This window comes from Andrographis paniculata, unplaced genomic scaffold (assembly GCF_009805555.1).
Source record: "Andrographis paniculata isolate CXL003 unplaced genomic scaffold, ASM980555v1 Contig56END, whole genome shotgun sequence".
NCBI lineage: Eukaryota > Viridiplantae > Streptophyta > Magnoliopsida > Lamiales > Acanthaceae > Andrographis > Andrographis paniculata.
In genome coordinates, this window is record NW_026137591.1 from 596912 (window position 1) to 719659 (window position 122748).

At 28.3% G+C, this 122748-nt stretch overlaps 15 protein-coding genes across 20 annotated transcripts; 10 read left to right on the forward strand and 5 right to left on the reverse strand.

The window, feature by feature from the left end:
• The first annotated feature begins 5778 nt into the window (after positions 1–5778).
• LOC127256658 (zeatin O-glucosyltransferase-like) lies at positions 5779–9099 on the forward strand. The gene is made up of 2 exons (XM_051282779.1): positions 5779–6980; positions 8718–9099. Exons 1-2 carry the CDS (start codon positions 5863–5865, stop codon positions 9025–9027), a joined length of 1428 nt encoding a protein of 475 aa, XP_051138736.1. The 5' UTR covers positions 5779–5862; the 3' UTR covers positions 9028–9099.
• A 5466-nt stretch (positions 9100–14565) lies between these two features.
• Positions 14566–17094, forward strand: LOC127256807 (zeatin O-glucosyltransferase-like). The gene is made up of 2 exons (XM_051283014.1): positions 14566–15519; positions 16454–17094. The coding sequence occupies exons 1-2, from the start codon at positions 14746–14748 to the stop codon at positions 17042–17044; spliced, it is 1365 nt and encodes a 454-aa protein (XP_051138971.1). The 5' UTR covers positions 14566–14745; the 3' UTR covers positions 17045–17094.
• Positions 17095–19179: 2085 nt separating this feature from the next.
• Positions 19180–22320, forward strand: LOC127256783 (zeatin O-xylosyltransferase-like). The gene is made up of 2 exons (XM_051282975.1): positions 19180–20093; positions 21428–22320. The coding sequence occupies exons 1-2, from the start codon at positions 19251–19253 to the stop codon at positions 22112–22114; spliced, it is 1530 nt and encodes a 509-aa protein (XP_051138932.1). The 5' UTR covers positions 19180–19250; the 3' UTR covers positions 22115–22320.
• Positions 22321–24208: 1888 nt separating this feature from the next.
• Positions 24209–27498, forward strand: LOC127256784 (zeatin O-xylosyltransferase-like). The gene is made up of 2 exons (XM_051282976.1): positions 24209–25054; positions 26611–27498. Exons 1-2 carry the CDS (start codon positions 24260–24262, stop codon positions 27295–27297), a joined length of 1482 nt encoding a protein of 493 aa, XP_051138933.1. The 5' UTR covers positions 24209–24259; the 3' UTR covers positions 27298–27498.
• A 13167-nt stretch (positions 27499–40665) lies between these two features.
• LOC127256672 (uncharacterized) lies at positions 40666–44033 on the forward strand. Of its 2 annotated transcripts, XM_051282796.1 has the most exons (4): positions 40666–40891; positions 42613–42809; positions 42911–42978; positions 43826–44033. In XM_051282796.1, exons 2-4 carry the CDS (start codon positions 42639–42641, stop codon positions 43833–43835), a joined length of 249 nt encoding a protein of 82 aa, XP_051138753.1. In that variant the 5' UTR covers positions 40666–40891; positions 42613–42638; the 3' UTR covers positions 43836–44033. The 2 variants fall into 2 exon arrangements, with proteins under 2 accessions (XP_051138753.1, XP_051138754.1); XM_051282797.1 differs by lacking the exon at positions 43826–44033 and having other exon boundaries at positions 42911–43229.
• A 1297-nt stretch (positions 44034–45330) lies between these two features.
• Positions 45331–48601, forward strand: LOC127256684 (DNA-directed RNA polymerases II and IV subunit 5A-like). The gene is made up of 5 exons (XM_051282811.1): positions 45331–45552; positions 45887–46094; positions 46615–46794; positions 46872–46985; positions 48253–48601. Exons 2-5 carry the CDS (start codon positions 45894–45896, stop codon positions 48376–48378), a joined length of 621 nt encoding a protein of 206 aa, XP_051138768.1. The 5' UTR covers positions 45331–45552; positions 45887–45893; the 3' UTR covers positions 48379–48601.
• A 1414-nt stretch (positions 48602–50015) lies between these two features.
• Positions 50016–54192, forward strand: LOC127256553 (mitochondrial acidic protein MAM33). The gene is made up of 3 exons (XM_051282611.1): positions 50016–50220; positions 51796–52130; positions 53767–54192. The coding sequence occupies exons 1-3, from the start codon at positions 50107–50109 to the stop codon at positions 53951–53953; spliced, it is 636 nt and encodes a 211-aa protein (XP_051138568.1). The 5' UTR covers positions 50016–50106; the 3' UTR covers positions 53954–54192.
• Positions 54193–65785: 11593 nt separating this feature from the next.
• LOC127256753 (putative calcium-transporting ATPase 11, plasma membrane-type) lies at positions 65786–75046 on the forward strand. Of its 3 annotated transcripts, none has more exons than XM_051282922.1 (8): positions 65786–66147; positions 70396–70450; positions 70543–72539; positions 72610–72768; positions 72856–73027; positions 73119–73417; positions 74400–74746; positions 74853–75046. In XM_051282922.1, the coding sequence occupies exons 1-7, from the start codon at positions 65971–65973 to the stop codon at positions 74709–74711; spliced, it is 3171 nt and encodes a 1056-aa protein (XP_051138879.1). In that variant the 5' UTR covers positions 65786–65970; the 3' UTR covers positions 74712–74746; positions 74853–75046. The 3 variants fall into 3 exon arrangements, with proteins under 3 accessions (XP_051138879.1, XP_051138877.1, XP_051138878.1); XM_051282920.1 differs by having other exon boundaries at positions 65787–66147; positions 70540–72539; XM_051282921.1 differs by lacking the exon at positions 74853–75046 and having other exon boundaries at positions 65787–66147; positions 70540–72539; positions 74400–74747.
• A 1003-nt stretch (positions 75047–76049) lies between these two features.
• Positions 76050–79438, reverse strand: LOC127256754 (UDP-URONIC ACID TRANSPORTER 1-like). Of its 2 annotated transcripts, none has more exons than XM_051282923.1 (4): positions 78756–79438; positions 77632–77735; positions 76930–77158; positions 76050–76401 (listed from the first exon to the last, which is right to left on the reverse strand). In XM_051282923.1, exons 1-4 carry the CDS (start codon positions 79227–79229, stop codon positions 76255–76257), a joined length of 954 nt encoding a protein of 317 aa, XP_051138880.1. In that variant the 5' UTR covers positions 79230–79438; the 3' UTR covers positions 76050–76254. The 2 variants fall into 2 exon arrangements, with proteins under 2 accessions (XP_051138880.1, XP_051138881.1); XM_051282924.1 differs by having other exon boundaries at positions 78761–79239.
• A 2861-nt stretch (positions 79439–82299) lies between these two features.
• On the reverse strand, positions 82300–85009 carry LOC127256755 (uncharacterized). Of its 2 annotated transcripts, none has more exons than XM_051282925.1 (5): positions 84877–85009; positions 83307–83349; positions 83135–83226; positions 82940–83060; positions 82300–82517 (listed from the first exon to the last, which is right to left on the reverse strand). In XM_051282925.1, exons 1-4 carry the CDS (start codon positions 84943–84945, stop codon positions 82953–82955), a joined length of 312 nt encoding a protein of 103 aa, XP_051138882.1. In that variant the 5' UTR covers positions 84946–85009; the 3' UTR covers positions 82300–82517; positions 82940–82952. The 2 variants fall into 2 exon arrangements, with proteins under 2 accessions (XP_051138882.1, XP_051138883.1); XM_051282926.1 differs by lacking the exon at positions 84877–85009 and adding an exon at positions 84728–84800.
• Positions 85010–88456: 3447 nt separating this feature from the next.
• LOC127256665 (S-formylglutathione hydrolase) lies at positions 88457–93196 on the forward strand. The gene is made up of 7 exons (XM_051282786.1): positions 88457–88714; positions 89124–89241; positions 89934–89981; positions 90648–90844; positions 90942–91040; positions 91140–91205; positions 92807–93196. Exons 1-7 carry the CDS (start codon positions 88562–88564, stop codon positions 92996–92998), a joined length of 873 nt encoding a protein of 290 aa, XP_051138743.1. The 5' UTR covers positions 88457–88561; the 3' UTR covers positions 92999–93196.
• Positions 93197–94027: 831 nt separating this feature from the next.
• LOC127256666 (calcium-binding protein CBP-like) lies at positions 94028–98296 on the forward strand. The gene is made up of 5 exons (XM_051282787.1): positions 94028–94827; positions 94964–95010; positions 96113–96288; positions 96390–96408; positions 98074–98296. The coding sequence occupies exons 1-5, from the start codon at positions 94437–94439 to the stop codon at positions 98176–98178; spliced, it is 738 nt and encodes a 245-aa protein (XP_051138744.1). The 5' UTR covers positions 94028–94436; the 3' UTR covers positions 98179–98296.
• A 1312-nt stretch (positions 98297–99608) lies between these two features.
• Positions 99609–104641, reverse strand: LOC127256603 (alpha carbonic anhydrase 4-like). The gene is made up of 7 exons (XM_051282714.1): positions 104557–104641; positions 103118–103335; positions 101173–101279; positions 100795–100910; positions 100259–100422; positions 100136–100189; positions 99609–99707 (listed from the first exon to the last, which is right to left on the reverse strand). Exons 1-7 carry the CDS (start codon positions 104639–104641, stop codon positions 99609–99611), a joined length of 843 nt encoding a protein of 280 aa, XP_051138671.1.
• Positions 104642–105362: 721 nt separating this feature from the next.
• Positions 105363–111296, reverse strand: LOC127256698 (alpha carbonic anhydrase 4-like). The gene is made up of 7 exons (XM_051282835.1): positions 111050–111296; positions 110545–110762; positions 109691–109797; positions 107788–107890; positions 107205–107363; positions 106521–106574; positions 105363–105704 (listed from the first exon to the last, which is right to left on the reverse strand). Exons 1-7 carry the CDS (start codon positions 111147–111149, stop codon positions 105633–105635), a joined length of 813 nt encoding a protein of 270 aa, XP_051138792.1. The 5' UTR covers positions 111150–111296; the 3' UTR covers positions 105363–105632.
• A 1883-nt stretch (positions 111297–113179) lies between these two features.
• LOC127256710 (alpha carbonic anhydrase 4-like) lies at positions 113180–117836 on the reverse strand. The gene is made up of 7 exons (XM_051282857.1): positions 117697–117836; positions 117127–117341; positions 116228–116334; positions 115455–115557; positions 114579–114734; positions 113689–113742; positions 113180–113450 (listed from the first exon to the last, which is right to left on the reverse strand). The coding sequence occupies exons 1-7, from the start codon at positions 117797–117799 to the stop codon at positions 113379–113381; spliced, it is 810 nt and encodes a 269-aa protein (XP_051138814.1). The 5' UTR covers positions 117800–117836; the 3' UTR covers positions 113180–113378.
• Between the last annotated feature and the right edge of the window lie 4912 nt (positions 117837–122748).

The following is a 122748-nucleotide window of genomic DNA, read 5'->3' on the forward strand; positions in this document are numbered from 1 at the left end:
TACATCTAAATAGGCAAATGCGTTACATCGATTCGAGAGCCACTTTGAAATTAAATCCTTATCCATTGTTTTTATATATATTTGAAAATATTCTAGAATTTTCATAGTAAAATATTTAAATATAAAATATATATCCTTCTTTAATAGATTAAAAATTAATAATATTTTATTATTAATGAAAGTACGTAACAAATTTTGACATTTTTGTCCTTTAATTTTATATAAAAAGTAATGTATGTGTAATGATCTATTTATAATTTAAATAAATTAAAAAACATATTGATATTAGTGCATAGTTATTTTTACTTTAAGAAAAATAAACATATTTTTGAAAGACACATATGAAAATAATAATTAAAAGAAATACTTTAAATTGAAATAAAAAAAAATACATTTGTTATAATATAAAGAAGTGCGATTTGATTAAAGATGGAGGCACATTCGCTAATTTGATTTCATCATTGAGTAGTAAAATATTATTTGATTGTAGATTAACTTATGAAAAAATATATTTTTTCTGTCGGGTATATATTTAAAAATAATTTTATGTCAATTTTTTCGAGATTAACTAAAATAAAAAAAAAACGTATCAAATGTATCAAATAAAGTATTATCAAATCTTAAATACCTAATTAAAGAAATCAAACATTCATTAAAAGTAATATACAAAATAATTCAGTGATAATTTTATTATTGAATAATATAATTAAAATGAATATTATATATCTATTATTCAAATTAATATAATACTATATCTTATTGAAAAATTTTGCCACTAAAAAAAATATCATACTCGATATTTTATTGAGCCATTTGGAACACCAAACTTTTGTAAATTAAAAGTTAAAAGTATAAAAGTTTTATATCAATACTGTACTAAAATTTCGATACATCAATATGTTGTTTATCATAATAAAAGTTAATATACTAAAATTGAGATATTTCACAAAATTTTCATTATATGTAAAATATAAAAATATAAAAAAAAAAATTAAAGATAACAAAATTACTATAATTAAAAATAATATAAATATATTAATACATATTTTTATTTAATTATTTTATTTAAATGGTATTTCCGGTATATTCCGCAACAGTAACAATATATAATGTCATATTGATAATTCGAATTTGGGTGTGTATTACTCAAAATATAGTAAAAAAGATAACATTATTTTTGCGTTAAATTTAAATAGTATTTTATATTATACAAAATTTCAATATCCGAATCCAAGTTCGAATTAAGTACTAAGGATGTGTTTGTTTGGGGGTTTGGATTTTGAGTTGAAATTTGAATAGTAAAAATTTTGAATTTGAATAGTTGTATGATGCGATATAAATAGATGTTGATGCGATGTTTTGAATGTGGGACGGACAGAAACGACAACTTGGACATGGTATGTGGGACGGAGGGAGTAATAATAATAATAATAACAATAATAATAATAATATAATTAATTATCTAATTTTCTTATTCCAACCAATCAAACGATGACATGTGTACTTATATAAAAGAGAGAAAATATGTGTAATATTTAATTAGATTAAAGTACGTTTTATATTTCTTTAAAAATAAATAAAATATATTTAATTTAATTTAGATATTATATTTTTATTATACCGTGAAAGAAAAAAAATATAAGTAAGTTAATTATGATGTAGATATTCAATTTTTTATTATATTATTTTATTATATTTTCATAATATATCAAAACTAAAATAATACATCAAATATACCAAATGACCTCTTACAATAGGGAGTATATATTTAAATTTAATTTATTATTTTATATTTTAAAATTGTACAATATTTCAAGGGTTTTCTTTAAAATTAATTTATATTTACTTAGTCTTTTTTCAAAAAAAAAAAGTAATTAAATTCAATATTTTATAAAATAACAACATGCTTTTATTGAAATGATAAAATACTATGATAAATATATATCTACATATATATATAATATTTATAATCTTCAAAATTATTTATATTCAATCTCAATATTTATTCAAGTTTTTTTTAATACTACTTTAAAATTGCTATTTCTATAAAATCTTACATCCAAATACTATTTACACAAACATTAAAAAAAAATGTTAAAAAATAACTATTGCAAAAAAAATAAATTAATTAAACTATCTTATATTTTAAAGTTCATTTTGTATTTAATTTTTTATTAGTTATGAGTGTGATATTTCATAGAAAATTAATAATATAATTTTATAAAAATAATAATGTAGCCTAATAAATAAATACCTAAAAATTGATATTACAAAGTGCGTCGACATCAATAGTACGTGTAATTTACGTGGTCGATTCATATGCATTCATATGCTGTAACTTAAAACTATAAATCTGAGATTTGAATGATTCGAAAAGGTGCCTCCTTGTATATACAATAAATTTTGAAATTCTAGTACTACTTTATTCAGTCTCTAATTTTTAATTTTTAATTTTTATTTTATAATATTTAATATAAAAAATAATAAATAAATTTAAAAATTATAAAAAATTAATAGAATATTTATGTAAAAATTTAAATATTGAATAATAAAAAAAATTATATCATAATAATTTTTTGATAATATAAAAATAGGTATAAATAAAAAAGCAATAAATAATAATTAAAAAAATTTTTCAAAAATTTTTCAACTAAATACAGAGAAAATGATATTTTTAAGAGTTTTTTATTAATAAATGTTTTTATTATTTATTAATTTCATATAATACAAAATTCATCTTGTAATATACAGTTGTCAATATAGATTGATATTTTGCAAGATTTTCGAAATATGATAACTCCATTGATAAAAATATTGGATAACAAATAGATGATGATCGTTTCCAAATTTTAAAAATTAGCCCCCCCTTTCATCATGGTCTGGTTCCGCCTCTGTTCAGTCATACTCCCTCCGTACCAAAACTATAGTCCGTGTTATATTTGGTAGTTGATAAAAAGTACGAGTAAAAGATTTTTTTGCCCATGTGAGTGTATTAGTATAAAAAGTAATGACATTTGTGTAATAATAATGAAAAAGTAAAGGTAGTTTTATAATGATATGATTATTTATGGAAATGAGACTATTGTTTTGAAACGAACAAAAATAGTAAACAATACTATTGTATTAGAACGGAGGGAATACTTTTTTTAAATTCTAGTACTACTTTATTTAAAAAAGCATCGCATCGTACTTTTTCCGTTTCGGATGAATGTATCAATTTAAAGTTTTGTAGTAAATTAAAAGTGTATCCCTCTCAATTTAAAGTATTTTTTTTTTACAATTTTGTCTGTTTTACTTAAAAATATTTATTTTCTATTTTACTAAAAGTAAAACCATACACTAATACCTATAATATCATTAATTTTTACTTAGATTACAAACATAATATTACAAATACAGTTACTTTATATATAAAGTCAAATGACAAGAATGTTTAAACTTCTTGGACACTTCCACTGACTAATAAAATACTATTCCCTCCGTCCCAATACAATAGTCTTGTTTACTGTTTTTGTCCGTCTCAAAACAATAATCTTATTTTCATAAATAACCATATCACTATATAACTACCCTTACTCTTTCATTATTATTACACAATTGCAACTACATTTTACACTAATACACTCACAAGGGCAAAAATATCTTTTACCTATATTTTTTTACCCACTATCAATATAATATCAATATTATTTAAATATCGTGCCCAACACAACCAGACTATTGTTCCGGGACGGAGGGAGTATTATTTTTTAACATACTACAAAATCTTAAAGCGCTCATTTGATCTGAGACGAAAGGGAGTATTTTATTAGGTAGTAGAAATATGTTAGAGGTTTTAACAATTTTTCCCTTCGACTTTATATATAAAGTAATTGTATGTACAATGATATATTTATAGTTCAAGTAAAGTTAAATGTACTTTTTTTTATAATGTGAAAATTCGCAGACGCTACCCGAAAGTGCGCTCTGAGTAAATCTGCAGCCGAACCTAATAGCCTTCAGACTAGGCCCAACAAGACAAGTCACACTAGACGAATCATGTGTGGCAGACAAGATCCGGAGGCATTGGGGTTTGAAAGAGACAAACAAAAATGGTAAAAATGATACTTTCAACTATGATAGAATAATTATTAAGTACTAAATATTTTTTGAAAATATTTAATTAAAAATTATTTTTTTATTATTTTTAAAATTTCAAAATTTCAAAACTATCATTACATATATATATCATACATACACATAATACATTAATATATATACTTGTACCGAAACACACTCCATATATATATATAGAGGCAAAATTGCACATAATTCATCTGTTATTTCACAAAATTGCACCAAATTTTCGTCAGATTCCCTTATAATTTCATAAACTCTGAGTCCAACTCCTTAAGTGTCCTTATTTAACGGTATCTGATATCTATGTGCCCAAAATAAATGACTTTCAAAATCACTATTTTTAAACCTTTGAAATTGTAAATATACACATTCTTATTATATTTAATCTTAAGGAACAATAGATATATTCAGAAATAATTATTTTTCTATTATTTTAATATTTTTTTTATTTTCTATTGTTCTTTTGAGAATAAATATATTTATAATTATACAAATTTAAAAATAAATATTCCGAAACCCATTATACACAACCTCATAATCATAAATTCACCGTACATTACTGAGGTCATTCATTACAAAACTACAATATTAATATACTCCTATATGTTTATAAATGTATGTTGTGGGCATATATTAATATCTAGATCAATATATATATATATATATAATATTCTAATTATTTTCAACTAAAAATATGTTTTTTTATTTTTGTTTATCTTATTATAAAATAAATTTTATTTTAGTAAAAATAATTGTATAATAACACTAAAATACTAATATTATTTTTTTATTTAAATTACAAATATATCATAACATGTATAATTATCTATATATCAAGTTAAATGATAAAATATGTTACATACTTTTACTAATTAATACTTCCTCCATATTGTGTCAAGTGTGTATTAGTAAAATTAATTATAATATATACAAATAATTATATATTAAAATTAATATAACTAATTAGTCTATTAAAAATTTTAAAAATTATAAATTATAAAATTTAAAATATAATTAAAATATATAATAATTTGTTTAAAAAAAGAAACATGTCGGACAGTATGAACAATATATTAATATTATTTTTACAAAATTCCAAAATGATACTTTACACGGGAGTGGAATATATTTATATATATATGTGATTTATTATGTGTATACAATATGTATGTATGTAAGATGTGTGCAATGCTTTATATATATATATAATATAGAATACATGGGATAGATATATGTGTGTATATATATATATATCTAGAGAGAGAGAGAGGGAGAGAGAGATTTTTATCATTTAACTCATTAGGGTTGTGTTTGTTCGGATTGGATTTTGAGTTGGAATTTGAATAGTAAAAATTTTGAATTTGAATAGTTGTATGATGTAATATAAATATGTATTGATGCGATGTTTTTAATGTGAAACAAATTTACAGTATAATATAAAAAATAAAAAATAAGTGTTTGATTTGATATTTTTTTGAAAAAAAAATAGAATGAACAGTGTATTTAAAATCCAAACCCAAAATAAGCACACCTGTACATGTATTTTTATACGTGTATGGTTATAAATACTTCCACAATTTACACTCGTTGTACATACGTCTACCATACGTGTAATCTTTATAACATATATATATATATATTTATATACATACATTTCTTTCGTTCAATACTATAAATACACATGCTGGAAATGGATTATACAAAAATATCCTATTTTCAGACAATCAGCAGCGCCGTCTGATAATGGCTTCCGGCGGCGCCGTCGTGCCGCAATCCTCCTCCGATGCGGCGGTCCTAATGGTGCCCTTCCCCATGCAGGGCCATCTCAACCAGCTCCTCCACCTCTCCCGCCTCCTCGCCGCCGCCCACCTCCCCGTCCACTTCGCCGCCACCGCCGCCCACTGCCGCCAGGCCCGGCGGCGCTTCCACGGCGGCGCAACACTCTCCGCCGCCGATAATATCTTCTTCCACCACCTCCCACCCCTCCACACCACCCAAATATCCACCCGACCCGACCCGAATTCCACCACCCATTTCCCCTCCCACCTCCAGCCTTTATTCGACGCCGCTGCCGCCGCCCTCCGCCGCCCCGTCGCCGACCTCACCCGGCGGCTCTGCGCCGCCCACCGCCGCGTCGCCATAATATGCGACTCCTTGATGGGATCTGTGGTCCAGGACTTCCTCAACTTCCCGAACGCCGAAGCGTACGCCTTCCACAGCGTTTCGGCTTACGCCGTTTTCTTCTTTTTGTGGGAGAGTCTTGGCAGGCCGTTCCGTCTGGACCCCGAGGTCCTGGAGAATCTCCCCTCTTTAGACGGGTGCTTTACTCCCGAATTCTTGCAGTTCGTCGCCTCCCAGCACAGATTCCTCGGAATATTCTCCGGCAGGATTTACAACACGTGCAGAATCTTGGAAAACAAATTTCTCGACCTTTTATCCGAAATCGACTGTAATAAGAAACAATGGCCGTTGGGGCCATTCAATCCTGTGGATAATTTTCAAGAATCTCCGGCGGCCGGCGGCGACCGCAGCCGCCATGAATGTCTGAAATGGCTCGACGGACATGGCCGGAATTCTGTCATTCTCGTATGCTTCGGGACGTCGACGACGTTGCCAGAGAGGCAAATTTGGGAATTGGCGGCGGGATTGGAGAACAGCCGGCAGAAATTTGTTTGGGTCGTCAGAGGCGTCGACGGTGACGGCGCCGGAGATGACGTGGATAACGGCATGATGACGGAGATTGAATTGCCGTTAGGGTTTGAGGAGAGGGTGAAGGATAGGGCGGTGGTGGTCAGAGATTGGGCCCCACAGCTGGCGGTTTTGGGACATCCGGCGATCGGCGGTTTTATGAGCCACTGCGGGTAGTGTGACATTTTTATTATTATTATTTTTTTTCACAATTGCATATTACTCGCCAATTAAAATTAATCACTTAAATCGTTATAAGAATTTTAAAAAATGAATATGTTATTGAAATGTGATAAATATAAAAAGATAATTTAGAATATTTTTGAAAATTTATTAAAATTAAAATAAATGAAAAAATATATAATAAAATTAGAGGTATTTTTTGTTAAATAAATTAATAATAGACTAAATTTAACGAGTATTAAAAAAAATAATAATAATAAATTAGCTATTACCAAAAGTTTTTAAATAAAGAAAATATAGTTTGAATACAATTAAATAATAGTAACAATTTAATCTATTACATGTAATTACTGTATTATCAAGTAAAATATTCCGTTTTTGTTTATATATGAAAATTTAAAAATAATTTTCTTTTAATATAAAAATTGAATAGTTAAAAAGTAAAATGAGAACATAATAAGAAATTTGTTAATAAATCAATAAAAATTAAAAAAGTAAGTAACGAATTAATTATTACTTCTTCCGTTTTCCATATTTTTTTCCATATTATGTCTTGGTTAAGATAAATATGAGAATTTAAAAGGAGTATATAAGTAAACAATTGAAAATATACTCAGTTTAATTAAAAATTTAAAAAAATTATAACTTATAAAATTTAAAATGTAATTAAAATATATTTTTATAATCTTTTCAAAAAAGTAACATAAAATATAAGACGAACAAAATAAAAAAAAATGACATTATATATGAAATAAAGACAGTATTTATTAAAATATGAATAATAAGATTGCGATTGGATAAAATGTTTTATTACAAATAAACTATGATTTGATTTTTTTTTATTACGTGAGTTATAATGAATCATGTTAATACTATAAAAATTAATATTATATGTTGAATAATTTGTATAAAAGATAAAATATATATATTAAAAATCGAGTTGAAAAAAATAAATTGAACAAACAAGTTTTTAGCTTACAAGAGAAGTATAATCCAACAATACCTAAAATATAAATATATGTAACTAATTATGAATTAATATAATACAAATACAGATAAAATATATAACAATAATTCATACAATACATAATCAATATAATATAATTGCTCCAATTAACACAATATGCATTGTTTTAACTCGAAGTCATATACTATCTAATTCTACCTCTGTCCGATTCTAAGAGTACAAATTATTATATCAAAATATAGTACAAATTAAAAAAAAAATTGCAAAAATACTTCCACTAGTGTCTTATAATACTAATAAAATGACATTTATATAAAAAATTATACAAATATAAAGATATTTTTAATGTCAAATACAATGACGTAAAACGTAAATGTGACCCTTGAAGGCGGACGAAAGTAGTATAAAAATTTTTAGACTTGATCAGCATCCTAACTAATTTATAAAAATTTAATATAAAATACTTCATATGTCTGTCAAATTTATTCCTATTTTTCTTTTTAGTCCGTCCACTGAATTTATGTTATTACTAATTTTGGCAAAGTCAACAAATCAACATTTAATTATTACCCTCCATTCAACACTTATTTACAACAAATACCACTAATTTTATTATATTTTCTTTCATTTACAAAAAAAAATACCCCTACCTGCATATCACTTTTTCAATAAAATATTCATTATTCCCGTGTCTGGCCCAAAATGAAATAATTTTAATGGACGGAGAGAATATAATTAAATATTTTAAATATCTCGATAGATGGAATTCGAGCATGGAGAGCATTTCGATGGGAGTTCCGATCGCCGCCTGGCCGATGCACTCCGATCAGCCGCGGAATGCCGCTCTGATCGGAAAATTGGGGGTCGGCGTGGCGGTGAGGGATTGGAACCGCCGCGAAGAGATTGTGGAGGCTGCGGCGGTGTCGAGCGCCGTGCGGCGGCTGATGGCGTCGGAGGAGGGAGACACGATGAGGATTGCCGCCGGAGAGTTGGGCGCCGCCGTGAGAGAGGCGGCGGCCGCAGAAATGAAGGTGGAGCTGCAGTCCCTTGTTTCGTATCTCACCAGATAAGATAATAGGAATACTATTTGACTATTTGGAACATTATTTTGAATATTATTTTATTAATTTTAAGTTCGAATATTTTTTAGTATTTACATTTGTAGATATAATTATTAAAAAGAAACTAAAATATATTATACAACTTCATAGTTAATATACAAAAATATAATTTTTTTATAGAAACATTTAAAATTTATTGTATTGAAAGATTAAACTATAAAAAAAAAAAATACTGCCTTGAAGTGTTAATTTAAGAGATTTTTCAGAATTTTTATTATTCATTAATTTTTTTATAAAAATATTAAATTAAATATTTATTTTTTATTTTTTATATTTTTTTTCATTGTTACCATGTCTCTTTACTGTATATATAAAAATTTAAAAAATATATAATTAGTAAATAATTACAAATATATTAATAAAAATAATTATTACGTAATAGAAATAAATTTAAAATAATTTTTACTATGCAATAATTTTAAAAATTCAACTATTATATTTTTTTTTTGATTTTTTAATAAAAATATTAAATTTAAATTACTATTCAAATAAAATTTTTGGATCCTATTAACTCCGGCTGAAAATTCAGCCATGCGTAACCCGACATGATTTAGAGATTAAAAAAATAAAAATATACACATATTAATATATTATTAATTTGAATTAATGTGATTTATTTAATGCAAAATTATTCAAAATAAATTTAAAAATAGAAAAATTGAATTGACCTAGCCCGACAAGATTTGAACAAACCGAGCCGAAACTTCCAAATCTAATTTAAAATCAGATTGGGTCTATCCCAACACGGAATAAAAAGTCCGAAAAAATTGGGTAGCTCTATTTTTTAAGTTGAATTTTTGTGTAATTTTGTTATTTTTATAATGGATTGTGTAATTTTATTTTTAAAAACTAATGTATAATTTTATATTTTGAAACCTGATATGTAATTTTTTATTTTTAAAAAATAATATATAATTTTATTTTTTGAAAAGTAATGTGTAAGTTTATTTTTTTTTAAAAAAAAATATGATGTAACTTTTTTTTATTTTGAAAATAATTATTTTATATATTTTTATAAAAGTTGGTGATAATGTAAAAATAAATTAAAATTGAATGTAATTTATAAATATAAAAAATTATATAAAATATAAAAAATAAATATATAGAGAATATAATTTTTAGAATAAAAATTAAAGTTTATAGTTGAAGTAAAATTCTCGTAAATTTACTAATTTTTACTATTAAAAAATAAAATAATAAATTTGAGATGATCTAATAACTGCAATATTATTTTTTATATTTTAGGCACATTATAGATGATTTTGTCTTGTATAGATTTAGGAAATTATAACAAAATCCTTTGGAGATTTGCATTTTTTTTTTGCATAGTAATTTGAGTGTTATGTTTTATAAAAAAATATAGATATATATTAATATGCTTCCAAATTTTGGAAAAAAATTTTAATACTTCCTCCATTCCGAATATTTTGTTCGCATTACTGTAGTCACTAGAATTTATGAGGGGTATAATTAGTAAATAACTAAAAGTGTGTTAGTGAAAATAATTATCGCATAATAAAAAAAATTATAGATTAAGATTTAAGCTAATTGATTAGTATAATTAAAGTTAAAAAAATTATGAATTAAATTTTTAAAATAAGATTAAAGTGTATAGTTATTTTCAAAAAAGAAAAATAACAAAATAAGTGAAACAGACAAAATAGAAAGATGAACGTGAGAAGTGGGATTTTCATCTTAAAATATTAGATTAAATATTTTATTTAATTACTTTTATATATATATATATTATTTGTGTATATATATTTAATGGCTTTTATTTTATTTCTCTTTCAATAGTTAGGACCGGTCTGTGTTATAAAAAGCATATTATTGTTTATGAAATAAAAAGACAAATTAATTTAAAGAAGTGAAAAGAAATAAAAATATAATAGTTAAGAATAAGACATTGCCACGTCGATTTCGAAAGCGGAAAGCTTTGAGGAATGACGAGGGCATTTTGTTCTTTTTGTACTTTTTTTTGTGCATATTTTTTTCAAAAAAGTTAATACATTATATATATTTATTATTTTTATATTTTTTACACAATTTTATATATCTTACATCAAAATATTTATTTTTCAATAGTCTCATAGAACAAAAACACCCATCGCTTAAAATTAATTTGAAAAAAATTATTATTTTAATTTTTTATTTAGAATTATTTAAATATAATATTTTATAAATATATATATATATTTACTGAAAATCATTCGGATTAAATAATACTCCCTTCGTCTCACATAATTTGTCCATATTTTTTATTTTCGTCCGTCCCACATAACTTGTTCTTTCTATTTTTGAAAAATATAATTATGCACTTTAATCGCATTTTAAATTTTAAATTTTATAATTTTTTAAATTTTAATTAAAATATTTACTTATTTTAATCTTAATCTATAATTATTTTTACTAAATAATAATTATTTTTACTAATACACTTCTTAATTATTTCAAAATTATACTTTACATAAATTCTCGTGTCTACAGTAATACACTCATGTTACACGGGACAGAGGAAGTATAAAATTTTTAAATCATAAACAAACAAAACCCAAGTAATCAATTCAAATAAAATAGAATGCATGTCGCCGTTCAATTCCACATATCGTGTTTATATTGACATTTATATTTGTCTTACGTCTCATGGCATTAGCCTCTTATGAAAAAAAATACACACTTTAATTTTATTTTAAATTTTATAATTTATAATTTTTTAAAAATTTTAATTAGATTAATCTTAATCTAATTATAAAAATATACACTTTAATCTCATTTTAAAATTTCTAATTTATAATTTTTTAAAATTTTTAATTAGATTAATCTTAATCTAATTATAAAATATACACTTTAATCTCATTTTAAAATTTCTAATTTATAATTTTTTTAAATTTTAATTAGATTAATCTTAATCTAATTATAAAATAATTTTTTTACTAATATATTTTTTAATTATTTAATAATTATACTTCTTTTAAATTCTTATATTTACGGTACGATAGTAGGGACGGAGGAATTAATAATAATAAAACTTTGGATGATAATGATTTGTCATTAAAATATTATATATTCTCTCCCATTCATGTAGATATGTGTCGGTATTGAGGTTAAAAAATAATATTACTAATATTTTTTATTTTTTTATGTTATATTAAAAAATAATTTTGTATTTAAAACATCACATCAATATTTATTTATATCACACGATACAATTACTTTAATTTAAAATTTATATTATTTAAATTTCAATCCAAAATTCAAACTTCCAAACTAACAGCACACTTTAGTATTTTGAGTAGATAATTTTTTTACTATTATAGAAATATAAATTTAGCGGATAAAAATTATACTTACATAAATTTGATAGATGAAAAAAATGCTACTCATTCAATTTCATATATCATGTCATAATTTTCATTTATTTTCTTCACACATCTTATGTTATCTACTTTATAAAAGTATTTTATATTTTAAATTTGATAATTTATAATTTTTTAATTTTTATTAGATCATTTAGATATTTTAATTTTAATTTATAATTATTTATAAATTATTATAATTAATTTTACTAATAAATTCTTAAATATTTGATAATCATATCATTCGTAAATTTTCGTATCTATATTAATAATATAAAAATAGAGAAAGTAATATAACACATATGTATATAGAATACTTAAGATATTAAAATATTTTTTAATATAAAAATTTAAAAGTTAAAGATAAACATTATTATATTTAACTAATAATAACAATTACAAAATTTCGAATCACCACGATATTGTCGATACACCACAATTACAAAAATATTTTACAGATCGTATAAAAAATAATTTCAAATAAATATTAAAATACTAATTAATTTAATTAAAATTTAAAAATTATAAATTTAAAAATTTAAAATAAAATTAAAGTATATAATTTTTAAATTTCTTTTATAAAAAATAATACAATAAGTGGAACAACATATTGAAAAGATAAACATGATAAATAAGACAAAAGGAACAATCACTTATTATTTTTATATTATCTAAGCATCTAAGCAATTCTTTATAATTTCAAATATGGTAACCTGCCGTACATTGTTCACCTAGTATGAATTTTTCGTCGGACTTGATTTGCAGGGTATTAATTTCGGCCGGAGTTTACCCAATATTTGTTTTCGGATAGCAGTTACGAATTCTCGTATCATTAAAAAAAAAAAAAAAAAAAAAAAAAAAGTACACCCACATATATACATATGAATAGGTCCAACTCACCCCAGGACAAATGATAAGGATCAGCCTTATCATGCCAAGAAACTTACAAACAAGTTAAATAAAAAAAAAAAATTTGTAGGAAAGAACAATGACACAAATCAAATCAATCACTAAAATACATATGGCTACTTGATGTGATGATTACATAGAAATGTTTTTGTTTTAAAACAATTATAAAATAATAAAATCATTAATTGTACTTCCTCCGTTTTATAATAAAATATTTATTTTTTTTATTTTAGTATGTTTTCATAACAATGTATTCATTTTATTTTTTTTGTAACAGTACTATCTATCTAACGTTACAAATACTCTTACAATTTACAATATATTACACAAATATCATTACTTTTATATCACACATACCAATAAGATTATTTTAATCATTTTTACTTTATTCTTACTTACATTCCAATATAATACTAATATTTCTAAAATTACGTGCAAAAAGTAAATGAATATTTAATTATGGGACAGAGAGAGTATATCTTTGAAAAAAAATACTTTTTCCATCTCATATCTATTTATCTATTTATTTTTTACACGAAATTAAATAAAATAGAAATAAGTAAAATAATCTTATTAATGTTGTATGATATATAAAAATAATGACTGTAATATATTGTATCTGTAATGTTAAGTAGATAGTACAATTACTAAAAAAAAATAAAATGAATACTTTGTTATAAAACAGATTAAAATGGATAAATAGATAGCTTGTTAAGAGACGGATAAAGTATAAATATTTATATAGTTTTTAAAAAATTAATATTGATAAATAGTGTTCAAAATATTCAAAAATATCTAACATAACTTTTAAGATAAATGATTTCTTTGTAAACTAACACTTTGTTCGCCCAAATAATTTTTGTATTGCGATTTCATAAAAATAATAATAAATAATACAAAATATTTTTACAAAAATTAAAAAGTAAAAAAATAAATAAAATAAATCAAATACTTATTAAGAAAAGTCAAAAATCATATTTTCAATTTGAAATACCCATTTCGTCCAAATAAAAAATATATATTTATTTTTGGCGTGGAGTTTAAAAAATAATAATATTTTAATTATAGTAAGCAGGTATAAATAGTGTAATAACATTTTTATCCTTATTGTTTTTTGTATAAAAATAATAATATAATATAAAATAAGAATATTAGTAAAAAAAAAAAAAAAATGAGATATGTAATGAAATTATTACTTTGTATTTGAACGTTTCAAAATAAAAATATGTATACTTTCTAGCTGCTGGACATAATGAGGAATATATTTTATATTTTCGGCATAATTTTTCGTACAACACACCAAAAATCAATTTACTCAATTATTCGACAAATTTAAGGAACCATCCATCACCCATATTAAAGTCCCCAACCTTCTTACACAATTGCTACCGAATCCAAAACCATGGCAGAAACCGTCGTAATATTCCTCCCTCTCCCCTGCCAAAGCCACTTAAACCAGCTCCTCCGCCTCGCCGCCGCCGTCGCCGCCCGCGGCCTCCCCGTCCACTATCTCGGCACCGCCACCCACAACCGCCAGGCCCGCCACCGCTACCCCAATCAAATCCCGCCGTCCATCCAATTCCACGATCTCCCCTCTCCTCCAATCCCCGCCGTCGATCCCGACCCGTACGCCGCCGACAAAACCCCCCTCCACCTCTCCGCCGCCGCCGCCGCCTACATGAGCCTACAACAACCCCTCGCCGCCTTCGTCACCGCCGTGCTTTCCTCCACGCCGCGGCGGCGCGCCGTCGTTATCTACGACCGGATGCTGGCGGAGACAGCCCGGCCGGCGGTTCTGGTCTCCGGCGCCGACGGCTACGCCTTCAACTGCCTGTCGGCGTTCAATCTTTTCCACATACTTTGGGAGGTCGCTGGAAAGCCTTTCCAGGTCCCCGGAGCGGCGCTCCCGGACCTCCCGCCGATGGAGGTCCTGATTCCCGGCGCGGCGGCGCTGGGTTTCATGGCTTCTAGAAGCATCCAGGAAAGGGCAGGAGATATTCACAACACTATAAGATTGATCGACGCCGATTATATTGATCTTTTTTCGCGGGAAGAAATTAGCGGGAAGGATAAGGAGCAGTGGGCGCTGTGGCCAATCGTGACCGTCCGTGATGGATCTCATCCGGCGGTTGGTAATCATTGCCTGGAATGGCTTGACCGGCAGCCGCCGCGATCGGTGATGTTGATATATATAGTATTTGATTTTATTAATATTGTTTAATTACATTATCATCATTGTTCGAATAAAAAATAGACATATTTTGGTATTAAAAATCTATGAATAATGCACACTTTTCTATTTGATAAATATTTAAATAATTCATAATTTAAGATAAAATAAATATTTCATTTTTTGGGGATAATTATGCTCTTTTATTTGTTATAAAAATTAATAAATAATACTTCTTTATGGTAAAATTATACTATTTCCGATCTTATTTATTTTTTGTGTATTAATATTTAAATATTAATTATTAAATAAAAATATAGTATAAATTAAAAGAAAATAATAAAAATATTTATATTAGTGTTTTATAATATTATTATAATAATATGTGTGCTAAAAATTATATAAATATAAAAATATTTTTAATATTAAGTACAATGACTCAAATGAGACTCTTAGAACCTGACGAACGGAAATATAAATTTAACTGGACATAAAGATTAAAAAATAATTACATTTTAATATTAAAATTGAGTAAATAAAAATAAAAATAAAAATGTTACCAAAAAAAAATTATAAAAAGCAAACAAATTAAAAATATGTTTTTTATTATGATTGAAAAAAAAATAAAAAATCATAGATATTAACAATGGATGAAGTATTTTAGGGTGTCTTTGTTTGAAGGTTAAAAAGTAGTATTTTAGGGTGTGTTTGTTTGAAAGTTTAGATTTTAAGTTGAAATTTGAATAATAAAAATTTTAAGTTTGAACAGTGGTACGATGTTATATTTTAATTGTAAAATTAATTTTTAATATAATATAAAAAAATATAAAATAATTTTTTAATTTGATGTTTTGAGGAAAAAAAAATTGATTACTAATAGATTTCTGCGAAAATCCCATAATCCGTCTTTATAACATATAAATTCTTTTAAATTTAACAGGTGATTTACGTTTCGTTCGGGACGACAGTTTCACTGACTGAGGAGGAGGCGGGGGAGATCGCGGCGGGGCTCGAATTAAGCGGCCGGAGGTTTTTGTGGGTATTAAGGGACGCCGACGGATCGGACATCTTTTCGGGCGGGAGGCGTAGAATCGGGCTGCCGGAAGGTTTCGAAGAACGGGTTTCCGGCAGGGGACTGGTGGTGCGGGAATGGGCGGCGCAGGTGGAGATATTAGGGCACGGCGCGACGGCGGGGTTCGTGACGCACTGCGGGTGGAATTCATGTCTGGAGAGCCTGGCGGCGGGAGTGGCGGTGGTGGCGTGGCCGATGCACTCCGATCAGCCGCTAAATGCGATGTTTCTGACGGAGGTTTTAAAAATGGGGATTCCGGTGAAGGATTTGGAGAAGAGGGAGGAGCCGGTGACGGCGGAGATGGTGGGAAGGGCGGTGGAGCGGCTGATGGGGTCGCCGGAGGGGGACGCGATCCGGCGGCGGGCGGCGGAGGTGGGCGGCGCTGTTAGGAAGGCGGCGGAGGAAGGCGGGGAAGTTTGGTTGGAGATGGAAAGGTTTATTCGTCATATAAGAAGATAAAGTGGAATTTGAAAAAGTTAAATTTATAATAAAATGCTTATTTATTATTATTATTATTATTTATTTATTTATTTATATCAGTTAACAATAAATATATTTTGCTATTTACAACGTCCTTTACAAATGGATCGACTTTTGAGTTGAAATTTTTAAAATATGAATGAAACTATTCAATTTTAATTTGACATATTTATCACTGTGTCAAGTTTGCAATTATTGTATACATAATTTGGTCAAATTCACAAAGGATTTCAACCCAAAAATAAGATGCTTATGAAATAAAGTGTTTTTAAATTAAATTTATTATTTTATTTTTAATAATAATAATAATAATAATAAATACAATACTATAATATATTATAAAAATAATTAATCTATATATATTATATTTTTAAAAAATTAAAAAAATATAATTATATTATTATTTTTAATTTATATATCACAAATTAAAATTTAAGATTATAATTGAGATACCAAATTTAAATAGAAGTATATAATTTTTTTAATTATGCTAAAATTATTAAATATAAATTTTAAAATTTTAAAATAAATTGAAAAATATAAATAATTTAATACTCTATTATATTTTAATTTTATTTTTAATATATATTTTCTTTAAATTAAAATTTAAAAATATAAATAATTAAATTTTATAAATATATTTTCTATACTTTTATTTAAAATATTTAAATATAATTTTAAAATTTTGAAAATATATATAGTATATAATTTTTATAGAAAATATAATTATATTAACATTATATCTTTTTAAATAATTTTAACCGTTTAAAAACACTTACAACTCTATTTACATTCAAACATATTTTTTTTTTATGAAAAATCTGTTTTTATAATAATTCATCCAAATACAAAATCAATGTGATTCTACTTTTGACATGCTTCTGTTTTTGGTTTCTACTTATTTTTTAAGTCAATTCAAACAGGCCGTTAGTCAACTATAATAAATTTTTAGTTTTTTTACTTTTATCTATATTATATCTCAATATAATATTAATATTTCTAAAACTTCGTGAAAGATACAAACAGATAGATAGATATGAGACGAATGTTGTATGTTGTATCATAAACATGTTATGATAGTATATTACCTATGTCCGTCTTTAAGGATTATATTTATATTTTGCGTCATTGTAGTTAACATTAAAAATATTCTTATATTCGTATTTTTTTTGTACAAATATTGTCATATTAGTATTATAGTACACTAATAGAAATATTTTTGTCATTTTTCTTTAATTTGTACTATATTGTGATATAATAATTAATATTCAAATATCAATATATAAAAGTAAATGTGGCCTTAAAGTTGAACGGAGAGAGTATAATACTCCCTTCGTCCCGTTGGAAGGGTGGTGTTTGTTTTTTGCACGTAGATTTTTGAATATTAGTATTATATTGGATTGTAGTAAAAAAGACAAAAATACCTCTATTAGTATGGTGTAATATAAAAGTAATGGCATTTGTGTAATATATTGTAAGTTGAAAGGGTATTTATTATGTTAAATAGGTAGTACAATTACTAAATTAGGAAATGATTACCATGATTTGAGACAGACGAAAGTAAAAAATGATAACTTTCCAATGAGACGGAGGGAGTATATATTGTGATATGTTGACCATATCAAATCACCGAATCTACAACCATCATATTATAGTTATGTCGATACATATCATATATTAATACAACGCAATATATGATATATATGTGACATCCTAAGTTGTTTCAAGAATAATTATATTACATTCTCTGTCTCATTTAATTTGTTTATTTTAGCCGAGACACGAAGTTTTAGGTATTATATAATTAGTAGGTAATTAAAAAATATATTAGTAAAATTAATTATGATATAATAAAAATAATTATAACTTATAAAATATAAAATTGCTTAAAACGTAAAAATGTGAAACAAAAAATGAATAATTTAGGGAAGACGAAGACAGAATATATATCATTATTAACGTAGGGAATATTGGGCCGAATTAATACACGTATTTTAATGTTATATAAAAATATATACATATATATCAACGAAGCATATAAATTTTGAATTCATAAATTTTATTCACATATTTTATCAATAAAAATTAAAAACAAACATATCCTTTCTCTGTATAAAGAGTGTAAGAAACTTCACGTGTTTTCTGTCGAATTAAAATCCTCTCAGAGCTTTACACAAACCCTCCAATGGCGAACTCCGGCGACCACCAATCAACCGCCGCCGCCTCCGCCGCCGGAGACGGCATCGCCGTCATAATCGTCCCATTTCCGGCGCAGGGCCACCTCAACCAAATGCTCCAGCTCGCCTGCCTCATCGCCTCCTACGGCGGCGCCACCGTCCACTACGCCGCCGCCGCCGTCCACAACCGCCAGGCCCGCCTCCGCATCAACGCCCTCAGCCCCGCCGCCGTCGCCGCCGTCAAATTCCACGACCTCCCAACCCCGCCGTTCCCGTCGCCGCCGCCGAACCCGGCGGCGCCGTCCAAATTCCCCTGCCAGCTCCAGCCGGCGTGGGACGCCAGCCTCAGCCTCCGCCGCCCGATGGCGGAGTTCATCCGCGCCACCGCCGCCGTCCACCGCCGCGCCGTCGTCATCCACGACTCCCTCATCGCCGTCCTCGTCCAGGACGCCGTCGCCATCCCCAACGCAGAGACCTACGCCTTCAACTGCCTCTCCGCCTTCTGCCAGGCCAAAATGAACTTCGAACTCGCCGGAAAACCGTTCCCCCGCCGCGGCCTGAAAGAACTTCCGGCGGTGACGGACTGCATCTCCGGCGACCTGGCGGCGTTCATCGGCCTCCAGGAGGAGGCCCTCCGCCGTAGATCTGGAGATATTTACAATACCTCCAGATTGATCGAACCTTTTTACATGGATCTCCTCGACCGCGACGCCGAGGAGGAGGAACAGAGCCACCACCGCCGCCGCCGGAAAAATTGGGCCATCGGACCTATCATCCCCGCCGACCTCCACACGGCGGCGCAAAATTTTTCCGGCCGACGACATGATTGCTTGTCTTGGCTCGACAAACAGGTGCGTCCATTTTTAGTCTCCGTTACATTTTCTCAATTTTTTTTTTAATTTTTAAAAAAATATGGAAATTATATATTGCTTTTTGAATTTTCTCAAACAGATGAAAATATATATTTGAATTTTTGCAGAATAAAAAATAATACTAGCTCCTTCCCACATTGGGTGTCCTAGTCACCGTACATAAATAATTAGTAGATAATTAAGAATATATTAGTGAAAATAATTAATTTATAATATAAATCATTATAAATTAATATTAAAATAACTAATCAGTTTCATTAAAATTTTAAAAAATAATTAGAAAATTTAAAATAAAATTAAGATTGGTAATCATTTTTTTTAAAAAAAAAATGAAACGTAAGACAAACGAATAGAAACGGCAACATAAACATAATAAATGAGACGAAATGAGTAATATTTTATTAATTAATAAAATGTGTAAAATTATTTTAATCATTATATATATAAATATAATGTTATATTTATAATTTAAATAAATATTTTAATATTAATATACAGTTATTTTTATTTAAATAAGTATTTTGAATAAGACAAGCAAAATTATGAAATAGACTGACGGCTACCATTGAATTTAAAATTCAACAGCGTGCTAAATAGTATATTGTGTGTTATTTGTTGGTACACAATATTATTATACAATGTGTGCTATTTGTATATATTATATGTACTGATTTAAAAAAAAAAAAAAAGTCTAAAATCAGCAATGTAACAATTTTTATGAAATAAATTACTACTCCCTGCGTCTCATATAAAACACCTCTTTTTTTTCATTTCGGTTTCTTTACATAATTTGTCTTTTTTTGAAAATATAACTATATATTTTAATCATATTTAAAATTTTATAATTTTAATTTTTAAATTTAAATTTAAATTTATTTTTACTAATAATTTTAAAATTACTTACTAATTATATTTTATCTATTTTTTTTATCTACACTTGATAGGGACAATTTGCCCTTGACAAAGGAATATAATTTTTAAAAAATCTAAAAAAATTTGATTCGGACTTGTGACTGTGAAGTTACGGGTTCAAACCTCCGACGCTTCAGGTCACCTGCCATACATGGTTCGTCTAATGTGACTTTTTTGTCGAGCCTGATTTGCAAAGTATTAGGTTCGGTCGGCGTTTACCCAATGCGCACTTTCGGGTAGCGGCTGCGAGTTCCAAATATAAAAAAAAAAAAAAAAAAAAAAAAAATCTAAAAATTTATATTTGATAGTGTTTTTAAAAAAATATATATATAAATATAAAAATATGGTAAAAGAGTAAAAGACCAGACAACCTTAATAGTAAATGATTTGAACAACCGCAGGAGCCGAAGTCAGTTATCTACGTCACATTCGGGACGACGACGTCATTATCCGACGAGGAAATCTCCGAATTGGCGGCGGGATTAGAAAGAAGCGGCCACAAGTTCATTTGGGTGCTGCGCGACGCCGACAAGGCCAACATCTTCGACGGCGCCGATGTCCGGCGAACCCTTCTGCCGGCGGGCTACGAGGAGCGCCTTTCCGGGAGAGCCATCGTGGTCCGGGACTGGGCTCCTCAGCCGGAGATCCTGGCCCACAGGTCCACCGGCGGCTTCATGACCCACTGCGGCTGGAACTCGTGCCTCGAGAGCCTCACGCGCGGCGTGCCCATGGCGGCGTGGCCGATGCACTCCGACCAGCCGGCTAACGCGCTGATGGTCACGGAGGTCCTGGGAGCCGGGGTCCTGGTCCGGGAGTACACGGCGGAGCCGGCGGTGGTGAGGGCGCCGACGGTGGAGGCGGCGGTGAGAAGGCTGATGGAGTCGGAGGAAGGAAGGGCGGCCAGGAAACGGGCGGAGGAATGGGCGGAGAAGCTGCGGCGGGCGACGGAGGACGGCGGCGCTTCTCGCCGGGAATTGGAGGCGTTTTTGGCGCACATTTACCGCCCCGGCGAGGCGGATCCCGGCGCCGCCGCCGCCGGAGCTCCCGGACCGGCCTTGTTTGACGTTTCTGCTAATGGTGGGGTGTAATTTGTGAGGTTTTGAAAATTTAATTAGTGTTTGGTTATTTGGTAATAATTATTAATTAGTGATTTAAGTTTTTTTTAATTGCCATTTGTTGTAATAATAAATTGATATGTGTTGGACATCATAGGTTTGTTTTAGGATTTGAATGTTTTATTTATTTACTTAAAAAAATTAGGGTTTGGTTATTTGGTAATAATTATTGGCTTTGTTCACCCAAGCCAATTTTTGAACTGTGATTTCATAAGAAATACTTTGTCATGCAAATATGTGTTTATTTATTCGGGTACGAATTTTAAATAAAATGAGTAATAATTATCATTTTTTTATAGTAAAAAAATACAAAAATATTCTTGCTCTTTAAGTAAAAAGGAAATAAAAATATTTTTTTATGGCAATTTAAAAATGAAAGTAAACATAAATTTGAATGATGGATAAAATAATAAAAAATATAAAATAAAGTAAAAAACTTAAGGGTGTGTTTGTTTGGGGGATTTTCTCCAAACTTTACTACTCATTCCATTTTTTTCCCCAAAAACATCAAATAAAATACCTATTTTTTATTTTTTATATCATAGTAAAAATCAATTTTACATTCAAAACATCACATCAACATATATTTATATCATATCATACAACTATTTATATTCAAATTTTTTATTTAAATCTCAATTCAACTTAAAATAATGCTCCGTATTATATTTTATCTTATTAACACAATTGTTAATACCTCACATAAAAAATAATCTATTCAAAAATATTGGATGAAGAGAGTCATTAATTACTTATTTGAGTTTCTTATTGGGTATTTGTTGTAATAATAAATTATTGTATATTATAATAATTAATAATCAAATATCAACATGTTAAAAATAAATAAGAGATGTAGTATTAATAATGTAAAAGTAAAACTAAAATTTATAGTTTTGTGTTCTAATTTAAATAGCTCTTACTATATATATATATATATATATATGTTTTCTTAAAAGATGGATTACATAAAAAAAACTAAGAATAATAATAAAAAAAAAAAAATTATATACATATAATATTATTATAAACACGTATGGGTTGTATTGTCATTTTCAAATTCATTTAGAGAATTATAACGCATAGTTACGGGACAAAAAGAATATATACAACACATAATAAAAGTACGTGTTATTTGTTTATATTTTATAACTCTGAATATACAGTGTGCTGTCAGCTAGGGGTGTGAATTCGTATTCCCAGTCGTGTTCGTATCGGGTTGAGTCATGGGGTAAACAAAAAAACTGTCAATCCGAACTCGACCTGAACCCGAAATTTGACATGAAACCGTAGAGCCGAACATGATACGAATTCTTTCAGGTCGGATTCAGGTTGACCTGAATTAGTTTCAAGTCACTCGAAATCCGAACAAACCCTACACGAGACAGACTCAAAATTTTTTTTTTAAAAAAAAATTAACCTAAAAAAGTTCATTTTTATTTTTATTTTTTATATTTAAAATAATATAAAATTTATAAATTAAAATAATAACAATAAACAATTACATGTCAACCCGAAACACAAAACCCGAAACCTGACTTGATTTTTATATTTCGGGTTATTAGGTCGATCCAAACACGATACAAAATTTTTTTGTTTAGAGTTTGGATCGACCTGACTTTTTGCAAACCCGAAATAACCAAGCCCGAATCTGAAAATTTTCAGATCTAACAAGTTTGAATTTTCGGATTGGGTTTAATTTTGTCATCCCTGTTGTCAGCATAGTGAAATTCAGCACCCTGGTCTTTATAATCCAAATTAGAAAAGACAATTGATCGATTCATGTTGAATTGAAAATTTATTAATGGACGAAATTATTCAATTTTAATCCGATTAGTTTATTTCAGTATCAAGTTTGTGTTGATAATATACATAATTTGGTTAATTATTAATGTAGTGAATATTGGCCCGAATTAAGACACGTATTTCTTGTTATATAAATATATATATATATATCAACGAAGCATATAATTTTTGAATTCATAAATTTTATTCACATATAGTATTTTATTAATAAAAATAAAAACCAACACATCCTTTCTCTTTATAAAGAGTGTAAGAAACTTCACGTGTTTTCTGTCGAATCAAAAAACCCTCTCAGAGCTTTACACAAACCCTCCAATGACAAACTCCGGCGACCACCAATCAACCACCGCCGCCGCCTCCGCCGCCGGCGACGGCATCGCCGTCATAATCGTCCCATTTCCGGCGCAGGGCCACCTCAACCAAATGCTCCAGCTCGCCTGCCTCATCGCCTCCTACGGCGGCGCCACCGTCCACTACGCCGCCGCCGCCGTCGCCGCCGTCAAATTCCACGACCTCCCAACCCCGCCGTTCCCGTCGCCGCCGCCGAACCCGGCGGCGCCGTCCAAATTCCCCTGCCAGCTCCAGCCGGCGTGGGACGCCAGCCTCAGCCTCCGCCGCCCGATGGCGGAGTTCATCCGCGCCACCGCCGCCGTCCACCGCCGCGCCGTCGTCATCCACGACTCCCTCATCGCCGTCCTCGTCCAGGACGCCGCCGCCGTCCCCAACGCCGAGACCTACGCCTTCAACTGCCTCTCCGCCTTCTGCCAGGCAAAAATGAACTTCGAACTCGCCGGAAAACCGTTCCCCCGCCGCGGCCTGAAAGAACTTCCGGCGGTGACGGACTGCATCTCCGGCGACCTGGCGGCGTTCATCGGCCTCCAGGAGGAGGCCCTCCGCCGTAGATCTGGAGATATTTACAATACCTCCAGATTGATCGAACCTTTTTACATGGATCTCCTCGACCGCGACGCCGAGGAAGAGGAACAGAGCCACTGCCGCCGCCGCCGGAAAAATTGGGCCATCGGACCTATCATCCCCGCCGACCTCCACACGGCGGCGCAAAATTTTTCCGGCCGACGACATGAATGCTTGTCTTGGCTCGACAAACAGGTGCATCCATTTTACATTTTCTCCATTTCTCTTTTTTTAAAAATATGAAAACTATATATTTCTTTATAAACTTTCTTTACATTTGAATTTTTATAATAAATTAAAAATAATAATATTTTATTAGTTAATAAAAAATTTGTTAAATAATGATGTATTTATAATTTATGCAAATATTTTAATATTAATATACGATTACTTTTATTATAATAGAATATAAATACTTTGAATAAGACAGACAAAAATATGAAATCGAAAGATAGCTATAATGCTGAATTTAAAATTTAATATGAATAGCTTATCTTGTGTTGTTTGACAGGATATACTATTATTACAAATAACACATTGTAAATGTTAATATAATATAAATACACTACTTCATCCTTTCCATAAGAAGAACACCGTTTGTATTTTACACGAAGATTTTTGAATATTAATATTATATTAGTTTATAGTAAAAAGACAAAAATGTCCCTATTAGTATGATGTGTTATAAAAGTAACGATATTCGTGTAATATATTGTAAGTTGTAAGGGTATTTATTATGTTAGGTAGATAATACATTTACTAAATTATAAAATAGTACCCTTGTTTTGGGATAGAGAAAAATAGAAAATTGTATACTTCTTATGGGAGAGAGGGAGTATATGAAATAATAGTGCATGTCATAGTCTCATATTAGGGGTGGACAAGGTTCGGATATTTGCAAATATACAGGTATTTGATATCCGAATCGAACCGAACAAATACCCGAAATCGTAAACCGTATCCGAACCGAAAATTTTTGTTAACCGAATCTTTGGTTAACCGAAATTAAAAAAATAATATATTAAAAAATAATTTAAATTCTAATTGAATCAAAATATTTGCAAATATTTCAAATATTCATTTCAAATACCCGAACCGAATATAATATTAATATAAAATTTAAAATATAATAATATAAATATATTCGGTTCGGAACCGAAAAATATCAAAAATCGAAAGCGAACTGAACCGAACAAATATCAAATATGCAGTATTTGTATTCCAACCGAATTTACTGAGTTAACTGAAATTTCAGTTTGGTTCAGTTATGTTCAGCGGTTCGAAGGTTCGGTTCATTTTTTTTTGCCAACCCCTATCTCATGCAACACACAACAATTGATTTTAGCATATGACATACTCTTATACAACATATTCGAAATTCTATACAAACAAGACATGATTATATTACACACAGTAGTATATAATATGAACGTGTATTTTTCGTATATATTATGCGTACTTAGTTTTCCGATCCAAATCAGCACCGTAATTATTCTCATAAAATATATTATCACTCTCTCTGTTTTACATAAAATATCCACCTTTTTCATTTCGCCCATCTTATATAATTTTTTTTCATCTTTTTAAAAATATAATTATATACCTTAATTATATTTTAAATTTTATAATTTTAATTAATTTTTTTTAAGTACAATAGTATTAAAAATTTTAAAAATTCAATTTGATATTTTTTTTATATAAACAAAAAAAATCTGGTAAAAGACTTTAAGAAATGATTTGAACAACCGCAGGAGCCGAAGTCAGTTATCTACGTCACATTCGGGACGACGACGTCATTATCCGACGAGGAAATCTCCGAATTGGCGGCGGGATTAGAAAGAAGCGGCCACAAGTTCATTTGGGTGCTGCGCGACGCCGACAAGGCCAACATCTTCGACGGCGCCGATGTCCGGCGAACCCTTCTGCCGGCGGGCTACGAGGAGCGACTTTCCGGGAGAGCCATCGTGGTTCGGGACTGGGCTCCTCAGCCGGAGATCCTGGCCCACAGGTCCACCGGCGGCTTCATGACCCACTGCGGCTGGAACTCGTGCCTCGAGAGCCTCACGCGCGGCGTGCCCATGGCGGCGTGGCCGATGCACTCCGACCAGCCGGCTAACGCGCTGATGGTCACGGAGGTCCTGGGAGCCGGGTTCCTGGTCCGGGAGTACACGGCGGAGGCGGCGGTGGTGAGGGCGCCGACGGTGGAGGCGGCGGTGAGAAGGCTGATGGAGTCGGAGGAAGGAAGGGCGGCCAGGAAACGGGCGGAGGAATGGGCGGAGAAGCTGCGGCGGGCGACGGAGGACGGCGGCGCTTCTCGCCGGGAATTGGAGGCGTTTTTGGCGCACATTTACCGCCCCGGCGAGGCGGCTCCCGGCGGTGCCGCCGCCGGAGCTCCGGGACCGGCTTGGTGTGAGGTTTCTGCTAATGGTGGGGTGTAATTTGTGAGGTTTTAGATATTTTAATTGGGGTTTGGTTATTTGGTAATAATTATTAGTAATTCGTGTTTTTTTATTGGCATTTGTTGTAATAATAAATTGATAATCCTTCCCCCACGTAATTTATCTTTATTTTTTATTTTCGTTCGTCCCACGTAATTTGTCATTTTCATTTTTAAAATATAATTATCCACTTTAATCGCATTTTAAGTTTTAAATTTTATAATTTTTTTTAATTTTAATTAAACTATTTACTTATTTTAATCTTAATTTATAGTTATTTTTACTAAATAATAATTATTCATATTAATACATTTCATAATTACTTACTAATTATATTTTACTTAAATTCTCATAACTACGGTAAACCGACGAGAGGAGTATGTGTTAACGACATGATAGGTTTAGGATTCTGAGTGTTTTATTTATTTATTTAAATAAATTAGGGTTAGGTTATTTGGTAATAATTATTGCTCCGTTCACCCAAACTAATTTTGAATTTTCATTCCATAACTACTAATAAAAAATATAAGAAAAAGTAAAAATAATTTAAATACTTACTAAAAAAAATTAAAAAATCACATATTCAACTTAAAATAATACTTTCTCCGTTCGCCTATAAGAGTCACATTTACTTTTTACGTCATTATATTTAACATTAAAACTATATTTATATTTGCATAATTTTTTATAAAAATTTTCTTCTATAACTATTATAAGACACTAATTGAAGTATTTTTTCAATTTTTTTTAATTTATATTAAATTTTGATATAATAATTAATATTTAAAAATAAACATGTAAAAAATAAATAAAATTTTTAAAGGGAACGAAGGTAATATTATTTATTATCTTTTTGACATAATTACTAATATCTCACATAAAAGATCAATCTATCAAAAATATATTGGGACCAATGGAGTCATTGATTACTTATTTGAGTTTTTTATTGGGTATTTGTTGTAATAATAAAATATTGTGTGTTATGACATATTAATTTATTTTGTTTGTTTTAGGATTTAATTTAATATTTTATTTGAATTTTATTTAAATAATGAATATGGTTTTTTTATATTGTTGGTTTGAGTGTTTTTTAAAGAATAGAAAAATAATATATTTATGTCAAATTATTGATTTTTTTTTATAATGAATAAAGTATGTATTTGTGTGAATGTATATATATATACTTTTTTATATTTTCTTATAATATTAGTTGTAATAAAAAGGAATATGGCTCTATTTGTTTGTGAATTTTACATAAAATTTTACTGTTTATTAATATTTTTCAAAAAAATTCAAACCAAACATATATTGTTTTATATTCCCTTTCCATATTTTTTATCCAATATATTTATTTCTATTGTCCAATTTTATTTGTTTTTTTAAGTGATATAATTATACATTTTAATTATATTTAATATTTTATAATTTTTTTATTTAAATTATACTATTTAGTTATTTTAATTTTAATAGATAAATAATTTTATTACACAATAATTATTTTAATAATATATTTTTTAATTACTTATTGTGTTTGTTTGAAGGATTTTGGTGGATTTCCACTATTAATCCAATTTTTTTCCCCCAAAAACATCAAATCAAACACCTATTTTTCATTTTTTATATTATACTAAAAATCAATTTTACATTCAAAACATCACATCAAACCCTATTTATATCACATCATACAACTATTCAAATTCAAAATTTTTACTATTCAAATCCCAACTCAAAATTCAAACCCCCAAACAAACACACCTATATTCTAACTCTATATCTACAGTAAATTGAACATAAATGAACGGTCAGAGTATATTATATAATACTATTATAGTATAAAAATAAAACTTAAATTTTTCGTTTTGTGTTCTGATTTAAATACCTGTGACTATACATAGTACTCACTCCGTCATGCAAATATGTACTCATTTGATCGGATACAAATTTTAATAAAAATGAGTAATAATTGTTATTTTTTTTATTTTATAGTAAAAAAAGTACAAAAGTATAATCATTTTTTACTTAAAAAACGAGAATATTTTTTTATGTCAATCCTAAAAAAATGAACATAAATTTGAACGAGGATAAGAGTATATATTTTCTTAAAAGATGGATTACATAAACCAAAAATAAAAATAAAAATAAAATTATATTCATGTAAGATTATTAAAAACCCGTATGGGTAGTACTGTCATTTTCAAATTCATTTAGAGAATTATAATAATTTGTATTCGTTCAACACTTGCATCGATGCACAATAATAAATTAATAATAATAATAATATGATAATGATTGGTTTATATAGTAAAATATACTCCATTCCTTGAATACTTTACACGAAGAGTTTGCTGTAAGGTCTCATTTACTTTTTTATCTTTGAATATTAATTATTATATCAAAATATAATATAAATTATAAAAATATTTTCATTAGTGTCTTATAATACTAATAGAATGACATTTGTACAAAAAATTTATACAAATATAAAGATATTTTTAATATTAAGTACAATGACGCAAAAGGTAAATACGATCCTTAGAGACGGACGATGAAGCATTATATTCTCCTTATCTCCATTTCATTTACATTTTACGTGAAATTTTTAAAAATAATACTCCCTTTGTCTGCATGGTCACATTTATATTTTGCGTCATTGTACTTAACATTAAAAATATTTTTATATTTGTATAATTTTTTGTACAAATGTTCTTCTATTAGTATTATAAGACACTAATTGAAGTATTTTTGCAATTTTTCTTTTTAATTTGTACTATATTTTGTATAATAATTAATATTCAAATATCAACACACAAAAAGTAAATAAGACTTTTAAAATAAGACGGAAGTACTGATATTTTAATTAGAATTGTTAATTAAAAGTAATGTAAAAAAATTTTATTTTTAATTATTTGTATAAAAGTAATAATATAATGATAAAATAAATATTTTTGTAGAAAAAAAATAGAGTTCATATTTATTAAAAAAAATAATTACTTGATAATTAAATAATTCAAAATAAAATATATTTTCTCTGTCATTCAAATCTATTAAAATACTCTCTCTGTCCTGGTGTAAAGTTGTCATTTACGTTTAGATTTTTGAATATTAATATTATAATGAGTTGTAATGGAAAAGACGAAAATACCACTATTAATATTGTGTAATATAAAAGTAATGACATTTGTGTAATATAGTGTAAGTTGGAAGAATATTTATATTGATAGGTAAGTAGTACAATTACTAAATTAGAAAATAATAACCTTGTTTTGAGACTAACGAAAATGAAAAATGACAACTTTTCAATGGGACAGAGGGAGTAAAATATTTGTTTTAAAGCATCTTAAGGATTGATTTTTTGAATAATTTTACGATCTAAAATATTATTTTATTTATAATAATAATAAATAAATAAGATAAAATAAAAATAATTAGGGTTTGGTTATTTGGTAATAATTAATAGTAGTTAGTGATTTTAATTTCTTATTGGCATTTTGCAATAATAAATTGTTGTGTGTTAGGACATCATTGGCTAATTTCTTTTGTTTGTTTTAGGATTTAAAGTTGAGTGTCTTATTTGAATTTTTATTTAAATTATGATATGTTACTTTTATACTACTTCCTCCTTCATTTAAATGTGTGCTAATTTGATCGGACACAAATTTTAATAAAAGTGAGTAATAATTATTAATTTTTCTTTTTATAGTAAAAAAAATACAAAAATGGAATGATTTTTTACTTAAAAATTAAATGAGAATATTTTTCTATGATAACCAAAAAAAGAAAAGTGAGTATAGATTTGAATGACGGGGGAAGTAAAATTTTTTGTTCAAGTTTCTTTTACATGATAAATCAAGTCAATAAGATGAAAATATATATATATATATATTTTATATTAAATTATTAATTTATTTAATGAATGCACTATACGTTTGTATAAATATATATATATATTGTATATATATATATATTTTTATAATATTAGCTTAAAAATGTGTCGAAATTTTTTTAGTAAATAAATACACTCAATATTTTAATATTGTTTATTTCTATAATTCTCCAACCGACTTAGTTAGATTGCTAATTTAAATTAATTAGTATTACTCTGACAACACACAAAATATAAATCGTCAATACAATTTGAATGAATACGTTATGTTGATTCTTACAATGTGCTGTCAATTTTATGACATGTATAGTATAAATATTATTAGGGGTTGAGTTCATCCGGTTTGGATCATATGCTGATTTATGAAATTTCGGAGGATACTAAATACTTAAAAAGTAATTACTCTTAATTTATAATACTCTTTTCGTCCCATAACAAAGTATTCATTTTTTGCATTTTAGTTCGTTCCATAACAAAGTATTCATTTCATTTTTTTTTAGTAATTGTACTATCTATCTAACATTACAAATACTCTTACAACTTACAATATATTACACAAATATCACTACCTTTATATCACGTATATTAATAAAGTTATTTTAGTCATTTATACTTTATTCCTACTACATCCTAATATAATACTAATATTTATAAAACTACGTGCAAAAAACAAATAGATATCTAGTTATGGGATATAGAGAGTATTAAATAATATAATTTAAATGAATACACATTATTATTATTATTTTTTTTGTTGAGATTTAAATAGTAAAGAAATTAAATGTAAAAATATTTTTTTAGTATAATATATATATATATATATATATATGATATTTTAGTAATATTTATCGAAATTGTATGAACACAAAATTGATGGATGAGCAAAACTAATCTACTTTCTCAATCACACAACCGATGATTTATTTATTTATTTATTTTTTATCCGTCTCATAACATATGACTTCTTTATATTTTTAATAAATTTATTTATTTTAAATATATTTAACAAATATAAATCAATTTAATAAGAGATGACTCCTTTATATTTTAATAAATTTATTAATTATAAACATACTTAACAAATATAAATCAATTTAATTAAATTTTAACATTTTTTACTTATGACTCACTCAAAATTTATTTATTTCTATATTTCTTATCAATAAACAAATATTTTTATTTACATTAAAAATTCCCTATTTTTTATAAAACCAATTTAAGTGAATTATAAAGAAATATATATACATATGTATTTTTTGTATTATATGAAAATTTATTTTTTACAAAATAACATTAATATTGTATACTCCATCCGTTTCATTTCAAAATTTTATTATTATTATTATTATTTTCGATTGTTTCACTCAAAAGTATCTTTTTTTTAATATAGTGAAAATACTTTATGTAAAAATACCAAAATATCTCGAGTGTGTTTGTTTTGTGTTTTAGTATAAAAAAAATATTTTGATGTGGAGTATAGAAAATTGCGTAGATAGTATAAAAATAAGATCATTTCTTAATTTACTAAAAAAAGTTATTATTAATAATTTACTATTCTATACTTTATTAGTCCGTTTCTAAGGATCACATTTACCTTTTGTATAATTATACTTAACATTAAAAATATTTTTATATTTGTATAATCGTTTTTTGGATAAATATTTTTCTATTAGTATTTTTACAAAAATAAAAAAATAAAATCCTTAGAACTAGACGAAAATAATACTATCTAAAACACTATAGTATTTTTATTTTCTTTTATTTTTCAAACATGTTCAAATCCTAATTAGAAAAAATTGAGATGAGAGTTGTTACCATATAGATGTGACTTATCCGTTTATTAAAATCATTTTATGGCACGTGGACCTCATATGATTGGGAATTGTTTGCTTGTGATTTTTTTATTTTTATTTTTTGAAAGTAATCTTCAATACTTATTTTATTAGTCTATTCTTTCAACAAGTATCATTTTAAAATATTTTGATAGGGTGTGTTTTTTTGGGTTTTGATTTGAGAAAATTAATAATATTTGATACGATATTTTGTGAGAAAAAAAATATTTATATATATTTTTATAAAATATGAATTTTAATAGTAAAATTTTGAAAAATGTGATTAAGAAGGTACGCTTTGATTTAATTTGAATATTGAATAATAAAAATTTAAATTTAAATAATTGTATAATCGATATAAATTGATGTTATATATAATATTTTTAATATAAAATTAAATTTTAGTATAACTTAAAATATAAATATATATAATTTTTAATAAATATATATTTTTATAAAAATATCATACTAAAATACTTTATCTGTCCCAAAATAATAGTTTTATTTTGTCACTTTTGTCCGTCCTAAATAATATTTTCATTTACATTTTTAGTAACCAACCCCCATATTTTTACAAAACTATCTCCATATTTTTATAATAATTATATAAAGTATGAACATTTTGAACTTTTAAAAATATTTTTATATTAATTATAAATATAATATTATTATTCTTTAATTTTCATTTTCATCTCAAATGTTATTATTTTGACATGAAGAAAATATTATTTAAATGAAAATCAATTTTTTTTCTATTAATGTTTTTTAGTCAAGAATAATTTCAAACACATACTAAATTCAATTAAATCAAATGAAAACTGATCTAGTCAAAGATCCATTATTTGTTTTAATAATTTTTGGGAAGAGCACATTTAATAAAGAAGTGTTTAGATATGTTAATATTTTGATTTTTTAAAATTTTTATTATATATCATGCAGTCCCTATAATAATACATTATTATTATTATTATTATTTTAAAAGTATCATATTTTTATTTAACTACAAAGACAAATTGAAAAGACAAACACATATAAAAATGAGTTTTGTATCTATTTCAAAATAGTAATCTTTTTATTTTATTTTTTGCTAAAATAGTTATTTAGTGTCGGACTCGCCACGTTGGATCACGTTCTTGACATGCATGGACACAACTTATATGTCATCGCCACACCAGTGACACATGGATGACTATTTTAGCGAAAAATTTTTATTTTCGAAACTATTTTCAAATATAATCCATTTAAAATTTTTAAGTTATAAAGACAGTCATATATAAGATTAAAAAAAAGGTTATCAAGATATTTTGTAATAATAAAAAAAAAAATTATGTGTTGCTAACATCACATCTACGTAGCGATGACATATCAATCGTATCAGCGCCATGCAAATAATGACGGATCAACGTGGCGAATCCGACATCTAATGACTCTTTTTAAGAAAAAAGAATTACTTAGCAAAAATATTTTCATACATAATTTATTTAAAATTCTGAAGTGGTAAAACGATCATGTATAAAATTAAAATAGTTTACTCAAAAGCTTAACCGATAATTAAAATAAAACATGGCACATGGACCTCATATGAGGTCTATTAATTAAGGAATTAAGAAAGTTTTTTTTAAAAAAATATTCTTGTAAAACACTGGAATATATAAGGTATATTTATTTAAAAGGTAAATTATATAGCACTTCATTGTGTTTTTAGTAAAAATGTACAAAACACTCTATGTTTTATTTATTGCGTGAAACCTCCTTGTATTAATGAAAATTTGCATGAAACATCCTCATTGTTCAAAACTGATGTTCGGTTCTAAATAAATGGCTAAATTATGCAAGTTTTATAAAAATAAAAAATAAAAAATACCTTAAATAATTTTTTTTGAATAAAATAAATAAATAAATAATTGATCAATAGACAATTTGTCTTCAAAAACTATAAAATGAAGAATTATTTATTTATTTATATATTTATTTTATTCAAAAAAATTATTTAACATATTTTATATTTTATATTTATATAAAATTTGCATAATTTAGGTTTTTATTTAAAATCGAACATAGTTTTGGACAAATATGGTGTTTCATGCAAACTTTACATTAACACAAGGAAATTTTACACAATAAATAAAATACATGGTGTTTTGTACATTTTTACTAAAACACAAGGGGGTGTTATATAATTTATCCTTCTTTAAATGAGTTTTGTAAAAATTTGGTTTGAATTTGTTATTAAAATAATATTTTTTTCATTCCACTTACCATGTTTATCTTTCCATTTCCGTCCGTGTCATTTATCCTGTCACTTTTCTTTTCTGGAAAAAAATTATACACTTTAATATCATTTTAAATAAATTTATAATTTTTTAAAATTTTAATTGGACTAATTAATTATTTTAATTTTAATCTAAAATTATTTTTATTATATAATAATTATTTTCACTAATACATTTTTAATTATTTACTAATTATACTCCTTATAAATTATCGTGTCTACATAGAAGGGACACGTAACCGGGACGGAGAGAGTATACGATAGAATATTTTGTAAAAGAAAATGTATACTTCTTCCGTCCCATAAAAAAAAAATACTATTTTCTATTTTTATCTGTCTAAAAAACAAGGGTATCATTTCCTAATTTAGTAATTGTACTATGTACTTAATATAATTAATACTCTTACAACTTTAAATATATTACACAAATACCATTACTTTTATATCAGATAATCTAACAATGGTATTTATATCATTTTCATTATAAATCAATATAATACTAATATTATAAAATGTACATACAAATAGTAAATATTATCGGTTTTATGGGACAGATGTAGTATTTTTACTTTTTTTTTAACTACAGAATTCAAATAATAAAAAATCGGGATTTGAAAAGAAAATAAGCAAACTCATAGTTTTTTAAAATAAAATATGGCACGTGGACCTCATATGATTGGGAGTTCTTTGCTTGTGATTTTTTATTTTTATTTTCTAAAAGTAATCTTCAATACTTATTTTATTAGTCTATCATTTCAACATGTATCATTTTAAAAGATTCTTATAGAGTATGTTTGGTTTATGGTTGGGTGTGCTTCTTTGGATTTGACTCGAGAAAATTGGATTCAAAATTTATATTTAAATAATATTTAATAAGATATTTTTTAGAAAAAAATATATATATTTTTTTTTTAAAAAATACAAATTTCAATAGTAAAAGTTTGGAAAATTGGATTAAAAAAATAAATTTTGATTTAATAATATTTTATAAGATATTTTGTAGAAAAAAAATAATTTTTTTAAAAAAAATGCAAATTTCAATAGTAAAATTTTGGAAAATTGGATTAAAAAAAATAAATTTTGATTTAATTTTGGTTTTGAATAATAAAAATTTACATTGGAATAATTGTATGATGTACATAAATAGGTGTTGATGTAACACTTTGAATATATAATTAATTTTTAGTATAATTTAAAAAATAAAAAATAAATATTTAATTTGATATTTTCAGAAAAAAAAAAATTTAAACACACAAATTCAAGATAAAATTCCTCAACCAAACACGGGGTGTATTTTTTTGGGAGTTTGAATTTTTTGTTGGAATTTAAACAGTAAAAAATTTGAATTATAATAATTGATAATGTGATATAAATAGACATAGATGTAATCTTCTAAATGTAAAATTAATATTTAATGTAATATATAAATAAAATAAATAAGTATGTTTTGATAAATAGACATAAGAGTCCTAGTAAAGTAGTAATTGAGTCAATAAAAAAATGATTTAAATGAAACAATTCTAAATTGGGAGTGGACAATATATAGATAGGACGAAGTGAAGTATAACAACATAGAATTACATGAATAAATTTTTATTTATAGAAAATGCTTTTCAACATCAAGAGATACAACTCTTCTGTGACATAAAACAATAAATACAGTGTTAAATTAAATATTTTTTTTTGGTTCGAACTTGATTATGCTATTGATTACCTTTCAAACTTGGTGTGACATAAAAAAAATTAAACACACAACATTTTGATTCGAAGAGTGTTGGATCGACAAATGAGAATAGTAATGTTGATCATTCTATTCAATCGATGCAACAAAAGCTATCAGAGCTCATGAATTTTGTCCGAAAGATGGTTATGAAGAAAATTCAATATGCATCAAGTGCGAGCATGTGATATATTTTCGAATTCAGACTACACAACAAATATGTGTGATACTCGGCTCGCAAGCCATGCGAAGCTGAGCATGTTGGGATTGTAGACTGGCCCTACTGGTCAACACGAGTTCTTTCACCGCACTTATGTCTCACGCAAATTACTTTAGGGTAAACACGCTTAACTCTAGAGTTCTTTCGATAGGGCTTCCGAAAAGAAATGTGCACATTGTTAATATGAGTAGTCTATTCAATCAATTTAACATCTTATTCAATCTCGGAGGTATTTCGTCATCCCCGACTCATATTACTATTCAACTTCGGGGGTATTACCATATGCCCAACACGGTAAGAAAAAGGATCAACTTGGATGGGCATGAGCTCTTTATAGACCATATGATCCATACCCAAACGCATATAATTTAAGATTTCAAGATTATCCTAGAATAAGCTACCATAACTAGCAAGGTTATCAAGCCCCAAAACTACACTTGAATGCATCAACAAGATACAAAAAAAAGTATCGAGGAAATAAGAAATTAAATGAATCAAGTGACATTTGAGATCTGAAATTAATGGAATTGTACAACATCTCATTTTTAAAATAAGTAGAATCAAATATAATCTAAGATTTGACAGTTGCAAGAGTACGGAAAAGGAAAGCGGTTAGCTCAATCCTAGCCAAATCTGAAAAATGTCAGCACTATGACTATTCTTTGTGGCACAATAGTTAATTTCAAAACTTCTTGTGGTACAATAGTTGATTTCAAAACTCCAAAGGGTAAAAGTGAAGAGAAAATTGAAAAGAAGATTGAAAAGATAACTTCAAAACTTCTTTGTTATAATAATTTATGATCGGCCTCCTTTCTTGACAGGCTAAAGATGTTAGAAAATTTATCACAAGCAAAATATGAGATTCAACAGATCCAAAATTACAGATCTAATTACAATGAAATCCGAGTCTCGTATTGCACGCGATCTCCTTGAAGCAAATTCGGTCCGCCATCGATTGCCTTTCAGGATAGAACGAACAATCGAAATAACAGATTTTGCGAACCGAATTGAGAAACCAAAAAAAAAAATTTACATGAACGAAAGAGTTAATTTTTGCAAAGAAAATCAAAGATTTTTTTTGGACGAGGAGAAATTTTGTATGAGTTCAAAAACAAAACTTATTTTTCATGTGGGAGTTTTGTTTTTATATTAATATTTAATACGAAGAGGAATAGAATTTAAAACCTATGAAATATGTTTTTCTTTATTCGATTATTTAAATTTTAATTAGTCAAATAAATAAAATTCAAATAAAAAATATTATATTTAATTGGATTGAGCTCGGCCCAAACCCTATCTTGATATTTTAATATAATTGAGTTAGATCAAGCCTAAGCCACTCTACCCCATTCATGGGTCAAATCCAATATCTCATTGATCCATTTATAAGAAAATTTTCTAAAGAGCCGTGCACCAAAATGAGAAAATTGAAGGGAAATGAGCAAATCATGCATGTGAAAATGTTTAATACTGTGCTAATTTGCTTCCTATTTTGCTTGAGAGACCATTTATATGTATATCTTTAACAAAAATAAATGTGAAATAAAATATATTCATTATGGAATTTGATGATGATTAAATTTATTTATTATATTTGATTACATATTTGTTGATTGTAACGTTGTGTGTGCCATTAATGTTATAAAGCATTCGATGCATACCTTTTTAAGAAAAATTGGACAAAAATTCTTGACATTAGATCAAAGTCATGAAATATGTTGGAACATAACAATTTGTCGATGATAAAAATTGTCAAAAGATACTTTCTATCAGTAATTTTACTTAAAAAATAAAAAATAAAACCAATTAAAAATGAAAAAATAAAAAATAAAAAAACTATTTTATGACAATACCTCCAATAAAATTGTTGATGCAAATTTTTAACAATAAAAAGTAAAATTTGAAAATAGAAATTATTTTCAAATTTGATAAAATAAATGCTTGAGATTAAGAATTTCTAGACACCTTATGATACATAAGTAAACTATGAAAATAAATACTACAGACTGAAAAAGTAAATGGTGATCCCCAAAAGCAATTCACTGAATTTGATGTCGATTGAATATGCTTTTTGCCAGTTGCGAACCCCCTCTTATATGCCTTCTAAGTCAGTTATTAGATCGTGCATTACTAGTTATAACTGACAGAGTGTTTACAACCATCTGAAAAATTATCTTTGGTCGCATTTATATTTAGCAACCGTTTGTTCGACCCAATAACTTTGAAAACAACCTTCGTATTTTCAAACGGATCATAAATCACCACCCGACTGAGAAATCGTCTAGACCATCCACCGACTGACCCTACCGAATAACCCAACGAATGACCAACCGACCAATCCATATAGAAATTGGTCGCTAGACCAAATGACTAATCAGTCGCCCACTCGAGCGACCACCATTCAGTCCCTTCAAACGGCTGAACAACCATTCGTACAGACGATTCATCGATCGCCCAATCAAACGACCACCATCCAGTCCCTTCAATCGGCTGAACAATCATTCGTCCAGACGATTTAATCGATCGCCCAATCAAACGACCAATTGACCCCCCTTTCAAGCGACTGAACTATTGTTTGACCAAATGACCGCTAATCGATCAGACGATTAACATGACGCTTAATTAAGCAATCAATTAATAGACCTTTCCTCTTGTCTGACCTCCATGTCTGTCATCTCATCTTTCTTCGCCCGACCTCCGTATCGGCCGTCTTATTTTTCTTCCCCCGGCTTCCTTTTGTCCGACTTCTGTGTCTGCCATCTCATCTTTCTTTGTCCGACCTCCTTTTGACACCTTCGTATCATCCGTCTCATCTTTTTTCGCCCGACGACTTCCTCTTTTGACCGACCTCTGTATCGGTCATCTCATCTTTCTCCCGAAAAAACTCATTTCTTAATAACACTTGGGCCGTTTGGCTTATATTCAGACCCATTTAGAATCCAACTGTCATTGACAGGCCGTTGAACTATATACCGGTCCACAGCCCTAGGTCCATTCTAAAAAACCTGCACATTAATTTTTTCTTACTCAACAAAAATACTTTTCCAATATAATTTGCATTGTATTAGATTTGACCGATAATTTATCTAAATAACATTTGAAAAAATGCTCAAGTATATCCCAAGTTATAATAATAATAATAATAAAACGACGCTCTAAAATTTTTAGGGGCAACCCAATTACTTGATTTTATTTACTTTATTAATCTCGTATAATTTGTCTCTATTTTTTATTTTTATATGTCCTATGTAATTTATTATATTTATTTTTAAAAATATAATTATACATTTTAATCGTATTTTAAATTTTTTTAATTTTAATTAAATTATTTATTTATTTTATTATTTTTATAGAATAATAATTATTTTTACTAATATAATTATATTTTAATATCTGGACGGAGGGATTTTTTTTGTTTTTATTTTTGAATTTTCTATTTTTTTACCCTAATTTTCACTCATTTCTCCCTTCAACCGCGACCGTCGTTCCCATCCCAGCAGCGATCGACGCCACCAGCCGCCGCTGCCTTGCCGCGTCGACTAACCGCCGGCGAGGCTTACCGTCGCCCTCAGCCGCCGCTCTTCGGAGCCACTTCCTCCGACCGACGCCGCCCTTTCTCACCAGCAGCTCCGCCTCGAACCGTCGAGTTCACCTTCCTCTTCTTCTTGTGAGTATCTTCTATAAACCTTATCTTCTTCAATCGATTGGGAGGAGAAATTTTTCCTAATGAATCTGAGTTGAGATTAGTTTGGATTTTTAGGGTGAAATTTAGTTTGTCTGCTGCTGCTTTGGAAAATCTATTCTATGTTAGATTTAGATTTAGAATTGTTGATACATGCCTTTTGGATTTGCATTGAGAGGTTTCTTATTAATTGAGAGTTGGCATTGATATTTGGAGGAATTCTGCTTGCCTATCTAGAATTGAACTTCTGTATTGCTTGTGGTAACATATATTTGTTGATTTGGTTGATATTTGATAGCGAGGGAGAGGTATTGTTAACTGTGAATTGAATTGAATAATGTCTGTGAGTTGTTTTTCAGTTTTCATGATCGATCGATCATCGAAATTCATCATTAGACTTTCAATTCAAATATGAACTCTCACTTTGAATTGATTTTTGGGAGGTAAATTGTTCTTCATTGGTTAATCATTATTGGGATATCATTTTGATTGGTTTTGTGAAGCTGTTGGATATTATTGATTGTGAATCGAGCTTTTCCTTGGAGTTGGTTGGATGTGTTTGTTTGTTTGGGGGTTTGGATTTTGATTTGAATTTGAATTTGAATAGTAAAAATTTTGAATTGGAATAATGATCGATATGACCGATATAAGTAGGTATTGGTACGATGTTTTGAATGTAAAATTAATTTTTAGTATGATGTAGAAAATAAAAAATGACTATTTGATTTGATGTTTTTTGGGAGAAATTTTTTGGTGAATTGATAAAATTGGGACAAAATCATCCAAAAGAACACACCCGTTGTGTTTGTGGTTGCTGGTTTGTTTTGCAGTCATAGTGATCGAGTATCCATACCAAATCAACTCAAATACTCCCAAAATATAAACAATTAAAGTGCATGACATGCACGAGCTATCACTCCCACGAGCTAGAACACTCACTCTACCAAGTGTTCTGGACTTTTGCGTCTCTGTTTGTGTGTGTTTGTGTTCTCCTTTAGGTAAGAGTTCTTTTTTTTTTTTTTAATTCATAAATGTGTGCATTTGGGTTTCAATTATGTTTTGGATTTTTTGCAAATAATGTTGATGAATGATATAACAAAGAAATGTGTTGAATGTTTATATTAGACAAACAAAAAGTTATTGAATTAGGATTGTTAAGTTTGCATTTATACAATCAATGATCATATTGTAAGGTATTATTTATTACTCCCCCCGTCCGGAATAATTATGCCACAATTTTCTTTTTAGTTGTATGTTAAATTTATGCATAGTTCATTTATAATAAACAACTTTATCTACTCACAATTTCATAATCCTTATTTGAACATATAATTATCAATTTCTTACTATTTTTTCTACTTACCACACTATTTTATTATTAATTCTTTAATAAATTTTATATACTAATAACCCCACTTTCTTTTTTACTTACCACACTTTTACATTAAAATATTACTTCCTCCATCTAACTCCAAATGGGTCCTTTGGAGTTTTGTAGTAGATTAAGAAATAATAGTATATTTTGTTTATGTATAAAATAATTGTATATGTAATGGTATATTTGTAATTTAGGTAAAAGTTAAAAGTTTTACTTTGAGTTGGGAGGGAATATTATTTTTTAATTTATGTGCTCGAGCATTGTGGTATAATTAACCTGAACAGAGGGGATAATGTAGTAATACTGAGAGTTTGTCTTGCTATTTTAGGTATTCGGTTTATTAAATAGGTAAAGATGGGCCGAAAGGCCGGAACCTTGTACATCAATCCAAAGAAATTTGGGAATCTTCAAAAACCTTGTGTAAGAGAGATGGTTTCATTTCTCCAGTGTTTGACACTTAGCCAAAACAGCGACGCAAGATGCAGCCGGCAAAAGTCACTTCTGAGTGCCTGCATGGATGCTCAGGTAAACTCGGAACTCTCTCAAACTATTTTTTTAGTCGATTATAATTTCGCCTTTTTACAATTCTTGCGACCTTCTTACATCACTCCGTCATCTTGCTGCAGACCGGCAACAAACGAAAGCCTTGGGGTAGCATTAATTATCATCTTCAGAGGCTTAATCGCGGAGGCAAGTAAGGCTTTAATCCTTACTTTTATCGCAATTTATTATGCCGTCGATATTACAAACTACATGGCTTCTTCATTAAACACAAACAAGAACTTGTCTGAATTTGAGCTCATGTTTCTTGCAGCTAGAGCTTGTTTTCTCTTTTTTTATTTGTTTTTTTTTTTTTTAAGTTCTTGTTTTGATATAATAATAGTATCATGTAGTGAGTTAAATTCAAAGTTTTGTCTATGGTATTGAATTAGTTTGATCGTTGGATGTTAATTTGAATTTTTGTTTAAATAGCATTTGATTTGATGATTTGTAAGAAAAAATATTATATTTTTATTTCGGTTGGAAATCAAACTAGAACAAACACTATATATATATATATGGTGTCTAAAATTTATTAATGTTTATATATTAATAAATTGTTGAATCATGTTTGTATATATTTGTAAAATTACACTAGAAACATGCTGCTTTAATTATTAAATTTTACTTTAAATAATATTTTAATATGATATTTTGTAAAATAAAATAGTACTTTATATTATTATGGGTGACAAATGCCCTTAATAGTGTGAAAATAAACTTTAAATTGAAACCAAACAACACGCCTCGGTCCCTTCTAATTATCCTATATGTTTTTTTTACTTGTCCGTTAAATTTGTACACAATGTAATTATAATAAATAATTTTATTCACCAATAAATTCAATACTCATATTTTAATAAATAATAATCAATTTTTCACATTTTTTTTCTACTTTTCACATTAAATTTTATTAATTATTTACTTATATATATATATAATAAATTATCTTTATTTTTTAGCTATTTTAATTTTATATTAAAATATCATATATTGAACAGGACATCGTAGGGACCACCATCACCAACACAATGATTTCTGGATCGATAACCAAGTAGGCATTTATAACATTGATGCCCAAATTGTAAAGGCCCAATCTTCTTCTGTCCGAGACAACATGCAAGTATCAATCAAATTCGATCAAAAAAATAATTAGCAACAATTTTGGTTTATTATTTTGTAAGAATATAAATATCATAAGTAAACACGAGTCTCCAATGATTGTATGCCCTGAAATTTTGAGAATAATTCTCCGAAAGGTTCGTCCATTGAGGGTAAGCCACGGCCTAAGACGAGACCCTCAAACAAGAATTAAGAGTAAGATAACTAATTAGTTTAATTAAAATAAAAAAAAAGATTAAAATGGATAATCATTTTCCCAAAAAGAAAAGTGACATGAGATGTGAGACGGAAAAAAACGGCAACATGTACATGGTAAGTGGGACGGATGAAGTATTTTAATACTCGTTTCGTCCCATAAAAAGTATACAAATTTCCATTTTTTTCTGTCCTAAAACAAAGGATATTATTTTCTTATTTAGTAATTGTATTACATATCTAATATAATTAATGCATTTGCAATTCTCAACATATTACACAAATATTATTACTTTTATATCATACAATCTAATGAGGCATTTTTGTCATTTTCACTATAAATTAATAGTATAATATTAATATTAAAAAAATTACGTGCAAAAAATAAACATCATTTTTCTTTTAAATTTAAACTAAAAAATATCAAACCCCGTGAAAAGAAAACACTTGGGTGTGTTTGTTTTGTATTTTGGTTAAAAGATTTATGTGATATATGGAGAATTATGTACATAATATAAAAATAAAAAATAATAATTGTGCGTAATATATTATTTTAAAAAGAATATATTGACAAATTTTTATTATAATCGGATATAACTCAATTCAATAATATATTTTTAATATTTTTTGGTATATACAATTACTCTTTTCATCCATTAAAATTATATTACTTAAGTCTGACAAATATATTAAAAAATTAGAAAAATAAATAGTTAAAAATATTTTTAAAAATTTATTAAGAAATTAAAATAAACAAATACAGAATATAGTTATGATATTTATTTACAATAAATATAGAATAAAAAAAATATTAATTAAATATTAATTTATTAATTTTATAAAAACAGTAATAAAATATTAGGGTGTGTTTGTTTGAAGGATTTTGGTGGATTTCCACTATTCATCCAATTTTTTTCCCCCAAAAACATCAAATTAAACACCTATTTTTTATTTTTTATATTATACTAAAAAATCAATTTTACGTTCAAAACATCACATCAAACCCTATTTATATCACATTATACAACTATTTAAATTCAAAATTTTTACTATTCAAATCCCAACTCAAAATCCAAATGCCGAACAAACACACCCTAAATTTATATAGAACTAAAATAAAAAGGAAATAAATTTGACCTACCAATTTCAATTTTAGTCCCATATTAAAAACCCTATAAAGCCCCTAGGTACAGAGACTAAACCCTTCCCTCTCCCCTCTCCTTTCCTCCTCCCTCTCGCTCTTCGACCCAAACCAGCCACCGCACCTCGCCGTCGCTTGTCCCTCCGTCGACGACAATCGCCACCGCACGCGGCGTCAATCACCGTCGCCGTCGAGCCCCCCTGTCAGCCCGTCTCACCGCCGATTTCAACCGAAGCCACCGCGACCACACCTTCATCGCTCTGGTGTTGGGTAATTCTCTTATCCCTTCCCTCTAATACTTCCAATTTTAGGTATAAATTGTTGCATTCGTGCCATCGATACTGGCATTGCTGTGTTTCGAAGTGTATTTTGTAATTTGAGTGTAATACACATGCAAAAGTTTTAAAAAAAGTATTCTAAGGAAATAGTGTGATTATGGGGTTATTGAGGAAGTAGTTTGTATATTATATTGAATATAATTTGATTATGATCAAGTTGAAAATCGAAGTATATTGTATTATTATATTGATTTAGCAGATATATGGTCGTTTGTTCTGTTCTGTTTTGTTTTTATATATTTTTATCTCCATGGCATTGGAAACAGAACAAAAATGGTAATGCAAGATGAAGAAATCACACGGCTTTACAGAATTCGGAAGACAGTGATGCAGATGCTGAAGGATAGAGACTATATGGTGGGTGACTTTGAGATTGAGATGACAAAGTATCAGCTTGTTCAGAAGTTCGGGGAGAATATGAAAAGAGAAGACCTCATAATTCAAAAAGGCTTGCGCAGTGACCCCAACAATCAGGTTCTTGATCGTTTACATCTTATTAATTCGGCATTATACTCCCATGCTTTGATAATTGTCAGTGCCAGTGGTGGTTTACTGTTTTCGTAATTAGACAGACAAATTACAAGAAATTGTCAAATTTTGTGTGTAAATATATATATGTATGTATAATTTTGTCACTCTAGTTATTCCGAATGTCTTAACATCTCGTAATGATAAGTTATCATGAAGTTAACTTTGGTGGTTTACTATTTTTGTAATTAGACAGACCAATTACAAGAAATTGTCAAATTTTGTGTATATATATGTATGATTTGTCACTCTAGTTATTCCAAATGTGTTCACATCTCGTAATGGTAAGTTATCATGAAGTTAACTTTGGTGGTTTACTATATTTGTAATTAGACAGACAAATTACAAGAAATTGTCGTATTTTGTGTATACATACGTATAATTTTGTCACTCTAGTTACTCCAAATGTCTTAACATTTCATAATGATAAGTTATCATTAAGTTAACTTTGGTGGTTTGTTGTCAGATATATGTGTTCTTTCCCGAGGAACCGAAAGTCGGGGTCAAGACTATGAAGACCTACACGAATCGCATGAAAGAAGAAGGTGTTCATCGGGCAATCTTAGTGGTTCAGCTGAATTTAACTCCATTTGCTCGTTCATGTGTCAATGAAATATCCACTAAATTTCACCTTGAAGTTTTCCAGGTGCTTTAATCATTGTTGCCGTTGTTTTCATACAAAACATTTTGTTGTCTTGTCTGATGCTAAATTTAACTGAACAGGAGGCCGAACTGTTAGTCAATATTAAAAACCATGAACTTGTACCCCAGCACCAGTTACTGACACCCGAAGAAAAGAAGACTTTGCTTGAAAGATACACTGTGAAAGAAACACAGGTTAGTTAATATTATCAGTTATAACAGATCGATTATATGCTTCATATTATATATTCCATACGTAATTGTGGGTGATAGATATTATATATGTTTTTGTGTTTAGTTACAAGGTTTTCTAATTGTGTCATTTTGATTGTATATATATATATATATATATAAATCAAAGTTAAATTCCTTTCTTTCGTTTAACTGGATATGAACATCATAATGTAATTTTAGCTCCTCCGAACCATTCACTATGCTCTGCTGTTAATGCATCGAAATCATTTGTTCAAATAGTGTCTACAACATTCTTGAATGACTCTTTTAAATTTTTTGGATTTACTAATTACCTACCCGTAATTATTATCCTATCTTGTACTATATTATTTGCGTTAAAGAAGGAAATAGGGTTCTAACTTAAAATCAATTGGTATCAAGCAAAGGGCCCAATTCGGGCACTATGAAATTTCTAATGTGGGACAAAAATATTTCACATTCCCCCTTCGAGATGATATCATCTCAAAATCCTAAATTTGATCAATATCTAATACGGGCACAATGATTTTGATACCATTCTAAAAAAGTATTTAGAGTTCCAACTAAAAATCAATTAGTATTAAGTAAAGTGCCATTCATTCTTATATCCTATCACAGTAATATTCAACGCCACCCTTAAGATCGAGATGATATCATCTCAAAATTTTAAATATGATCAATACTCAATACATGCACCCGTGACTTTGATACTGGGGAGGGCAATGGGTACAGGTAGACTTGACCGGGACCCGACCCATTTATTTGGAGTCAAGGTTAAAATTATTCAGGTCGGGTTGTGGGTCCAAAATTGGACTCTACTCAGACCACCCAGACCCGATTAATATATTAATAATATATCAATTATATATATGAACAAAAATAATTTCGAATAATATAAGTTAAATTAAAAATATGTTTTTAGTTTAATTTATTCATTTTTTATTATTTTATTTGATATTTTTGAATAAAAAGTTATATATGTCAGGTTCTGGTCCATTTAAGATAGGTTTTAAGAATTGTAAAAGGGTCTGTAGGGTCCATCAAGCATTGTTTGGGTCGGGTCGGGTCTTGGGTCCGGCTGGACCCGACCCATTGTCATCTCTATCTGACACCATGTTAAGAAGGGATTCGAGATTCCAATTTAAAACTAATTGGTATTAAGTGGAATAGCGAGTTTCCACATATTTGGAACGTAAGGACAACAATATTCAACGATTTGATTGACGGTGTTTGTGTTGTGTTGTTGCAGTTGCCTCGCATCCAGATAACGGATCCTATTGCAAAATATTATGGGCTAAAGCGCGGACAAGTTGTTAAAATCATACGACCAAGTGAGACCGCAGGGCGTTATATCACTTACCGATATGTTGTCTAAACTTCTAAAGCTTCTCTTTTTAGTGGTTTTATTTATTTCTTTTGGATAACGTAGGAGCCTGCAGTCGCTACCCGATTCTTTTTAGTGGTTTTGAGTATGTGACATTATACCTATTTACTTTACTAGTGAAGTGTTTTTATGTAGTTTCTTGGTGTCTATGGGTTCTTGAATTGAAAATTTGATCATGAAGAAACCTCAATCAGAATTGGATGTAAAGGATAAATTTGATCTCGCTTGTGGACGTAGGAGAAATTAGGGGTGGCAAAAAAAAACGGAACCGAATTGTCGAACTGTTGAACCGAACTGAGCCGAATCGAATTTTCGGTTAACTGAGCAAATTCGGTTCGAATACAAATACTGTATAGTTGAAATTTTGGTTTTTGATATATATATATATATTTTTTATTTGGTTCGGTTGAATATATCTATATATATTATTATTATAATTTAAAATTTATATTAATAATTATGTTCGGTTATCGGCTATTTAGAATATTTGTAAATATTTTTATTTAACTGAAATTTTAATTTTTTTATTTAATGTATTTTGTTTTAAATTTTGGTTCAATTTGAATTATTGCAAATATTTTGGATTAATCGAATTTTAAAATGGGGTGGAGATTCAGGGACTGAGAATTGATGAAGATGGCTTTCGATTTCAGACATCACCCGAAACAACAAAAGGAGAAAAATATTTAGGGCGTGTTTTAATTTTAGTTTTGATATTACTATTTCAATTTTCTTTTAATAAAATTATCGATTTAAATATTTATTTTTTATTTATTATATTAAATTAAAATTTTATTTTATTTTTAAAATATTATATTAAGAAATATTTATATCATATAAAATATAACTATTTTAATTCAAAATTTTTGTTATTTAAAATCAAGACATAAACTCAAAATTTTACTGTTAATTTAAAAAAAAATAATTAAAATTTCAGGGAAAAATATAAAATTCAGAAAGTAATTAATTACTGTTAATTTTGAAATATTTTCATGAAAATCTTTTATAAAGCATTTTTTGAGTTATTTTAAAATTATATTTCCTTTTGGCTCCTCAAATTTCGCTCACTTTATATTTTTATATAAATTTTTTTAATTGTAAAAAAAGGGAAAAAAAAAAAGAAAAAAATCAAATTAAAAAGAATACTTATATTACAAAATAAACCTAAATTATTCGTTAAAAAAATCAAATTAAATTGAATAAAACATATAGTATTATATTATTATTAAAATATAGAGTACAAATTATTTTTGTTATTATACAAATATATAAATAAGTAAAAGCAGTGAAATTTTAAATTGTTCCTTCGTAATTAGATATTATTATTTTAAATTGTTACTATGTAATTGAACATCCCAAAATAAAACATGTATACTTTCTAGCTGGATGACAGAGGGAGTATTATTAAAAATATATATCAATATATTATTATTTTTATAAAAAAAGTTGCAATTATATTTTTAAAATATTAAAATATAATTATTTTATATTATGCAATAATTATAAAAAATTTTTTTATTAAATTATAAATATATATCAAATAATTTTAAAAATAAAAATAAAAATAACAATAAATATAATTTACGGTACGACTATATTGAAAAAAATATTATAAACATGGCAAACAACACTGGCTAATTTACAGAAACCCCAAATGCGACTGTAAATGCATTCATTTCAGAATTCAGAGGTAGACGAAGCTCCTTCCAAGGAGTAGTGATGCCGAGAGCCACGCAGATTCTGCGGAGGGCCCATAGAGCCATTGAAGATTTTGATTTGCTCAAAATTTTGGAGTCCGAGCTCAACCATGAACTCTCTACCATGCGGTACCAGGTAGATTTTCTGCCTTCATTTCCCCTTTCTGCGCTCGAACCACAGACACATGTAGTTCAATTTCATAAAATTGATGCCCTAGCTTCGAAAATCGATTTACTTGTTATGAAATTAAGATTGGAATACTTGCTGGAAATTCTGCTTGGTTTGGGATTTTTCTTTCGATTCAGGTTTTTTATGTTAGGTAATACTCAAGCGGATTGATCGTTTGCTATAAGAATTTGGTTTGGGGGAAATGCAAAATCGGATACCTAAATTCAATCGCCACCTCTACGTTTGAGATAATTGTGTTCTTTGTAGAATTTAGGGCACAAAGGATGCTTTGTGAAGTCAATTTTGATGTTTATGTTGATAGACTAAAGTTTGCTGTGTAAATGAACTGAAGTTACTTGTAAAATGATGTCCGGAGCAAAGAAGAGTTAATTTTAATAGTTAATACATACATATGCAAGGTATAATGTTGTGTCCCTTTGCGATTTCCGGGAGCAACGAAATTTGTGTTAGGCATGTGAATGAAATTGTTTTGTTGGAGCAATTTTCTTATGCAGAATCGGATACTCCATGAATACTGGTCAAATTGCTCTGAAGGTTCTTGAAAAGATGTTCAAATAATTTTTAGTCGATAAAATTCAATAAATTTGGTTTGATTACATTTCTTAATAAATAGTACTGGATAAGTGCTCAAACTCGAACTGAATCTTTCTCTAATGAGTCAAGCTTGAGCTCATTTTAAGTATTCAAGCAAGCTTGAGCTCGCCTTAAATGGTTTAGGTTAAGTTGAAAAATAAAAATGCTTTACTTGATTTGAATCACATCTCTAGAAAAGCATAGAGAGGCTTGAGAATCAAGAGCATTGTAGTCACTAGTATCACGTACGCTTTTTTTGTCTTGATTCTCAAATCATCTCTGCTTCTTTCCTGTTTGTAGATGTAGGTTTGATCTACTACAGAGATCTCGCGTCTTTATTTTTTGTTAATGTTTGAACGAATCTTTCAACCCACTGTTTTGAATTTTTTGTTTGATTGTTAACTTTTTTGGCTCCCTTACATGAGTTATATGTGTTACTTTGGTGCCTCAATTGGAAGTCGTGACAATTATCCTCTGGTGGGAAGTATGTTATCTGTTTGGTTTGATTTTAGTTTTGTTTGAATTTAGGCATGACAATTATGGTGTAAAGTATGTTATGTGTTTCGTTTGTTTTTAGTTTTGTATGGATTTTAGAGGTAGAATTAACCAAACATCCGAGTAGACTTTTTGACAAGGGAAAACATGAATTTACTGAAGGCATTTTGAATGTAAACATGATTTGAACATTATTTTAGCGTTAGAAAAGTATAAAAACAAGACCATGGTGTGAAGTATTTTCCACGAGGAGGATAGTATTGCCGCTTTCTTTTAGTTGACGGATCAAAGTGAAATACGTAATCAATATGAGAGATAACTTTTGTGATTAATCCCGTTTTACGTTTTCACGGTGGCATTTTGTATTTGCTATATATCTACGATGTAAGGCACCCGTAGTCCATGTTGTTAGCGTCAGACATAACTTAAACATGCCTTAAATATCTAATGTAGGTTGACAAAACTGGTTCTTTCGGGGATTTTGTGGTCCAATACGATTCTCCTCAGACGCAAGACGTTCTTTTGAGGAAAAAATGTCCGTCTGGAGAAGAAGTAGCGGTCTCAGCTTTGTTAGGTCAGAATACCATCGAAGAAGATAACCACTTGCCTAAGGAAGCTCTGATGAAAGTCTGCATAATGAAACCCGGTTTGAGCTCTGTCTTGCAGTTCGATTGTGTAACAGCTAACAAAGGGGACTGTGAAACTGAGGTCGACATTCAGAGCGCACATTACATTCCATCTCCATCATGCCTCGATTCTTCATCATTTTACAAAGGTCCCGTGTACAGGTATTATCTTTTAGATTTCTGTTCGTATTTTGCGGTTATATAATAAAGCCATGTTCTATGATCGTTAAGGAGTTATAAATTTATTCATTATATGTCTATCTCATGGCTACGTCCACTCTCCCGATCCCACGAAGCTTATGTCTCTAAAATGCGGCGTTCAATCATTTTATTTATCTCTTATAGAGCTGTTGATGAGCCGAGCGAGTTCGAGTATTGGTTGTCTGAGCTCGACTCGAACTTGTTAACAGTATAGGCTCAGGTCGTTAAGAATTCGAACAAAAATAGTGGCTCGAGCTCGGCTTATTAGGCTCAAATTCAAACTCGAGTTTAAGCTCAACTTGAATTTTATGCCTATTCTATATATTTTTGAATATATAAATTAAATATATATTTAATTTTATTCATAATTTTATAATAATAAAATATTCAAATTTTAATAATAAATATAAAATTTGATATTAAGAAAATATATAATATATAAATATATTATCACTACGAACTCAATTGAGCTACTCACGAGCCGCTCAGCTCGCGAGCTACTCGATTGGTTGTGCTCTTCCCTTTAACTTGCTTTAATTAGCATTGTTAATCGATTTGAAGATAATCTCCTGTTAAATGAGCAACTCGATGAAGAGGGTAAATTTGTCATATTTGTGTTATATTTTTCTTATTCTTTAGGAATTTTTTTGTTACATTTTGAGCTTGAGTTTGGTTAGAACATTATATATCAAGTCAAGTTCGATTGTTGTGTTTATTATTATTTTTTATTTTTTTTGGTAAATTACATCGGCATTACTATTTTAACTTAATTGCATAAACTATCATATGTTGATTTTGCGTGATATATAGGAATTTTTGTTATAATTCAAGCTCTAGTTTTGGTTAAAAATTATCTATCAAGGTTGATTGTTATTTTTCGGTAAATTACATATGCATTAGCTATATTTTTATTAAATGCATCAAACTAAAATATGTTGATTTTGCTTTTTCTATAGGAATTTTGGTTATAACTCAAGCTCGACTTTTGGTCAAAATATTATCTATCAAGTCAAGTTAGATTGTTATTTTTGGGTAGATTATATTTGCATCGCCTCTCTTTTAATTTAAATGCATAAACTCTCATATGTTGATTTTATTACATAATCCACCCAATCTTATGGAAAGTTATCCATATAATCCCTAAATTGTGAACAAAAGAATCCCGAAAAAATGGGGATTATGTGCAAAATTTTCACAAACATATGTAAGAATTTCATACAAGTATTTTAAGATTGTGTTATGTATCTAAATGGGCGTTTCGGTTTGTCTCAATTTGCCCATACAAATACTATAAATAGCATATGAAAGTATAACAAACAATACGTTCATGTTGTATAGAGTATTAGTATGTGTAATTAGTTTTATTTTATGTGTGCTGTAAATTAATATCTAATGCATTGTTTGGTATATATTACTGTGTTATCAGCACGGATAATTTGTAAAAGAAAAATAATATTTGTGTTAATTCATCAATTTTTAATTTAACCCTTCAATTGATTAATGAAACTCGAGCTTGGCTTGATTCGACTTTGAAAACTCGAATCTTTACTCGACTAACTACTCTTACTTTGATCCTTTAATCATCGATTCTTTGCAGCGACTTGGATCCGGTGTTGCAACAGGAGTTAAAAAAATATCTAGCGGCCCGAGGAATCGAGGAGAACTTCGCCAGCTCCCTTCTTCTCCATCTGCACAAAAAGGAGCAAAACCAATACATGAATTGGTTGCAAAAGCTTAAGGATATGATGGCTCGACCCACAGGTGATCCCGGCAACCAAACTTAAAAACTTTCTGCTCATTTCTCGGCCAAATCTCACTTGACATCGAAGCTAGGTTTGTCGATTTTTTTGCTGAGTTTTTTATTTGAGCATTGATTCGATTAGACACCGAGGCATAGATCTTCTTCCCTTTGACGACATCTTTACATAAAATTTCCTTAATGAATAGGATTGTCGCCCTCGTCGATATAATGAAAAGGCTAATCTGATAATATCCTCTATCTAAAATTTTGAAATTATACTCCCTTCGTCCACTCTCGATTTTTTTAGTTTGTCTAGGCTCGATGTATCTGTTTCCTTTTTTAGGTAATACTACCTCCGTCCATTTACAAAGTTATATTTGTTTTTTGCGTAACTTTTATATCATAGTACAAATCAAGGAAAAATTATAAAAAATAGTCTGTCTTATAATACAAATATAATGATATTTAGATAAAAATTTATATAAATATAAGGATATTTTTAACGTTAATACAATGACGCACAAGTTAAATATAAACTTAGGTAAATATAAACTTATTAATTGGACGGAAGAAATATAAAAATAATGAGCATGTATAATATATATATATATTTTTCTAAATGTGTTGGTCACAAACAAACCAATTACATGTATTGCCGGTCTATTTTTATGTATTGTCGGTCCCTAGAATTATAAATAGATATTGTATTGGATTATAAAAAATTTATATTTCCTCCGTCCGCTTACAATGTTGACGTATATTTTTGGCGCAGTGTTTAAAAAATAATACTCCCTCCGTCCCATTGAAAGGTTACTATTTTTCATTTTCGTCCGTCCCAAAACAAGGTTACCATTTTCTAATTTAATAATTGTACTACCTACTTCATATAATAAATATATTTTCAACTTACAATGTATTACAGAAATGTCATTACTTTTATATTACACCATACTAATAGGGATATTTTTGTCTTTTTTACTACAATCCAATATAATACCTATATTCAAAAATCTATGTGCAAAAAGCAAAAGTCACCCTTGTTGCGAGACGGAGGGAGTAGTATTTTAATTATAGTGAGTAGTTAAAAGTAGTGTAATGACATTTTTGCCCTTACTTTTTTGTGTAAAAGTAATGATGTTATGTAAAGTAAGGGTATTTGTGGAAAAAAGTAAGGTATTTAATAAAATATTAACTTTGTAATTAGACGTCCCAGAATAGAAATATGTAAACATTGTAAGCGGACGAAGAGAGAGTATTTTTAATTATAAAAATTTATATTTTTAACATCATATTTAGTTCATCAAAACATTGTCTTATGTTTGTGTTTATATAATCTTAAGAAAAGTAGAGAAGTTTCGATGCAAGTTGGGTTACGTGGTTTAATTTTGTATATTTTTTTAATATACTCCCTCCGTCTCGGTACAAGGTTATTATTTATTTTTTGCACGTAGATTTTTTAATATTAGTATTATAATAGATTGCAGTGAAAATGACAAAAATGCCTCTATGAGTATTATGTAATATAAAAAGTAATATTATTTGTGTAATATAGTGTAAGTTATAAGAGTATTTATTATGTCAAGTAAGTAGTACAATTACTAAATTAGAAAATGGTAACCTTGGGACGGACGAAAATGAAAAATGCCAACTTTTCAATGGGACGGAGGGGAGTATATATATTTGTCTCAAAAAGTATTACTACTATTTTTAATTATTTTCAATAGTTCCGCTAAAAAAATATTTATATTCCATAATTATACAATAATATTAAATTAATTTAAATCTTTATATAAATAAAAAATATATTATTTTATATATATAAAGTATAAAATTTCCAACTGAAATTATGGGTTGACATTTTGGCTGCGGGTTTTCATATCATAAAAAGATAAAATATTAGTATTAAAATTATTTTAAATATTTTTATTAATTAATAAAATATTATTATTTTTAAATTGATTATAAAAATTAAATATGCACATATATTTATTCGGCTGAAACGAAAGAGTATATTTATAAAAATATTAAATTAAATAGTATAAATTTAAATCAACAATTTTCAATCCAAACTTAAAAAGCACACCCTTATACTTCATTCTTTCATAGTCTGAATCTGCTAACGGACCTTTCTATTGGGCCTTTTGATGCTTCAATTTCAAAATAGTAAAAAATTATTTTTATTTAAATAAAATTGAAATTTTATTAAATTTTTAGGAATGATAAAAAAAATTTAATTTAATGAAATATTTGATGAGTTAAAAAATTAAAATAGTATTTTTCAAAAAAAATTGAAAACTCAGTGTAAAAAAAAATAAATTAAATATAGATATAAATTATACCTATTAAAATGGATTAGATCGCAATCTACCATAATTTACAAACAAACAAGTTGTTTGCGAGCCAATTTACAGTGAAACGGATTAAGATTTAGACAATCCAAATTAACTTACCGGCGGAAGGGAGCCAAGCGGGTTAACCCAAGGATTTTTTTTTAACAATATTAAAAATATAATTTTTTTATAATTAATATAAAAATAATTATATCTGTAAAGTTCATTTTATGATTCCATATAGTACAATCTCAAAATAAATTTTTAATTTAAAATATTTTTAAAAACTATTATAAAATATAATACACATTATATATTTATATATTTTTTCATATAAAAAATTGAATATTAATATTTTATATGTATATAGTATGAATAGTCAAATTTATCTATTATAAATTAAATTAATTAAACAATGACTATGATGATATTTTTGTAATAGTATGTAAATTGTAAGAATTTTTTTAAGTTATATAGTAAATATAATTACCAAAGGTAAAAAAAAAAAAAAAAAAAAAAAAGAAACCAAATTAATTTGGAAATAAAAAAATAGATATATTTATTTTAGACGAAAAATTATTTAAGATATAATGTAATTATAATATAAATAATAATTATATGTATTTAGCCTCATTTTCAGCCCGCGACCGGCATATCGTTTGGTTCATTTAGTTTCGTATTTTTAACAAATTTAAAAAATTAAATCATAATCCACATTAAAAATAAAATGAGATGGCTAATTTGATTGACTTAATTTATTTTGACGGCTCCAATATAAAAGAAAAAAATTAAATTAAATTAAAATTTATAAAAATAAAAATAAAAATATCTAACATAAATGTGAGGAGTTTCAATGTAGCGTTGACTTTTATTTACTTTAATTTATTTTATTATATGAAATTAATTAGATGGGTCCAATAAAAAGACAAATTATTATTTAGTATTGTCCCCCACATATGGGGTGGCCATGTCTTCTTTTACGTAGTGGCTTTGAATATTTTTAGAATTTTTTTTATAAAAATATTTTTTATTTTTCTAAAATTTTATCCTCGGTCCATTCGCCTATAAGGATTTCATTTACTTTTGCATCATCATTGTACTTAATATTAAAAATATCATCATATTTATATAATTTTTTTTTGTACAAAATTTTTTTTATTAGTATTATAAGACACTAATTGAAGTATTTTGCAATTTTTTCTTAATTTGTACTACGTTTTGATATAATAATTAATATTCAAATATCAACATACAAAAATAAATGAGACCCTCAGAACCGGCGGAGGTAGTACTAAATATTCATTAAACTACTATTTAATATATATAATAATCTCTCTGTCCCATTGAAAGGTTATCGTTTATTTTTTTCACGTAGATTTTTTATTAGTATTATATTGAATCATAGTAAAAAAGACAAAAATACCTTTATTAGTATTGTGTAATATAAAAGTAATGATATTTGTGTAATTGAGTATATTGTAAGTTAGAAGGGTATTTATTATGTTAGGTATATAGTAAAATTACTAAATTAAAAAATAATATCTTTGTTTTTGGACGAACAGAAATAAAAAATGACAATCTTTCAATAGGACGGATGAAGTAAATGATTTAATATTTATTATTATTATATTTTATATTTGTAACAAATTCATATTTTTTTCGTCCTTAATACATATTTATTTTTTTTTATTATAATTAATATTTAATATGTTTCCATATATTTAGATAATTTACATGGTTTAAAACATTAATTTAATAACATGATTTTCTAAATAGGATAGGTATATAAGAATATATATATATAAATATACGCTTTGTACAATAGAATAAAAGTTATCCAAAAGAAATTCTCAAACATATTCCTCAAAACTTTTTATTTTTTTATTAATATACTCCCTCCCTCCCCCATGTAATATGAGTGTATTACTGGAATTTAGGTAAAGTATAATTAGTAAATAATTAAGAAATATATTAGTAAAAATAATTATAGAGTAAGATAAGTAAATAGTTTAGTTAAAATTATGAAAATTATAAAATTTAAAATTTAAAATGCGATTAAAGTACATAATTATATTTCCAAAAATAGAAATGACAAGTTACGTGGGACAGACAAAAATAGAAAATAGGGACAAATTATGTGGAATGGAGGGAGTATAATTTCTTCAATATTTTATTTGATAGTCACATACTCTATCTATGCCAAACGAAAGTATGCATTTAAATTTTTTTAATAAATTAAAAAATAATAATATTTTATTGAACAGTGAAAGTGTATAATTTTGATATTTTTGTATTTTATGTATATATGATATATTTGTAATTTATGTCAAAGTTAAAAATACAAACAAATTTTTAGTTTATTTTATGTGATTTTTTTAAATATTTCTAAATATTTAAATATTTGAACCAATTTTTTAAGTATTTGAATTAAATATATATAATAATATTTTTATTTAATTTATAGGGATAACTAATTATTCAAATTTTAAAAATTGTGTAAATACTATATAATAAAAATACAAAAATTAAATAATTAGGGGACCGAACAATCTTCAGCCCCTATTAGCTCTGCCACTAATAATAATAATAATAATAATAATAATATAATATTTTGTATATTATGTTTTAAAAAATAAAATAATTATTTTACTTGGATTAAATTTTAATTATTTAGGTATTGATGATATTTCAAAATTTAAATAATTCACCTAATTTTTTGGATCACGATGCAATTTAAAATTTTTAGTTGAGGCACTATAATTTTTTAACGGTAGTACATTTAGTAATTATAAAAAAATGATACTCCCTCAGTCCCATAAATATAGTCTTAATTTGGTTGAGTACGAAATTTAAGGAATATTGATATTATATTGGTAGTTGGTAAAAAATATGGATGAAAAACTTTTTTGCCCTTGTGAGTGTATTAGTGTAAAAAATAGTGACAATTGTGTAATAAAAATGAAAAAGTGATAGTTTTACGGTGATATGATTATTTATGAAAATAAGACTATTATTTTAGGACAGACAAAAATGATAAATAAAACTATTGTACTGTAACATATGAAGTATTAAAAAATCATTAGTGACTCCTGTCACCATTCCACCGAAGGTAGATCCGCTCTTGGTGGTAATTAATTTTGAGACTAGTACGCGGTTAAAATTAAAACTTAAAATTAGAAATAATTAAATTTTACAAAATTAAATTGTAATAAGAAAATTATAAAAGTATTTAATCGAATAATATAGGAAGAAAGCATCTATAAAATAAGATAAAGAATAGTCATTTAAAAAGCAGGGAGGATCATGGATTCCACTTCTAAATAATTTTAAATGTATTGATACTTTTTAAAAGTAGTTATTATTATTATTATTATTATTATTTGGAATTAAAAATACATAAATTGGATATAGTTTACTTAATTCTTATTTTAGGTATTTTTATTCTCTATTTTTATGTATTAATTTATTTATATTAAGAAAGAACTAAAAAAAAAAAAAAAAACTTCATGGCCATTACAAAAATAGTATTTTCAGAGAAAATTAGGAGTAATAATTTTTGAATAATTTATTTGTAATTTTAATCTCTTAAATAAAATAATTATTTGATTGAATATTTTATATGGAAACAATATTAAATATATATATATTTTTTAAAAATATAAATATACAAACCCTCTTTGTTTTATTGAATTTACATATAATTCATATATTTATGCGTGCATGTAAATAGAATAAAATATATTTATCTAATATATATATATATATATATTTTTTAATATAAATGCTTTGCTTTGAATATTCTATATAAATTGTGTTGAATAATACATCGTCAAATAATGAGTATGTTTTTCAAAATTTTGATTTTGATTTTTTTTTAATAAAAATATTAATTTAAAATAATTTAAACAAATAAAATAAAGTAAAACTTCCAAAAGATACAAGTTTACTATCATAATATAAATTTTGTATTATATACTTTTTTGTTAATATAAGAAATGCAATAAATTTATGTTTATTTGTTATTTCAAATCAAAATATATATATATATATTGTACTATTTATTTTTTACAATTCTTAATACAAATTTACTATTTTTTAACAAAATATTATATCAAAATATAAAAATTAAACACAACACTCAATTTCAAAATAAATCTGAAACCATAATCAAACAATACTTACCCCATTCTCAACTTAATATATAATTTTTACTATTTTCACACGTTTCACTAAAAAATATTTATTTTCAATTACAAAAGAGTACTCGTATCTAAATACTAAAATATCTTAACTTGTATAAAATTATTATTACTATTATTATTATTTATATTTTTAAGGATAAAAATTTCAAAATCATAATTAAAATATTATTATTTATTAATTTACGGATGAAATATATTTTATATTATATGTAAATTCAATGCAAGTAATTAATAAATTTCTAAATTTTGTTGGATTTACTATTCTCAAAAGAACATTTCCTAAGTATTTGAAATTTATTTGCAAGAATTATAAAAGAAAAAGGAACCTATATTAATACCATAAGATATTATAATTAATATATATATATATATTATGTTTAAGTAAAATATTTATTTAGTTCCACAAAATAAATTATACAGAATGCTCACACAAGTTGTATATCATTATTGGTCATTTCGTCCCATAAGATTGATATTTAAAGGTAAAAATAATTATTTAATATAAATTTTTGTATTAAAATAGATACTCCCTCCGTCCCAAAAGTATAGTCATATTGTGTTGGGTACGAGATTTAAGAAATATTGATATTATATTAGTAGTGGGTAAAAAGTAAGGATAAATGGCCTTTTTCGCCCTTGTGAGTATATTAACGTAAAAAGTAGTAGCAATTGTGTAATAATAATAATGAAAAAATAGAGATAGTTTTACGGTGATATGATTATTTATGGAAATGAAACTATTGTTTTGGGACGAACAAATATGGTAAATAAGACTATTGTATTCGGACGGAGAAAGTACTTAATTTCATATTTTTCTAGAAGAAATAAAAAATTGAATTTATAAAAATACAAGAAGAACAAATTACTACTCATCTATGCTATGTGTTTGGTTTCGATACAATATTTTATACTTCCTCCCTCCGTCCCATAGCTAGATATCCATTTGCTTTTTGCACGTAGTTTTAAAAAATAAATATTTTGTTATGGGACGAAGGGAGTATAAAAAAATATTTTTTTATATAAATCGGATAATTGAATAATAACAAAACTAGGGAGTGTATTTAATCTAAACTATGTAAGATTTTGTTGGACTTTCAAAATTTGGGTGTATTTAATCAAGTCTTTTAAAATCTAAATATATTCAATACAGACTTGTAAATGTCTTTTAAAATCTTAAAATATTCAACAATTCATAAATTTTCAAAATTTATGAATTTTAATGGAAAATTATAAAAATTTTGTTGATCAGAGATTTTGATGGATTCTTAATATTATTATTATTATTATTATTATTATTATTATTATTATTGTTGTTGTTGTTGTTGTTGTTGTTGTTGTTATTGTTGTTGTATATGTGATAATATTTATTAATAATATTATAATTTTTAATAAAAATAATAATTTAAAATTAAAATATATGAGCAAATTATTATATTTTTTTAAATATATATTTTTATATTATAAATATAATTTAAAAAAAATCTTATTATCACAATAAATATATATTACTGTCGTCTTTTCTTTTCAATTATCGAATATAATATATATTGTCATTCCGGTGTAATTCTCATTTTTCAATTATCGAATATACTATATTATCATTCCGATGATGATGAAATAGATATTTAAATATATATTTTTTATTGAACCGTTAATTTATATTTATTTATTTTAATATTTTTTTCAAAAATTATAAATTATATTTTTTATTTTATTTATATAGGTATTTATTTTTTATGTAAACAAATTATATAAATAATAATAATAATAATAATAACTAATAAATAAATATAAAATTAATTTGATATATCGAATAATAATATAATACTAAATTTATAAAATTAAAATTAATAATCTACAATATAATAGCGTTATAGACGTTACAATACTTCTGCATTATTAATAATTATATATTATTTATTAATAATGATATATTATATTTATAAATTTTGTATTTGATATAAATTTATATAATTAATTTATATCAATAAAAAAATTATTTTACAATCTTACAAAATCCATATAAATTCATAAAGAATTCAATAAAATTTGTAGAAATCCATCTAAATTAATTACTAAAATCCATATAAATTCATAGATTTCCAAACAAATCCATTAAAGTCCTAATTGAATACACTATTTTAATTTCTTTGTTAATTTTATTTGCTTCAATAGTATGTTTGGTTGAGAAGTTTAAAAGTAATTTTATTATAAACAAGTGATTTTTAAATCAAATTAGATAAACATATTTTATTTATATTGAAAATATTACATTAATATTTATTATTAAATCAAAATAATTATTCAATACTTCAATTTAAAATCAAAATTTCCAAACAAACACACTCCTAGACGAATGCCTGAAGTCTTCATATTTGTATAATTGTATTGTGTTAATAATAATACAATTTTGAATTACTACTAAATATTTAATATATATATATATTTATAAACAACTGAAAAATAATAATAATAATAATAATAATAATAATAATAACATAAATATAATAAACAAGCTAAACTCACCCTATTAAATAATGAAAGTATTAATTAAATCATAATTGGAAAACTGAATTATTGATCTATAAAAAAAATTAATGTGATTTGAGGGAAAGTATGACTAACTTTTTGACATTTTCAAATTTAAATATATTTTTTGAACTAAAAAAAATCAATATAATATTTTATTGGGTAAATTATACTTCTTCCGTTTTATAATTAATTATTCATTTGTTTTTTGTACGTAGTTTTAAAAATATTAATATTATATTGGAATGTAGTATAAATAAAGTAGAAATAACTAAAATAACGTTATTAGTATGTGTGATATAAAGGTAATGACATTTGTGTAATATATTGTAAGTTGTAAGGATATTTGTAAGGTTAGATACACAATACAATTACTAAAAAAAAATGAATATTTTGTTACGAGGCAGACTAAAATAGAAAAATAGATACTTTGTTATAAGACGGAACAAGTATAAAATTCCTTTGTGTTTTAGTAACACTCCACTAAATATCCATATTTTATTTATTGTTTGAAATGCTATTGTATTAATATCAAGTTTGCGCCAAACATCTTTTTTTTGTCTAAAATTAATGTTTGATTCTAAATAAGAGGCCTACATAAATTTTATACAAATAAAAAATATTTTAAATATTTTTTAATAAAATAAATAAATAAATAATTGATCAATCATAGTTTTTATATAAATCAGATAACAATTTATCTCAAAAAAACTATAAAATGAAAAGTTAATCAATTATTTATTTATTTTATTCAATTAAATTATATAAAATATTTTTAGTTTTTTATTTGTATAAAAATTGTATAATTTATGTATTTATTTAGAACTTTTGAAAACCTTATATTAACATAAGTGGTCTCATACAATAAATAAAATATAAGTATTTTGTACATTTTTATTAAAAACACGATAGAGTATTATATAATTTACTACATTTTATTTAAATTTATTGACTTCTTCTTTACACATACATACTATATATATAAATCATAAACATCACATTTTCTTTTTATGAATCTTTTAAAAAAAAATTAAATTTGATATTAAAATATTTTTATTTTTTTTCAAAAATATATATTTTAAATAGTAAAAAATGGTTTAAAAACAAAAGAAACAAATCCTCGATATATTATATTTCAAAAAAGTAATTATTGATATTATTCAATTCATTTTTAATAAAAACATAATACTCCTCCGTCCATTTACACATTTGATATTCCGTCCATCCAATTGGAAGGATCATATTTGCTTTTTACACGTAAATTTTTGAATATTAGTATTATATTAGATTGTAGTGAAAAAGATAAAAATACCCCTATTAGTATGGTGTAATATAAAAATAATGACATTTGTGTAATATATTGTAAATTAAAAGGATATTTATTTTATTAGATATGTAATACACTTATTAAATTAGAAAAAATGGTAACCTTTCAATGAGACAAAGAGAAAATATCTGTTCTTTTATTATTAACTTTTAAATATTAATTTTTATATTAAAATATAAAAAAATAATAAAAATATATTTATTAATATCATATAATACAAATATAATAACAGTTAAATAAAAATTTATACAAATATAAATATATTTTAATATTAAGATCATAAATTTCATTAATGGAAGGAGTGTTAATTAATCACTTAATTAATTATTTTTAATATCACACCATATATTTCGGGTGTGTTCGATTTGTAGGATTTTAACAAAATCCCACTGTTCATTCAAAAATTTTCCTCCAAAAACATCCAAAATTTCGGGTGTTTGGGAAACAACGTTTTGAAGAACTTTTAGTTTATTGAACAGCTTTTAGCTGACCAGTCAAAACGCTAATTTAGGTGTTTGATAAATTAGCTTTTTGAAAGAGTTTTTTGGACCTAAAAGCTAATTTTTAAAAAGCTCATCTACTCAACATTTTGAAAGAGTTTTTTCATTTTAATTTTGGTTATTCATTATTTACTTTTAAAAATTAATTATTTATTTTTTACATATAAATATATTTTTATAACAGTATTTATTAATTATTTTTAATATATTTAATTTATTTAATTATATTTTTATTCTTTTGTAAATTTTAAATAATTACTATTATTAATTATTAGATATAAATTATTTTATTTGTAAAATATATAATTTAAAAACTAAATCAAATATAAAAAACAAAGATTATTAATTTATTTATATATATTAAAATAATAATTAACATAATTAAAATATATATACGAAAGATTTATTATTTTATATTTTACATAATTTCAATAAAAAATTATTATTTTTTAGTAAAATTAATTTTCTCGGATCTAAATAATAAAAATAAAAATAAAAATAAATATTTTATAATATTTTTATAATTTTTAATAATTAATAATAAAAATTCTCATAAATTTCAAATCAAATGAACAAAATTAAATATTTTAAAAAATAATATATCAATGTCCTTAATAGTCATTTTATGTATAAACAACTAATATCAAACATTTATTTTACCAAACATTTTAATACAAACCGCTAATTGAATCAGCTACATCAACCAGCTAATTGAATCAGCTAACAGATAAAAGCTATCAGCTAATTGCCAAACGCACCCTAAAAATCAATTTTACATTCAAAACATCACATCAATCCCTATTTATATCACATCATACAACTGTTCAAATTCAAATTTTTTACTATTCAAATCTTAACTCAAAATTCAGACCTCCAAACAAAAACACCTTTCATTTCCATATATTTTTTATATTTATATAATTTGAATATTTTGCTTTCCCAAATTATATAAATAAAATAAGCAAATAAATAAATAAATAAATAATTATGAGTCTTTCTCCCTCCTCCTCGCTGGTTTATAGAGAGGGAGCCTCGCTGTCCGTCCGCCACCTCAAATTAGCCATTGCCGGTGGCTGTAACCTCTCTTTCCGCCGTCGATGTACCGTTTCCGCTGTCGTAGAGGTGCTTTCTACTTTTTAGTCTAGTGGTAGTTAAAGATATTAAAAAAAAACATGGAGAAGTTCATTCCGGCGGAGTTCGATTTGCCGCCCAAGGGGCGGTCGGAGGAGGCAATTAGGAGGTGGAGAGAAGCCGTCGGAAAACTGGTGAAGAATCGTCAGAGGAGGTTTCGCTACGCCGCCGATCTCGAGAAGCGTTCCGAAGCCAAAGAGCAGATGCGAAGGCTCAGAGTACGTTCACCTTCCTTCCTTCCGTTCTTCCTTCTTCTCAATTTTCTGCGAAATTAAACCATGGAAGTCGCTCTGAATGATTCTGATTTATTTTTTACATTTTATTTTATTTTATTTTATTGCGTTTATTCTGTTTATGCCTTTCTCTGTGGATTCTCCTGCAAAATTTCTCTACCTCTTTCGTGAATCCCCAAATCAGTTCGATTGTTGTCCTTCTATTGCACAAATTTCTTTTGCTAAGAAGTTACAAAGATTTTTACAGAATTTTGCAAATGTTCTGATAATTTCGTAGCAATTACTGAACAAATCCTAGTGAGGATCCGAATTGTATACATTCTTTGGCTTAATTGTGCTGAGTTCATAGAGCAGATTAGGATTTTCTCTTCGTCTTTTTGGTCCAATCGAAAAGATGCCTTAAAAGAGATTTATCCGTAGGTTAGTGGTGAATATGAAAAAGGTTTATTTAGGTCTGCAGTTTCTATGGTGGATATGGATTTCTTTCAAAAGATCTGTTCATTTGAACACGAAAACGTAACAATCTAAATATAGAAAGAACAAAACCGTCTGGCTTTTCCCTCATTGTTTCAACCATTTCGGTGTCCATTTTTGAATAAACGACCATTCAAAGGGTTTCTTTACGTATGTCAAAAGAAACAAAGATTTTGCAGTTCATAGTTCATACTGTGTTGCTTCGTCTTCTCCCTAAATGGTTTAACTCTCAACGTGCAAAGGGGGGTGGGGTGGGGGTTATTGTCTCTTTATGACGAATTTCTTTTAATATGCTTTCCCCATTGAAAGTGTTTTTTCAATTTCGAAATGTAACAGAAATTTCAACGGTGGAATTAATGTTCTTTTTAAGTTTCTTAAAATCTCTTTGTGGCTGCTTTATGGCGCTTTTATGTGATGGTCTGGAAGACTTGTAAAAAGATGGTTCGAATTTGGGTTTTTGTTCAACCCTTTTTCAAAATCAGATATCCTCCATTCTTTATCACCTCCCAACCACCATGACTCTGTTGTTTATGAGGTATTAACCTTGAGGGCGGCCATGATGGTGGCGGCGTTGTGTAAGTTAATTCTTGAACTTTAAAGAATACACATTGGTTTAGTTTTTTGGATGGTTGAGCTGTGAAGTTGAATAGCTTTAACCCATGGAAAGGGATAATGCATTCAATGCAGTGCCCGGGATGTTAATTTCATTACCACCGGCCAACTGAATTGTGTGGAGGGAGATGGACCAACCAACGTGTGGAATTGAAAATATGTAGTTATAGATCTAACAGGGTGATGGGCATTATGTGTATGTGCGTCAGTTTGATGGATTCCTGTTTGTTTCTTTCTTTGTTGTCCTGAAAATTTATTATTTGCTATGAAGTGGTCCTTTTGGTTGCATTCTCGAGAAACACATCATATAAACAAGTCTATATTACTGTCGATAATTACTATAAAATTTTCTTAAGTTTTCCAGGTGTTGTTTTTGGTTTTTTACCACAATCTGCTTCTTTCTTGAGATGGGTCTTTGTCATGACAGTTAATAGAGTTAAAAAAAAAAAAAAATTATTTGGGTTCACTCGGTCGAGAAAGTTTGGGAACTGCAACATGTGCCCTGTTTGACTGTTTGTTTTGAAATTTTCTATTATTAGTTGCCAGCAATTATGTACTGTAACCCCACTTCAAAATTTATGCATTGATCATTGTAATGGCCAAAGATTAGCAGTTATAATGATTTTTAGACATGCTTTCATTGCTTATATTAGCATTTTTATATATTATTATTAATCAACACTGATTTTTAGCTTTCTTGGTACTTTTATTTGCCTTTTGTCTTTCCACTTTTTATCGAATAAGTTGACATTGAAACAATTCATTCCTTGGGAAGTTGGAAGAATATATTGCCGCCCTTTTGGTTTTCACTATTAACCACTGTTGTTACTTTATATTTTAAGGATATTCCTTTTATTAAGGTTTTTTACAATTTAGAATATTTTGGCCTGCAGTTATGTGGTAAGCTGGTACTGGGTCGTTTATATAATTTTTATTGTTTTGTGGGTCACATAAAAATCAGATGCAATCAAGAATTGAATATTTTTATCATATTCTTGGTAGGTTGCAATTATCAATAGTTTTTGACATGTAGCTTGAAAAAATAAGGTCAGGAAATTTCCATGAAACTTCCATGTGATGTTGACATTACTTAAATCAGGAAGGACATCATGCTGCGCAATCATGTGATAAAACTAAACTGGAAATGTGTGCCTTGATTGAGCTTATCACTTTATTATGTTGAATGATTAGCCCTATTCTTAGTTTGGGAGTTTAGATAGATCTTTATGAAAAGAACGGATGAGAAAATATATTCTGCATGGGAATTTAATGAATGAAAGAAAAGGATGCATAGAATAATTAATGAAGTAATTTTACATATTGATATTATTTTATTTTACTTTTATGTAAGTTTTGGGTTAATTTGTTATGATAGAACTTTGAGGAAAACAGTATAGTAATGCTTTTAGCGGAATTATAAAATATCCAGTACAAATGATCCATTAACATTTATAAATATCTATTTTAATCCCAAAAGTCTGACGATCGACTAAAAAGCTGACATTTTAGTTAAGTTGTTTGATATAATATTCAGTTGTCTGACATGCTGCTTGATTTCGGAGAAATATGGAGTGTCGATATGAACACACGCATGGTGGTATCGAAACTCGGGTGTGTCATGGAATGCAGTGCAACAAAACACCCGTGGCGAATTGAGCGAAACTTGAATGTGTCTTAATTAAACATGCTTGCATTTCTCTCAAATCAAGCGACACGATATCTAGGTGTCATGTAGGAATATTTGATGAATACACCTACTTTCCCTTGAATATCCTTCCCAATCTGAGAATTTTTAATCATCTGTTTCATATTCTTGAATATGATGTGTGTGTGTGTGTATATATATATCATATTTTAATGAAAAAAGTTTTAGTTCTTCTTTCGTTTTCCTTCATCTAGATGAAGTCTTTGTTGCTTTTTCCTTTGGTTCTCCTTTGTGGTTATAGTCTTTACTTTGCGTATGCACCACTGCTAATGAAATAATGGGTTTGTGGTACAGCCATGGAAGTCGCTGTCTAAATTTCGTAATGATAGTTACTGCTTGAATTCTTATGTTTGGAAAAAATATTTGTGGCCGGTCATGGGTTTTTGGGCTTCCTTCCTCTTTGGAGAAGAGGCTCAAAATTTGTGAACTCATTTAGTCTCAATGATCAAATTCGGGTTAAGGGTTAGAGACAAGAAATACAAAACTTTATGTGACATATCTACTTTATGAATTTGACTTCTCTGTCAAGTCAAATCATCTTGTTGATTTAGTGTTTATGAGGACTTTTTCAAAAATAGATGGTCAAAATGCACTTATTAAAGCTCAACTACATATTTGAATAACACTTGTTTAAATGTGAATTCATGACCAGTTTATGGAGCAATATTTGATAAGCCTGGGGAGGGAATAATTATGGTTTATACTTGTTAATTATGCTATCTCACTCTTCAGTTTTCCGGTTCCTGTCTGAAAATCAAGAACACGTTCGATTCTATTAGCTGCATGACTATATTTTGGGTGATAAAATCATTCTCAATCGGTGTTTTTGCTTGCACAATAACTACATACATGCATTCAAGCAGCTTTAAGTTCCCATGCGATTGTTAATCAAAATTGAAGGGAAATGAAATAACTTTGCATCGAGGATCACAGGTCCTTCCTTGATAATGTAACGATAAATAAAGTTTGATACCTAGCAAGAAACTACTGAACTGAATATTGGCAACTGTTTTCAATATGTAGTTTTTATATCTTCATTGCTAACTTAGTTGACTTCACGGTACACTTGAGCACATGCCACCGAAGATCCTTTGATCATTGTGCTATTGTGATGAATATATACTCTGATCCAATTGGTCGAAATAATTCATCTTCTAACACTATACTAGGTTATATATCTGCAATCCAGACTGCTACGGAATTATTACATTTAACTTAGTATTTCAGTGGGAAATTGTACTGAGAAGATGATGTTTGGTTTGCCTATATTCAGTTTCGTTTCATAGTCAGATAGGGATGCAGTTCTTTCTTGAATGCTCTCAAATTATTTTGGCTCCAGTTACATATTTCGATTTGTATATTGTATTTTTTTTCCGACTCATTTGCTTTATTTGTTTACAAGGACCCATCTAATACAACTTATTTTACTGATCTATAACCAGGAAAGCATTCGTGTCTGTTTCGTGGCTTATACAGCTGCTCTCAGGTTTCTTGACGGTATGGATCCACTCATTTTCATATATCTTAGTTACTGTGAGCAATATTGTTTTCAGTTGTCGAGTATCTTAATTGTGTGTCACTTGTAGTAGGTGGATTGGGGAAGAAATTCCCAGACTCAAATGAACATTCGGAAGAAGACACAGGAATGGACGTTCAAAATGGTCTTGAAGAAGAAGCTAAACGTGCCGGGCTTAGAATTCATCCGGACAAACTTGCATCGATTGTTTCTTCATATGATATCAAGACCTTAAGAAAACTTAAAGGCGTTGATGGACTTGCCGAGAAACTGAACGTTTCGCTAGATAAAGGCGTGAATTCGAATGAAATCACTACGAGACAAAACATATACGGCGCCAATCGTTACACGGAGAAACCTCCTAAAAGCTTTTGGAGGTTCGTGTGGGAGGCTTTTCAGGATCTGACTCTTATCATACTTACCTTTTGCGCGGTCGTATCTATCGCAGTCGGGCTTCCTACTGAAGGGTTTCCGGAGGGTATGTTCGACGGGTTGGGAATAATACTCAGCATATTTCTGGTGGTCATGGTTACTGCAACGAGTGATTATAAGCAGTCGTTGCAGTTCCGAGAGCTGGATAAGGAGAAGAAAAAAATTTCAGTCCAGGTAATTAGAGATGGAATGCGACAGAAAATCTCGATATATGATTTGGTCGTTGGAGACATTGTCCATCTATCAATTGGCGATCAAGTCCCGACGGATGGAATATTTATATCAGGGTATAACTTGTTGATCGATCAGTCGAGTTTAACCGGAGAAAGTGTGCCGATAAACATATATGACAAAAGGCCGTTTTTATTAGCCGGGACGAAAGTTCAGGACGGGTCGGCTAAGATGTTGGTGACGACTGTTGGCATGAGAACCGAATGGGGAAAGCTGATGGAGACGTTAAGCGAAGGGGGCGAAGACGAGACTCCGCTGCAGGTTAAGCTAAACGGCGTCGCAACGATTATCGGTAAAATTGGGCTGTTGTTTGCTATCTTGACATTCCTGGTCTTGCTCATCAGATTCTTGGTCGAAAAGGGACTTCGACACGAGTTTACGAAATGGTCGTCGGATGATGCTTTGCTGCTTTTGGATTACTTTGCAACTGCGGTGACGATAATCGTCGTCGCAGTTCCGGAAGGATTGCCTCTTGCCGTGACTCTAAGTCTCGCGTTTGCGATGAAAAAACTGATGAAAGACAAGGCACTTGTTAGGCATCTTTCCGCCTGCGAAACGATGGGTTCGGCGACTTGCATTTGCACGGATAAAACGGGGACGTTGACGACGAACCACATGGTGGTCGAGAAAATATGGGCTTGCGGTAAAGCCAAGCGAGTCGATTCGAGTAAAGGAAAGGATACGTTGGATGACGACGTATCGGAGCATGTATCATCCGTTCTATTGCAGGCGATCTTCAACAATACCGGTTCCGAGGTAGTCAAGAACAAAGATGGAAAGCTATCGATCCTTGGTACACCGACAGAAACTGCAATACTCGAATACGGACTGCTTTTAGGCGGCGATTACAACGAGCAGCGCAAGACATGCAAGATTTTGAAAGTCGAACCGTTCAATTCCGAGAAGAAAAAGATGTCCGTGCTTGTCGCTCCTCCGGATGGCAATGTTCGCGCGTTCTGCAAAGGTGCGTCGGAGATTATATTGAAAATGTGCGACACGATTATTAATGCCAGTGGAGAGACGGTCCCGCTGTCCGAAGAACAAGTCGGCGATGTTACCGACGCCATCAACGGGTTCGCCTGCGATGCTTTGCGTACTCTCTGCCTGGCTTTTAAGGATATCGACAACGGTGACATCGTCGACAAGGATAAAATCCCGGAATCGGGATATACGTTGATTGGTATTGTCGGGATAAAGGATCCCGTTCGTCCGGGAGTTAGGGAAGCTGTTAAAACTTGCTTAGCGGCTGGAATAACCGTGCGCATGGTCACTGGCGATAACATTAACACGGCTAAAGCGATTGCGAAAGAATGCGGTATACTTACAGACGGCGACTTAGCTATTGAAGGTCCCGAATTTCGCACCAAGAGTCAGCAGGAGATGAGCCAACTAATCCCGAAACTTAAGGTTGATATTCTTTCCCGGGAGTGATTTTGTTTTTAACTTCCCGAATTGTGTTTTTAATTGTTCGATTTAGGTTATGGCGCGATCGTCGCCCACGGACAAGCATGTTTTGGTAAAGACGTCGAGGAGCGTTCTCAAAGAGGTCGTCGCAGTAACGGGCGACGGGACGAACGACGCTCCGGCTTTGCACGAGGCAGACATCGGACTCGCCATGGGCATTGCCGGGACGGAGGTGCGCGCGTACATTTGCTCGTTTAATCGTTTTTTAGCTTCTTCCATGATTTTAATTTCTATCGATCCATCGAATAATTCTTACCAGGTTGCGAAAGAAAGCGCCGACGTGATCGTGCTGGACGACAACTTCGCAACCATCGTAAACGTCGCGAAATGGGGCCGATCGGTGTACATCAACATCCAGAAGTTTGTACAGTTCCAACTCACAGTCAACATCGTTGCGCTTATGATCAATTTCATATCCGCCTGCGCCTCCGGTACATTTAAACATCGATTTTTTCTTTCTAAAATCGAGAATTCATTTTAAATGATCGAAAAAAAAAATGTTCCTTTTCGTTCCCCGTTTAGGATCCGCTCCCCTTACGGCCGTTCAGCTGCTTTGGGTCAATCTGATCATGGACACTTTAGGCGCGCTCGCGCTAGCCACCGAGCCGCCCCATGAAGGTCTTATGCAGAGGCCTCCGGTTGCAAGAACCGAAAGTTTCATCACGCGGACAATGTGGAGGAATATCATCGGGCAGAGCGTTTATCAGCTCGCCGTCCTGCTTGTTCTTAATTTTCTCGGAGAACAGTTGCTGGAACTCTCCGGCTCCGACGCAAAAATGGTGAAGAATACTTTCATATTCAACACGTTCGTCTTTTGCCAGGTAACTCTTTATTATTCCGTAATTTCGCACATTTTGTTCGCGTATGATGTTGATTTATAGAGCTGTTAAATGAGTCGAGGGAGCTCGAGTATTTGTTATTCGAGCTAGACTCAAAATATGTTCTCGGTACAAATTCGACTCAACTCATTTAGAATTCGAGCTAAAATAATAGCTTGAGTTCGGCTCGTTAGATTCGACTTCAAGCTCGAGTTTGAGTTCGGCTTGAAATTTATACATTTTAAGAAATAAATTGAATATATTTAATTTATTATAATAAAATATTCAAATTTCATTAATAAATACAATTTTTTATATAAATTTTTTTTTATATTATATTATACTCAGTCCATCCCACTTAATTTGTATACTTTTTCTATTTTCGTACGTCCCACCTAATTTGCTATTTTTTTAAAAAATATAATTATATACTTTAATCATATTTTAAAATTTATAATTTATATATATATTTTTATATTTAGTTAAACTATTTAGTCGTCTTAATTTATTATTATTTTTACTAATACACTTCTTAATTATTTACTAATTATATAGTAACTAAAACTCCGGTCTAATCTAAAGTGGACAAATTAGCAGGAACGGAGAGAGCATTATATTAATATATAAAATGGTACATATGTACTGTCACTAACAAGCTCATTTGAGTTGCCTACAAGCCTAGCTTGAGCTTGGCTCGTTTATAGAAATGATCATTTTCGAGCGTAAGTTCCAATCATTTCTATAAACGAGTCGAGTCGAATCGAGTTATTAACTAGTCGGGTCAAAATTGACGCACGAGCTACCTGATTTGTTTAACAGCTCTAGTGTTGAATAATGTAGCAAAGTAGCATGTTACTTTATAAGATCGATACACCATAGGATAAAAAATATAACAAACAACCAAATGTCGAAGAAATTACACAAAATTAAATCACAAGCATTTCCGAAAACTTATATCTCACTCAACTAACTCATCTGCATGCAGGTATTCAACGAAATTAACAGCCGGGACATCGAAAAGATCAACATCTTCCGTGGGATCTTAGGGAACTGGGTATTCAACGGGATCATTTTCGCCACGGTAGTTTTCCAGGTAGTCATAATCGAATTCCTCGGCACTTTCGCCAGCACCGTTCCCCTAAGCTGGCAGCTATGGTTGCTAAGCGTCGCCCTCGGGGCAGTCAGCTTGCCGCTTGCCGTTGTCATCAAGTGCATTCCCGTTACCCGGCGCCCCGATGCTTCTAAAAATCGCGGCGACGGCTACGAACCACTCCCGAGTGGCCCCGACGCCGCCTAGACGAATGGCGGCACACGTGTGGCTCCTTCTAGAAGGTAATTTTTATATGTTTTTATTTATTTTTTCATTTTCAGTTATATGTTTTTTTTATTATTATTATTTATTTACATGAATATATTTCGTTTGGTGTTTTTTATTTAGGGAGAAAAAAGATTATAAATGAATGGAATAAATGGAGAGAGAGTTTGGTGATCATTTTGGGAAAGAGATTGGAATTAGTTAAGTGTTAAATTTGGACAATTATTTTGATGTTTAATTATGCTATGCTATGCTTCTTGGGTTTGTATTTACTTCAAATATTTTGTTATTTGGTAGTTTTCTTATTTTGTTTCATAGATTTATATGGTATTTATGAAATTACATTAGTTTGCGGAAAAAGAATTTGCGTAGTTAGAGAAAATTATTTAGCGAATCTATCCAAATCATTGACGTATGCGACAATATATGAGGTATAAATTAGGACATAGTTAGCCAACAATATGATAATAGTTTATACTCCCTCGTCGTTTAAATCTATTCTCATTTTTTTTTTGTTATTATTCAAATTTATTATTATTTTTTTTATCAAAAAAAGTAAAATTTTTATTTTTACATATTTTTTTTAAAATTTGTGTCCGGTCAAATGAACACACACGAAGAGAGTATAATATTTGAGCATGGATCTCATCTGATCCGATTAAATTAGGGTCATTATATAGGTTAAATCAATATCAATATATGCCATAAAGATAAATATCATATTTTTCATTCAAAATTTGAATGTACATATTATAGAAATCATACTTTTTAAAATTTTACTCCATCGGTTGCAATTGTATGTATATTTGACCGAGCATGCGTTTTAATAAAAGTGATTAATAATTATTACTTTATTTTTTATAATAAAAAAAGTGCATGATTTTTTACTTAAAAATATATATTTTTTATGATAATTCATAAAGAAAAGTGAATATGATTTTAATAACAGAGAAAATAATATATATATATAATTAGAATAAATTTAAAATATATAAAAATATATTTATTTATTGACGAAATAAGTGCAAAAAATATAAATAGAAATAGAAATACGAACAATTTATATAGTGGGAAGTGTTTGGGGTGTGTTTGTTTGGGAGTTTGAATTTTAAATTGGGATTTGAATAGTAAAAATTTTGAATTTGAATAATTGTATGATGTGATATAAATAGGTGTTGATATGTAAAATTAATTTTTAAGTATAATATAAAAAATAAAAAATAAGTGTTTGATTTAATGTTTTTTGGGGGAAAAAAATGGAATGAATAGTAAAAATCTAATCCAATCCCCCGAACAAAAGCACCCTCAACTCTCCTATACTTGAATCCATTCTTGTCTTTCAATTGCATACGAATAGATGTATGGGATGTATGGAAAGATCATTCATACATTAATTAATATCCAAGAATTAAATTCCCGTCAAATCGAAATCGAACCTTTTTCGTGTTAAATCGATCTCTCTTGATCCGATCTCGATTTCTTCCAAAAAAAAAAAAGAATATACGATTTTAAGTTCGAGTTCGGCTCAGGTGTATCGCCTCTTGGATTCACCGTAAGCGACGACTCCCAATACGGTCATTGTGTAGCCGGCAATACCGATGAAGGTCACCGGGTTTCTGAATATTAGAATCGATATAACCACAGCCACTGCGCCTTTAGCATTGCCGAGTACCTATTTAGACAAAATATCCGAGAAATTGGATTAGATTAGGGATGGATTGCACTCGACTCGAAAGTGATTTTGTAATCCGAGTGTGTTCTATAAAAAAATTTCGACATGCTTCCCAATTAATATTATAAAAAAATACAATATTTAGACAAAATATCTAATATAACTCAATGGATATATATTTTTCTCTGTACTTCCCATAAAAAAACACCTAAAACTAAAAATACAAAACAAACACACTTTCAATGTGAATTTTAGTTCGATGAAGGAAATAGTAACAATAAACGACGATTCTTAGGGTGATGTTAAGATTAACTAATAGTCCTTTCGATTCATTTTAACAAAATAATAATACTATATCGAAAAATCAAGCCGGGCTAGAGTTGGGTCCAAGCCTTAATTATCTTTCTTTCATGTTCAAGCCTATCGTTAGATTAAGGGGTTCGATTCTCACTCTACACATAGTTCATGTATTCTATTTCGACAAAAAAAAAAATGAAAACAGAGCGTGTAGAGAGAGAGAGAGGTGACCTGGAGAGTGAGAGCGCTAGTGTGCTTCGTAACCAAGAAATTGCACAAGTTGGCGCCGTAAGCCATCGTCGAATTAAGAAGAAGAAGAATCCACATGAGCTTTTGGTCGGTCCCTAGCGAAAGAACCATGTCTATTGCTTGCGGTTCCATCACAAGTGCGATCGGAAGCAAAACCAAGACGGCTATCGGGGCCATGTAAAGCAACAAATTCATCGAGTTCAATTTTTCCCTACAATCACAAGAATACGATTAAGTTAACCGGACATAAATATCTTTCACTTGCTTGACTTGGAAAGATCGAGAAAACCGGGGTTCATAAATGAGCTAAAACATTTTCTTCCTTCTCCGCGTATAGATAAATAGAATGAAAGAAATAAATGTAACTAAATATACGACAATACAATACAACATTTTCTTCCTTCTTCACGAGGCTCCCATTTAACTTGTCGAACAATATACATGAACATATATATATATACATGTGTGTGTGCACGTGCACCATTCATATACTCCCTCTGTTTATCTATTGTCATTTTGATCGGTCTAAAATCAGTCTATCTGTTTTCTTTTTTAGTAATTATGTCCCGTCATCAACTTATTTTAACTATTCTCGTCCCCACATGATAAAATTGTCAATTCACTCATCTATTGTACTATATATATATATATATATAGAGAGAGAGAGAGAGAGAGATTGCTTACCCTTCATTAGAAAGGAGGACACCTTGAAGCACCGATTTGAAAGCTCTGGCAGCAGTCGCGCTTATACACATGATAAAACCGTATAAATGGAAGCTCGGCTCACCCTGCAATCACCGTAATTCAAGAAACGATAAGTCACCAAGCAGTGAATTTCTCGAGAGACAAACAAACAGACAAACAATAGTCGCAGGAAGCGCCGTTAGCACAAATACGAAGAAAAACATCAGCACATTGCCCCATTGTCGCACACTACAAATTTAACAAATCTTGCTATCATATAAACTAAGTTTAACTCAGTCCGGATCGCTCAATAAGTGAATATTGCGCTGAAATTCATCACAATTAAAGCGAAAAAGAACACTCGAATTTGCAAGAGAAACCATTCTTACATACATCCATCGATCAATTCGATCTATAGTAAGCCAAAAACAGCGAATGAAATCGAATCAAATAATGGCACCAATATACAGATCAATCAGCAACCAATGCCATGCTAATGAACAACAAATGAGATTAAAATTCATCGAAAATTTGAAAAGGATCTCAAGATCAGATCTTCATCACCGAACAAGCTCAAAACCGAAGTAAAAAAAACTTAAATTTGCAAATGAAACCACTCTTACATGCATAAATCCATCGAGCAATCCGATCAGTAGTAAATCAACAACGGAAACTGAAATTGAATCGAAGAACGCAACCAATATACCGATCAATCAGCAACCTATGCTATGCTAATGAACAACAAATGAGACAAAAATTCACCAAACAATCTAAAAGGATCTCAAGATCAGAAGTCTCACCAACAAAACATCAAAATAGAAATCAATCCCCAAATGCTAAAAATCACAAATCAATCAATGAATTGATCGAAGAACAGATCTACCCTAAAATTAATCCAAAATTCCCCCAAAATTCACAATGAGCTCAAAATGCCATCAACAAAACATCATATTAGAATCCCTAAATCCCTAAAAATCACAAATCAATCGAAGAACAGATCTTCTACAAAATTGATTCTAAATTCCACCAAAAATTCACATCAAAGATCAAATCTATCCACCACAAAACTTCAAAAACACAAATTATTATTAATTTTTAAAATAAATAAATAGGTAGTTAGGTACCCCACTGGCGATAACAACGCCGGCAACGACGGGGACGAGGCAGCCATAGGTGATCCAAGCTTCTCGCTTCTGAGTGACGAGGAAGGCGAAGAGAGCGGTGAAGAAAGGCGTGGTGGCGCCGACGGCCTGGTTGAAGGAGACGGGGAGGTATCGGAGGGAGATGTTGCCGCCGACGACGGAGGCGCAGAAGACAATGCTGAGCGTGGCGATGCGGAGGAACTGGTGGCGCGATTTGAGGCTCTGGAAGGGTGTGATTTTGAGGAAGACGATGGAGATGTAGCTGAGGAGAGCGCAGGCGGACATGTGACACATTGTGAGGAAGATTGGGAAGGCGAAGCCATAGTTGGAGAGGAGGAACTTGTTGAGCAGAAGAACGCCGATGTTGGAGGCGTACCAGAGCACGATTAAGCCTCCGATCAGCAAAGACGACGACGATGATGACGATGATGAGCTCGAAGCAGAAGAAGAAACCATTCTTGTTGGATTTCGAATTTGGGATTTTAATTAATGATTCGGTTTTGTTGTTTTTTTTGGGATTTGGGGATTTCTTCGAGGTCCTGTAGGCTGTGTTTGTTTTGTTTTTTTTTATTATTGTAATGTAATCTGCTCAATCGGTTAAAGGCGTGTGTATTTGTTTTGGGATTTTATTACTAATAATAAAAATTGTATGGGCATTATTTATTTATTTATTTTTTTTTAAATATCAAATTAAATATTTATTTTTTATTTTTATATTATATTAAAAATTAATTTTATACAACTATTCAAATTCAAAATATTTATTATTCAAATTCTAACTCAAAATCCAAATTCCCAAACAAACACACCCTAAAGGTAAAATTAATTTTTAATTTAATTTTAAAAATAAAAGATATGAGCGTATTTAATTTGTATTTTTAAAATGAATGTATTTTTATTTTAAAATATGAATTTTAATTTTACTTGTAAAATTTTAGTTTTAGATTTGATTAGAATTTTGAATTGAAATAATTGTTTAATTTAATATATATATATATATATAGATGAATGTATTTTGAAAATAAAATTTAATTTGAAAGCAATATAATAAGTAAAACATAAGTATTTGATTAAATTTTTTTTTAAAAAAAAATATTAAAATAGTAAAATTGAAAATAAAATTCCACGAGCAAACACAACCTGTATTTTTAATATTATTTAGAGATTGTGTAAAAGCAATGGGCTTGTTTGTTTTGTAAAATTATTTGAAAAAATATAAATTTTTTATTTAAAGTAAAAAAATGTATAGACAATATAAAAATAATAAATATTTATAATATATTAATATTTGAGAAAAATATATTTTGTTTTTTGTTTTATGTATTTTTTTTTACAAAAACACACACCCATATTTGGTGAACACAAGTATTTTGACTATTTTCGAAGAAAAAAAATAAATAGTGAAAATTTATAAAAGTTTGTTTATTTTGAATTTGAATTGAATTTAAAAGTTTGTTCTTTTTATTAATATAATACCAAATGTGATATTTTATCAAAATATTTTTTCAAAAATTAAAAAAAAATTAAATAGTGAAAAATTGAATAAAGGAGTATTTGCTAAAAAAAAATATTACTACGTATGTATCTTCGGAACTTACATAAACTAACTATATAATACTCTCTTCGTCCACAAACTAACGTCCTACTTTCCTATTTGAGACGTCCAATAACTATTATCTTATTTCTCTTTTTAAATACAAATTTTATATTTTTACCTTTCATTCCATATACCATCAAGGACAAATTTATCAATTCATAACAAAAGACAATCACCTAAAAAATCGTACAAATATACTTTAGGATAATAAAAATTGAACGATGGAATAATTGTTAACACTAAATATTATTATATTAACCAAATACTTACTAATGAATATAAATTGTTTTTTAAGCAACCATAAGTGCTTAATTTGTCCTTTATTGTATGTTGCGTTTGCCTTATTCAAACTACTATAATGGTACTATTTCCTTTAATATATATTTCTTCGATATTAACAATTGTATATATTTTACCATAAATTTATATGGCATTTATATTGAATGTAAATTTAGCATTGCATCGAATAACACATTATATAATTTTAAAAAAAAACACACTATATTTTTATAAAGAATATATTCTTTATATTAATATAATACAATATATTTCTTTTAAAGACATGTAACATATTCTCGTTACATAAAATAAAAAAAAAAAAGACATAATAAAATATGATATTCTTTTATAGAACATACATATAACACACACTATTATTCACATAGCATTAGCTATCTCAATTTGTAAAATTTGTGTTTTTTAGAAAAATTAATAAGGATAGTAATCCAACCGAATATATTTTATTATTGTAATAAAAATACTCTTAATGCTAATGCTCCATGTGCTAATATCTCTTAGAAGAATAGAAAAAATATTATATATAAAATTTATTTTTATTTAAAATATGTCATTTATTTTAAATTTATAACCATATCAAAAGATATTTTATTTTTATTTTTAAATTTTCAAATAAATCAAAATATTGAAAAAAGAACACACACACCCAAACAAGACTACCCTAGAATGAAACCCTACGGTATTAATTTAAGATTATGATAATATCAAGAAACGACAAATGTCATAGGGATAATCTACTTTATGCAATAAACATATATATTTAATTCTATCATATCAATTAAAAAATACAGATTTGTCATAGTTAATGTAAAAGACACAATCATCCGAGAGTGAATAAACTTAAATTTAAATCAATTAAATCCAATCAAAACCAAATATGATTTGTTTGGTTTGTATTTTAAATAAATAATTTCATTTAAACTGTATGGTTTTAATAAAAATTATCTTACAATTTAAATCGTATTTTAGTTAAATACTTCAAATTCAAACACAAACATATACACCCTCTGTCTGGCACACTTTATATAAGTTTGCTTGAATACAGAGATTAAAAAATAATAAGTAATATTTTAATATTAAAATTGGATAGGTAAAAAATAAATTAGAGATATAATCAAAAAAATTATTAAAAATTTGGTAAAAAGATTATGGATAAGTAGAAAAAATAATAACAAATTAATTATTATTGCTTAAAATATAAATAATAAAATTATTTATTATAAATAAAATAAATAAATATATATAATACATCCAATATATATTTCTTCTCCCGTCAGATATCCAATCTTTCCTACTGCGAAATTGTTTTTCCAAAAACATACAAAACATCTGTCTAAAGAACCTAAACAAATACTAAGAGTGTAGCTAAAATATATATATATATATATATAAATAATAATAAAAAAGACTCTTTTTTATGCAGCAGCAATGATTTTTTAATGTATGATATACGAAATTGTGTCAAAAGTAAAAAAAAAATTATTATTTTAAATTGAATATTTAACTTTTTTTTAATGAGTATTTGAAATTTTTTATTTTTCACTTTTTTTGACTTTTGTGAATAGCAATTGAAAAATACTGCTAATAGAACAGAGTGAAAATCACACCAAAAAAAAAAAACACACTGAAGAATGAATCAAAAGAGCATAAATTAGAAGCATGTGAAAATGGGACAATGCTATGTATGAAATTCACAGATAAACAATGGATAATTTGAATAAGTTTGCTAAGAAATTCCATACCAGGAGAAGGTAAGAAGCCTGCAAGAATGAGCAGTCTGATCGCCCGAAATCAAGCTCGGGTCATAGCATCGAACGGGAGATATTTAAGTGTAATTGTCGATGAAACGACTGCAATAACCAGACAGAGTGTAGCTATTTATCGTCTAGTGTAAACAACAGAGGCATAATCCATGTCTTTCTTACATGTATATATATATATATATGAGTCCGTATAAGATTTTTACGATTCAGATAAATAAGCGTAAGCGAAGGGATTAGTTTTTCAAAATTTCTAAGGTTTACCGAAGCTTTTTACTATTTAGATTCTTTTTTCCCTCCAAAAATATCACATCAAACAATTACTTTTCTTTTTTTATATTATACTATAAATTTATTTTATATTCAAAATATCACATCAATTTCTATTTATATCAAGTCAAACAACTATTCAAATTCAACTTTTTACTATTTAAAAATCCAAACCTAAAAACTAAAATCCACAAACAAACACACCCTAAGAAATTTGCAAGAGCGGGCGGTGAGTATGATACCTTAATTAGCGGATTATCTGTGATCAGCCTCCTTTAATGCTCGAGCAAGATGGAGTATTCGGTATTGAAGCTTTGCATTTTCAGAAGTAAGGCGTTGCACTTCCATCATAGCTTTCTTCATCTAGAAAAGGAGGCTCCATTTTTTGTTTCGGATACTATATTTTTGATGATTAGATAGATGGTTAGAAAGGATACCTTTTCTCTTTCAACAACTTGTTCGGCTTTTGTATTTTCTAGCTTTGACTGGAGTTCGCCAATCAGTTTTTGTTGCTTCTCATTCCCAGAATCTGAAATAAAATTACAGAGGGTGTAAGAAATATGACATTTTTGGTCCATGATTTCAAGAACAATGGCAGCTCGGACAGACCTTTGTTTCTTGACAAAGAAGCTTCGAGCCTCGCCAAGCGATCCTTCACACCAAATGAAACAAATGGTTAAAACAAAGCAGAATGTTCTCGTACACATAATTGACGCCACTTAACTATATACATTGATGATAAAACTGAATGCCGAAGAATAACCATATAACACAGATATTCACCAGAACAAACTACATTCTCGATTTAATCTAAATCATGTTTAATGATTCACACAGGCTCTAAATGGTAATATAACCTAACAGCTCTGCTACACAATTTCAAGTAGCTTACAAATTGGGATAACTTCATGCCAGGAAACATTTTACAAGACAGAAAAGGAGCCTTAGCAGATCACGGAACAAAACAGTCAGATTTGAAAGTTCTTTAACGTTTATGCCAACAGTTATATTCCGTTATCACTGCCTCGCTGGCCTAGCAAAACTCAGATGTCAAAAGTTGGAGTCGAGTCAATCCAGGCTCAATATAAACTCCCGAAAACTATGATCAATAAAACCATCTTTGGCAACTGATTTCGCAGTTGTTCATCTTTCATAAATTCAAAATTTAACCTCTGACCATAAAACTCGAATGCTCCCAACTGTCCTGTTAATCATTATTCCGATCCCAAAAGGCCAACTTAACAGAACCAAAATCCTCTGTTGTTATCATATATTAATGTCTATAGAGTGTAGGGTTGTTTTGAGCATTTTAATTTCTTTAAAAGAACAGCGACGGAGGCATGACTCCACCAGTTACGGCCCATAGTTCATCGCTGGCATAAGGGACAATACGACTGGTGTATACCGGCTCAACCTAATGTTTAATTACGATCTTTTTATCTACAACAAATTAAATATATGCAGTTGAACTATCTTGTCTACTAGCACCATACTGTATGTTATTTATTGTCTAATTTTGCTACTAGACAATAAATAACATGCTTGTATTTGATCAAATAAATCTGCACCCGATCAAAGCAACAATCACCTTCTCAAGTTCACTTTAAAATTCCATAATTTTCATAAGTCTTGTACCACAATTTAAGAATTTAAACTATGGTCTTATAGTATAATCTAAAAATTCAATTCACTAATCAGTAGGTGTACTTACAAATATCATCTTCCCCAAAAAAATTTAGTATCAATTACTGCATCTGCATTGAATTGAAGATTATCGCAATCTGAAAAATGCTCTAATGTAAATTACATACAAATGTTTAACAAAGCTTCATGGCTTTAATAACTCTATTTCAATGGCAATCGAACTACTCTACAAGGACAGTTACAAATTCATTCCTTTCACAATATGAAAACGCTAATCAACCTATAATTACTTCATCACAGCACAGACTAATTTTATCTAGGGATTGTATTACTCAGATTGAAATCCGAAACTTCACTTATACAAGAATCAAAATCACACCGCGTACCAACACAGTGAAGAAAAACACCTCAAAACGCAGGCAACGATCGTACATATACATCAAAATCAGCACTCAGTCAAAGAGAAACATACCACGAAAATAGGAACAAAAACAAATGTTAAGAATTCTTATCATCTCTATCATTTAGCACGCACCTCTGCTTCCGAAGCTCTTCGGTAAAACGGCTCCAAAACCTCTTCTAGATTGTTCGATTCCGCCGCCATTGTTGCTTTCTTCCTCAGTGCGCAGCAGACGACGACAGACCATTCAAAACTCGTGTGCAAACTCAAAGTCGTGTTTCTGTAAATTGGACTTTTGTAAGTTTAAAACGCGCTTTTGCGCCATCCTCGGTTGATACTTGCTTTTACAAATTTACCCCTACAGAGCAATCAAAACTCGTGTGCAATCTCAAAGTCGTGTTTCTGTAGTTTAAATTATATATGTGATAAATACATTCAATGTTTATATATGAAATAAAAAATAAATTAAAATGACTAAATCACACATAAAATATATAGAACAATTTGTATTTATATTTTATATTTAAATTGTAATTCAATACTACTATAATACTTTTGTTAAAGAAGATAAATATTTTTATAGATAAAAAAATATAGAATTATAATTTGTTCACTTATTGTTTTTTTTTTCCTTGTAATAGATTACTCTTCATAAATATTATTAAAAACTATAATATACTATATTTTATTCTATCATAAAAATTAATGATTTAATATAAAATATTACATGTGGACTGAAAGGAGAAAAATGAAACAGGCTAAGTAGCATGAAAGCTCATTTTCAAAAAGTAAGAGAGTGTCGACGTCGCAGATGAACAGAATTTCTAGAAAATTGAAGGAATGATTGTATCACAATTATTTGAAGGTTGGAGTTGTTGAGTTTGTGAACATGTTTCAATGGCATCTTCAAATTCCAGGTTTGGAGCACCGTTTATTTGTTTGATTCTTAAGATGACTTGTCTGATTTTTTTAAAGATTTTTGTCCAATTACTTTGTTGAGCTGTCTGTATAAAATAGTGACAAATTCCATACAGGTTTGGAGCACCGTTTCTTTATTTGATTCCTAAGGTGGTTTGTCTATTTTTTTTGAGAATTTTTGTCCAATTACTTTGTTGAGCTGTTTGTACAAGATAGTGACAAAATTTTGAGTCTCAGTGTGATAAATTCTATACAGGTTTGGAGCACCATTTATCTATTTGATTCCTAACTTGTATGATTTCTTTGAAGATTTTTGTCCAATTACTTTGTTGAGCTGTCTGTATAAGATAGTGACAAAATCCGAGTCTCGAAGTGTGACAAATTCCATACAAGTTTGAAGCACCATTTATTTATTTGATTACAAGGTGACTTGTTTGGTTTCTTTGAGGATTTTGTCCAATTAATATATTGAGTTTTCTGTATAAGATAGTGACAAAATCCTGAGTCTCACATTGTGTCAAATTTCATACAGGTTTGGAGCACCGTTTATTTATTTGATTTATAAGGTGACTTGCTGGTTTCTTTGAGGATTTTTGTCCAATTAATTTATTGAGTTATTTGTATAAGATAGTGACAAAATCCTGGGTTTCAGAATGTGTCAAATTCCATACAGGTTTGAAGCACCGTTTATTTATTTGATTCCTAAGGTGACTTGTCTGGTTTCTTTAGGATTTTTGTCCAATTAATTTATTAAGTTTTCTGTATAAGATAGTGACAAAATACTGAGTCTCACAGTGTGTCAAATTTCATACAGGTTTGGAGCACCGTTTATTTATTTGATTTATAAGGTGACTTGCTGGTTTCTTTGAGGATTTTTGTCCAATTAATTTATTGAGTTATTTGTATAAGATAGTGACAAAATCCTGAGTTTCAGAATGTGTCAAATTCCATACAGGTTTGGAGCACCGTTTATTTATTTGATTTATAAGGTGATTTGCTGGTTTCTTTGAGGATTTTTGTCCAATTAATTTATTGAGTTATTTGTATAAGATAGTGACAAAATCCTGAGTTTCAGAATGTGTCAAATTCCATACAGGTTTGGAGCACCGTTTATTTATTTGATTCCTAAGGTGACTTGTCTGGTTTCTTTAGGATTTTTGTCCAATTAATTTATTAAGTTTTCTGTATAAGATAGTGACAAAATACTGAGTCTCACAGTGTGTCATATTTCATACATGTTTGGAGCACCGTTTATTTATTTGATTCCTAAAGTGACTTGTCTGGTTTCTTTGAGGATTTTTGTGCAACTAATTTATTGAGTTTTCTGTATAAGATAATGACAAAATACTGAGTCTCAGGGTGTGAAAGATCATGACGAGATTATTGAGTATAAGATAATGACAAAATCTTGAATTCAAAGTGTGAGAGATCATGTCGAGATTATTGAGTATAAGTTAATGACCAATCTAGAGTTCAAAGTGTGAGAGATCAATTATTGAGTATACGGTACTGACAAAATTTCGAGTCTCAAAGTCTGAGAGGTTATGCAGAGAGTACTGAGCCTAAAACAAATGGCCTTTGTCTCAGAGTGTGAGAGGTGATGCAGAAATTACTGAGCCTCAAACAAATGACCTTTGTCTCAGAGTGAGGTCATGCAGAGATTACTGAGCCTCAAACAAATGACCTTTGTCTCATAGTGTGAGAGGTCATGCAGAGATTACCGAGTCTCAGACAAATGACCTTTGGTCCTGATAGATACCATGTCACAATTTTCACTATCGGCATAATCAAAAGTAATTAAAGATTATGAAATTGATGATTTTTTTTTCAATAAAACTAAAATTAAATGATTTTGACATCAACGAGATCAATTGTAATTTTTCTACCTGCAATATTTGATGTGATTTTCATTAAAAATTTTTAAAATATATATTAAAAAAATTACTACTGTGATTTTGATTTGAAACCAAAATTTTATTTAAAAATTATTTAGTTTGATATTTTATTAATAATAATATAACCAACTAATGATAGTTTAAATCTCAAATAAAAACCTAATTAATCTATTATTGTAAAACATTTCAACAATATTTATGTAAATAGAGCAAATAATTAGGCAAATGAAGTTTGTTATTTTGTAATTTCAAATTAAAATTTATTTATTTATTAATAAAATATTACCTCAATTCAGTCACAAAGTATACAGTAGCTTTTTTGTATTAATATTTGAATGTTAATTATTCAAAAATACATCTATTAGTTTCTTATAATGCAAATACAATCATAATTTTAGAGTAAACTGTACAAATATAAAAATATTTTAAATATTAAATACAATTGCGAAAACGGGTTAAAGGTGCTTATTTGAAAAAATTGGTACGAATTTTTCAAAATAAATATACATAAAATATAAAAACAATACTTATTTTTATTATGCATAGCCATGCCTCTAAAAATATATGCTCTTGATGTGGTGAGGCAAATATTAATTTAGCCAGATGCTGAATTAATCTTTGTCTATAATCAATATTTAACTATTTTAATTAAATTAAATTATATTAAAATAAATAATTAGGATTTGATTCAACTGTATTGAAATACTGAATTTAGTACATAATTCAACTTAATTAATATAAATAATATACTGTGTCAATAGTAATGTCATGTATTTAAATTAAAAAAATTAAAAAAATATTAATATTTTATTTTAAATTATAAAAAAAAAGAAAAAAAAAAAAAAAAAACAGTCGATATTATTGTAGATATTATGACAAACCTTCCAATTATTGCCATGGCCTATTTTGTTAGCACATTTCCCATTGTCTGTCTGTTCATCTCATCCTTTCTCATACAGTCGCAGAAGTAGAAGTGTTGTAGTGAGAAAAACTGACCAAGGATACCAATGGAGGCCACCGCCAAGCCCACCGAAATCAGCAGCACGAAGATGTTCGATGGATACAACAAGCGATTCAACCATTTCAGCACCGTTCTCGGCTGCTCCATGAACTTCCACATCTACTTCCCTCCCGCTCCTTCCCCTTCCCACAAATTCCCCGTAAACCCTAACCCTAATTTGCAATAATGCCGGATTTTTCGAATTCAATTTTTTTTTGTGGTTTGTTCTCAAATTGTTGTGGAATTTTGATTGATCGTAAATTCTGCTGAGAAATCGATTTTAGAAATGTTGATTGTTGGATGCTCACTGTTGATGTATGTGTGTGTATTTTGCTTATTCAGTTGCTGCTATTGTTGTTTTCAATCGTAAATTCTGCGGAGAAATCGATTTTAGAAATGTTGGTTTCTGGATGCTCGCTGTTGCTGTATCTGTGTTTAATTTATTTATTCAGTTGTTGCTGTTATTGTTTTCAATTTCTTGAATGTTTGGTTGAGGTTTATGTAGAAATTGGGGATTTTAGGTGTTCAATCTTAATTTATGGTTTTCATCAATTTTGTGTTCTTGTTAGGTACTTTATTGGTTGTCTGGACTCACTTGCACAGATGAGAATTTTATAACTAAATCAGGTGCACAACGTGCTGCTTCCAGGGAGGGTATTGCACTCATTGTTCCGGATACTTCCCCAAGTGAGTATAATTGGATCAATTGAAATGGAAATGTGTTTGTTTTGGATCGATATATGTAGGTGCATATATATAGATCAATTGTAATGGAAGTGTTATATGTTATTATGTATAATTGTATCAATTGTAATGGAAATGTGTTTGTTTGGGGTCGATATAATTGGAACAATTGTAATAATGTATAATTGGATCAATTGCAATGGAGATGTGTTTGTTTTGTCTCGATTAGATCTGTAAAAATGTTTAATTGGATTAGTTGTAATGGAAATGTATCTTGGTTGATAGTTTTCCTTACTAAAAATGTATTTTGCTCGTATTGATTTGAAACTTCTATGTGTTTGAGGTGTGCAATGGTTCTTTTTTTTTTAAAAAAAAAATAAATTTTGGCATGTCTTTTGTATTTTGTTAGAGAATTATGGTTAATTAATCCAACTGACGTTTTGTTTTGTTGATTGAATCTGTTAAGAATGTAGTTTCTTCCTGGTTTTTATGTGGAATCGATCACTCAATTGAGGGTGGTTTCTTCGGTGATTAACGGCCACCTCCTTGCAACATCGAAATGGTTGTGAGTGAGAAGGCTGTTTTATGGCATTATTTGTCTTGATTATATGTGTTACCATAACATAATCAAATATAGCTTTTTTATACGTAGGTTTTTGTGTTTGTCATAGCAATTAATCGGACTTTTATTTCAGGAGGGTTGAATGTTGAAGGAGAGTCAGACAGCTGGGATTTTGGTGTAGGTATGCCTTAGAAAATCCTTTTGTTGTAATTGCTCTGTTTCCGTCACACATTCTATAAAAAATAACGTACACACATACACACTCACACATACACACACACATGTGTATATATATATATATATATATATATGAGTCATATGACTTGTGATCTAAATGTGTAAGATTCCAGTTTTGGTTTGATGGAATCATAGAATGCGTGTTATTCGATTCTGCAGTTAGAAAATCTACATCTATAAAATATCTGGTTTTACCTTTCCACGATTATGATAAACCTTTTAGTGAAATTTGCTTTAGCAATAAGGCATTGTTTGAACAAAGAACTATGCATTTTGGTGAGCTGAAGGTGCTTACGAATTCCCAAATTTGAATGATTCTTGGAGTTCTTGTAGCAGCTTCTTCCATTTTTTTTTGGTTCTAATATATTATATGTATATGTCTATACATTATAACCGTTAGTGAAATTATATATTTTAACTAATATATTAACATATATCCGCACTATTTTCTTTTTAGTCATTTCAATTTTGACTAATGTGAAAAACATAGAAGTTCCTGCAAATCATGCCTAAATCTGGTGCCAGCCTTTCATCTGCCTCTTTACACTATTACAATCTTCCGAGCGGACATGATATGCGTAAGTTTTCTTTGTTCGGTATCATATGATAGGTGCTGGATTTTATCTCAATGCAACACAAGATAAGTGGAAGAACTGGCAGATGTATGACTACGTTGTGAAGGAACTGCCGGCACTTATTCAGGCAAACTTTCCACAGCTTGACATTTCTCAGGCTTCGTTATCTGGGCATTCAATGGGCGGACACGGAGCACTGACAATTTACCTCAAAAACTTAGACAAATACAAGGTAGTCGAGACTAGAAGTATAAAATTCCCCTTTCTTAATGCATTTTCATTCTTCCATCGCCAGATTGTGTTCTGATTTCCAATTGCATATTATGCAGTCGGTATCTGCCTTTGCACCTATCCTCAATCCTATAAATTGCCCATGGGGCCAGAAAGCTTTCTCAAACTACTTGGGTGAGGATAAAGCCTCGTGGGAGGTATGATTTTTATATTTGCCGGCTAAAAATGATTTCATATCCACTATTCGAAAGTGTTTTGTTGAACGTATCTACTACACATTATTTGTAAATTCGCAGGAATATGATGCCACTGTTCTTGCATCAAAATGCAACAAGGTTTCTGGAACTATCCTAATCGATCAGGTACAACACCTGATTTATTGACTATCATAGATTACATCCTTGAAACATTACTTGGCATTGAACTCTAGTTAGCTATTTCGTGCCTTTATCTTCAGGAAACATTTCTTGTTCATATTCATGCTATAATTGAGAACCGAATGGAGGTTCTACATAGGGCTACAAATGAATTTTGCCACTTGTAATCAACTTGAGTTAGAAATTGAGTCCATCCGAAACAATCAAAGTTGAGCTTGGGTTTGACCAAAGAGATATTAAACTCTTTGTATTCTCAGCCTACTTGATTATATTTATAGTTTATTTTTGGAAAGGGGAGTTGATTATGTGCTCAATTTCTTTCAGAATTGTGCATTTGAACGATTTTCAATTCTTTTGAACTACGGAGAAATAATGATTCTTTACAACATAAAACATTAGTATGGTGTTAAATTGTTCATCTCATGGTGTAATTTTGTGAACTATGTTATACTCCATGTTGTTTAAAGAATAATACTCTCTCCCTCCCAATTGAATAGAATTTTATTGGTGTGTGTAAGAGGTTGAGATTTCTGCCCCATTGATTTTATGTATAAAGTAATTGTACGTGTAATAGTAAATTTGTAATTGAAGTAAAAATTGAAGAGTATTTTGGTATTAATGTATAATTATTTTTTTAAAAATAGAAAATGGATACTTTTGAGTGAGACATACGAAAATAGTAAAAATGGTATTTTGAGTTGGGACGAAGAGAGTAGTATTTTATATTTAGTAGATAGAGTGTAAGCATGCAAAGATGTGTGTTTTTTAATTTAGTTCGAGTTTGATATTAAAATAATATTTGATGTGATATTTTGTGAGATGAAAAAGTGTATTTTTTCGGGACATGCAGAGTACAAAATTTGGGAAGTTTGGGCAAAAAGAAACACACAGAGTGATGGGATATGTTATCAATTTTATAGGGTCTATATATATTAAACAAGGAAACACGTCTATTGTTTGAAGATGCCCTAAAAGTAAAATGTATCTATTGTTAGTAGACGGAGGCTAGATATTGAACAACAAAAACCTGTTGAATTATAATGTGAATCTGACGAACATACAAGAAAACGAATTGAATCATATTTTAAATTTGTTGAACATTTATATGTTGAATAAAAGAAATAAAAAATAAAACCATTGAATCACATAAAAAATCTGTCGAACCATTTACAAAATTTGTTGAACTTAAACCACATTGTTCTGTACTATGATATCTTCGCTTAGTAATTTGGCTTGAATTATAAGTAGAGCTCAATGTCGGGGTTTATGTTTATGTTTGAGTTTCTTATTTGAATTTTTATTTTGTTGGTCGACTCCCGTTTGTAGATAAATAAATTAGTGATGCGTATCCCTAATACCTTAAGCTTTTGTGTGAGACGGTCATTTACTTCATCTTAGCCATTTAAATAATATTTTTATGTAATGTTTTATGAGAATAAATAGTGTATTTTTATTGAAAATGGAGAAATCCTCCGAATTTAGTTGAAGTAGTGTGATATCCAACTTATAGTGTTAGATTCGACTCGGCTCACTTGTGCGACGATATTTATTTCCAAATATGTTTGTAATGATCCCATTTTACGCAGGGAACCGAAGACAAGTTCTTGAAAGAACAGCTCCTACCACACAAATTTGCGGATGCTTGTAAGGATGCCACTGTTCCTTTACTGCTTAGAATGCAGCCGGGATACGACCACTCCTACTATTTTATCGCAACCTTCATAGACGATCATATTCTCCATCATGCGAAAGCGCTGAACCTCAAAACCTCGCTCTAGGTAAGATTCGGGTACGTTTCATAATCCTATGATGTCCTAGAATTTGTGTCCCCTATGTTTTGATACTTTCATGTACTGAATTTCTAGTTGCATCGGGTTTGGTTGGTGTTGGTATATGCTGAGTCGAAATCTGCTTTTCGATGGTCACTTTTATTGTGAGAATAATTGAGGTCCTTATGTTGTTTGAATAAGTTTCAATTTGTGTTTTTCATCAAAAAAAAAAAAAAAAAAAAAAAAAAAAAAAAGAAGAAAAAAACACCAAACTAAAATACTAAATAAATAAATTCATATTTGTTAAGTATATTTAAGTTGATAAGTATAAGTTTTTATTATTCAGTATCACATTCTTATTTAAAAGTTAGTATGTCAATATTTAGTTTTTAACAAAATATTTTCTTAAATAATTATATTATTTTTAAAATATTAAATTAGGAAATATAAAAGTTAAAACAAAAGTCTACTAGTGTATGTGGTGTAGTTGGGATTGTGGTTAGAAATTAAATTTTATTGTCAGAGTAATCAAATATTATTTGGTTGAAAGTTCATTTGATTAAAAATAAATTTATAGTATATTCAATATAAATTTTATTTTGTAAAGTATAAATATACTCTTTTCGTCCTAATTCAATGTATTATTTTTTACTATTTTTGTCTGTTTTATTCAAAAGTATCTACTTTATTATAATGAAAGTAGTTATATCTAAATATTAATATATTTTTATGTTTTACAAAATATAATTTATTTCTTTTGTACTTTTAAAGGTATAAATATCAAAATTATGTTATAATTTTCACTAACTAATAAATTATGATTGGTTGTGTGAGTTTAAACCCCGACAAAAAAAACACAAATAGGTACATTGAATTGAAGCGGAAATAGTATAATGTTAAAAAAAAGTATTTCATCTATTCTATATTTATTGTTCCGTTTTATTATTTTCTTCGTCTCAAATAAATTATTTTGTTATCATAAATAATAAATATAGTTTATATATTATTACATAATTATAAACATATTATTACTTATTAATTACGGTCGTAAGGAGTGAATTCATGATCGTGAAATTATGTATCTAAATTTGCGACCCTATCCTTAAAAAACCCAACTTATCATTGAAATCTCAATTTATTGAATATCGACAACTTGCCAAATTGTGAGCATCAAAATGGAAAATAAAAGTGCCAACTTGAACCATTTTATTTTCCCATGCCAAACCACGTTGACTTTTGGAATTAAGAAAAAAGTCAAAATCATTTAACATTGACTCGTACCAAAAAGTCACGTGACGATCTCGCTGTCGCACGCGGACGTGCCGGCGACGATTCAGCTCAAATACAAACCCAAAATAACAAAAACACCCCCCAAACCCCATCAATATAAAAACCCACCCCACCCCTTCCCAATTTCTAATATTCTCTACTCAGAAACCCTAAAACGATGTCGTCTTACCCTCCAGCGAACCCCTTCCCCGGCGGCCCTCCGCCGCCGCAAGCATATCCCTTCCCCGCCGCGCCTCCGCCGAATTATCACCAACCTCCGCCCCCCCAATCTTCTCCGTTCGCCCCCGTCGTCCCCAACCCGACTCCCGGCGGCTACCCCCCGGCGGCGTACGGAAACCCTAATTTTGCGTCGCTGGTTCCGTCGGCGTTCCCTCCGGGGACCGATCCGAACGTGATTTCGAGCTTCCAAATGGCGGATCAAGACAACAGCGGATTCATCGACGATAAGGAGCTGCAGCGGGCGCTGTCGATGTATTTCCAGAATTTTGGGCTCAGGACAGTTCATCTGCTAATGTATCTTTTCACGAACAGCAATGTCAGGAAGATCGGTATGTACATATATATATATATATATACACAGAACAAATTATATGTCTTCTTGTTGGATTATTACATGACATTACATTAGGTTTATATAAGATTGATTAATTGTTGCCCACAATGTGTTTGTGTTAATGTCTGCAGGTCCTAAGGAATTCAGTCAGGTCTTTTATTGTCTTCAATCATGGAAGGTAGGTAATTCAAAACTATACATTTTGTTGTTTTTGGGTGTCCAAAAATATATATATATATATATTAATATTAAAATATCTTTTAATTTTGTCGAGTATTATTGGTTGTTCGAGCTCGTTTTAACAGTATATGCTCGGCTCGGCTCGTTAAGATTTCGAACCAAAATAGTAGCTCGAGCTCGGCTTGTTAGGCTCAAATTCAATCTAGGTTTGAATTTTATACATATTCTATATATTTTTTAATATATAAATTAAATATATTTAATTTATTCATAATTTTTTATAATAAAATATTTAAATTTTAATAATAAATATAAATTTTGATAGTAAAAATTATATATATTATATTAATATATAAATAATATAAATATATTATTAGTAATGAGCTCAATTAAGCTACTCGTGACCCAAGCTCGAGCTCGGTTCAATTATAAAAAAATAATTTTCGAGCTCAAGCTCGGCTCGCTTATCACCATAAATGAGCTGAGTCGAGTTGTTAACGAGTCGAGTTGAGTTTGGCTCGTTTAACAACTCTACTTATTCCTAACTCACAATTTTATTATCCATATTTTATTAAATAATAATTAATTTGCCACTATATTTTCTACTTATCTCATATGTTTTTTAACTAATAACTCCTAAATTAACTTTACTTAAGATTCCCACGTTATATTCTATCTGCCTCACTTTAACATTAGAATATTATTATTTTTTAGTTTTCAAGTCAAACCAAATTTACATAATTTTCTTTGAAGCGGAGGGAATATAATTTACCGACGTAACATTATTTTATATATAAAATATAAAAGATAATTGTCAAATTATTTCTACATACTCCATATATCAATAAATTTATACAAATATTGCAAAGAGAACACAATCTCATTTTTTTGTTTTCTTTTTGTTTTTTTCCGCAATTCCCTCAAAATATGATTCGTGTATTGTGTTAATAGTACTTGAATGTGATGCTTGTTTTAATTTAATAAGAAATCGCGAGGTTGCATAGCAAATAAATTTAAAAAAGAATTCAAAACTAAACATAGCCGTGATCTTTTTGATTTTTCAATTTTTATATATAGTCATCGGGTTTTTGTTGATCTAGGCAATATTCGAGAGATTCGACAAAGACAGAAGTGGGAAGATTGACACAGTCGAACTGAGGGAAGCACTCCTTAGCTTAGGGTTTTCTGTCTCCCCACTGGTCTTGGATTTGCTCGTCTCCAAGTTCGACAAAAATGGTGGAGTAAGCAAGGCCATCGAATACGACAATTTCATTGAGTGAGTTGTCGAATTTCGATTCATTTTTCTACTCTCATTCTTACATATATTTTTAATTTCTTTTGCTCATACATTTGTTGTCTTGGCTTTACCTTGTTCAGGTGCTGTCTCACTGTCAAGGTACAAATAAAATTAATTTTCTCGTTCTTTATTTTCCTTTCTCATCCTCGATCCGCTTGTGATAATGTTGAATTGTTTATTTCATATGTTAAAACAAATTTCTTATTATTCAAGAAATAATACTCTTTCCGTCCGTGAAAATTAGAGAAAAATAAATAAAAATATTTCAATAGGAAAATAAAATTCATCAAGAAATGAGTTTAATAGATAGTGTCTGTATGATCATTGAAAAAAATTGTTATTACGAACTCTTTCCGTCCCAATTCAAAATACTTTTTTTATAATTTTTTTCGTCTCACCTAAAAGTATTTTTTTTAAATAAAAATAATCATACACTAATACCAAAATACCTTTATCACTACAAGAAAAAATTATTTTTGTAACAAAATATTTTTGTCTCTAAATCTACTTTTTCCGTTACTAATGACATTAGAGACGGAATTAGGAACGGAATTACGTTAGCTACGTGAACTTTAGGGACGGAATTCCGTTACAAATATATTATTTTTTTGTAGTGTATTTTTAAAGTCAAAAGACAAAAATGTTAAAATCTCTTACACACTTCTATCAATCAATAAAGTATTATTATTTTTTAATATACTACAAAATTTCAAAGAACTTAGTTGAAGTGAGACGAAGAAAATAATAAAGTAAAATCAATACCTGCTCCATACCTAGGGGTGAGCAAAATATCTGAAATCCGAAAATCCAAATCGAACCAAACCGAAATTTAAAATTTGGTTCGGATTTTTCGGATTGGATCGGATTGAATTTTTAACAAATTTCGAATTTTCGGATCGGATCAGTGTACTTAAAATCCGAACCAATCCGAAATCCGAAATATAACATTTTAATATATTTTTATTATACATATTTAATATTTTATTATAAATAACTCAAATTTATTAATTATATTTTAATATATTTGATTTATATATATTATATATATATTTAATATTATAAAATAAATATAAAAGAAATTTAAAAATTTAAAAAATAATAATAAAAATATTTAGAATTTCGGATTTTTCGGTTTGGTTCGGATTTTTTAGTTCGAATTACGGATTTTCGAATTTCGATTCGGTTCGGATTGATTTTTTCAAAAATTTCGGATTTGGCAAAATCCGAACCGAAAATCCGAATGCTCACCCCTATTCATACCACATGTATTGTCTCACTTTCTATATAAGTTGCCAATCTAAATGGCCAATTTCCATTTATAGTTTACATTTTTTTCTATCCGATTGTCAATTTACCTTCAACGTTACTTTTATTTACGCAAATATTATCTCACACTTAATGTTTAAATTTTAAGCCACCAAACTCGAGAGAGTATTTAGACTTTTCTATCATAGACAAACTACTCATTAATATAATACATTTTTTTCTTAATGTGCTACAAAATTCTCGAGACAATTGGTATGAAAGAAACAGCTGTGGACATATTTAAAAGAAAATAAGTATAAGTTTAACGGACAGAGGAACTACTTAACATATTTATATTATGGTTCGGACAGATATTGAAATTGTTTTTTTAATTTTTTAGTCAAAATAGATTAACGTTGTGTTCGACACTACATTGATGTGTTTTTCATCGTCAAGACTAGATTCAATTCCTTTTTTACGCGTGTAACTATGTCGCTGATTATGGCTGCGTTTGTTTAGGGACTTACGGAGAAATTCAAGGAGAAGGATACGACTTTCACCGGATCGGCTACCTTCAATTACGAAACTTTTATGTTAACAGTTTTACCATTTGTTGTTGCCTAGGACAACCAACGTTAGTATTATTTCTTGAGTTTGTTTCTTGCAAAATCTTCCTTGAATTTATGTACTTTTTCATTGTAATCTTCCTGCAGCTGTTATTTCATTTGCAATTGTTTCTTCATTTGGTTTATTGAATGGGGTTTGTGTTATGGTGGTTTGGATTTGAATAATTTGCTTAATTTATTTAAAAATAATATTGTTGAATGTTATAAAAAGGAATAGTTGATGAAAAATTGTATTTTGGTACGTTGCTGTAAAATAATACTAGCATATTCATTAATATTGTAGGGTCGTTAATGATCAAATAAGGAAAAATTATTTGTAGATATTTTGGTCCATTGAAGTTTGTTGTTTCAAGATTTCAAACTCAAATAAAAAGATATTTCCTATCTATATGTTTTGCATGGCAGAGAGTTTCGTGCAATATATTTTTGAAAGTATTAAGGGAACGTTATGCAATTTTTTAAAAGTAAAGTGGAAATTTATGCTAAGTTTTGAAACCACAGTGTTTTCATGCAACATTTTTTAAAGTATAAAGCGACATCATATAATTTTTAAAGTAAATGAGAGATTTACGCTGAGTTCAGAAATCACGAGAAAGTTATGAACAATTTTGCCAATCAATTTTGACAACAACCAAACAAACAAACTTAATTTGTTGAATTAAGTACCACATACATTGGCTAAAGTAATAAAATGTCCTTACATTTATCCTAAACATACAACCATACAACGCTCTACTAATTATACTTCCGAAGGCATTTTAATTAATTGATACTCTTACTCACTAGTCATTATATATAAAATACTAATATTTCTTGTAACGTTCGTACAAAAAAATAAACCGATACATATTTTATCGAACAAAACAAATATAAGTTGCAATAAACTATATAAATTATCAAGAGCAGTGCAAAACTATTGATCTTATTATTATTATTATTATTATTTTTAAAATCATCACTGATCGAACAAGAGTTGATCGAACAAGAGTTGAGACGGAACCCCCAACCTGTATATACTACGAAAAATCTGAGAGTATCATGTCACACATATTGTGATGGTCCGATGGTGAGGCATATTCTAAACTACGGAATAAACCTGTACTAACCGACTATTGAACCATCTTGTAAATTCAAGTCATTAAAAATTTAAAAAAGATCACACTTAACTTTGTAGATAATAATAGATCCGGGGAACTAAGTTACCTTGTAGAAAGCTCAATAATTTTCGGAATGAACTATTGCTGTGTAAAATTCAAGCATGATATCATATTGCCGACGCTACAGATTAAATAGACACAACTTCAAATTTATATTTCCTTGCATCGAACTCCATAAATAATTATTTCAATGTTTTTATTGGATCGCATTTCTACCATACCATTATTTCAAATTAAGAACATAAGCATGTTCCTTCATATCGACGCACCTCTAATTCATGTTTGAAGGTTTGTCATGCACCGGGGGGAGAAATAGGAAGATCGATCTGCCATGAGATTGATGAATTGGTCGTGCATTGTCATCGAAACCCTGCAACAAGATCAAACCATGAAATTGTCCGATAAATAAATAAAAAAAAAAAACCAGATCAAACCATGAACTTTGTGTATTTATTTATCAGAAGTTTTCTAAATTATACTATTTAGACTCTCTATTTTCAAAAACAAAAAATATATATATATATTTTCTCACAAACTATTCCATCAAACATTATTTAAATATAAAATTCAAACTAAACTCAAAGAAACACACGTATATAGGGAGCTGATTACAGGTAATTAGCACATGATAATATACATATAACATATTATATTTGATTTCAGACAAAATTATACGTTAATGTCGACGGCATATGATAATAGTTTATACAACACATGAATTTCAACTCATCTAAGTCATATGCTAATACAAAATAATATATATTGTGGAATTAACAGGTTAATGGGATATGCTCTTACATCATGAACAGCATCTCTTAGTTCCCTCATCTGTTCGATCGAGACAGTCTTCACCTGCAGAAAAAATTTAGTTTTCAGACAATTTTCAATCTTTTCAGACAGGCTTTTCATCGATGAACTCACCTTATTTAGTATTGTCCAGATAACACCCTCCGTGCATGGAGGAACTGTGAGAGATCCGATATACCTGTAATATTTTCGAGGCCCGAATTTGATATCCCTTGGGTTGATTATCCCTATTTCAGTTGGTTCTTCACTAACATTTCTTACATGGTGTAAAAGCTGGAAAAAGATAAAAAAAAAATATTACAAAAAAATAAATACAAAAGCCTACAAAATTAGACCCTCAAATGGTAGTATAATAAGAAAAAAGATATATATCCCTAACCCTAACCCTAAAATTTGTATTTTGATATGCAATTTATTTCTCATATTAAGTTTTAATTGGTTAAATAGATCAATGGACGAGTTTTTAGAGTCGACAGATTTTCCTCTTACTCTAAATTTATTGTTGCTGATATTGAGATGTGGAATAGGACTCTTAACTTTTAGTTTTGTTCAATTAATCGATTCTTCAAAAGATCTAATGAGCTATGGATAAAATGATCGATTTGATCAATGAATATTCGACTTTTCCTTCAACATGGAATCAATGCACGTCATGAGTCTGACCTTTTCGAGGAAGGAATCAGGGGGTCCGAGCCTGTGCAAAATTCCGATCACAGCGACTTTTCCGGCCGAGCTTTTGTGAACCAAGTGAGTCTCCATTTTGTACCTATTTCAAAAGTTCAACCAAGGAAAAAAAAAAAAAAAAAAAAAAGAAACATAGAAAATAAATCTCTAGTACAGATTTGAATTAGAATATTGATTTGATATAATATGATGAGCTTGATATGATATTTTGGATATAAATTATTTTATATAATATAAAAATATTAGTATTTTTAATTTGATGTTTTCAAGAAAAAGAAGAGCGCTGCATAGTGAAAAAATTGGAGAAACCTACAATGAAAAAAGAGAGAGTAAAAAATTCGAACCTATTTCCATTGATTGTATGCTCGGTCGGGAAATGCCAGTGGCATTGTTGTAGTTCGTACATGGTTCCATTTATTACGACACCTCCGGCGTCTCCATGCCATTTTACCTAATTAAGAAATCATCGACAACATGCATATTGATAGTGTGGGAGCAATCAAGGATCGGAGAAGGGGAGGAAATTCAATCGGTAAAATAAGAGAGTAATTAAAATTCTTAAATGAATCAACTAACATTACAAGGTAAAAACAATTGTTCTATTAATAGGTACGTACACTATTGACCATCGATTGCAATGTTTAATTAAAGCGAAGAACAATTTTGAGAATAGTATGTCTTTTATGCTATGCAATTCAAAGAAAAATATAAATGTATATATACGAAAACATCAAATTTTCATTTAATATATTATATTCAAAGTTTATTGTCATTCAAAATATTATATCTAACAACTATTTTACATAAAAAATGGAGTAATATAGTTTCAGAAACTTGAAATTTAGAACATATATGTATTGGTAAACTATATAATATGTATTAATGAAATATATTCATATTAACTTAATTTTTTAGATAAAATGATCATTTAATATGATATGAGAAGGTTTTGTATTAGATTAAAAATTAAAATTATGGACGAAATGTATATTATTTGGACTACCATTCAACTTAAGCCTAAAATGTGTTCAATTAAATTTATTGAGTTTAAAATATATTTAGTAACTGCGACGCTTCTATATACTTAAATTCATTAAATTATTATTTGAGTGATCATCACATATCTGATCTATTTTAGCATTTTAGAGTTTTAAATGTACTATATCTGAAATAATCTTGTAAATAAATTTTTTTCGCTTAAATGGTCATCTAGTGCCGGATTTACCACACATTGCTGATGTAGCGCTGACGCGGCTTACATGTCATCACAATGTAAGCTGATGCGGCAAATATGTTATCGCCGGGTAGATGCCACATCAGTGATACATAAATATATATATTTTTAACAAAATGTCTTGGTAAACTGTTTATTAATCTCATATTTGATATCTTTATTATTTTAGAACTTTAAATAAAACATGTCTGAAAATAGTTTCGTAAGGAAATTTTTTTTTGCTAAAATGGTCATTCAATGTGTCACTGACGTGGCGATGACATGCCAACCGCGTCAGTGCCATGTTAGCAACGACAAATCAGCATGGCGACTCCGGCACCGGAAGACCATTTTAGTGAAAAAAAAATTATTCAGACAATGTCTATTTAAAATCCTAAGCTGATAAAGAAGATCACATACTACACTAAAAAAAGAGTTTATCATGAACTTAAGGTTTTCTCAAGAGGATTTGCATCATATCTTCCATCAATTCGTAGATTTGAATTTTACTGTGCTAATGAAATTAAGTTAGATTTATTATTTCATTTTTTTCTATCTCAATTATTTTAACATGATTCATGATAAATTATAGTATTACTTTGAACTTGTAGATAGAATGATAATTTATTACAATATTAGAATGGGATATAATGTCGTGTTGGTAAAATATATAATATGTATTCAATTTAATTCTATTCTATGACTTTAAAAATATTATATCCGGATTACTGTAGATACAAAAATTTATGATAAGTATAATTAGTAAATAATTAAATATATATTAGTAAAAATAATTATTTTATACTAATATAAATAATTATAAATTAAGATTAAGATAATTAATTAGTTTAATTAAAATTAAAAAATTATAAATTAGAAAATTTAAAATATGATTAATGTATGTGATCATTTTCCTTTCGACGGAAATATGGACACATTAAGCAATACGGAGGAAGTATATATTAAACAAAATTTCCGTCTGCCTCCTCTACTGTGAATATGTAATAGATAACACTCTTCCAAATTATTATATATATATATATATGTGCTGTAATGAATTGACATAAATAATGTACCATGATATCATGACCGCGATTCTTGATTGTAGCTCGTGCCGGCGTGTATGTTCTTCGCAATTGCCCGATTTCTGGGACAACGACAACTTTACTATCGGCAATATTAATCGGGGATTGAAGCTTTCCTGTTCGACAGACTCGCCATTCTGGTTTTAGATTCCCCCAATTACTTGGACCTTTCTCACTACATCGGACGTATGTAAAAGGATTCTCGTTGCCTGTTATCGAGCAAGATTTTTGTTATCCCATAAATAACTAAGAGCAAAAAATATACTTGAAATGCACAAAAAGATTACATTATGGGACTTGTTTACTTGTATTGTTCTACCCGATTTTTTCATTATAATTTTAAATTTACTATTGATTTATCATTAAAAATATTACATCTAGTAACTATTTCACTAAAAAAACAAGAAGAAAAAAGATTCAAACAATAAATAAAGTAAATAAAGCTTATAAATTTGTATTCTCTCATTGGAATTCTTTTGTTATATTTCCAATTAATACTATAAAAAATATAATATATATTTATACAATATATATACTCTATCTATTTACAAAAATTAACAATTCAATATAAAAAAAATACTTCAAACTAAAAACAGAAATCCAACAAACAAAATTTATATATGTTTTATTATTATTTTCTATTTAACAATAATTTTAAATTACCATTTACCATAGGAGATTATTTTCAATCATAATTTTAGTTAGTTGATAGAAACTTATTATAGTCATAATAATACATAAATGGTAAATAATTATTTAGATTTTTTTTCCTTTTTAACTCATAGTCATACATAAAGTTATGAATCAACCAAAATGTAATAATAAGAAGTAATTATTCAAAATTTACTATAAAAAGTGAATACATTTTATGAAATTTGATTCAGGCTCATAACATATTCGCCTTTTCGCACCCAACATATTTAAATAAAATAATATCGAATTAGAGACTTAAATAGAAGAACTATACCATGAATGCAAATTGAGAATTTGGAGAGTAAAATAGGGATTTTTGGAGATAAAATTGAAGGTGAACTATTGGTTCTATTTTCTATTTATTTTCCCCCCAATTTTTTTACTAAGTAACTCTAATTATTCCATCTAAAAATAAATTATTTTTCTTATAAAACATCATCTTTCAACAATATTCATATAAAAATTAAAATTCAAAAATTCAAAAACACGACCACTATTTCGAACGAACCACATTTTTGTTTCAAACAAGTAGCAAGTAGTTCGTTGTAACTTATTCCATTTATCAAAACTTAAAATCAAAAATTTAATTTTTATATAAAGTATTATATATTTATTTATTTGTATTCAAAATACCACATCATACACTTAATCAAACTATAGTATTATAAACAAATTTAAATTTAAATTTTTACTATCTTCAAAATAATAAAAGAGCAAGTTTGTACGTATATACTAACCAACTTCCTCGTCATCTTTGTCAGCATCGACGAGTAAAGAAGAGACAATGAGGTATGCAACGAGGAGACGACACCAACTCTGCATATTCTTGCCACTCAAAATCGACACAATATTGGATTGATTATGCAAAAAAAAATCTTCGAAAGAAAAGAAGAGCTAGATACATACAAGATGCTATCTTTATCTATCTCTATTTATACATATAGTGTTTTAATTTTTATTTTTTTTGGGGTGAAAATTTGATTAGTTTTGACTGAATTAATACTTTGGAGCAATTTTGAAAACTTTATTCAATAATTTATACTTACTTTTTTGTATAATCCTATAATTATTCTATAACGTAATTTCTTCTATCAATTTATTTAATGTCAGATTCTAATTATGGTATTTTAAATGAAAAAGGGGCAAAAATGATTAACATAGAAATGGTTAATAAATGTAAATATTGTTAACAATTTTATAAAGGATAATTAATTAAGATCAGTGAATGATGATGATGATTTTTATTTTTTTTTGTCAATATTATTATTGTTTAGGGTATGATAATGAAAATATTTATGGATAATAAAATTATGGGTATTTATTATTTTAAAACATTATAGCTAAAATTTATAGGCTATTTATAATATTACTTACAATCATTTAGCATCTTTTGTGCATTTGTATTTTACTTTTTGGGCGAAATAGTCGAAATAGTCGTTGAATGTAATAGTTTGCATATAAAATTCATATCTTTTTATAAAAAATCATCAAACAACCAAAACATCAAAATATTTTCAAAATATAATCAAACAAAATATCTGTCTTAACATATGTATGAATGTAGTATGTGTGTGTATCCTCATCCCATTATGTCGAAAGTTCCAATATGCCGTGTATAAAAGTTATTTTAGCGCAGAAGACCCCGTGTCCTTGGTGCTAATTTTAGTAGAGCGGCGCTACTTTCTGCCCGATTACTTTAATTGATATGCACCGTGCTAATATACTAAAATCGATACCAACTTGGCACAATATTTCCTGCACAAAATTGAATTTTATAGAATAGTGATACATAATTAAATTGCCACATTTGGAACTATTTTCGTTGATGAAAGTAAACGCTCCTCCCGTTTAAAGGATGAGTCGGCCGAGCATTTCCTGCACCTCCCTGAAATGTTTAAGTATGAGAAATAATACCTACACGTGATGTAAAGATTGTTGTGCTAAATTTTATTTGGTTTATGTGTTCTTTTAGAAGAATTTTATGCTAAGAGAAAACAAGGGCAAAAGCACATATAGGGATGAGATCAACAAAGACGAGCATAATTGAAAATTTTTAAAAATGGTTAAGAAAATTAAGATACACGACGTACTACAATAAAATAATATATTTGTAACGGAATTCCGTCCCTAAAGTTCATGTAGCTAACGTAATTCCATTCCTAATTTCGTCTCTAATGTCATTAGTAACGGAAAAAGTAGATTTAAAGATAAAAAAGTTTTGTTAAAAAATGATTTTTTCTTATAGTGGCGACTCCCTTTAGAAGCTCACTAGCAACAATTTTTGAGTTTACGGTTTTTCGCAATTGCTCTAAAGCAGCTTTAGGATAGATGACTATGGGAAGTTTTCGACAATATGTAAATGAGGACGAGATAAAGCACACATTTTATGAAAGAAATATTTTGATTTGTAGGGTTAGTATACGATTAAGTAGTTGTTGACTATTTTTTTTACCAAGATTTATCAATAATACACTCTTGGTAATATCACATATTTTCACCTTATTTTCTATTGAAGAACTCTCCCAAAAAACAATAATAAAAAAAAAAGAACAAAACATATGTCTATTACATTATATAATTTTCTATAAAAATATATTGTTTTATATAATAAAATATAATATTTAAACCAGATCTATTGAAATTTGAAACAACAATCCAAAATCAAAATACAAAATTAAACTCCAAATAAACAAATACTTACATCATCCACAGCATCCTTTACTGCTCTTATTTGCTGCATTGAAACAGTTTGTACCTGAAAAAAAAGTTACATTTATCTGGTGTGGTTGGATATAGTTTAGAATAGTATTATATATATATATCTTATAAATTTTCTATTAAAAGATATTAATTGTTAATAGTTTTTATTTAAAATATTATATCAATGCTTACACTCAAAATGTAACATATTTTAAACACCCTATATTAAAAACTAATTGAAATCATTTTTTTTTTGGTAATTCTCAACCTACAAAATCACATCCAAAAATACATATAAGATTCTGTTTGAAGTTTGGAACTGGAATTGGTATATACAAATAATATTTTTTTGGAATAAAAATAAAGTTTTATGTTGGGTTTGGCCTCATGTTTTGAATTAAGTTTTTTATATAATATTTTAAATAAAAAATAATTGTTGATTTCATAACTTAGAATAGAAAAAAAAATAGTAATGAAAAATACAAGACCAATTTAGAACCTTAAACAAACTGTCCATTTAATTTTCAAGAGATATGACAATGATAAAAAGAATGGAAAAAATAAATGTATACAAAACTTGCTCAAATTTATCAAAGTTATTGTTATATAATTTAACCAAAAAAATTAAACAAGAGAAATAGAAGAAATAAAACCATGTTTGAAATGAACAATGACATTAACTTGCCTTTTTCAACACTGTCCAAATAACATTTTCGGAACACGGGGGAGTTGTAAGAGAACCATTGTATCGAAAATATTCTTTGCCTCTAAACTTAATGTTCGATGGTTTGATGATCCCCAAGTTAACTCCTTTCTCATTTGCTGATTGTAGATACGGCGAAATCTGCAAAAATGAATGTCAATGAAATAATCATCGTATATATAGATGAACTTAAAAGAAAATGATCATATATGAAAATTTAGTCATCGTTTGTCTAATATAATTGATTACTTTATTTTTCTTTTTCATTTTTTATTTTAATTTTATAAATAAAGAATTTGTATATATATATATATATTAAAAAACTTGTGAATTAAAGTATACAAAACCCTACTTTAATTTGGCATGCATGCCTCAAAATGTATTTTGAGTTTTTAAGTGAACACTTATACATTGTTTTAGTCCTTTATACGATCGTATAAAGGACTACAATTTTTAATTAGAAATTGTGTAAGTGTATAGTAAAAAACTTGAATCCAATGGTTGAAATCGCTCATATTTACATACATATACATATATATATATATATATATTTGAGATCGCTAACCCGTCTTAGAAAAAGATCTGATGATCCCAACATGTACAACAAGCCAACAACAGCAATATCGCCTCGAAGAGTGACATGAACAAGATGCAACTCCATGTCGTATCTGCAAAAATTGTACCATACCCCGATATTAATTAGTTTCCTAACTATGAAATGAATACATGAAAAAATCTATATAGATACTTTTACAACTTTTGATACGAAATATATATATATATTTAAATCACATCATATACAATTTTTTTTTTTTTAATACAATATCAAATCAAATACCAACATTTGTTGTTTTTTATTTATTTATATTTATTTTTTATTATTAAAATACCAACACTTGTTATTTCCAAAATTTTTAAGAACATCAAAAGTGTGTTTGTTTTGTAAGATAATTTAAATGAATATTTTTTTTTATACTTGAAGTACGAGTAATTGTGTAAAAAATATAAAAATAATGAATGTGTATGATATATTAATATTTTTGGAAAAACGTGTGAATATTTTTTGTTAAAAGAACACGCCCGATAAAATTTCTTAAACTTCTATCTAAATAGAATAACTATCATTTTTTTTTTAGTAATTAATATTTACAATTACTTTTATCCATTCAGAGGAATTATATATTTCTCAAGTTTAAGAGACATATGGAATCAACAAAAATTTCTTTTCCTTAGCTAAAATTGTAAAATTTAGTTATGAGTTATTTTATCAATAACATTTTATTGAACTTCCTATTATCTGATCATAAAATTGTGTGAGAAAAAAAATACTCAAACAAACACATCAAACTTTTTATATAGAGTCGAGAAACATTACACTATATAATACAAAATTTGGCCGGATCGTGTATTGATAGGGCGAAATAATCCAAGGACATTATTTTTAACACCACAATTCTATACAAAATATCAAACTCGATATATATTTTCTACTAGAAACAAAATTAATCTAAAAAAATAAAAAATACTAAACAAATTTTTCAGACACAAATAAATCCACCAGATATGATTCGTACAATATACTTAAATTTTGTACTATACTTGTGTACTGGGCTAAAATTTTTGGTATTTGTCATACTGATATCGTACTGAAAACTTTATAAATCGAAGTTCAATACACCAGAATTTCATACTAATACCATAATAAAAATTCTGAAATACCGAAAATTTTTTTACGAAAAACTTACCATACTAAAAAATCTAAATATATCTAAAATATTAGATGGATCGGTATTTTTCGACATGATAAATTTGAGGGTAAACTGTTTTTTTAGTCCCGTAACTGGACCCCTTTATCATTTTAGTCCCGTAAGTGGAGCATGTCGCAAACTAGTCCCATAAGTGAAAAATTTTCACTGTTTTAGTCCTCCGGCGCCAGAGACGCCCGCGTGGCTCTCCGGAGGTGACGTGTCCGCCAGGTGTCCCGCCAGGTTAGCGACACCCGGCGGACATGTGGATTTTTTTTTTAATATTTTTTTTAATTGTACCAAATAAAAAAAATAAAAAAATACAAATAAAATTAAAAATAAGTTTTAAAAAAAAATGTTAAAAAAAATAAAAATAAAATCCACGTGTCCGCCTCAGCGATGACCTGGCAGACACGTCACCTCCGGCGAGCCACGCGGGCGTCTCCGGTGCTGAAGGACTAAAACAGTGAAAATTTTTCACTTATGGGACTAGTTTGCAATAGGCTCCACTTACGGGATTAAAATGAAAAGGAAGTCCAGTTACGGGACCAAAAAGCAGTTTACCCTAAATTTGATATATCAAAAGTTTGGATATTTTATGCATCCCTAGCAACAATTGTTACTTTGAAAATATCCCTATGTTGTAATAGGGAAATAATGAAACATTTAATCAAGTAAATTAATTATATATATATATATATATATATATGCATTAATACAAACCTAACTCCATTGACTGTATGCTCAGAAGGAATGTGCCAGTGAAGTTGAACCAACTTATATTCAATTCGATTAATTATAATACCTCCTCCATCTCCTGTCAACTCTACCTAATAAAAAACAATTAATTAATAAAATATATTCTTGTCAACTTATGAATATAAAAATTAAGGGATAAAATTTAGAAAATAAAAAATAACTATTGTCCATGGATATATTTGCAATAATTTGAAGTTTTTTTTTTGAATGAACTTTTTCTTGTCGATAACATAAGCATATCACAATTATTTTGTTAATGTAAATTTATTTCCTTTCGAATTGAGGAAATAAAATCCTAATTTTGTTATTATTTCATATTTCTTAGTTAAAACTAATTGAAACATCAGTACAGTTTCAAAATTATATAGCATGTATAATGTCACACTAACACAAACAAGAAGCTAGTTTTAAGATATATAGGGTATGTTAACTTTGAGGTTTGGTTTTGTATTTTAGTTTTGAGTTTTGTTTTAAATAATAATTTGAATGCGATGTTTTATAAGAAAAAAATGTTTATATTTTATGGGAAATTATAAGGATTGTATGGTAAAAAAATAAAATAAAACTAAACTTCAAGTAGGCAAATTTTGGAAAATATATATGAATGGTAGTCCTTCTTCCCTCAAGTTTGTGCTAGAAAAGATACGTTCACAACGAAACAAGGATTTTTTTCTTCATGGTAAATATAAGTTTCTTATCTAATTAGTTAAGTAAAACATTTGATCGATACAACATTCTTGCAAAGTAGTACACAAATGCTCGACTATCAATAAAGAATTTATATTTTTCTTTAAAGGCAACAAATTAAGGTTCATTACCTCGATATCATGTCCTCTATTTTTTATTACAGCCGGTGCTGGCTTGTACCGTCGTCTCACAGATCTAAAGGAAGGTTGAACCACGACTCTTCGGGTAAATATATTTACGGGAGATTGACTTTTACCAGTCTCGCAAAGTGTCCAATTTGGATTAAGGATGCCCCAATTTGGTGGTCCATTAGGAGCATCGACATCATAGGAAAATGGTCTTTCATCATCTGTTAAAATCGCAAAAGTCAAAATTTCTATTTTACTAAATCGATTGATACGTAATTAAGCTAAAATATTCAAAATAATAATAAAAAGAACGGGGATATCCTTATACCAAATATTATAATATTATAAACATGAATATTATTACTTGAAAATTTCTTGTGGATTTATGGAACTTATTTTAACATAAATCTATGAATAAGTTACATAAAATGGAGGCCTAATACATTGCTTGAAAGTTTAGAGAAAACGAGTATTATCACAAAAGGATAAATATTTACCACGATCTTACCTACTTCAGGGTTGGTGATGGCCTTTGCTAGAAATAAAATTGACACTAAAAGAAGAAATTTGAGCAAATTGAAACGAGAATAAATATTGTCGAAGAGCATGGCTTTAACAAACTCGCTTCATATGATCAATTTGAATAATTGCACGATCGCACGCGTTTATAGCTTATAGAAATTATATATATGGTGAAGCCTACAATCTGTTGATCGATCATAGCATTGTTTACTTTCATAATGTTGTAGCCCTTTTCATTTTGTGCAAATTGTGTGTGCTTTTATAATGCATTATCATATACATTTATATATGCTTTGAGATATATAGCTAATTAATTAATGCTATTAAAATTCGAATTATTGAAGTATATTTTCAAGTTGCCAAACCATGCCTAATGACTTTGACAAAGTGAAAACATCGATCTTAAACATTTGTTAGGTTCCTCTTGATCATAGTCGAAAGAAAAGGGCGCGCTGTTTGGATTTTATTTATTTTTTTTTTGTGTGGTTGTTCTAAGAAGTATATTTGGTAAAAGTTAATATGGTTGTGGTTATCAATGAAATTGAACACAAAAGAATTACGTTAAAACTATGGTTGAGAAAAATAAGTTGTTAGACTTACATTAAAACTATTTCGAAAATAATGAAGACTTGTTGTTAGTGTGCGAAATAAAAATCAGTAAGGGTTTAACGGACACATTATTTCACAACAAGAAAAAATTATTTTTGTAACAAAACATTTTTGTCTCTAAATCTACTTTTTCCGTTACTAATGACATTAGAGACGTAATTAGGAACGAAATTACGTTAGCTACATGAACTTTAGGGACGGAATTCCGTTACAAATATATTATTTTTTTGTAGTGTTTGCGTGGTCGTAATTACAACATGTGATCAAGTGAAAAACATAAAGAACTCAAGACACATTTGGTTTGTTTATTTAGTTTGGTTTATAATCTATGCATCACATATCCTAATATAGGCCTCATTAGATACAACAATATTCTACATAATTTTAAAAATTAAAATATTTAATTGATTATTGTAAAATTATTTGAGATGTATTAACTCGTATATATATATATATATATTAATATTTTGAAGTAATATAATGATTGGATATATTTTCAATGCATTGATGCTTCACTTTATTTAGAAAAAAAATAGAATAATTAAAAAGTGAGAAAAAAAAAAGCTACATATGAACTTATCACTGGTAATATCATTCATAAAAAACTCATAATTTAAAAGTAATTCCTATTCAAACAATATAAAAATAATTTATAGTGTAAAAATGGATTAAAGAATCAATACAATTTCTTATTTAATTTTAGTCTTAGTATAATACTCAAATCGACAATTAAAAAAAAAAAAAAAATATATATATTTTGAACGTCTCAATTTAATAATTATTATTATTACACAAATTGGATCGGTTAGGTACGGGTACGGAGTCCTCTCAAACCAATTACTATCCTTAGCGTGGATAAATTAGTAATTTTAAAATTAAATTTTCTACTTATTTTATTTTAAGAGTGATTATGAAAAAAAAAAAAAAAATACTTGTAGAGTTCAAAAAGTTATTTTTGCCTTTGATAAAGGTCAATTCAAACTTGTTATAATTTTTTTTACACTATTCAATTATTATTTTTTTTTTCTAAAAATTTTCTTTTAAATTGTATATATATATATAAAAACGAGCTATGGAAATATTTATTGGAAAAGTATTCATTGTAATTCAATCTTATATCTTTACTAAATTTAAATATATATAGTATTCTTTTGTGGATTTTTCAAGAATATTCACTATTCAATTTATTTTTATTTTTTATTTTTTATTTTTTATTTTTTATTTTTTTATGTTATACTAAAAAATCGTTTAAACTTTCAAACAACTAGAGAAAAAAAAAGAACTTTTTGTAAAACTACATAATCACTACAAAAAGTTATCAATTTTGTTACGAAGTCTTTTCGTTACTAAATTTATTTTTTCCGTTACTAATGATATTAGAGACGGAATTAGAGATGAAATTACATTAGCTACATGAACTTAATAACAGAATTCCGTTACAAATATACTATTTTCTTGTAGTGAATCAATTTAAAACGTTGTAGGATAGCAATAATAAACACGCGCATAATTTTGCAACTATGTAGTAATATTTCTTCTATTTCGCATGCATAAACTGACATGCATACTCGATACATTAATGCTTACTTGCGAACAGATCTAACATCATACAATGTAAGTAGCATTTCGATATTCCTATTAGCAAACAACAAATTAGCATGTTGTATTTATTTATTTTCGGTATATTTGGAAATTTATTAGTTGAACTAGTTTGGTCGATAAACGTAAACAGTTCTTCCATTCAATGGTTGAATCGGTCTCGCATTTCCTGTAATCCCCTGAAATTGTTTAAATAAAATTTCAAATGAGGATCGAAACAAGAAAAATCATCGATTATTATTTGAAGAAGTTTTGATAAATAAAAATTGTAGTCTTTATTTTATGATATTTTCAAATGAAATTGAAGTACTATATATTATTTTTTCTTCTACTTCTTCTTCTTCTTGTTATTATTATTATATATTTATATTTTTTTATAATTTATTTGAGATTATGAAATCTATGGTAAGTACTTACATTGTTCACAGAATTTTGTAATGCTGAAATTTGCTGAGGTGAGACAGTTTTTTCCTGCAAAAGAGAGAGATAATAAAATTAATTCTTATATGTATGCCTAATAATTATCACTTTTGTTATATATATCACTACAAGAAAAAAATCATTTTTGTAATAAAATGTTTTTTTCTCTAAATCTACTTTTTTCCGTTATTAATGACATTAGAGACGGAATTAGAAATGTAATTACGTTAGCTACGTGAACTTTAGGGACGGAATTCCGTTACAAATATATTATTTATTTGTAGTGTATATACATATAGGGTTTTGTTTAATTATTTTAATATATAAGACGTATATATAATCGAAATGTATGAGATAAGAGTGATATTTTGTTATAGGCACACTGCTTAATTTGCAAATTTTCAAAGAAATTAGTAAGCTTTTCCTGGTTGACTTCGATGGATTTCGGATTTGATTATAGATTTTAAATGAATGAATTTGAATTACTTTTTTTTTTTGGAAATATTTCAAAATTTAAATGTAATATATGAAGTTAAAAAGTATGTGAAATAATTTAGTACTCCTCCCGTCCTGGAGTAAACATATACTTTTGTATCATTATACTTAACGATAAAAATATCTTTATATTTGTACTATAAGAAATTAATAGATGTATTTTTGTCATTTTATCTTGATTTGTACTAAGTTTTGATATAATAATTAATATTCAAAGATCAATCCGAAAAAACGATTGTATACTTTTTGGCTGGATGAAGATAGTATTAAAAAATATTTAGCTGGACGGAGGTAGTATTAAAGAATATTTAAAATGTTAAAAGTGTCTGGATTTGAAATCACTTTAGTTCAAATAACCTAAATCAAATAATTATCATGTAAAATTAACTCACCTTCCTGAATACTGTCCAAGTAACATTTTCCGAGCACGGTGGAACTGTGAGCGAACCATTATATCGATAGTATTCCCTACTCGAAAATCCAATGTCGGATGGATCAACGACTCCCACACTGACTCCTTGACGATTGGATGGTAGAAATGGAATAAACTACGAAAGAAATTAAACATTGTCAAACTATCGCCCGTATAACAAAAAAAATATATTCGAATGGAAGCTGCCAATCGAACAAGATGTTCATGAACTCGACTCATTTATATTAATTTTAAACTCAATAAAAACTTATCAAACAAGATAAAACAATTTGATAGATTATGGCATAATTTAGAGCTTTATTCGCAAATATTCGATAATAGTTATTAGAAAGGATAAAAATAATCTTTTCAAGTAATGAAAACAATGCAAATTTTCTTATAATTGTAGCTTGATCGACTTGACTTGTCTAGTGTTGATTTAAATTGAAAATTATTGTTCGAAAGTGAACTAACACAAGATTAAATTGAAATTTATCTACTCATTAATTAAAACAACACACAAGATTGAGCAAATCTTAAGTCATCAATAAATTAAACTAGCCCATCCTCCCTCGAAAAAAGAAATAAAAACATTTCGGCGACAACTTCTAGACTATTCTATCGATATTCTTTGATTAATAACACAAACTAGTCGAGGGTATGTAGTTCAAGTGATTGAACCCTCCCTTGATATGCTAGAGTTGGGAGTTCGATCATTGTCGAATGCGTGAGTTTGTGTGTGTTTGGATAAAAAAAAAAAAAAAAAGAACGATATGATCATAATTTCTCATAAAGGAATCAATTAAATGTCATATTATAAAACTTTCGAATTTCAGAATATATTGAAATCACTCACTCGTTCGAGAAAAGGATCAGCCGGTCCTATGATGTAAAGGTAGGCGACAACAGCAATATTTCCTTGAGGGCTCTCATGAACGATATGCAATTCCATGTTTTTCCTATAAATTAAGATAAGATGTTATTTATGAACTCTTTTTTTGCATTCTTATTTGTACGATAATAACTTCGATTAATATGTATCCATTGCAAGTTCCAAATTTGCATCAATTAAAATGAGACAAGATACAAAATATATAACGGGCTTTTATTTATTGCTGTAAAAAAAAAATTATATTTTTCATCATTTACAATATGAAGCTGAATACATAAATTAATTTATCTATTTAAAGTATCAAGCCCCGAGTACGTAACAGGCTTTCGAAGTTTTAAAGTTCTAAAAAGAATTTAAAATAATAAAAAGTTGAGTATTTGATATTGTGATATTTTGTAAAGTAAAGTACATATTTAATTTGATGCGATATTTTCGAAAAAAATATTATTATTGAATATTGTCAAAACTCTAAGAAATATTAATGTAAATGGACACTCATGCAATATAGCTGTGTGTTCTAGAGTATGAAATTTTATGCCTCATTTAAAATTTGGAGGGTCGTAAGAGGATTAATTAAGCTATGATTATTTTATTTTTTTTTTGAAAAAATAAAATAAAGTCAATATTTCATGCAAATTAAACCTACCTAAGGCTACAATAATCCCATATATAGAAACAAATACACCTAGTTGACTATTTTAATTCAAGCAAATTAATGAAAAGAAATAAACACAAACCTAACTCCATTGATTTTATGTTCAGCAGGAATATGCCAATGACATTGAACCAGCTCATAATAAGTTCCTTTTATCACGATGCCGCCTGCGTCTCCGGTCCATTCTACCTAAAACTCGTAAAATACAAAATTAACAATTTCTCGTTAAATTTTTATATAAAAAAACCTCTTCAAATATTGCAAAACATAAAACGTTTAAGTTTATGGGATGTGTAACTTGGTAAGAAGTCCGAAGTACTATTTGTTTGCGGAGATCGGCTGTACGATTTCGAGTCTATTTAATCTTAGTTTCTTAATGTAACTTTTGTTTCGATTAAAAAAAAAAAAAAGAAGCGCCCCTAAAAAATTTAAAACAGATTACACAATTAATTGTATGCTCTCTTTGAGTTCATTTTTTTTTTTGAATAATAGTTTAGATATGATATTTTATAATAAAAAAAATAAATGTGTATGAATTAAAATGACAATGATTGCATAATAAAATAATTGAAATAAAATTTTATGATTGAACAAAATCCAAATCTCTCGTTTTCAGTTGTTTCTCCTAACATCATAATGAACATAGTAAGTGCCAAAATGTTGGAGTATATATATGTGCATTATATATATGTGCATTTTAGTTTCTATAATTTGTTATGTGATAATTTGTGTTTCACATATTTTAGATATTCAGTTTAGATTTAAATTTGATCTTATTAAAAGTATAGGTTGTTTTTCGTCGTTTGTTGTTTAGATTTGAGTTTATGTTTTATGGTGCCTATATATATATGTTTTTTTTTTTTTCGTTTTTTTTAAAATAAAAAATTAATATAACACAACTTTTTAATTTTTGTAAAATAATTTTACAATTTGAAACAAGAATTAAACAATAAATGTCTAGGCAATTGTAAGAAATATTACCTCGATATCGCGCCCTCTATTTTTTAGTACGGCCGGAGCTGCTTGGTATTGGCGGATCAAATCTCCTAGAGGACGGGGCACGGCTTGAAAGTAAATAATATTAATAGGAGACTGCCTTCTTCCTGTATTACAGAGTGTCCAATTCGGATTAAGGTTGCCCCAATTTTGTGGCCCGTCGGGAGCGCCAATGACATAGGAAAACGAAGTTTCGTCCTCTGATAAAATGCCAACCATTAGGGTTTTTACAAAACATGTGCATCATTAATCATACAAAAAAGCTCGAAAAATTTTATTATTATTATTTTTTTTTCCAAATATTCGAGCGACCAATCTAATTCCTTACTAGCTACTCATGTATCGATACATTGTTGCCAAATATTAACACAATTTGATCATGCACAAAACTATAAATATATATGTATATGTATATTTACTACAATAGTTTGCGCAAGCATGGAAAACCCGTCTTATGAATGCAATAAAATAAAGTAAATCGTGAAAAAATATTTGTTGAGAAACAAATAAAAATAGTTTTGTTGTGTAGGGGGGGCGTATTCTTCATGATCTTACCTACTTCAGGATTGGTGACCGCCTTCGCCGTAGCAAACAAAAACAACATTAAAATGAGAGATTTGAGCAAACTAAGAACAAAACTCTTGTCGTCGAAATCCATGATATCTAATCCTCCTTAAGGTAATAAGTTCTTTTTTGTTTACATGAACAAAAAGCAATTAACAAACACAAGTATTTATAGCCCCAGAAAAAGGTTACTCGAAGATTTTTACATATCTTTCCCAATTGCATGATTTAAGTGTGTGACTGTTATTATTATTATTATTATTATTATTATTATTATTACAAAATTACACTTTCTTGTGAGAATGAGGGTGTAGTTTAGTGTCGAAACATTCAACATTGTATCCAACAATGTATCCTATCTTTTTGTGTTTTGATGATATGAAAACACACAACCCTTATTGTTGGAAGTTTTAATTGTAATTAATAAAAGATTTGTAATATTTTTGATGTAATTAGAATATTAACTAAACTAGGAGATTTGCATTTTTCTATAAATATATACAACATTTTATCAATAAAATCCAATATTACAGTTTCAAAAATTAACAAAAATTATTATTTATTTAGTTAATGAATACAATTAATTATTCATAGTGTAGTTAACATGTTATATATAATCATTTGATTTTTATTTTATAACAATTCATCCAATCCATTCGAAAGATGCAAAAGTTCATATGTTAAGGAAATAAAGTTATAATACTATAAATGACATTATATTACAAAAGTAGAAATAATGTATAAAGTAAAAAAATGGATTATTATTATTATAATTTTTAAATTGATTTGACATTTTCACGACTACAAAAATAAGATGAGCCACTAATAGGCAAAACAGTTCATTTTCGAAAAAATTATGTAACTTTGATGAAAACTTGCTGTCAACATAGAAGACTTATTTTTATTTTTTATATTTGTTTTTTTTAACTAAAAGGATTATAGATAGGTTGCAACCTTCCTTATTAGCCATCCTTGAAGGGATAATTATAATGTATGGTTTATTTTTCCTTAAGACATTGAATTAGTAATTTGGTGTGTCTAGTTTGCAATTTTCTTTTTTCATTTTTTTGGTATCCAATTAATTAAATAATAATTTGATATAATATATTTTTTTAAAAAAATTAATGGCAGTGTTCATTCGGAGATTTCTCACAAGATTTTTACTATTCAATTTATTTATTTTTCTTAAAAAATATCAAATTAAACAAGTATTTCATATTTTCTTATATTATACTAAAAATTAATTTCTTATTCAAAATATAATATTAACATATAATATTATGTTTTGAATATAAAATTAACTTTTAGATAGTTGTTTAATGTAATTATAAATAGATCTATTTATATTAACATTAAACAACTATTTAAAAATCCAAACCCCAAATCAAATCCGCAAACAAACACACCTTTAATTAACGAGCTGCATAGAGAATGAATACTGAAAAAAAAAAAAAAAGTTGTAAAAAAATCCTATAAAACAATGAACTACGAAGGAAATATAAAAATTCATTACCATTTGCATTTAAAATAAAGCTATAAATTAAATACTTCATTAAGGTATATACTAAAGCTTAAGAATTTTGTATTAACTTGTAATTACTACCACGGCACATTTTTTTAGCACAATATTTCATTCACAATGTATACATATAGATTATTGTTCTTTCATATATATTTTTGTCGATTGTATTTAGAATTTATACCTTACCAAAAAAAAAAAAACAAAAAGAATTTCCCCTTAGGATTCTCTATAAAGTACATTACTAAAACATAATTAGAAAATATACAAGATAAAAGTGATAATTAATGAGAATGAAATTTAAAATTTTCTCAATATATGCATCTACGTAGGTAATGTATGTACAGGGGTGGGCAAAAAAATCGAACCGAATCGTCGAACCGAACTGAATCGAACCGAATTTTCGGTTAACCGAGCAAATTCGGTTCGAATACAAATACTGCATATTTGATATTTGTTCGGTTCGGTTCGGTTTCGGTTTTTCATATTTTTTTCGGTTCGGTTAACCGAACCGAATATATTTATGTATTCATAATATTATATTTTAAATTTATATTAATAATTATATACGGTTCGGTTTCGGTTCGGATATTTGAAATATTTGCAAATATTTTTTATTTAATTAGAATTTTAATTTTTTTTTATATATTTTTTCTTAATTTCGGTTCAGTTCGAGTTATTTGCAAATACTACAAATATTTTCGGTTAACCAACCGAAATTTTCGGTTCGAATACGGTTCTCTGTTTCGGGTATTTGTTCGGTTCGGTTCGATTATCAAATACCTGCATATTTGCAAATAACCGAACCGTGCCCACCACTATGGGTTTAGTTTTTTAGCTCATGCCCTCGATTATAATGCTAAATGTTAGTGATCTATAAATTAGATTAGAAAACTCTAATAATGAAATTATGTCTTCTATAATTTCTTAACAAAACTTAGACTTGCGAATGTATATAAATTATATAATGATATTAAATTTGTTCGAGTAATAAATCACCCCAAATTTATATCCTATTCAATTATAAAATTTTAATTATTCTAATTCTACTATACTTTCAAGGAGTTGATAGTTGATAATTAAATACTGATTTTTCAATTAAAATAAGTAGAGTTAAAAACTAAAATTATTATTGAAATTAATATAAAAACATAAACAAACAAACATCGTATTTATGATTTAAAATAAAAATTAAAAAAATATATATTTTAGTCTATAAAGCCTATTTTTTATTTTTGTTCAGTGCCCCAAAATAGTACGAGACCGTTCTGCTCTAGCCTTCTTTCCATTCTAGATAACAATAAATGTTTTCTATTGTTCCATATTCCGACCAAGACTTTGCTCTAAACAATAACGAATGGTTCTTAACTTTGTACATATTCAACGTAAAATAATGTCGACTTTTTCTAATCTAACTCTATAATTTAATGTCTATATATACATTGACTTCCAATGTTATTAATAATAGAGTACATTAATATAAAGCATATTAATTCCCTACGAATAAGGGACCATCGATCTATAGATGTTGGAATACGTACCTACGAACATATTCCCTTGTTCGCAAAGAATAAATATATTTACTATTAGTCAGTGCGCACTTTCGGGTAGCGGCTGCAGATTCCCAAGTTTAAAAAAAAAAGAATAAATATATTTACTATTAGCACATTTGTTAAATAATAACAATAATTTATATTAGATACATAGAGTGTAAATTTATAAAAACTAAGATATAATTAAGTTGTAAGGGCCAAGGAATGTATATATGTTGAAATAAGTATTTTAATACTTTTATGCGAAGTGATTAAATATTTTAGTAATATCAAATGGTTCACATTTATTAATTAAAAAAATAGGAAAAAAAAATGAATATTCTAAATAATATTTTTGTATTTGAGCCGCACCTGATATCACATTCTACACAATTCCGCTCGACTTGATCCTCTCCGGTGTCTAAAGGCATGCGGCGGACTCAAGGTACGTTAAATACAATTTTTGAAAATATACAGGATATTTTGCCAATAAAATAAATGAAGACATATAATTTTAAATTTTTTCTATAAACAAACACAACCATATAATTTTCTAAATTTGTATAAAATTTATTAAGTCCGTTATATATATATTTATAAGTCTTTTCCAAAATTATAAAAGAAATATGATGACATTTTCGTGTTTTAAAATATTATATGATAATTAAATTAAAATTTACAATACTAAATTGGGAAATTTTAATACTAAATTAAATAATATATCAAAAAACTCTATATTAATCATAATCTAAAATATATTTTTTGAAAAAAAAATTAAAATTAAAATTATATTTATATTTTTTGTACTCTCAAAGTAAGGATCTTCGTGATATTTATACTTCCATGTTCAGTTATGTATTCCTCTAATTTGTTTTTACAATTTGTTAATTTACAACACTTATACCATAAATATATATATAGACATATTAATGGTAAATTATAGTATATGGTTATTATAATAAAATTCTTATATAAGATGTAATTATAAATAATTAATTATTAAAATGAAATTTATAAAATAAACTTAATAAAAATATTAAACACTTTATAAAATCATAATAAACTAATTTTCAATTGACTCCCTATTGATTTACGAAAAAAATTATTAGTATTATTATAAATATTTAAGGTGTTTTTATTTTGTAAAATAGTTTGAAAGAATATTTTTTTACTAACGTATAAAAAATTGTGTAGATATTATAAAATATATATATTTTTTAAAAATAACGTGTGTAAAAAAATTACACAAAGAACACACCCTTAGTTTAATTGTTCAAATATATTTATTATTTTAATTTGGAAGACAATATTGGGGATTCGACAAAGAATTGAAGAACATTGAAAAATATTTCTAAGAAAGAAAATGGTAAATCATATTTAGTGTCTGATTTGATCGATTACAAAATATTTATGATAAACTATACGTACCGTAAGTAATTATTTTATTTTTTTAATATTATATATTACAACATAAATATTAAATAATTACTTAAAGTTAAACAAGGGGGAGAGTAAAGTAACTTATTCTATTACAAGAATTAGTATATTATACATTAATCAATATAATGAAATTACTCGAAATTGTAATATTTTGTATCTACAAGTCAATACTTTATATATATATTGAATATTTTGTATAAATACATATAACAATTAACATAGCATGAATAAAAATTTAAAGATTTTTAGCACTAAATCACATCACAAACTAGGGCCTTGGACATTGACAATCTGAGCCTTATGCATAGAGCCCATAAAAATTGGGGATTCCCTCTCTAAATATAGGAAAACCTTTTCTTTTTTTTGGTCTTGTCTTGTATGTGATCCTTTTAATCCAAAATTAGAATTTAAATTAGATTTATCTCACAATTAAAATTGACAGAAATAGCCTCAAGCGCCATAATTGTTGACGTGGTAACGTCGTGGCACACAGAAGATTGTGTAATGATACATTTTAGGATCATTTTTGTCAAAATTTTTTGTTATGAGACT

What these genes read in the sequence shown, in the direction of transcription:
- LOC127256783 (XM_051282975.1), top strand. Translation starts at nt 19,251, where the DNA reads ATGGCGAACTCCGGCGACCACCAATCAACCGCCGCCGCCTCCGCCGCC. An exon ending in TGTCTTGGCTCGACAAACAG is followed by an intron (nt 20,094 to 21,427) that starts GTGCGTCCATTT and finishes GAACAACCGCAG; the next exon opens with GAGCCGAAGTCAGTTATCTA.
- LOC127256684 (XM_051282811.1), top strand. Translation starts at nt 45,894, where the DNA reads ATGGTAATGCAAGATGAAGAAATCACACGGCTTTACAGAATTCGGAAG. An exon ending in TTCACCTTGAAGTTTTCCAG is followed by an intron (nt 46,795 to 46,871) that starts GTGCTTTAATCA and finishes TTAACTGAACAG; the next exon opens with GAGGCCGAACTGTTAGTCAA. An exon ending in ACACTGTGAAAGAAACACAG is followed by an intron (nt 46,986 to 48,252) that starts GTTAGTTAATAT and finishes GTGTTGTTGCAG; the next exon opens with TTGCCTCGCATCCAGATAAC.
- LOC127256553 (XM_051282611.1), top strand. Translation starts at nt 50,107, where the DNA reads ATGCCGAGAGCCACGCAGATTCTGCGGAGGGCCCATAGAGCCATTGAA. An exon ending in TCTCTACCATGCGGTACCAG is followed by an intron (nt 50,221 to 51,795) that starts GTAGATTTTCTG and finishes TATCTAATGTAG; the next exon opens with GTTGACAAAACTGGTTCTTT. An exon ending in TACAAAGGTCCCGTGTACAG is followed by an intron (nt 52,131 to 53,766) that starts GTATTATCTTTT and finishes GATTCTTTGCAG; the next exon opens with CGACTTGGATCCGGTGTTGC.
- LOC127256753 (XM_051282920.1), top strand. Translation starts at nt 65,971, where the DNA reads ATGGAGAAGTTCATTCCGGCGGAGTTCGATTTGCCGCCCAAGGGGCGG. An exon ending in AGCAGATGCGAAGGCTCAGA is followed by an intron (nt 66,148 to 70,395) that starts GTACGTTCACCT and finishes ATCTATAACCAG; the next exon opens with GAAAGCATTCGTGTCTGTTT. An exon ending in ACACGTTCGTCTTTTGCCAG is followed by an intron (nt 73,418 to 74,399) that starts GTAACTCTTTAT and finishes ATCTGCATGCAG; the next exon opens with GTATTCAACGAAATTAACAG.
- LOC127256665 (XM_051282786.1), top strand. Translation starts at nt 88,562, where the DNA reads ATGGAGGCCACCGCCAAGCCCACCGAAATCAGCAGCACGAAGATGTTC. An exon ending in CCCCTTCCCACAAATTCCCC is followed by an intron (nt 88,715 to 89,123) that starts GTAAACCCTAAC and finishes TGTTCTTGTTAG; the next exon opens with GTACTTTATTGGTTGTCTGG. An exon ending in GAACTATCCTAATCGATCAG is followed by an intron (nt 91,206 to 92,806) that starts GTACAACACCTG and finishes CATTTTACGCAG; the next exon opens with GGAACCGAAGACAAGTTCTT.
- LOC127256672 (XM_051282796.1), top strand. Translation starts at nt 42,639, where the DNA reads ATGGGCCGAAAGGCCGGAACCTTGTACATCAATCCAAAGAAATTTGGG. An exon ending in GTGCCTGCATGGATGCTCAG is followed by an intron (nt 42,810 to 42,910) that starts GTAAACTCGGAA and finishes ATCTTGCTGCAG; the next exon opens with ACCGGCAACAAACGAAAGCC.
- LOC127256784 (XM_051282976.1), top strand. Translation starts at nt 24,260, where the DNA reads ATGACAAACTCCGGCGACCACCAATCAACCACCGCCGCCGCCTCCGCC. An exon ending in TGTCTTGGCTCGACAAACAG is followed by an intron (nt 25,055 to 26,610) that starts GTGCATCCATTT and finishes GAACAACCGCAG; the next exon opens with GAGCCGAAGTCAGTTATCTA.
- LOC127256755 (XM_051282925.1), bottom strand. Translation starts at nt 84,945, where the DNA reads ATGGCGGCGGAATCGAACAATCTAGAAGAGGTTTTGGAGCCGTTTTAC. An exon ending in TTCTTTGTCAAGAAACAAAG is followed by an intron (nt 83,227 to 83,306) that starts GTCTGTCCGAGC and finishes ATTTTATTTCAG; the next exon opens with ATTCTGGGAATGAGAAGCAA. An exon ending in AAGTTGTTGAAAGAGAAAAG is followed by an intron (nt 83,061 to 83,134) that starts GTATCCTTTCTA and finishes CTCCTTTTCTAG; the next exon opens with ATGAAGAAAGCTATGATGGA.
- LOC127256698 (XM_051282835.1), bottom strand. Translation starts at nt 111,149, where the DNA reads ATGCTCTTCGACAATATTTATTCTCGTTTCAATTTGCTCAAATTTCTT. An exon ending in ATAGAGGACATGATATCGAG is followed by an intron (nt 109,798 to 110,544) that starts GTAATGAACCTT and finishes GTTTTTTATTAG; the next exon opens with GTAGAGTTGACAGGAGATGG. An exon ending in CATACAGTCAATGGAGTTAG is followed by an intron (nt 107,891 to 109,690) that starts GTTTGTATTAAT and finishes CAATTTTTGCAG; the next exon opens with ATACGACATGGAGTTGCATC.
- LOC127256666 (XM_051282787.1), top strand. Translation starts at nt 94,437, where the DNA reads ATGTCGTCTTACCCTCCAGCGAACCCCTTCCCCGGCGGCCCTCCGCCG. An exon ending in CAGCAATGTCAGGAAGATCG is followed by an intron (nt 94,828 to 94,963) that starts GTATGTACATAT and finishes TAATGTCTGCAG; the next exon opens with GTCCTAAGGAATTCAGTCAG. An exon ending in ATTGTCTTCAATCATGGAAG is followed by an intron (nt 95,011 to 96,112) that starts GTAGGTAATTCA and finishes TTGTTGATCTAG; the next exon opens with GCAATATTCGAGAGATTCGA.
- LOC127256754 (XM_051282923.1), bottom strand. Translation starts at nt 79,229, where the DNA reads ATGGTTTCTTCTTCTGCTTCGAGCTCATCATCGTCATCATCGTCGTCG. An exon ending in GCGTTGTTATCGCCAGTGGG is followed by an intron (nt 77,736 to 78,755) that starts GTACCTAACTAC and finishes CGGTGATTGCAG; the next exon opens with GGTGAGCCGAGCTTCCATTT. An exon ending in CTAGCGCTCTCACTCTCCAG is followed by an intron (nt 76,402 to 76,929) that starts GTCACCTCTCTC and finishes TTGTCTAAATAG; the next exon opens with GTACTCGGCAATGCTAAAGG.
- LOC127256603 (XM_051282714.1), bottom strand. Translation starts at nt 104,641, where the DNA reads ATGCAGAGTTGGTGTCGTCTCCTCGTTGCATACCTCATTGTCTCTTCT. An exon ending in CATACAATCAATGGAAATAG is followed by an intron (nt 100,911 to 101,172) that starts GTTCGAATTTTT and finishes CTTTTGAAATAG; the next exon opens with GTACAAAATGGAGACTCACT. An exon ending in TCTGGACAATACTAAATAAG is followed by an intron (nt 100,190 to 100,258) that starts GTGAGTTCATCG and finishes TTTTTTCTGCAG; the next exon opens with GTGAAGACTGTCTCGATCGA.
- LOC127256658 (XM_051282779.1), top strand. Translation starts at nt 5,863, where the DNA reads ATGGCTTCCGGCGGCGCCGTCGTGCCGCAATCCTCCTCCGATGCGGCG. An exon ending in GGTTTTATGAGCCACTGCGG is followed by an intron (nt 6,981 to 8,717) that starts GTAGTGTGACAT and finishes ATATCTCGATAG; the next exon opens with ATGGAATTCGAGCATGGAGA.
- LOC127256710 (XM_051282857.1), bottom strand. Translation starts at nt 117,799, where the DNA reads ATGGATTTCGACGACAAGAGTTTTGTTCTTAGTTTGCTCAAATCTCTC. An exon ending in ATAGAGGGCGCGATATCGAG is followed by an intron (nt 116,335 to 117,126) that starts GTAATATTTCTT and finishes TACGAGTTTTAG; the next exon opens with GTAGAATGGACCGGAGACGC. An exon ending in CATAAAATCAATGGAGTTAG is followed by an intron (nt 115,558 to 116,227) that starts GTTTGTGTTTAT and finishes CTTAATTTATAG; the next exon opens with GAAAAACATGGAATTGCATA.
- LOC127256807 (XM_051283014.1), top strand. Translation starts at nt 14,746, where the DNA reads ATGGCAGAAACCGTCGTAATATTCCTCCCTCTCCCCTGCCAAAGCCAC. An exon ending in ACCGGCAGCCGCCGCGATCG is followed by an intron (nt 15,520 to 16,453) that starts GTGATGTTGATA and finishes TAAATTTAACAG; the next exon opens with GTGATTTACGTTTCGTTCGG.